The following is a 144,179-nucleotide window of genomic DNA, read 5'->3' on the forward strand; positions in this document are numbered from 1 at the left end:
CATAGTCTGTTTGGATCCGGAACAGAGGTCAAAAGGTCCAAATTGAAAGCCCCTAGCTCCTTGGGCAGGAAACAGGGCTTGAACTGTAGGAAGGTGTCATGCGGGGTGTCAGGTGGGGTCTCTGGTCCCGCTTGCCACATAAGAATGCAGGATATGGTGAGGCCAAAAAGGAACACCCACGGAGTCATAGATAGAGGAGTCATACCACTATGTTCTTGTTGGCGGCTGGGTTGGAGACACAGGAAGCAGGAGCCACATGATCTGCAAACTGCTGTCCGCTTTTCAGCCAACCAACCTCACTTGCTAGCTGCAACCCGCCATGCTAACTGCAATCCGCTCTTGCTAGCTCAGCCACCATCTTCTTGCTAGCCCCCCTTTTCCTGCTAGCGTAGCCACGGCTGTTATATTAGTGGCCAATGGCTCACTGGTTACAGCTGACGGCCAAGTAGCCATAACTGATGGCCATCCAATCACAGTTGATGGCCATTTACTACCCGAGTGAGCATGTTTCCACGTAAGGGCGAGAGCCTGGAAACTGCACTCCTGACTCTGTCCCTGCAAAGGAGAGAAGCCAAGGAGAGTTGTCACCATGGTTTATCAGACAAACACCTTCTGGGCTCTTAGTTCTGGGGGATTTAAGATGGGGTACGATTGCCCATCTCAGCTAACTCCACATTAGCCTTACACGCAGCCTGGCTGTCTTGCAAACCTCCAAAGTTCTCCCCTCCCCATTTGCCTGGGTTAAACTTGCTCTTGCTTTTTGAAGCCAGGAGGTGAGGATTGTGGGTTGTGAGCAAGAACCTGGGGGTGGAAGGTGGAGGGTGAGAGGGACAGGTGGGCACCAGGGTGAAGAAGGGGGCCGTTGCTCTACACCTGGAACAGGCAGCTGTGGCTGTGATATCATGATGAGGGAACCGCGGGCTGAGTTGTTGCTACGGGGTGGATTGTTGGTCTCCTCCGACCCAGCTGCCCCTTCCCTCTGCAGTGTCCCACACCCAGGCTTTGCTGTCCCTCCATTACAGAAGGCCAGATCACAGCGTGGTGAGGTGGGCCAAGGGAGTCCATCAAATGAAATCATTTCCTACAGCAACCTTGGGCCCGAGAAAACCACTCTATAATAATGATGCCATAAATGGAAAAGCAAATATTATTAAATTTTAGCATTGAGATTTATGGTGCTGATTTCAGGGGCATGGAGAAGCTGTAGCTCCTTGTTTTTAGGTTTTTCAAGCATAAACGATGAAATGGAGTAGCTGGAGCCTGGAGTGGTGGCGGAGAGAAGCCGGGGGCCCTCCCAAGCTCTGAGGAGACTCCAGCCCTAATGCTAGGTGGGTGGTAGCGTCCAAGCAGCTTGGGCCTCAGGGTCAAATAAAGACACGTGCAGGCACTTGGTGTCTAAGCTTCAGCTTCCTCATGTGCAAAGAGGATTGATTCACCATCAATGACTACTTCCTGAGAACCTACTATGTGCAGCCACTGTGTGATACGCACCTCACAGGGCTGCGGAAGGAACTATTAGAAATGTGCAAAGGGCTGGTTGTAGTTATCTAAGTAGCTCTGGTGAAAGAGGTGCCGCATTCCTCCCTGGACCTAGATTTCTTCGATGTTCATCAGACTTTTAAGAACTTTTAAAAAAGAAACTTTTAAAAAAGAAACTTTTTCATGGAGAATCATTTTAAATTTACAGAAAAGTTGCCAAGATCGTGCAGAGTATCCCCGGAATGCTTTATCCAGCTCCTCCACTGACGTCTCACATTGCCATGAGTACATTTGTCAAAACCAAGAAACTGACGCTGGTACCTTACTACTAACCACGCTCCAGTCTTCATTTGGGGTTCATCAGTTTTCTACAAATGTCCTTTCTGTTCCGGGGTCCAATTCAGGCCATCCTATTGCATTTAGTTGTTGTGTCTCCCCAGTCCCGTCTGGGCTATGGCAGTTCCTTGGAATACAGTTTTATTGAGTACTTACTCTATCCTGAGGTGTGCTTGGAGCTTTTCTACATTTGCTGTCTTATAGCCTCTTAATGTTTCATTCCCTCAGTTTCTCATGCTGCTCGTGTCTCTGGTGTGACTTGGGCTCATACAGCACTTTTTGCCCAGACAGCTCAGCATAGTGACTGGTGATAAGCATTGGACTCGCAGGTTTTAACTCTTCCAACTGCTAGCTGCATACTTTTTGGCCAATGAATCATATTGGCTTGGATTCCAGAGACAGAAAACTCAAAAGGCTTAAGGAACATGTGGTAGCTTACATGTTAGCTCAGTTGGTTAGAGCACGGTGCTGGTAGCACCAAGGTTGCTGGTTCGATCCCCGCATAGGCCACTGTGAGCTGTGCTCTCCTTTAAGAAAAGAAGTCCTGAGGTTGGAGGGGCCGAGGTTGGTTCCTTCCGTGGCTTGGTGAGCTCGTCAGGGATTCAGGTTCTTTCTGTCTCACCATTCTGCCACCTTTCGCTTGTCTCAGCTCCCCTCAGCCTCACAAGATGACCCACTGCCCACTTAGATTTCCTTCCTCTGCACCTGGCAATCTGGTGGCCCATCCTGCTCTTGAGGTCACCTTGGGACAGCTCCACACTGGCTCTTTCCCTGTGGCCTGCATCTGGCCCAGCCATGCCGACACACTGTGGCTGTGTAGCTAGACCCCGACGTAGACAACTCCCTCTTCCTGCCTCACTGCCTCAGGCCAATAGCCTTAGCCTCTTACCCACTAGATTTTTCAGGCATGTCACGCAGAAGTCCGGGGTGTGCAAACCACCCAAATCCAGGGGAAGGTCTCCCACTGGCCTCCCTGATGCCCATCTCACTGGGCTTGAGGAGAGAAGGAAGTACTCTCACCCCTATTCTTGACAACTCTCCAAATAAAAGTCCCTCAACATCCAACCCTCCTGGGGCTGCTCCAACATTTACTAGGTCGGGAGTGGGGGTCAGCCAAGGATAGCAGAGCAGGTGTTCAGTTACCTCCTACGCCCAAGCGCTTACCTTGAAATGTGGGATGTTTTGGGACCTGCAATTGACATTGAGCTAGAAAGAGCCCCATTTTAGCCTCTGTCATACTCCTGATTTTGTTGTAGCCAGAGTCCCATTTTCTAACTCCTGGGGGGGTCTTCTCCCCCCACTCTACACTGTCTCTAAGACTTTGGGGTCATGTCAGGCGTTCCAGAGGGACAGGCTCGTCTTCTGGAATCAGCTCCTTTTCTGCCCAAGCCAGTCAGCCTTTCTCAGGGAACACGCACGCACACACACACATACAGATGCTCGCACGCAGGGAAAGCAATTAAAGGAACCAGTGCGGTGACACAGAAGCAGTCTGTCAACTGCGCCAAGTTGACAAATTTTGCATTGTAAAAACAGAAACAGGAGCTTAACCCCCTCCCTCCTCCTGCTAAGAGTGTAACTGAAACAGCCTGTCTCTCCTCCCGCCCAGTGCCCAGCCGAGACAAGGTCTGGCAGTTGAATCTGGGGCCCTGCTGGGCCAGGCCCGGTCAGGAGGTGGGACAGGGCCCTGTGGGGACCCTGAAGGGGAAGGAGGCTGACACTGACTGAGCACCTGCTGGCACATCATGCAGGTGATCTCTTCTGCCTCAGTACCACCCACATGGTGGGGGTGAGAACTCCCATTTCTCGGGTGAGGGCCAGCTCAGCGGCCCACCCCCAGACAACGGTCCTATGAGGGTTCAGGCCCAGGTTTGTTTGACCCCAAAGCCTAGGCTTTCTAGTCATGGATCTCTGCACTTCACATTTTGACAGTCTGTTCACATCTCTTCCTTGTAGGCCCTCACTCAGCCACCATGTTTGGTGCCCGGCAGAGCTTGTGTTGAACAAATCCTCTACAAATCAACCTCTGATCAGTGCCAGGAACTATTCTAGATGCTGAGGGCCCCATGGGGAACAAAAGCAAACTCCAGCCGTGGGGGTTTCCATGTTGGTGGGGAAGACAGGAAGTCATAAATAAGAATCTAAAGAGGACCAACTCTGTGTGCCAGGCTCCACTCTGTACATGTTTTAACCCATGTAACCCTCAGGACAGCACTAGGGGCAGGTGCTGCAATTCTAAGCGTGTTTCGGATGAGGGAGGGAAGTACCCCTTGGCCACCCTGCTCGTAGAAATCAGCCGGCATTGGAACACGGGTCATCTGGTCCTGGAACCCCTGCCCTGGGTGCCTACATCACGTCGCCTCTCCCTGCCATGGCGAGAGCAGGTGGGCACCCAGCGGGATGGAACTGCTCTTATGGACTGGCATGGGGTGGGGGGTCAGGGAAGACCTCTCCACAGAGTGATATTGGACAAGTCTCTCTCTTCTCGGGTGAAGTGATGCAGGGGTTTGCCCTTGTCCAAGCCTGGAATGGTGGGACAGGAACAATGGTCCATGCCCCCAGATGCCCAGTGTCCACACTCCCTTTTCTACCTCGGGACACTGAACACAAAGCACCAAGGATTTTCTTTAACAACTAGATCCTTTAAAAAAAGTTCATCTTTTTCAATGCAAGTTGTTCTTGTTAATGTCTCTTTTTCTCTATTTCCATGCTAGGTAAATGCCACACTCCAATTACTTTTGGCCTGTTCTAGCAGGAAAATTTTGGTGTTGAGTTGCTAGAAGCCCGAAAGCCCTGAGCTGGATCCCTGTGCTGCTGCGGGGCTGGCTGTGCATCCATGGGAAAGTTGTTGACCTCTCTGAGCCTCAATTCCTCCTCTGTAGTGAGGTGAGGATTGAGAAATCTGGTGCCTTCGCTGACTTCATGATGTATGAGAGTAAGCAATGTTGAATTTTAAGAATGTGCAACTCATAAAAACCTGCCTTTTCTTAAAGTCACAGAGCCCTAACCCCTTCCTATATTCACAAGCCTCCCTCAGTTCATCCTGTGCCATCCAGTAACCATAACAGCTCACATCCCATAATAAGCAACCTAGGCTGTGAGCAATAAAGGCAGGAGGAGCAAGGGCCCTGCGTTTGTCTTCAGGCATCTCGTCCTGTGAGCAGGATCCCTCCTGGGGTCCATTGTGATGCTTTTATAGGCAGTGTCAGCTGGCCAGCAGAGCGGACTGGGGGTCAAGGTACAGGATGAACTGGGAGAGGATAGTGAACATAGGAAGGTTTCAGGTTTTGAGTCACACCAATCTGACCCTTACTTTACCCCGTCCCCAACTCTAAAATGGGGCTATAATTGTGGAGATGGCTAACGTGCACCTGGGAATGGTGTTGGGGAGAAAACTGGCTTGAGACAGACTTTTGGGAGCCATGGTGCAGAGGAGGAAGTTCAAGTTTGGGGAGCACAAGAAATTCCCTTGTAAGCATGAACAGTGAGGAGGGGAGGGAATCTGGGGAATATTAATAAACAAGAGAGGAAGTGGAGAAATAGGACTTGTGGAGGGATGAGGGAAGGGGCAGCCCAGTAATGAGAAGAAGCAGAGGAGTGATAGCTCATGTCATAAGTCCTTACATGCCTGTCTTCTGCATTAGATTTAATTTCTTGAAAGAAAGCATTATTTTAGCTGTCTCTGTATCCCCCAGATCTGACACAGTGTTGAAAACCTACTGCTCAAAAATGTTAGTTTTCAATTATGTCCTCTCTCACCACATTCTTTGGACTATCTCTTATCTGCTTGGCTGCTCTGAAGTTTTGCTCCCATTCTTGGCCCTGCCTGCCTCAGTGTGCCTCAAATGGCCCGTTTATAATGCCCTGCTCCAGAATATGAGGCGTGACTCTCTTCAGGGCAGCATGGCAGACATCACTAATCCTACTATGTCCTCTCCCATAGCAGACATCACTAATCAATCACTGCACTCTGTCTTCTGAGTCTGGTCCTGGATTTCAAATCCTTCTCAACTCCATATTTCATGAACAGCCAGTACCAGTCGATACACACTGGGCTTTGAGGTGCACCTACTTGCCATCCTTGCTCCAGTGGTGTTGTTCCAGAGAAGCCAGAGCCTATTAGTCTCACCCTGGCTCCTGAGCCCCCACTAAGCTGGGCCTTTCCTAGCCCATCACTGCTCTGGCCATTTGCAAGGTCTGCACTTTGCCTGTGATTTTCTGGCCTACTTTTTTTTCACACCATGGTGGCTCTTAAAAATATTTTCCTGGCAGCAAACGGTTGTCTTCCTGCTGGGAGGAAAAGGGAAGAAGAATTAGCAGCTTCCCATCTGAGAACTTCCACTGGAATTGATTTATCCCAGCAGAAAAAGCCCAGCATTTTCCTTCCAAATTAATATGCAAATGAGTGTAAGCAACACCTCCCACGGGCAGGTTCAGAACACAGTGGTATTATCCGGGAACATTTATTAGCACTATTAATAGAGTTCACTGCCTTCCTCCTCCCCCCTGCTTTTATTGCCATTCTAATTATGGACCATTTTGTTTCATTTAATTTTTTTCTGGTTCTGGTGCAGGCCTATTGTCCCTGGATAGTAAAGAGGCTCTGGCACGCGAATGGACAGTGAAAGTTGGGGGCTGCCTTCTTCATGGGTGCCTCTCTCCAGGACATTGCTCTCCTCACCTGTCACCCCATATTTCTGGAGGATGTTTTCCCCATACCTCTGACACCACAGTAACACGGAGAGGAATGCTACTGAGCTGGGCCAGCTGCAGTGTGGAGTGCTGTCACACTGAGAAGCCTCTGAAAGGGTTTCAGGGTTCTTTGAGGGAAAGGGGCATCGATGGAGACTATATCCCTTGGGAATTCCAGACCGTTGGGGGTCCTGGATATGGACGAGGTACAGTTCCATATACCCTGTGTGTATGAACCCATTTTGTTCCCACCACAACCCAAAGAGTCAAGGGACAATCAGCATCCCTTTACCGAGGAGGAAACTGAGACACAGAGAGATTGAGTGACTTGCCCTGTGTCAATGGAGTCTGGCTCCAGATTCATGTTTCTAATCAAGGTCCTCTCCCAGATGTCCTCGAGGGGCTTCACCATCTCCTTTTCCTTGGCAAAGCAGTTAAGCTCAGCCTGGGCTCCTCCCACAGGTACACCCTGCCCCGCTCAGGAACAGAAGACCCTCGGGGTCACCAGGATTCACCTCCGTAGGGAACACCAGGGGTCGTAAATAACAAATCAATTATTTTGCGGTTGTTGCTGTAGGGAATCTTGCTCAAAGTTAGAGAGCTCCAACCCCTTCTTGTATCACTTCCCCATTCACAACCCTTCCTCAGTTCATCCTGTCCCACCCCCTGCAACCCTAACAGCCCGGATTCCATAACATCAGCCTGAGCTACGGACAGGGCAGCACCTCATCCCTTCCCGACGCCCAGGATCGCAGATTTTTAGCTTTATTTGGAGTCAAGTGCTGTACTCTATTTACTAAGTTCTCTCTCACACACAGAAAAACCTCTGAAAGGTGTTTTTGTTTGTTTGTTTGTTGTTGTTGTTGTTCCCAGAGGAGGAGGAAACAGAGAACTGAGTCATCAAGCATTTAAAGAACTTGCCCGAGGTCACGCAGAGTATGTGGCTGTCTGGTTCCAGAGCCTGTGGTCTTTAGCAAACAAGACTGGTGTTTCCCCAATGTGACCAGGTTTCAGAAGCTGGTGAAATGGTTCAGAAGGTCCAGACATTGACGTTGCTCATGGCCTGTGACTCGGTTGCAGTGGAAGAGCCCCTAGGGAGAGGCTTGTGTACTCCCACCAGGCAGAGAACAGCCCCACCTGGAGACCACTCAACCCATTTTTTAAATCGCAGATGACGTATTGGAAGAAAATGGTTTCTCTGTCATCCAGTCAGCAAGGTATCCCTCAGTGCTTGTGGCTTCAGTGGTGCTGAGCTTGGAGACTTCATGTGGTCTTAGCGGGAGGTTGGGTTTCTCTGCCGGGGGAGTCAGCCTGTCTTTATGTTTCTCGAAGGACAGGGCAGACTCAGGCCCTGGGGAAACATATGCATTTGTCCACATTTCTTGCGGATGCTGAGCTTTTCTCTCGAGACCCAGTAGGATCTTGGATGTGAAAATGTCTTGTACGTGTCCTGGCTCTGTCCACGTGGGAGCCATGCTGGCACCCTGGCCTGCCTGCTCTGTGTGTGTTGGTGGCTTTGAGGGCCGACGGTGAGAACGGGTCTGTCCAGGGGGAGCCATTGCTCTAGGAGCCAGGTGGGCTCCTTCAGGAATTTTATTTCAGCATTTTGCCAAGTTCCTCTCCTCTTTGGGGTCCAGTTGTTTCATCCTGAAAGATAGGAAGGTGGTGGTAAATGATGGTGCCACATTCTCGGGGTTCTCTCTGGAATGGATGTAAGACTCAGGGTGAATATCCTGACACCAAAGTCTCTGGATCCCCCCAGTTTCCCCCCAAGTTTCCCTTCTGGTCCATCCTGCCCACCCTTCCCTCTCTGCTCAGAGTGGGCTTTGTGCGGGGTGGTTGTGGAAAGCATTGGTTGGCGTGGCCTTGGGGGAAGGAAAGGATGGATAAAAGACACGGACAGGGTAACATTTGTTTAGCCTCCAGAATCGAAGATCTCTCTTCCCTTTAACGAGGTGGCTGATGAGCCCATCTCGGGGGAGGTGTCACTGAGACCCGGGCGGGCACTGAAACCCTCTGGGCATTGCCATGTCTGTGGCAGACATCCTCCATGAGGCCCCAAGGCTGCCAGGTTCGATTCCGTCACTTTCAATGGGGCTGTCATGAGAAACCATGGGTCAGTGGGTGTTGGAGGAAGTCCTGGAATGGCTGGGGCAGGGGAGGGGGCTGTCAGTCACATGTGGTTGGCTTTTTGTACAGAGTCTGGGGAAGGCCACGCTGTGTGATGGTGAAGTGCAGGTGGGAATTTTAGGGAGAGGTGAGAGGATGGCAGGGTGAGCTGCTAGCACTACCTCTGAGGGGCCTTGACCTTCCCTGAGAAACCCAGGCTGGCTGAGTCCCAGCTGGAGCTGGAGTGCCCAAAGTTTCAGGGATATACCAGCAGGCTGGTGTGCCCAGTTTAAGTGGATGCTGTTGTGAAACCTCTTTGGAATGATTCAGACTGAAGCTGACTGGAGATGCCACTGGTCAGTTTTCTGGCTCATCGGTCAGCCTCATGCACAGCAGTTTGCTGAGCACCTACTGTGAGCTGCCTTTGTGCTAGGCGCTCGGCACGCAGCCTTCTCATGAACTCTTTATTTCAACCCCGTGAGTTAGGTGCTGTTCTCCTAATCTTACAGATAAAGAAACAGAGACCCACAGGTGCAGTGCCTATCGAAGCTCACGCAGCTGGTCAGCGGCGAGAAAGGACTCACTCCCCCACCCCATCTGCTCCCCACCCACCCTGTATCCACCTATCTGACTTTTTCTACCAGCTCTTGCTGCTGTCCAGATGGCTTGGGTTGAGGCAAGTCAGGTGAGACTGGGTGGGGAAAGCACAGAGGTAGGGTTGCGTCTGGCGTGCTTGGGGTTGGCCGCAGGGACAGTGGGTAGCTATGGGGCGTGTGTAGGGAAGGGAACTGGCCTGCACCAAGGCTTTGGAGTGTTCAGTGCACATTCACAGGTTACTTTAGCTACCTCCACTTCACGGGGGCCAGTGTGATGTGGTCAAGTTCACAGGCTTGACCTTGAACAGGTTTCGAATCCTGTGAGTTGGAAGCTGATGATCTCAGGTGAGCTACTTAACTTGCCCGAGTGCCGTAGTTTCCTCATTTGTGAAATAGGAAACCTGCTTTATAAGGTGGTTGTGAGCATTAAAGGAGAACCTGAGATCCTTAGCACCTTAGCACGTGCTGGACATTGGATGGTTGGTCTCCCTTTGCCATGAATCAGCCTCAGAGAACTTACCTGAGTGACTCTTGTTGGTACACTTGTAAGTGGCAGAGCAAGAATTATAATCCAGATCTTTTTGACTCTGAATTCATGGCTCTTTCCACGAGACCCCACGGACATACACAGAGGGGTGTGGGAGATAGACCTAGAATGTGATGCAGAGGTCAGATAGATCTCGGAGGGGGCTGAACATCACGTTAGGGGTGCGTCTTTCCTCTGTAGCCCTCAGAGAGCCCTGGAGGTGTCCAAATGGGAACTGGCTGGTCGTCAGGTCTCTGGTTTCAGCCAATGCTGAATTTCAGCTGGCACTTGTTATTAAAATACTGAAACACGTTCATACTGGCAGTAAATAAGTAGCTGATGGTATTCTGAGCAATCACATTTCCCTCACTCACAGCCTGGCCAGCCTGGATTATCCCCTAGGACCCCCCTCACCTTTCCCCCAGACCCCTTCAAGATCAGCAAGGAGAGGGAGAAAGTCCTGTTCCAATGGGCATGCTGATGGGTCAGGCCAGTAGGAATCCCTTGTCGAAGAGTTTAAATGTCCCCCTGGACCCAGCTCTCTCTGTTTTATTCAGTGTCTCTTTTAGGAAGCCACAATATTCCAAATCATGATGAGAAGGAAGGAGAGATAATGGAGGCATTGCTGGAAAGGCAAGGGAGGGTCGGCCGTCTCCCAGGGGCACAGCGCTGGACCACAGCTGCAGCCGCAGGGCCAGGCTGTCTGTGGGAACGGGAGGGTGGAGGAGGCCACTTGAAGGCCAGCAACCCAGCTGTCAAGTTCCTCCCTTGTTTGTTCGGTTTCCTCCAAGGACCGATGTCCCAGGGCTGCTCCAGGCAGCAGGAAATTCCATTTCCTCTTCTCTTCACATCATTTCCCTCCCTGGCTTATGGAGGTCTTAAATGCTTTTTGGTGGCTCTTTTTTTGTTTTTTTTTTGTTCCAAGCCTCAAGAACAGATGCCAGACTCCTGCTCTCAGCCCCGCCACGAGTCGGCTGTGGGATCTTGGGAGCTGCACGTTTCCTCTCTAAGCTTCAGTTCCCTCCCGTGTAAAGGGGTGGGTTGGACTAGCCCTGGTCGCTTTCATACTGTGTGCCATTGTGGGGGCGGGGCGGGGCGAGGAGGGTGGGAAGACGGAGTTCTTGCAGCTCCTTCATATGGTTCCGTGAGTTAAAACACGGTGGGTAGCCAGTGCACAACACCTCCAGCTCAACTTTCCTGTCGATGCAACCCTGTCATCACAGATGCTCGTAAACTGGAGGGCCCACCTCATTTATTGGGATGGAGGAAGGGAGCACCCATGGAAGGCTGGGGAGAGGCCAGATCCAAGTCCATCTCAAAGATGGGACTTCTCGGGTTCTCTTATAGCGTGTGTCTCTCCACCAAGAAGACAATAGAAATAACAAACAACAGTCCCATAGCACTTGTTCTGTGCCAAGCACTGTTCTAGTGTTTTTCACAGATTCATTCTGCTCACAGCAACCCTCAGAGGGAAGTGCAGCGATCAGCCCCTGTGTACAGACGAGGAAGCTGTGGCTCACAGGAAGGTCAAGTGTGTTTATCGCCCAGGGTCCTGCAGGGAGAAGTGGCAGGGTTAGCAGCATCTGCACCTACGGCCAATGCTGGTCATCACCATAGCAGCCCGCCCCCATCTCCAGCGAGAGTCATGACTTGTATCATTTAAGGATTGCAAATAATGGAAACTGACCGTGGGTACAGTCTTAGTTGGGTGGGGTTTTCATAATGGAGACAACAGAAACTTGTTTTCTCACAGTTCTGGAAGCTAGAAGTCTGAGATCAAGGTGTCAGAAAGTTTGGTTTTTGCCGAGGCCTCTCTCCTTGGCTTGTAGACGGCCAGCTTCTCCCTGTGTCCTCACATGGTCTTCCCTCTGTGTGTGTCTGTGTCCAAATTTCCTCTTCTCTTGAGGACACCAGTCATATTGGACCAGGGTCCACCCTTGTGACCTCACTTTAACTAAATACTTCTCCAAATACAGTCACATTCTGAGGGATGGGGGCTAGGATTTCAACATAGGAATTTTGCGGGGGGCACAGTTAAGACCCTAATAGCTGCTTCAAGCAGAGGGAACCTGTTGGAAAGACATTCAGGGATGTATCAATAAGCAATCAGTGGCTAGACCCACAGCATCAGTGGGACCCCCAGCCCCAGGTGTACCCAGGGAATAGACTGGAAAGCTTGCAGCGCCCACCCTGTAGCGGTCTCGGTCCCTGGCTGGCCCCTCCTCCCTGAGAGACCACCTGACTGGCTGAAACTGAGTCACATGTCTGGGCTTCCTAAAGACTGGGGGGCTTGGAGGGTGAGGATGCGTCGTTCAGCCTTCCACAGGGGCTGACACCCACCAACACTCTCCGCCATGGGGTTGTGCCCGGGGAGGGGCAGGAGGGTGCTATTATGAAGGCGAGATGAGTTCTGGACCACCCTCATTACTCCCCCGTTCCCACCCCCCAATAACACGTCTCCTGTATATGCTGATGTGTCTTCTAAAGCTGGGCTGTGTGTTCCTAGAGAGCACTTGCTTGTGTCCCAAATATGTGACACATGGCAGGGACCTCAGACTTATTTGCTGAGCGCTTACTACATGCCAGGCATTGTGTTATGTGTCTGAAACAGCTAACCTCATTGAATCTTCATAGTGGCTTTGGAGCAGGAATGATACATGTGAGAAACCAGAGGGTAGGCAGACTAGGGGATACTTCCAAGATCCTTTGGCTGGTGAATAAATTCACTCATTCATTCAGTCAGCAAATATTTAGTGAATACCTACTCTGTGCTAGGCTTGGGGCTCGGAGAACCAACCGTTCCAAGTCAGACATGATCCTGCCTTCATGGCGGTACTGACCAGCATTGGGAAGGAATTCTAACTCCTCTCTGATTTCCAAGCCCCAGGCTTTTATTTCCTGTTTCAGAGTGACTTCTAAGAGAGCACAGCCATGTTCAGTCATACTATTCAATTTTCACTTCCACTGAGAAGAGTGATACGGCGTGGTGGTTAAGAGCACAGGCTCTGAGCCTTAGCTCTGTGGGTTCAAATCCCAGCTGTGTTATTTACTAGCCGTGTGACCTTGGGCAAGTTACTTACTCTCTCTGAGCTTCACTTTCACCAGCTGTAACATAGGATGATGATAACCAACGCCTGCCTATCTCAGGGTTTTTGAGAGAGTTAAGGGAGATAATTTATGTAGACCACGAGAGAGGCTTGTATCGCAGAGCATAGAACAAGGGCCAAGCACCTGCTCAGAAAATGTCTGTTGAATGAAAGGATCTATAAATTACCCACGTGGATTGACTAAGCTCAATATTCTTAAATTAAGCACTTAAATAAAGGGGTTGGCCTCTCCTTATCTGGTTCCAGGGGCTGCCAGCCTCCTGTTTGCTCACTTTTCTTGCAGGGTGGGAAGGACAGCGGAAGAGCTGGGTTGAGTCTCAGGCTTGCATCTGAACAGGATGGATTTTGCATACTAACCTTCTGCAGTCCCCGCCTTGGATCAGAAGCTCAGATCCTTCCGTCACCATCTCCCCCCACCCTCAACCCCGGCTCCATTCAATGGAGCACGATTTGCTCTCTGCTGTCTCCCATGACATGGTTTTATCAGGGAGTAGGGGTTGATTCCTATACAATGCCTTACTTCTAAGACCACCTCAGAGGGAAGAGGGTGTAATTACTCCTGGCTCTGTGCTATATTTTACTTTGGGAGACAAAGTTTAATAACACGTAGGAATTAGAACAATTTTTTTTCCAGGTCAGGTTCTGCGGATCAGCGCAAAGTTTTCTCTGATTCATCATGTCCTCTAAATCAGAAGGACCCAATGTGCGTTTTACTTTCTCTTTCTTCTAAGAAGAGAGAGATCATCCTAAACAAAGTCGGTGACCCAAGCTCTCCTGCTTCCCTCCTCCCATCAGGTAAATAACACAGATAAATCCCGAGGCTCCATGTAGCTCAGGCTCAATGCAGCGTCTCACCCAGAGACACCCTCAGCCAATTGTTAAGTGAATTGAACAAGGAGGCCCCCAGACTGAGGTGGCTCTAATGCCAGGGTGACCCATGGAAGCCAATCAAACCTAAGCCTGTAAATGCCTCAAGGTTACAAAATCAAAACCCAAGGACAATCAATCACAAACATTGGCTACAGCCAATCAAAAATTTCCCTGCTTTGCTTCTGCCTTTTGCAAGTGTCTCCCTTAGCTCCTGTCTCTTCCTGTTAGGCGCTGCCTGATTCGAATTAATTTTTGCTCAAATAAACTCTTAAAATTTTAATATGCCTCAGTTTATCTTCTAACACAATCCAGAGGAAATGAACAATACTTCATTTCTCTCTTGGTCTCTCAATGGAATGCTGAAGAAGAGAATCCACTTTATTTATTTGTCCTTTTGAAAGAGGATCTAAGACACCGTTGAATGTAAGTCATAAGATGAATTGCTATTTTTTTATAGCACCAAGAAAGAAATAACTTTTCCAATTTAACTAAGTTCTACAATCAATTGTAAACTGCATCCTTATTTCGGAGTTGTTAAAATGTGGGAAAAAAATGCATGTCTTAGATTGAGGGCAAAATAGTAGTACATATTATAGCAACAAAGAAAAAAACAAAAACAGGCATGAAAGATCTTATGACCAAGAATCTCTTGCTTGACCTTTCATATCTCTAGTCCCGCATGCCAGAGATAAACCATCAATTCTTGTGGTTTCATCTCTATCACTAAATAATCTCTTCATCTTTTATTGCTTATCAGCTTTGCTTAAGATATATAATATTTTAAAATTTGAATGAACCATATATTACAGACAGAGCTTCAGCTCCCCACCCCCTCACATCTTCCTCTTGCCTTCCTAGAGGCAATCATTGTCTTGAATTAGGTGGGTATTACTCTCATATATTATTTTTATGTTTCTATTATACACGTTTGTATCCATAACAAAATACCGATCGTTGATGAGGAATATTCTTAAAACACGAAGACATCTGAAGATCCTCTGAATACTCTCAATATCTTTATAGAGATGGCAGCTGCTTTCCCTCACCCCTTATATCTTTGCCTCCTCCTTAATTCCCCCCTCCCCTTTCTTCCTGACACTCAACTTGCCCGAATTCTGTATTTCCTCTCTTGGCTTATTACATAGAGCAGGATCAGCAGGCTGCTTCTGTAAAGGGCTAGAAATGAACCGCTGTGGGCTTGCATACCACACGTCCCCTGTCACACCACTTCGCTCTGCCATTGTGGCTGAGCAGCCTGGACAGGAAGCAAGTTAGTGCACGTGACTATGTTCCAATATACCTTTATGTATGGACCTTGAAATTTGAATTTCATATAATTGTCATGGGTCAGGCGATCGCATTCTTCTGTGATTTTATTTCCACCATTTAAACATTTAAAAACCATTCTTAGCTCGTGGACTGTACAAAAAACAGGCAGAGGGCTGTATTTGGTCCATGGGCTGTAGTTTGGCAACTTCGGATAGAGATTAATTTAGCTTCTCAGATGTTGCTAGCATTCTTTCTGCTTTACCCATTATCCTAAATTGTTCCCAGTGACGAAGAGATGCAGGCTGAGATTGCAGGAAAGGATCCTCCCCTCTCAGCATGGGGGGGGGTCATAGGAGTACTCATCCATTTGTAACATTGTGTCTGCTCACACACACACACACACACTCACACCACACACATGCACACACACGCACACGCACACACATGCACACACGCACACACACTCACACACACTCACACGCACACACACGCGCACACACACGCGCACACACACACACACACACACACCAGTCAGGTACCTGAAGTAACTTTGCTAATAGACCCAAAATTACTCAATATCCTACAGGGTAGCAATTCTTGAACTTTTTGGTCCCAGGATGCCTTTACACTCTTAAAAATTATTGAGGACCTCACGAGCTTTTGTTTATGTGGGTTATATCGAGCAATATTTGCCATATTAGAAATTAAAACCGAGAACATTTTAAACATATGCGTCTACAAGTACACATTCCATTAACTGTTAGAGCAATGATAGCAGCATCACAAGTCATGTAGTTTCTGGAAAGCTCTACTCTATGCTTGTGAGAAAGTAAGTGAACATTAGGCAAATGATGCCTTAAAATTATTATGAAAATAGTTTTGACGTAACAGACTCCCTGAAAGCATCCTGGGCACCACTGCTATTGGGCAATAAAATGTAATGGCTGGGGTTATTTTTTTTCCTCCCGGGTAGAAATTAATTATATCTCTACCAGGTAAAATTCGTTTTCATTGCCACGGACAAGAATCATTTGCATTACTCTGAGTTTCCTACAACTGTCCCCTCTATATGACTCTAAAACAGCCTAGTTGATTAAAATCTGTCAAAAGTGCTCACCCTGGTTGGAGCAGATAATCCCCCGAGATCTACTGGTTAATACCCAGAAATCCATTGAAAGGACGCCAGGTACTTGACTTTGCTCATTTCCAAGTCTTTGTAAATTTCCCTGACACAGGGGAGCCTTCCTCTGGTCTCCCTGGTGACAGGACGGGCTGGTTCTCTCTGTTCTTTTTCTGGTCTGTTGTTACGGCAGAAGCTCCATGTACGGCTTCCCTTGGGTCCGTCCCTTTGGCTTGAAAGAGCTCATTGAGGAAGTAAAAAAGTACAGTAAAAATGCCATCAGAATCCTAATTATCCTCATGGCAATGCAGAAAAGAAAAGGCATAAGATAAACATACTGTGATTTGCTCTTGCTACTGCACGATTCCCGGAAAGGCCCCGCTGAAGCCTGAAATTCCAGGAATTGTGGTGTTTTCAGCATGGCAGACGCAGCAGTCAGGAAGCTGGGGGCCTGAGACGGCATTAGCCAAACCACAAAATCGAGGCCACACCAAGTGTACGTCATTTCTGCTTGAGTCTCATCCTGATAAGGAAATTACTCCTTGTGCTCCAGTCAGAAGGCAAAAGGAAATATCTTGGTCATGAGGCCAGGGTCATGGTTGTGAAGAGAAGTCTAAATCCTGTGGGGACAGGCAGGGGAGCATCTTGATGACTCCAGCTGGAATCGTCTAGAAGGTTGGTCTAAAGGGGACGAGGGGGCAGGGAAATCAGCAAGGAGCTGTGGGGTGCGGGGGCTACCTAGATGGGTTGGCTAGCAAGTCCTTGCATGTGCTAGGATTGCCTTTGGCTACAAATGCTACAAAACCCTCCATAGTGGTTTAAACAAATGAAGGATTCTTGGTGAAATAGAACAAGAGCTCCACCTTCCTTCTCGCATAGACCTACACGCTCACACTGTCACCTCATAGGTGCATAGTGGCTGCTGTATCCCCTGCAGTCTTCCAGTAGGGAAAAAAGGGGGGAAGAGCAACACACACACACACACAAGCACACATGCGCACACACGTGCACACATACACACCACACATGCACACACACGCATACACACACATGTCCATGCACATACACACACTCTTATGCATACACGTGCATACATACACACACACACACACACACACACATATGCACATATGCACGCATGACTTCTAGAAAGGAAAAGATTCCCAGGGAATCTGCTACCTCTCACAGGCCAGAACTGTGTCTATAGCTCTTCAGGCCGGTGGCAAATAAGTTGTTTTAGCTTTTCAGCCTCTGTAATAGAGGAAGACAAGGAGAAACTGGCTATACATAGCCTTTGGGTAGAAAATTCACAGTGTCTACTCCAAACCCCTTGTGAACAGACTTGGTACAAAACTCCAGGTAAGGAACCAGGTGGGGAAGGGGAGGTCCTTAGCGTGGTCCACAGGTTCCTGCCTCTCCGTCCTTGTCAGGGCCCCTGCCTCTTCTGCCCGACCCCATGTCCCTTCATAGGTGAAGACATACCTTCTAGTTGTTTTACTTCCAGTTTTCTGAATGCACCCCATTGTTTCATACCTCCCCGATTTCTCTCATGTTTTTCCCTGTGTCCAGGAGGCCCGACCACAACCCACTCTCTCCGTTTACATGGTGCCCATGCTTTGTGCTAGCCCTGCGGAACACACAACAAACAAGCTCATTAGAGGCACTGTCCTCGTGGAACGTGGCGTTTAGCCCTCCTTTGACTTGGGTCGTTCCAAGGACAGAGCCCATTTCTGATTGGCTGTGAGCAGCCTATGGCAGTAAATGTTAAAATGTCCATTCTATTTTATTTTTTTAAAGATTTTATTGGGGAAGGGGAACAGGACTTTATTGGGGAACAGTGTGTACTTTCAGGACTTTTTCCAAGTCAAGTTATTGTCCTTTCAATGTTAGTTGTGGAGGGCACAGATCAGCTCCAGGTCCAGTTACCATTGTTAGTTACAGGGGTGCAGCCCACCATCCCTTGCAGGAGTCAAACCGGCAACCTCGAGGTTGAGAGTCTGCACTCCAACCAACTGAGCCATCCGGGAGCTCAGCGGCAGCTCAGCTCAAGGTGCCGTGTTCAATCTTAGTTGCAGGGGCGGAGCCCACCATCCCTTGCAGGAGTCTAGGAGTCAAACCGGGAGTTGAGGAGTCAAACTGGCAACCTTGTGGTTGAGAGCCCACTGGCCCACGTGGGAATCAAACCGGCAGCCTTCGGCGTTAGGAGCATGGAGCTCTAACCACCTGAGCCACCGGGTCATTGCCATGGCTGGCAATGAAAGGCTCAAGCTTAGTTCTGTCTCCTCGAGACATTGGGCCGTGTGACTTTCCATGACTTACAGCACTGCAAAATGGGGACAAAATACCTACTTCAAAGAATTGGTGGAAAGATAAAAAAACAACACACATTATAGATATCACTTATGGAGCATTTACCATGTGCTAGGATCTCTGCTCAGCCCTTTCCACACATTATTCCACAGAGAAAGACAGCAACGCAGAATGAAATGTATTATTATCCCCACTTTTCTGATGGAGACAGAGAGGCTGAATAACTTGCCCCAGGTTGTGCAAATGGTCAGGCCTGGTTCCAGCTCAGAGTTGGCTCCAAAGCCTGCTTTTAAATGGCTCTACAATGGTTCTACAATGGTTCAAAAACGGTTCTACAATGAAGCCCTGTAAATACAAAGGGCCGTGAAATGTTAACCCAGGTGCCCAGCATAGGTGAGTGAGTGAATCTATGACCAGACACATCGTTTCCATCTTTTATAATATCTCCTCCCACCTCATGTCTAGCGGAGTGCCAGACACATACCAGGCAGGCGGTGTTTATTCCTAAATAACAACCAAATGAATGAGTGGGCTTATAACTCTGCATCCTTCTATTACTGTATATACCCTGCTCTTTCGTCCCACGATACTTACTAGGTGTCTCCTGGCTGCAGGTACTGTTCTCGAAGTCAGGGACGAGCCCAGAGGAAGGGATAAAATAATTGCTCAGGAAATAGTCTGCTGAACTAAGATGAAGAGAACACAGAAGACTTTCTCCCAACAGACATCGCACACTGGAATCCTAGCCCAGCTCCTGAGATCGGCTGACGCTTTTGGAAAAACAAACCAGCCACCTGCCTCGTTGCTCCTGTCATTAGATGTGCCATTTCTTCCTCTGCTCTTGTCCCTGCTGGAGAAGGGCGTCTGCAGGCAGAAAGGAACTCCCCTATGCAGACAGTGTCTCCTCCCCTTTCTTGAAGCCTCTGCTCAGATTATCGTCTCCAGCGGGTGGTACTGCAGTCAGTGCCTGGGAGTTGATTGTGATGTTACTCTGGGAAGATTAAAGACCCGGGAGGGGACTGAGTTGGGAGAAGAGGGGAACACTGGGCTGCAGAGAGGCTGCTCTCTGACAAAGACCTGGGGAAACCATTTACAACATCACAATCCATTTGAAGGGGGGGTTGTCCATTTAATTTATGTCCCTTAAAATTCCTGTGAGATCTTAGACAAGTTGCTCCAACTCTCCAGGCCTCCGTTTGCTCATCTTTCAAATGGGATAACAACTCTTGCCCTAGCTTTCTGCCTGCCTTCCACTCTTGGAACAGAAGCTCTCCTGCTTGGCACCTTTGACTTTCCATGATGGTCCTCTTCATCCTGAAGGCCGTGGCTTAAAAGTCACCTCCTCAGAGCGGCCTGTCTAAAGTAGACTTGCCCTACTTAATTGCCCAGTTACTCTCCATCAGATGACACGGATTATCATATTTTTTACCTTTGAAATTATTTTCTTCATTTATCTACAAACATGTTCATTATTTATCCTCGCCCCCTACAATATAAGCTCCATAAACTGTTTTGTCACTGCTACGTCCCCAGGGCCTGGCCCAGGGCCCAGAACATAGTAAACACTCAATAAATATTTGTTGGGTGGATCCATAATAGGCAGTTGGTAAATTAGGTTATTTCTAGTGGTACCGATATCATCATTTAGAGAGGGACAGAGATCTGGCCTGGGAGATGGCAGACATCTGGTACCCGAGTGCTATCATCATCTGCCACAGAAGGACATTCAGCTAGTGCATCAACAAATATGTCTTCATTCTCTGGGCAGCGGAAGGGCCAGGGATGAAACAGCATGGGCCAAGGGAATAAGTCACGTCAGCAGGAGGCAGGGTCTGGTCTAGCTGATTGGCCCTCTCAAGCCACGTGGAGGACCGGGTGTCTGAGATCTAGACAAGGAGAGAGATTTGCCTCCAAATGGATTCATTTGTGGGAGTGGAAAATGAGCTTCACAGGTGCAGCAGGCCTGGTTTGAGCCTTAGCTCTACCACTTAGGAGCTGTGTGGCCCTCGCCAGTAACTTCACCTCCTCAGGCCTCATGTTTCCTTCTTTATGAAGCTGGGATATACTCATAGTGAGGTAAATGTAGCAGTCATACACATAAAGCTGTTTGTAAAATGTCAAATGTAATGCATACATGAGAGAGTTTCTCCTCTCCCACCTCCTTCTCCTTCTCATCCTTTCTCCATCTCATCTTCTTCCTCTTCCTCCTCCCCCTCTCATGTATTATTATCTTCTAAGCCCAGACTTCCGCGATATAAAGCGAATAGCAGGTTTATGAAGACGAAAGGAGGGAAGGCTCTCCCTCTTTTCATCGTGCTGCAGGATCGTGTCTCTCAATCACTTGGCATAGAGGCATGGACACCTGGATTTTTTTTGAGTCCCACACTAGATGGCCTGTCTAGAGATTTTGAAGGGATAGCCCTGGGACAACTTGGACTAATTGCTTCTACTCCCTGGACCTTGTTTTCGTCTATCGGGGATGGCCCTGTAGTGACTATGCTGGAAAGCAGTCTGGAGCTGTCATGAGGCTCTGAGGGAAATGGTGCTGTGATGGATTAGTGATATCTGCCACGAACCTGTCAGGGACAGCGAGGGCACAGGTGCCCTGTCCTGGCCCTTCCTGGTCCAAAGTGCTGTTTCATATATCTCCTTGCAGTGATTCTCTAACTGAATTGTCACAGTGGGTCAACCCAGACATATATGCAGCCTAATATTTTGTCCATGTCAGAGGTGCAGAGAGAAGTATCATATGAGAGTACACCTGTTTTCCAGGACTTCAACCCTAAAGTTTAATAATTTGCTTCATAACAGGCTTTGATAATCCATTAGGAATCAATCACATGTGAATTTAACTACGCTTTATGGGAAATGATTTAAAATTTCCACCTCAGCAGCTTCCTGGGGGAAATGAATTCTGTAAGTTTATTACCTGCTACATCATCTGGTGCTTCTTTTTAAAGCTCTGTTTAAAATATCCAAGTTACAGAAAAGATGGATGGGGGCGGGCCCCTGCCTCTAATCAGAAGTGACGAATGTGCCCACTGTCGCCTCTCAGCCTCTCCTGAATTCTGTGGATTTCATCTGTGCCCCCAGGGGATGAAGGGAATGGTTGTTCTGGTTGTCAGCCCATGGAGTGAAATAGCACCAATCCTTCAAAGCTTGGCTTAAATGCAACCTCCTCCAGGAAGCCCATTCTAACCTCCAAGGGTAAGAATTAATCTCTTCTTATTCTGAGCTTCCAAAGCACTTGGACCGTGTAACACTGTCTCTGCATAGAGAAAAAGTCATTATATAGTTTTAAGCACTTCCAAATTCTTTTGGACCCCAACATTTTATAACAATGATAATAATAATAATAGTAATAATAATGAACAATAATAGCTAATCCAGACTCTGCTATATGTCAGATATGATGCTTAGCATTTTATATACCTGGATTATCTCATCTTCATAGCAAACAGTTGAGGGAGGCAATAGTATTTCCATTTAATAGGTGAAGAAACTGAGGCACTGAGAGGTGAAGTCATTTTCTCACATTTAAATGTGAGAAAACAGAAGCTCAGAGAAGGTATGTAAATAAACCTGGGTCATAAAGTCAACAAAAGGAAGAGCTGAGCCTTAGCGCCAAGCTGCCGTTATACCCAATTACCTCCATCTCTGTCCTCCTGTCTCTCCATCTCTCAGGAATATTTCGTATTGTACCATGTGTTACAATTAATTGCTATTTGCCCGTTTTTCTCAGTATGTTAGGAATTACTTGAGGTCAAGGCGGTGCTTAATTATTCTTGTACCTTCACAGATTGCCCTTCTGGAGCAGAGACAAGTACGGGTTCACCAATCCCTTTCCTTTCCTACGGGCATGAGCTAGACTACGTTCATTGGCAGTATCCCGGTAGTCAAGTGAGCTGACGTGACTGAGGTGTGGCCAAGGAAAGAGGACAGAAGTGACTTGTCCACTTCCTGGCCTTGCTCCTAATTAAATAGCCGCCCTGTGGTTCACCATGCCCTCTCTCTTCCCAGCTGGATACAGAGGACCCCGTGGAAGACTCTGAAGGGGATGAGGGAGCCACAGATGGCAGGAGCCGGAGTCACTTATTGGTTACATGGAGCAGAGGTCAGTTCCCTTCTTATTCCTCTACAACCCACATGGCTTCTGATGAGAGTGAAAAATAAACCCTTATTGTGTTAGTTCTCATTAAGGTTTTGCGGTTGTTTGTTACAGCGGTTGGCCTACCCTGATTAATGAACCATCCTCACCAGCTCTCAGCATAATTAGCTAGCAGTCTGTATAAACAGAGCTTAAAATAGATATATGTGTGTTGAATCAAACTGTCTTGGTCTGCCCCTGTGCTGATGAGAACATTTTTCTAATTTTGATTCATTGCGTCATTCACTCATTCATTTAGCACTTAACCATATATACCAGCTATCCATTACTGTGTAACGATATTACTATAAACTTAAACAACTATCATGTTCATTATCTCACCATTTCTGTGGGTTAGGAGCCTGGACATAGCTGAGGTGGGTCCTTCGAGAGACTGTAATTAGGGTAATTAATGGCAAGGGCTGGGTTCTCATCTGGATGCTGGATTGAGGAAGGAGCCACTTCCCAAATCACCCATCTCTTGGTAGATGTTAGTGTTGGGAGTTACGGGACTGGGAACTTCAGTTTCTTGATGGCCGTGAGTGCAGGATGCCCTCAGCTCCTCGCGTCTGCCTGTGGTTCCTTGACATAATGTGTGCCCTAATTTGGCTGTTTGCCTTCTCAACACCAGGAGAGGGCGAGAGATTCCACCAAGATGATCACTATATTGCAACGCGTCACCATCACATAACCACTTCTGTTACGTCATATGTATTCCGTCATCTTTGCTATCCCCCATTGGTTAGAGACAAGTCACAAGTTATACTCACACTCAAGGGTTTTGAGTTATTTATTTTTTTTCTTATTTATTCCCTACTTTGTAATCCCCAGCTGGAGTGCGAATGACTATGCCAGAGTAAGTCCTGTGTGTGAGTGAAAATGGGTGGAGGAGAGCCGCTTGTTTTGGCAGATTGATAGTAATTTCCTAAAATCTAGGGGCTCTAATCAATGCTCCAGCACTTAGAGGGATTTCTAACCTCCTATGTTACAAATGCTGCTTCCTCCTTATTGGCTCCAACAGATGAACTCACGGTCCAGTAAGGCCTAACGAATAGCTGGGGGCTACCCAACAGCTGCGGTGTCCTGCCAGGAGGTTGGAGCAGTTAGTAATTGTCATTGAAGCTGAACATAATGAATTAGATGACTCGTGACTATTTGCACATAATTTATCAAAATTGTACCACAAAACTGGGACATGATGAAGGATTGCTGTCAAAAAGGAAAATAGGTGCAAATAGGTCCTCAGGCCCCTAAGGAAGAAGGATTGGGAGGAAAAATGGAACTCACCTCCACCGAGCTCGCTCTGTGTGCCAGGCACTGTTCCCGGCCTTCAGATTCACTAAGTCATTTAAATCTCATACGCGCTCTGTTAACTAATGTAATATATTCATTTTTCAAATGAAGAAAGTTCAGAGAGGTTAAGTAACTTGCTCAAGGGCACACAGCTAATAAGTGGCAAAGGCAGGAATAAAACTTGGCTCCGTTTGACTCTAGGGCAATGTGCTTGCCTTAGGTGGTGCCAGCATGAGCTTTCCTCACTTACCTTTATTACCCACACAAATTTATACAGCTTGTCTACTTATGGATGTCACAGCAGAGGCCTACTGCTGGGAGGCTTGGCTGGTTCTGCCCCAGAGTGAGGTTGGAGGAGAAGAAGAGGGGAAGAGAAGGAGATAGGACTTGTTATAACTCATGGAAGGAAGAGCAGAGAAGTGGCAGACAGCTTGGAGATCTTCCAGATAAGGCTTTGAAAGCTATTGCTAAATCCTGTCCTGTTTAGAGAATGCTTGAAGTGGGTGTCCAAATTGTCTCTCACATCGTTTTACTTTCTCCACTCCCACTGTCACTTTCATAGATCTCCATCGTCTCTCTCCTATGGACAGTTGTAATACCTAATGGGTGGCTGGCTCCAGTTTTATTCCTGTCTGATCTATTCTAAGTAGGGTTGTTAATGAGATCTCTTTAAAACAAGTGAACTATTTAAATTTTCCTGCTTGAATGCTTGAAGGGCTTCCCTTTGCTTTTAGTATTACATCCAAACTTCTAGACACGGTTTATAAAACTCCACAAGGTTAAGCCTTTATCTACCTCCCCATTTCTCATCACTCCCTCCTTGCTCTTCCTAAATGAATGGAACTTTCTTTCCCTAAAATGCTTCATGCTCTCTCTGGCCTCAAGCATTCGCTTGGTACACTCTTGCTTGTTCCATCCGTGTATTCAAGATGATAGTGACACAAGCAGACATGTATTTTTATCTGCCCAGCATTTTTCCCTCTTCTTGATGTTGCACCTTGATTCTCCTTTGAGGAACCCCCACTCTGAGGCCAGGAGGTTTGGTAGGAGTGAGCCCACACCCCAATTCCAAGGGTGATCACATGACCCAGGCCTGGCCAATTGGTGATCTGCATGTCCCTGGCTACAGTGAACCCACTCAGAAATTGACAATGACTCAAGCCTGGCCAATGAGTGTAGCACTGGGATTTTTTCCGGAACTATTCGGAAAGAACGTTTCTCCTCCTGGAGTGGTTAAGCTAAAAGCACACAAAGCTAGAGCTTCTGTGTCCTTCTTTATTGCTCCCTGGAGAAACCCTGCTTGAGAATGAAACTCACACAGAGGAAAATAGAACCTAGAGACAAAGAGAGACCATTTCTTGCAATACCATTTCAGCACCTAGATCTAGTTATGTCTGAAGCATGAAACCCTACATTTTTCAGTTATATGAATCAATGCATTTTCTATTTTGCTTAGGCCATTTTGAGTTACATCTCTGTCACTTGCATTCAAAAGGGACCTGCCTAATACATTCATCTTTCTAGTTGCAGCCTAAAGCTCTTTCTACATGCCTTCTTTTACTTTTGAGTAGGCTTAATTCTCACTATTATTTGGTCAGTCATATTTATTGCATATCTACTATGTTGTAGGTGCTGAAGATTTAACAGGGAACTGAAAAAATAGGTAAAAATTCCTGCCCTCAGGGAACATACATTCTAGCAGAGTAAAGAGGTAACCAACAAGATAAATAAATAAAATATATAGTTTGCTAATGGTGATAAAGGTTAAAGAAAAAAATAAAGCAAATATCGGGAGAAGAAATTCCAGCTATGAGTGGGCAAGTAGGTGAATGTAAATTTTGTATCGAGTGGACAGGAAAGACCTCACTGTGATGTAGACATCTGAGCCACACCCTGAAGGATGGGAGGGTATGATCCATACGACTCTGTGAGTCCCAGCCACAGAAAACAGCTCATTTAAAGACCTGAGATGGGAACATGCTGGTGGGTTACAAACTCCTGTGGAATTCTATTTTACCTTCTTAATTATACATGTTAGATCATTAAATGTTATATTACAGCTCTCTCTGTCTCTCTGTCTCTCTGTCTCTCTGTCTCTCTGTCTCTGTCTCTCTCTCTCTCTCTCTCTCTCTCTCTCTCTATATATATATATATATATATATATATATATATATATACACATATATATGTATATATCTCTATCTATCTATCTATCTATCTATCTATCTATCTATCTATCTATCTATCTATCTAATTTTCTCTGTGCTTCAGTTTGGGTATTTTATATTGACTGCTCTTTGAGTTCACTGATTCTATTTTCTGCTGAGTCCTGTTGTTAAGTCCATTCACTGAATTCTTCATTTCAAATATTGTATTTTCAAGTTCCAGAATTTCCAATTAGTTCTTTTTATACACCTATCCTTTATATTCTAAAATTCCCTATCTGTTTACTCATTCTGTATATATTTTCTTCTAAAATTCTTTAACATGTTTATAATAATTATTTTAGAGTCTTTGTTTGCTCATTTTCATGTCTGGGTCATCTGTGGGTCTATCTATATTGGCTATCTTTTCTCTTGACTATGGGTCACATTTTTTCTTCTTTGTATGTCTCATCATTTTTAATTGTGTGTTGGACATTTTGATTAAAAGAACAGTAGGGACTGAACTAGATTATATATATATATATATATATATATATATATATATATATATATATATATACATTTTTTTCTTTTCTTTTCTCTTTTTTTGTTTTTTGTAGAGAGCCTCACAATTTTTCTTCCAGGAAACTAGAGTCAGAGGCTGATCATTCAGGTCCCACCATGATGAAGCTGAGCTTGACTGAGGTGAAAATTAATTAATTTAATTTAGTTGACCCGTGGCTTCATATGAGATAACATAGATCTCTCTTCGTCCTCCACCCCAATATCTAATTTTTTATGCTGCCACTGCTGAGAGAATGGTTCTTTGATCTTATCAGAATTTGGGCTAGGAGGGTCTTGGCTTACAGTTTTATTTCATTTCAGTTCATCTCTAGATTCCACCTAAGCACTGGACAAAACTGCAAGATCCATCTTGCTTTTCAGCTGCACAGCTGATCACTCAACACAACTCCTGTTGAAAAGAACTATTTGGCTAAGAGATTTATTGCTGCATTTGGACTCTTCTAGATTGTAATCTGTCATGGCAGCCAATATTGTCACTAAAAGTTCTCTGGTGTATCCTTATTTCTGCATGCAAAGTTCCTCTGCATGTGGCAGGTCTACTACTCTGCCCACACAAACCCAGATCAGGTCATCTCAGGTATGAGAATGGTGGATGCTCTTTCCTTACTGAAGAATGTATTGCTCCGCCCTGGAATTTGGTTCATTTAAACTGCTTTTAATCTACTACTCATTGGTGACTTTAAATAAAAGTATGATATTGAGTTTATCTGGTGTTTATTCTGCTAATGTTGGGAACGATGGTCCTTTGCAATCTTCTGCCTCCTAACTAGCAATGGATCTCCTATGTTACCTTTCATAATAGCTATAACATTTGTAATTACTGGTAAAATTCCTGACTCCTCTGCCAGTCTGTAAGCATCATGAAGGCATGATTTGTCTGCTTTGTTTACCCAGGGCCTGGCACATTGTGGGTGCTCAGGTGTGTCACTGAGGCTGTGTGCTAAGTGCTGGGGCAGCAGGTTGGGTAAGAACAGCCCAGGCTTCCAGCTGCACATGGTTGAGATGTGAGTCTGCATCAGATCACGTCCATTTCTTCAACTGGGAAAGGATCATCAATGCCCAGGTTTTCTGGGCTATATCTCAAGGCTCATCATCATTTAGGGAAATCATCACATTTATCATGACATGGAGGGGCCAAGCTTCTTTGCATCCAGCCAGGCCTCTTCCCATGATCCATCAGCGAAGTGCTGCTTGCTTCTCTGGGTGGAGGAACAGCTGGATTGTGGAGGGTGGGAGCCACGTCTATGGCAAGACTGATGAGCTGGCTGTCCCTGGGCTTGTGAGTCTGAACTTGGAGAGAACTACAAGTATGGAAGAGATTCTGCTGAGTGGAGACCAGTGAAATTCAAGTTCAACAGCCCCTGCTGAGAGGAAGAAATAAAAATGTGGAAAGCACACACTTCCAGGCATACCTGAGAAGTAGTTTCTACTCAATTTTTATCAGCAATGAGAATAGTAATGGCGACAATTTGACACTTTCTGTGCTAGGTACTGTGCTAAACACTTTCCATATATTGTTTAGCTGACATCACCCTCTGAAGCAGGTATCCTTATAATACCTGTTTAGCAGGTGACCTGCTTGGGTCCAGACAGGTTACGTTGCCAAAAGTCTCACAGAGGTGGGTGATGGAACCAGGACAGGGAACCCAGGTATCTCATCCCAAAGCCTGTGGTTTTCCAGCCACCTCTGTCATTGATTGTCCACCTCTTCTGTGCCAGCCACTCCAAGAGCCTTTTACAATCATTATTTCTAATTTTTTGAATTGGACAATATGCCATTGATAGACAAGGATGCTGAGGTTCAGAAAATGTAAGGAATTTGCTTAGTGTTCCTTTGCTTACACGAGGTCTGACAATTAAGTTCGTGAACTTGTTGCAACGATGTTGCTAACCTTTTTTGATATCAGAGGGATTATTCATTATGAATTTGTACCAACTGGACAAATAGTTCACCAAGTTTACTATTTGGAAGTGCTGAAAAGGCTGCGTGAAACAGTTAGACGACCTGAACTTTTCGCCAACAATTCATGGCTCTTGTATCACGACAATGCACCAGCTCACACGGCACTGTCTGTGAGGCAGTTTTTAGCCAGTAAACAAATAACTGTATTGGAACACCCTCCCTACTCACCTGATCTGGCCCCCAGTGACTTCTTTCTTTACCTGAGGATAAAGGAAATATTGAAAGGAAGCCATTTTGATGACATTCAGGACATCAAAGGTAATACGATGACAGCTCTGATGGCCATTCCAGAAAAAGAGTTCCAAAATTGCTTTGAAGGGTGGACTAGGTGCTGGCGTCAGTGCATAGCTTCCCAAGGGGAGTACATCGAAGGTGACCGTAGTGATATACAGCAGTGAGGTGTGTAGCACTTTTTGTAGGACGAGTTTGTGAACTTAATTGTCAGACCTGGTATGCATGAGTTGAGATCTGATCTCAGGTCGGTAGTACCCGAACCATGAGCTTTTTCCTCTGCACCAGACACTCTTCATCTGCCCATGTCCATCTCCACTCCGGCCCTGCCCTGCTCCGTGCCCAAGGAACCTCTGGACTGCACCTGCAGAGCTCTTGACCTTTGACTTCTGGTTGGGTTCAGTCAGTTTGGAGGCTGGGAGGAGAAGTTGGGGTCTGAATGCATCTAACTCTCAGCTTGCTGTGGTTTTGGTGGCATGTAATGGAGGCCGTTTTGCAGGCTCTAGCTCTCAAATGGACGCTGAGAGTAGGTTTCCCCCCTTGTCCTTCAGACCTGGGGGTGGTCCCAGCTTTCTGCTCTTGTCAGCCCCTGGGTGTGCCCTGTGGTTCTCTGGATCCTGCCCACCTCTGTGTGCCCACCTGAATCCCTTTATTGACAATATCTTCAAATACCAGCTGAGTGAGCTTCTGTTTCCTGCCAAGACCCTGACTGATATAATTTTTCATTAGAGATCCAAGATTCAGGAATAAGATTTCAAAAGCTAGCTTGGCTCAGAGCCCATTTTGAGAAAATGTTCACTTCCTTCCAGAAAAACAGTTCCCATCCTGGCCACATCTCATTTTGCTCTCTGCCGGCCTCTGTGGTTTGACTCCCGGCTCGTGACACCGGGCCATGTGCTTGGTCCCTGGGTCAGCGAATGCCTGGCATTTCCAGGTACCTGTGCCTGGAGCCACTCTGTGGCTGCATTTCCATGGCACTGATCATCGTGGCAGCTGAAAGAAGACACAAGCTAGTGAGGCTCATTCTGCCTGTTGATGGTGAGGACAGGCACAGATGTCTCTTCCTTGTAGCTGTGGCAGCTGTTCCTGCTTGAAGGACGAGGCATAAGAGGCATCTTTGGGTGGAGCCTTCAGGAGAGCAGCATTCCAGCCTGTCTGGGCTACGATGGGGGAGGATTTGGCCCAGGGTTCCATCCTGGGGAGGGAGGCTTCATTCCTCTTATTGTGACCTGCACGGCTCTTCTTGCCTGTCTCCTGCCTCACCAGGTGGGTTTGGTATGTTTTGGGTCTCCAGCAGGTCTGGGAAGCACAGGTCAGAGATGGAGAGTGGGGCGGGCAGGAAACTGCAGTGGACCCAGACCAATGATGGGAGCTGCTTGGCAGACGGTGGGTTTTCTCTCTCAGTTGACTGACAAAGGGAAGGGGAAGGAAGTGACACTCGTGGCACAAATGTCACTGACAGGCACCACTGGGCATGTGTTGTCTCACGTGTGTTGTCCTCACAGCCTCTGAGGTGGGAGGCAGTGTCCCTACTGTACAACTGACGTACGGAGGTTCAGAGAGGTTAAGTGACCTCCACGTGTGAGAGGACAGACTCATTGCCTCGAGCCTCATTGTATGAAATGGAATCTTTCTTTGGTTCAGAAGAAGTCCTTTAAATGTCCTGAGCTTCAGTTTCTTGGTTTATAAAATGGGAATAATGGCACTTGCTTCAGGGAGCTATTGTGAGAATCAAAGAGACAATGGATGTGGAAAGACTGGAAACTTAAAGGGTGAATCAGTGGGACAAGCTGTGGCTGCAGGAGGATGCCACACAGGAAGAGTTAGGGACCGTGTGTCTATGCAGGGAAGCCAGGCAGATGGGGGTCGGACAAATTTACGAATGTGTTGCAGCGAAGTTGCTAACCTTTTTTGATACCAGAGGGATTATTCATTATGAATTTGTACCAACTGGACAAATAGTTCACCAAGTTTACTATTTGGAAGTGCTGAAAAGGCTGCGTGAAACAGTTAGATGACCTGAACTTTTCGCCAACAATTCATGGCTCTTGCATCACGACAATGCACCAGCTCACATGGCACTGTCTGTGAGGGAGTTTTTAACCAGGAAACAAATAACTGTATCGGAACACCCTCCCTACTCACCTGCTCTGGCCCCCAGTGACTTCTTTCTTTACCTGAAGATAAAGGAAATATTGAAAGGAAGACATTTTGATGACATTCAGGACATCAAGGGTAATACAATGACAGCTCTGATGGCCATTCCAGAAAAAGAGTTTCAGAATTGCTTTGATGGGTGGACTAGATGCTGGCGTCAGTGCATAGCTTCCCAAGGGGAGTACTTTGAAGGTGACCGTAGAGATATTCAGCAGTGAGGTGTGTAGTGCTTTTTCTAGGATGAGTTCGTGAACTTAATTGTCCAACCTTGTATTTTTGAAGTTGTTGGCTGTTTGCATAGAATTTACATTTTTTTTTTTTCTGGTGGTTTTGCGGGGTGGCTGGTAGAGGTTGTGGGGGAGTTAATCGGCCCTCAAGCCTCCCCGTGGTGCTCTTTTGGTTATAATAGTTATATTACTGGTAACACAGTGTGGGCTTCCGTATCTTGTGGGACCCAGAGGTTATCTTAATTCTCGAATTGCAGTCTTCGGTATGATAGTTAACAGACACATATGCCCATTTAAATGGAAATCATTCAAACATGTAAAATTAATAATTCAACTCCTTAGTCACACTAGGCTATGGTTCAAGTGTCGACAGCCACGGGTGGCTGTTGGCTGCCATGTTGGACAGCACTGATTCAGGACATTTCCTTCATCACAGAGCGTTCCGCTGAACAGTACGTTCCAGAGGATCTGGCAATGCCAAAGGTGACCAAGTTCTCAGAATCCATCTTGTCTGATTCTTAGTTTCACCGAGAATGGAGCTGAGGCCAGAGAAGTACAATTGGCTGGGACCCAGTGTGCTGCAATTGCTCAGTCAGTGACATAAATAATTAGTGGATGCTCTGGCTGCTGGGGCCAGAAGGGAAGAGAGGTCCTGCCTGTTGACTTTTTGTAGAGTCAGATGGGTACAGATTGGGATGGGAGAGGTAGACATCTGCTTGGGTGACGGTGGGGGGCCAGGTGGTTTGCTCAGCCTACTAGTTGTGGGTGGCTCCCCTCATTAGGGCAGCTGCCACCTGCATTCTCAGAGCTTTTGAGAAGCCCTGGTGTAATTCCACGACTCTGAGATTCCTGGCTTTTAAGATCCGCAAGTTAGATGGCCTGGCCAACCAAACCTGGGCTTGACTCTTACTCCAGCAGAATGACATGGACACTCAGGAGTCACACAGACGTGGGGTCCGGTCTGTGGTCCACAGCCAATGGTTGCTGTGGGGACAGAGCCAGGAGAGCAGTTTCCAGGCTCTCGGCCTCCCGTGGAAAGGTGCTGGCTCAGTTATTACGTGGCCATCAGCTGTAATCAGATGGCCGTCTGCTGTGGCTGGGTGGCCACCAGCTGTTACCAGTGAGCCATTGGCCACTAATATAACTGCCGTGGCTACGCTGGCAAGGGCGTTGGTTGGTTGGCAGGGAAGCAGATGGCGGATTGCTGCTAGCAAGTGTGGTTGGCAAGTGGATTGTGGATTGTGGTCGTGTTGATCCTACTTCCTGTCTCTCTCCCGGCCGCCAGAGAGAATGGGGTGCAGGAAGACCCCTCGTTGGGGTACTGGCGGATGTTTGCGTTTGTGTCTCAACCAACTGCCATGGAGAATATAGTGGTATGAACCACGTCTCTATGGTTCCGTTGTCGTTGCTTTTTGGCCTCACCATATCCTGCGTTCTTGTGCGGGGAGCGGGAGCTGAGTCCCTGCATTACAGTTGTGAAACCACCTGCGAGCCATTTGAACTTTGGTTTTCTCAACTGTAAAATGTGAGTACTACTAACAGTTGTCTCCTCTTTGGGTTGTTGAAAGAGGAGATCGGTCATGCCTATAGAGTATTTAGCATGGGGCCTAACTCCAATGAGTGTCCAATAAACATAGGTTATTTTCAGGGATGATTTAATGGGCAAGACTACACATCCACCTTCTTGCCTTTTTCACGTCTGTGGCTCCAGCTGGCACCTGTGAGGAGCCATTTCTTCTGCCCTCCTGGGGTAGTTAACACACAGCTTTGGGGAAGAGGCAGGTTTAGTTCATTTGGAGGATGGACCCGAGCAGGAGCTGTCTTTTCGGGTTTAGGGCTTTGCAAGCCTCCAGAGCGCGCCCACTCACACCTGTGCCTCTGGCCCATAACTAGCACATGAGGGGGTTCTGGGCTTACGCCCAGAAGCTCTTATACTCACAGCCCAGCACAGGAATCTGCTGTAGTCAGAAGACCCAGACGTTTCCCAGCCCAAGGCTTCAGAGAGAAGCAGGAGACGAGGAAACCCATTTCAGTCTGTGAGGATAGAGGCCACAGTATTCCTGGAAGGCTCTTGTCAAACAAGGTCAGAGTAGACATGTGTATGCATTAGGATGTGCACACATACATATCACTCAGGCCAGGAGAAATGCAAGTTGCAGACAAATCCATCCATGAGGGGGTTGGGTTGGAGGACCAAGCATGTAGGCTGGGGGGTGTACAATGGAAGGAAACAAATTCCAGGATGAGTAGCCCCCAAGAGGCAATGGTCTGCCCACAGGCTGAGATTTCGAAGCCTGTCTTTCCTCCTAGGGGGCTGGGAAATGATATCCTTAATCAGGGATTTTTTATTCCATATTCTTCACTCAACCTTCCTCCTGGGGTGGGCACCCAGGGACACTAAGGACATGATTTGAGCACCTCAGTCTCATGGGGTATCCCAGCGACCCTCTTCTTTCTAGAAGACAAGGGCAGCCAAAGATATAAAAATAATTTACTTCTGAATTATTTCACTCAATCACTTCCTCATTTGCTCATTTCTTTAACACACACTCATTGGACATGGAGTGAATTCTACAGCCACACATAGTTTTCTCTGGGTCGGTAACTAACCTGGGGGTCCTATCAGCATGTACATCACTGGGCTGTGGTAAGGATTCAGTTAAGTAATGTACATCCAGCCTTTGGCACGAGTCTGAAAACAGAGTGTGTGTGCCTGATAAATGGTCGTCATTATCAGGAGTCAGTAGGAGGAACCGTGCTGGGCATTGGCGCTGCAGGGAGGTAAGGCCAACTTTCTGCTCTTGGAAAGTTCTCGGTCTAATGGGGAAGACAAGGTGTTCGTAGGAGCAAGTTCTTGCTACTTTGAGTATAGAAGAGGGGGCTTTGTATGGGAGAGGCAGAACAGTGTTGGGAGATGAGGGGTATTTCAGTGGGGTTTTGATGCGTGGATAGAATTCATCATGTGAAGGGTAGGAAAGTCTTTCCTGAAGATGGAACGGCATGTCTAAAAACAGAGGCCATTAAGAAGTCTCTCTTGCCCCGTCTCTATCTCTTAGATGAGGCTCCAGGTAGCTCTGCCAAGCAATACACTCATGTGTCATGGCCCAGGTACCAGTTCTCGATGCTCCATCAGCCCAGACAGAACCCTGCAGGCCCCCTTTGACACCTGGATGCTGTGACTCTGAGTCAGACCCACACCCAGTGTCGCTTTGAACTTCCTACTTTGTCATGACGTTGATCATATGCTGTTGCCTGGGTTCCCGCCAGGCCTGCCCTCCCTGGTGGACTCATACGGGTGCCTCCACCATTCCACGGCCTGTCAAAAATAGAACCCTCAGACCTGTTCTGGAACTTGATTTGGGGAAGAATGCTTGACACTAGAGATGGGGAATTTGGGGATCTGAGGTGGAGGTGGCGGGTAGATGGCTTTACCATAGTCCTTGAATGAGTAAGGCGTAGAGGCAAGACTGGAACTCAGATGGGACTTGTTCTAAAGTCACAGTACTCCTAGTACTTACTCCTGGTGCTGCCCACTCCACACCCCTCACCCCTGCTGCCAGGACCCTCACCTTCATTCATTCTTTGTGCACCTGCCAGGTGCCAGGGACTCCTTTGGGTGCTTGGGGTGCAGCATGACCCAAACAAAGTTCTTGTACAACTTGCATTCTAATAGGGAAGGCAGAGAGTAGGCAAGTCCCTGCTCTCAGGCAGTTTTATTTGAATGGAGGTGACAGATAAAAGCCAGTGGGCCAAGACAATGATAAGCACCATGTTAGTAATCAACCTGGCCACGATGGCAAACGCGGGACCCACTCTGCTCATCAGGGAAGGATGGTGCCAGCACATGACCTTGACCGGAGGCTTGAAGATGAGGAGGGGAAGCAAGCACCTTGGGACCAAGCGATGCATCTGGTGCCTTTGGCTGGAGCAGTCTTGGGGGTTATGTCTTAGAAAACTGGTTCTGCACATAGGATGCAAGAGACCCTCTGTCCCCCACCCAATAACTTGTGTTGTTCTTTGTGCCTTGTCTTGGTCTGCAGTCCCCTCCCCTGGTCTAGTTCGTGGTCCCTGTACCTGGGAAGCTTCTTTTGACCCCTGTCTCCACACCAGGCAGAGTTATGCCCTTCTCCGCTCACAGAGGACCCTTCCCAAACGCAGCTATCGTGTGAGGACCACACGGTATGAGATCTTTGCCTGTTGGCCTCCCAGCCAGTCTGCGAGCATCGTGAGGGCAGAAACGGTACTGGGTCCATCCCTGATACCCGGCATTTAGTTGGACACATAGTAAGTCGGTGCCTGACAAATATCTGTTGTGAAAGAACAAGTAATTTAGCTCCCTGAGGGCAAGAGCCACTTCTTCTAACTCTGAACCCCTCCCTTGTCTCCCCACCTCCACCCCCAAAGTGCCTGGTGTGAACTGAGAACCCGATAAATGCTTACGGAATAAATGATTATTTTAATTACTCGATGAGTCACCACAGGATTCCTTTAAATAGCACTTATCTGGTGCATTTAATGTTCTTTTATAAATAACTATTCACCAGGAAGCTTGGAGAAAGGAGACATACAGGGTAAGGAGGGGCTGGCAGGAAAAGTTTATGCTATAAGGTTAGCAGGACAGTGCAGAGGAAAGAGTGACAAACCTGGAGCCCGCTCTCCTCGGCACCAGACCTTAACAAGCTGCGTGCCACCAGCTCTCACAACTGTCCACAAATGGAGAGAATCTCTTTCCTTTAACTGAACCTCAGGGTGGTTGCAGGATCCGATGTCTTCAAGCATCTTCTAGGACTGGGGACGTAACAAGCTGTCTTCAAGGGGCTTATAACCAAATAAGTCAATAGTGGTAGACTTCCCCTTTGGTTCTTGGGGAACCACCATGGTGAAGTTCTTGGGGAACCCCACTCCTGGTGTTCATGCCTTGTGTAGTCTGTGCCCGCATGACATGGTTGGGACACTGGGACATTAGCAAGCACAGTGCAAGTAAAGGATTGATAACACACTCACGCATTGGCGTTCCTCTTGGAACCTTCTGTCTGGGAAGCCGTCGTGCTGTAGAAGAAGCTTGGGTTAGGCTGTTGGATGATGAGAGGTCTTTGGAGCCCTGGCTGGCCCAGCCTCCGCATTGCTCCCAGATAAACTCCCAGGTGAATGCGGAGAGACCTCGGCTATGCCGCGTGGACCACGACAGAGTTGTAGAAGTAATACATCCCAGTTGTTTTAATCCCTGAATAACACTGATAACCGAAACAGAATATGCATGGCAATGCATTATACAAATGTAAACTGCTGTGCTATCGCTTGCTCTAAAATTCATTTCTAGAGGAAGCTACAGACTCGGGAAAGCTGAATCAATGTACGCCAGTGGGAAAATTTAACACTAACAATTTTCATTTATTTTCGAAAGCTGATAATGTGCCACAAAACTTACTACTACTACTACTAATTTATTGAGATATTTCTGTGCACCGGGCATTGTGCTCAGTAATGTACACGGATCATTCCTGTAATCCTAAAAACAACTCCATGAGGCAGCACTGTTCTGATACCCATTTTTTACACCTGAAGAAACTGAAGCACAGAGAGGTTAAGTAACTTGCCAGGTATTATGCAGCTAGTAGGTGGTGACGCTGAGAGTCAATCCCTGGCAGACTCACTCTAGACCCTTGCGCCTCTGGAGTGTGGTCCAGGGACCAGCAGTGTCAATGTCACCTGGGAGCTCGTTAGGAAGGCAGAAAGTAACCCTCACCCCAGGGCCACCACACTGGAATCTGCATTTTAACAAGGTGCATAAAAGGTATGAGTATGTTCGCACATGAAAGTTTGAGAAGAACTGATCTAAACCACACTGGAGCTTGTGTTAGGCTTGGTTAATGAGCCCCCAGGTGATTCTTACACTCGTTAAATTTTGACAGCCACTGACTGGTCTCAGGGAGTAGCCTTGCTTCCAAAGGGCCCAGACCACTGTCTCAACACTGTGGAGTGAGGAAAGTTAGGCTTTTGGGTAAGGACGCATGTGACATAGTGAAAAACATGCACCTTTCAGTGTTTGGCATAAGTGAATTTGAAGCCAGCTCTGCAACCTCTTGGCTGTGGTAATGAGGAAGTCACTTCTTACCACCTCAACCTCCTCATCTGTAAAATGGGTGTGGTGATACCCAATGAATCCTCACCTTCACTCTCCCTTGTTTGGTCCATTTGAGGAATCATTTGTTCTTGGATGTTGGCTGGAAAGTGTGTCACAAACGTCTTTAAAGTTTAAAGCACATTCAGGGTATTTATGTGTCAGGTAGTAGAGGACCTGGCCACTTGGCCACCACCCCTCCTTCACGTGTGAAATGGGAGTACTGGCTGCCATCATTTCGAATGAATGGACTGACTGGACATTTGATGATTCCCAGATGGATTCCGGTGATTTACGTGCTTGCGTGTGTGTGTGTGTGTGTGTGTGTGTGTGTGTGTGTGTGTGTGAGAGAGAGAGAGAGAGAGAGAGAGAGAGAGAGAGAGAGAGAGAGAGAGAGAGAGAGAGAGATGGGGCTTCTGGACACCATGCATTTTCTTCTCAATTTTCAGGGATGAAGTTTATCCCCTCCCCAGCTCCTCAGGACAGCTGGATTCACCCAGAGGTGATTTCCAAGCCAACCAGGAATTCTTAGTTGCAGGAAATAGTTTTGACCATTTTGGCTTTGATTTTCTGAGGGTTGGGGATGCACAGTTTTAGGAAACAGAAGTTAAAGGCACTTTAAAAATGGAAAAGTCCCAAGTTCTAAGCATGGGTGGTAAATTAATAGGGGAGATGCTTTTGGATCCAAGGTCGGGTATGCTTTGGACCCCTCAAATTCCACCAGCAGGTGCCTACTGACACCGTGCACATAGAGGGCTCTGTGCCCTGGCAATTAATGTGTTTGGCGTCTGTACCCGCACCTAGGAAGGAATTTGCCTAGCAATGCAGACCAGCACTCAGTGAAGTGGATTTTCAGTTTGAACACCATGCCTGCGTTCTTCACGGTCCTTTAGGTCTCGTTTTTTTCCCTCCTCTCAATAGCAGCGTCCCTTTCAGTATGGCTATTAAGATCTCCCTCCCTGTGAAATAGCCTGGGCTCCGTGAGGCATGAGCTTAATGGAAAGAGATGCTGCGACCAGCATTTAATCCTGGGCATCCAAGGATGCAAGCAACGATTGGTTTTGTGCACTAATCTGCTTAATGAGCACATCTCCTGGAAAACCTGGGGACCCCTGGGAGGCTCCTGAAGGAGATTAGGAGGGCGGCGGGGACGCTTGGCTGTGTCAGATTTGAGTGTGTCCACGGCCTGTTCAGGTTCTCCGCGTACGGTACATTGTGTAATTCTCACCCCAGTTCCTGGAAATGGATGTGATTATTCTTGTATTGCAGCTGAGGGAACAACCTCAGAGAGATTTCATCAGTTGCTCAAAGTCTTGTAACGAATAAGTGATAAACTTAGGACTTGGAAGTCCACCTGACTCCTTGCAAATGTGATCTTTGGGACCTCAGCGTCACCCGAAATAGAATCTGAGCATGGGAGGGGCCCATGGAGTTCCCTCAGGTCATGTGTCTGCTGAATATCCGAGTCAACTTGATACCATTCTTACCAGTGACCATGCAGCGTCTACCTGTGTAATTCCATTGTGATGGGGAGCTCACTACCTCACACAGCTTACACTGGTAAGGTTCTTTCAGTTGGGCTGAATCTCTCTCCCTGGGCCTTCCTCCTAGGGTCCCAGTTCTGCTCCTGGGGCTTCCTCCCATCTCAGCCTTTCAGAGACTGAGGCTTCACTGCCTCTGCTCCCTGGCCCTCTTCTGCAACCCAGCCGTAGTCTTTCTACTTCCCCGCCATGCCATTGTAGACGAAGGAGCCTGCCGGCCGTTGCTCTTACCCACAAGGGCTGATTCATCCAAAGGAGTGGGTTGCACACCAGGGCTGGAAGAAACATTTCTAAGAAGCAGGAGCCAGAGCCAGCCTGGCAGGGAAACACTGTTTAATAGCAAAATTCGCATTCATTCTGTCTGCCTAATGGTGCTCAGCTAGTCAGTGGCAGAGGAGAGCTTGGAATCAGGTGGGTTTGACGCTGAGGCTTATTCACCTTTCCTTCTACATGCTTCTCTCCACAGACTTCTCTCCACAGTGGTCTGCAATGACCACCTCCGTGTCTGGGTCCCCTGTCCCCTGCCAGGGCACCTTGTAGGAAGGTCCCAGCATCTCTATTTTTTTCCATTTTAGTTTTTAAAATTTACTTTGACATTCAATATTATTTTATATTAATTTCAGGTGTACAGCATATGGTTAGACATTTATATAATTTAAGAAATGATCCCTCTGACTAGTCTACTACCCGCCTGGCACTATACATAGTTATTACCATATTACTGACTATATTCCCTGTGCTTTACTTTACATCCCCATGACTATTTGCTAACTACCAATTTGTATTTCTTAATCCCATCACCTTTTTCACCCTGCCCTCCAACTCCCTGTCCATCTATCACCCTGATAAATCTAGTACCCATCTGACACCATACAGAGTTATTACAATATTATTGGCTATATTCCTTATGCTATATCTTACATTCCCAAGACTAGCTACATTCCTAAGACAACAATTTTTTACTTCTTAATCCCTTCCTCTTTTTCACTCATCCCCCCAACACCTCCCATCTGGCAACCATCAAAGTATTCGCTATATCTATCAGTTTGTTTCTATTTTCCATGTTTGTTTACTTTGTTCTTTAAGTTCCACATATAAGCAAAATCACATTACATCTGTCTTTCTCCGTCTGACACACACCACTCAGCACAACACCCTCCAGGTCCATCCGTGCTGCAGCAGATGGCAAGAACTCATTCCCTTCCATAGCTGAGCATTCCATTGTATATATGTACCACCTCCTCTTTATCCATTTTTCCATCGACAGACACCCAGGCTGCCTCCACGTCTTGGCCATTGTAAACAGTGCTGCAGTGAACATATGGATGCACCTGTCCCCTCAAAGTAGTGTTTTGGGTTTCTTCAGATAAATACCCAGAAGTGTGATTACTGGGTCCTTGTTTGTCTCTTGTTATAGCCTTTGTTTTAAAGTCTATTTTGTCTGGTATAAGTACTGTTACTTCAGCTTTTTTTGTTGTCTCCATTTTTATGAAATACCTTTTCCTCATTCCTTTACTTTCAGTCTCTGTGTGTCCTTTGATCTGAAGTGACTCTCTTGTAGGCAGCATATGTAAGGGTTTTGTTTTCTTATCCATTCAGCCTCCCTATCTTTTGATTGAGGCATTTAATCCATTTACATTTAAAGTAATTGTTGATAGATATGTAGTTATTGCCATTTTATTGTTCATATTTTTTATCTTTTTTCATCTTTTTCTCTTAAAAAAGTCCCTCTAAGATTCCTTGTAATACTGGTTTGGTGGTGATGAACTCCTTTATGGGGGAAGCGCTTTATCTGTCCCTTGATAGCTTTGTTGGGTAGAGTAATCTTCATTGTAGATCCTTGTTTTTCATCGCTTTGAATATTTCCTGCCAATCCCTTCTGGCCTGCAAAGTTTTGTTGAGAAATCAGCTGCCAGTCTTATGGGCCCTCCCTTGTAGGTAACCAACTGCTTTTCTCTTGCTGCTTTTAGGATTCTCTCTCTGTCTTTAACCTTTGGCATTTTAATTATGATGTGTCTTGGTGTGGGCCTCTTTGGTTCATCCTGTTTGGGACTCTCTGTGCTTCCTGGGCTTGTATGTCTATTTCCTTTGCCGGGTTAGGGAAGTTTTCTGTCATTATTTCTTTTTTTTTTTTTTTTAACTTTATTTTATTAAATTTATTGGGGGTGACAATTGTTAGTAAAATTACATAGATTTCAGGTGTACAATTCTGTATTACATCATCTATAAATCCCATTGTGTGTTCATCACCCAGAGTCAGTTCTCCTTCCATCACCATATATTCGATCCCCCTTACCCTCATCTCCCACCCCCCACCCCCCACCCCCCTTACCCTCTGGCAACCACTATGTAATTATTTCTTCAAATAGGTTTTCAATTCCTTGCTCCCTTCTCCTTCTGGTACCCCTGTGATGCGAATGTTCTTGGTATGCTTGATGTCCCAGAGGCCCCTTAGACTATCCTCATTTTTTTGGATTGTCTTTTCTTTTCGCTGTTCTGATTGGGTGTTTTCAGCTACCTTATCTTCTAAACTGCTGTTTTGATCCTCTGTTTCATTGAATCTAATTATTGACTCCTTCCAATGTATTCTTCATATCAGTTATTGTATTCTTTACTTCTGACTGGTTCTTTTTTTTTTATGTTTTCTGTCTCCATTTTTATGTTTCCTATCTCTTTGGTAAAGTTCTCCCTGAGATCACTGAGCATCCTTATAACCAGTGTTGGAACTCTGCGTCTGGTAGATTGTCTGTCTCCATTTTTTTCCAATTATTTTTCTGGAGTTTTGTTCTGATCTTTTATTTGGGACATGTTTCTTTGTCTCCCTACTTTGGCTGCCTCCCTGTGTTTGTTTCTATGTATTAACTAGAGCTGCTATGCCTCTCTGTCTTAGCAGAGTGGCCTTATGTTGTAGGGTCCAGTGGGGCTCAGTGGTGCAGTCTCCCTGGTCACCAGAGCTGGGTGCTCCAGTTGTGTCCCTTGTGTGGGTTGTGTGTGTCCTCCTGTTGTAGTTGAGCCTTGGTTGCTGTTTGCACATCAATGGGACGGATTGACCCACAGGCTGATTGGTAGTGATGACTGGCCATGACTATAGTGGAGGGGCTGTGGTGCAGGGGCTGACCCTGTAGAGCAGGATTCACTGTAGCAGGGCTCTGGTGTCTGCTCAGTCTGCCCTTTGGGTGTGTTGTCTATTGTAAATAATGCTGGAAGTGGGTGGGTGATGCTCTGGCTGGGTCCAAAGCTGGCCACCAGGTGTGCCAGCCCCAGGGCCTCCTGGGAGGGTCCCATTGCAGGCCAAGTTTATCTGCAGCCTGTGCCCTACATGGGACAACTTCGTATGAGCCATAAAGCAATCCACAGATGGCCACCACCTGCACTGGGCTTGGAGGTGCCTTGAGAGGCAATCTGTGAACTGAGGCCAGATGTTTCTAGTGCCAGGCTTAGCGCTGCTCAGCCAGAGTTATGGGATGCACCAAAACCAGAGGCTGCTTTTCTGGGTTTTGTGAACCTTTGATAGATTTTTGAAAGTCAGCAGCATGAGCTAAGACTGGTTGTGCAGAAAAGCCACTGGAAGTGCCTTGGTGTACCTGAAAGTTGGGTGGGGCAGGGTCTCAGGGAATCACTAGCGCGGGGCAGATGAAAGGTGATAGTTGGAATACTATTCAGCAGTAAGAAAAGATGAAATAGGACCATTTCTGACAACATGGATGGATCTTTAGATTATAATACTAAGTGAAATAAGTCAGACTGAAAAAGCAGAGAACCGTATAATTTCACTGATATGTGGTATATAAACCAAAAACAACAAAAGAACTAGACAAACAAATGAGAAACAAAAACTCATAGACACAGACAATAGTTTAGTGGTTACCAGAGTGTAAGGGGGGAGGAGGGTGGTAGACAAGGGTAAAGGGGGATCAAATATATGGTGATGGAAGAAGAACTGACTCTGGGGGGTGAACACACAACGGGATTTATAGATGATGTAATACAGAATTGTACACCTGAAATCTATGTAACTTTACTAACAATTGTCACCTCAATAAACTTTAATTAAAAAAAAAAAAGGAAAGGTGATAGCTAGTTTGATGGAGACTCAGATGTGGCATCTGCCTGCATCTGCATGCAGGGAGGGGGAGGGCTCAACAAAGAAACAATGATTCCCACCAGCTCCTCTATCTGGGAGAAAGCTAACCCTTCAGCCCTCACCCTGAAACTGGACAATTCAGTTCCTCCCCATATGTCCCTGGTGCATTTTGAGCTGCTGCTCCAGTGCTGGAGCTCAGAGCCTGTGATTCCATGGGTGAGTAAGACCGTGAATGATTCCTTTAAGAGATGCGCCTGGGAGTGCAGCTGCCCTCCGTCTCAGCCACAATCTCTGCTGGTTTTCACAGCTAGAAGTTATGGGGATTTCTCTCCCTGGCACTGAAACGCTGGGCTGGGGTCTCTGGCGTGGGGCTGAGATCCCTCACTCATCCAGGGAGGACCTCTGCAGCCAAGATACCCCTACTGATTTTTAATGGTCACATGCCGGTGTGGGACCAGCCTGTTTTGCATCCCTGTCCCTCCTACCAGTCTCAAGGTGGCTTCTTCTGTATGTCCATAGTTGTAGGGCTTCAGTTCAGCAAGATTTCAGGTGATTCTCAATGATGGTTGTTCTGTAGTTTAGTTGTAATTGAAGTGGTCCTGAGAGGAAGTGAGCATAGTGTTACTTACTTCACCATCTTGACTGGAAATCTCAGCAAGTCTCAGGTCCCAGGCTTTCTTGGTCATCCAGAAATAGAAACACTTCTGCTAGGTCAGTGCCCACCATTAAGGAGCTTCCGGGCAGAGCCCTCCTGCCGAGCACCTACTGTGTGTCTCCTGGTGTCCCAAGCAGGCTACCCAACACAAAGGGCCTTTCTCATTGGCCCCTGAGAATCTGCCTGTGGGATGTTATGTTGGGAGGAGGCAGGCTTGGGGTGAGAGACACTGGGAAGGGAAATAACTTACTCTGTGAACTTGGACAAGACTCTTCCCCTCTCTGGGCCTTTGTTTCCTCCCCTGTGGAATGGAATGGGAGCGTTGGACTAGATCAGTGGCTGTCTAGTGGCTGCCAGCTTCCTGAGCTCCAGCCACCAAGATGCCATCCATCTGGGCAGAAATGTGGGCACTGGTAGTTTCTAGAAGCTCCCTGGGGATCCCAATGTGCAGCCAGGCTTATGAACAGTTGGCTAAATAATAGGAATTTCCTTCTTGGGTTTGTAAAGAGATGGAGAGTTTACCCAATTTCACTTATGTTGTTTTACTTGATTGTTACAAGGAGAGGTGTGTGGGATATGGATTCTGGGCTCCCCTTGGCAGATGGGGACATCGGTGCTTAGAGGTTTTAAGTGATCACCCAAGGCCATGTGGAGGGACTGTAGCAGAGCTGGGATTCACAATTAGGAATGCTGATTCCATATTCTGGCTTTTCTTCATGTCACTAGGCAGCCCTCTCCATTTGTCTCTTATCGCTGCTACAGTTGTGTAGCCGCCCCCTGCCACATGGGCCAGCATTCTCCAGTGCAAACCTTCTAGAGCTCAATAGTAATAATAATAATTTATAGTTTACTAGGCACCACAATGTGCTGGGTCCTCCACGGGCATTGTTCTTGTCGTTCTCCCAGCAATCCTGCCATATGGGTGTGTTACTCCTGGGTTCACAGCTGCAGAATTTGAGGAACAGAGGGGTTTAGAAATTTGTCCAGGTCACACAGCTGGCTCATGGCAGAGCTGGGATCCGATCCCTGGTTTGTTTGATTGGCAAAATTCAGACGCCTTCCTCTGCACCACACTGCCTGACCTCAGAAACATGGCAGGATTTAAGCTCTTCTACCTCCCTCATAGCCTGTCGCCTCGGAAACGACTGTCAGTCACTCCTGGCTATTGATGGCTTTCTGCCTTCCCTGGCAAGGCTCCACTGAGCCCGGTGGCTGAGATTCAATTACACAATCGAAAAAACAAACAAATTAAAAGAGGAGCAGGGTTCTGTAAACAGCTTCTTTAATGACTCTGAGGACCAAGCCTGCTTCTCCCCTTTGGCGCGAGCATCTCCCAGAATCTTGGATATCTGGGTTTTCTAACAGACATCCGCAGTACGTTAGGTCAGTGAGGATGAGCAGGTATGGCTCACGGCCAAGGCCAGCGTGGACAGTTCTTAGAGTAACACACACACATTGCTCTAGAAGGGCCCTTAGGGTGCATGTTGAAACCCAGAGATTGGAAAAACTGGGTAGCATGTCAGGATCCCTCTCCTGGGGAGCCCCACCCGGAGATGCTGGTTCTGTAAGCCTGGGGGACGGGTCCAGGCTTAACAGATGCCTGTTAAATAGGCCTCCCCACGGTGATCCTCATTCAACTTATCCCTGACCATGTGTACGGGAACCCCAAGTTCTTTCTGACTTAGATGAGGCTGAAGTGGGGAGTGACTTCCCCAAATTCACAAGGCAGGTTTGCAGCACAGCCGGGCTCCTCGTCCTATGCTTTCTCCAGGACCTCATCCTAGCTTACGTTGTAAATTTAGTCTCTAGTGCCAGAGATATGGGATTATAGTAGCCAGGTATGTTCGTTTCCTAGGACTGCTATAACAAACTTGGCGGCTTAAACAATAGAAGTTTATCCTCTCAGTTCTAGAAGTTCAAACTCAAGGTGTCAGCAGGACCACACTCCCTCTGTCTCTTCCAGCTTCTGGTGGTTGCTGGCAATTCTTGGTGTTCCTTGGCTTGTGGCAGCATCACCACGATCTCCGTCTCTGTGTCACATGGCCTTCTTCCCTGTGTATCTGCGTCTCTGTGTGTCTCTTCTTATAAGGACACCAGTTTTATTGGATTCAGGGCCCACCCTGCTTCAGGATGACCTCATCCTAACTAATTACATCTGCAAAACACTTGATTTCCAAATAAGGTCACATTCTGAGGTTCTGGGTAGACATGAATTTTGGGGCACACCATTCAACCCACAACAGGCAATACACACTTTCACCCTAACTCTCCAAATAGCAGGACTCTTCCCAAACTTCAGGTCCCAGGGAAAAAGCCACCTCCCCAGAGTAGCCCTCCCTGATCACTCCATCTACACCAACGGCCTCTTGTTCAATGATTCTTTATCAAGCCTCCCACATGCTTCCCTCACAGCAATAGCGCTATGATCTGTCTGCACCCCAGGCCCTAAACTGCTTGAGAACTGGAATTATATCAGTTCTGTTGTTCAGGTGCCAAAGGAGCCCTGGGCACGTGGTCAATGGCTGCTTCTTGAAGGAACGAAGGAGGAAGTGCTCCCCCGTCCTGGTCCCAGCCCGGCCTCTGCCTGCTGTGTGACCTCGCAATGTCTCTGAGCAGCTGGGCCTCAGTTGCCTGATATTAAGAGGAGGCCCAGTGGGAATCTCTCCAGGGGCCCATCATTTCCAGAGGAGTTTGTTACAGTTTCCATCATCATGACAGGTCCCCAGTGTTGGAAAGCCCCCTCCTAGGACCTCCCCTCTTCCCCAGCCTTCCTCGGGGGCCTCTGTGGCTTCATTTGCCATTCAACTAATTTGGAGGATTTTGTTTCTCTCAGCATTTATAAATGCTCTCCTTTTCTCTTCTACCCACCCCCTCACCCCCAGCCAATTTTTTTCCCATCCTCCCATCTCTGCTGTTATGAAGTAAGGTCAGGTGCTCACGGTACCCAGCGAGTCTAATTACCCAGGAAAGTAATTAACATTTCTAATAGAAGCTGCCACTGCTCATTTTCATCGGGGCCACACAAAAGCAATAAGGTAAAAGAGTTTCGTAATTAAAGACTCGTTACTGTGGGCTCCCCATTTCGTTCTGCAGCTAATAAGTCTCTTGCTGGGGAATGGGTGTGCTGAGCGTCACAGAGACGGACAGGGGCCCTGCGTGAAGCCCTCTTATTGTTTTTCTTTTGCCTCCTGCTCAGGTTCCCCCCGTCATCGGGGCTCCATCTTCTGGCTGCCACTCCCCTCTCTGAGAGAAAGGCTCATTTCAGAAGTGCAGACTGAGCAACCCATAAAAACTCTTGGCTGTGACCTTGAGGATGGCTCAGTATAGCTTGGGAATGTGAAGCTACATTATTAGGTCAGAGACATGGGACGAGTTCAGGAAGGGGGGGCAAGAGCTGTTGGAGGAACCATGCGGGGTCTGGGATGAGGTGGACAGAATGGGGTGGGGGGTGTGGTGTTTCATTTCTTCTGGATTTGTTGTATAATCTGGGTAAATCACTTGCATTTTCTGAGACAGTTTGTAGATCCTTAAAAAGGACACACACTTAACTGGATCGTGAGGCTGGTGTTCAAAGATCAACTAGAATGATTCTTGTGGCTTAATTTTATTGAGCACTTACTATGTGTCAGCCTCTTTGGGGCGTTTCATGGGTATTAGCTCCTTTAATTCTCACAGCAACCCTATGAGTTTAAGTGTGTGTATCACCCCTACTTTCCATATGAAGAAATGGAGGCATAGAAACGTCAGGTAACTTGTTCAAGTTCATATAGTTAGTAACTGGGACAGCTGGATTCCATGCCAGTTCCTAGAACTCCTTAATCTCTCTGCTATATCCCCACAAGATTTTCTTGTTTGTTATCAGCGAGGGGTGCTGCCAAGGGTTGCAGATCTCTTACCCATGCCGCCAAAGGTGTTGGGCACGGACCAAGGTGTGAATTCTGGCCACTCAGGCCCCTCGCTGAGAACCCAGGTATAGGAGATGTAGATTCTAGGGCAAGGGTTTGAGGTGCCATCTCCAAAGCCATCGGGTGACAGCAGTGGGATGTGGAGCAAAGAGAATAGGCTCTGAGGCCAGGGACACCTGAGTTCAAATCCTTCTTCTGTCATTTATTAGCTGAGGTACTTTGGGTAAACTAATTTACTTCTCTGAGCCTCCATTTTTCTCACCTACAAAATGGGAAATTATAAAGTGGTTATGATGTTATATAAGGTCATATTGGTGACATGCTGGGCACACAGAAGGTAGCCATTAAATTGTAACCATTTTTTCTCCCTCTTTATCTCTCCTCCTCTTTCTCATTTAATATTCGTTCATTCAGAAAATCGTTTTCCCTGCCTACTATGGGGGGAGATCTATTTTAGGCCTGGAGAAAGGAGGGGTGAGCAAGTCAAGGTCTTTGCCTTCTTGGAGCTTACAGATATTGGGGGCAAAAGTTAATAAATAACAAAATGATATGACATCAGGTAGCAAAAGTTTTTCCCCAGGTGAACTGCGGAGAAGAGGGTGCTTGGCCAGGTGACTTCTAAGCTGCCATTTAGTTGTCATTCTAGGTTGAGGTTTTTGAGCATCAGCAATGGAAAGCCTTAGTGGAGGTTGTCTTTTCTGTAAACATTGTGCTTTAGGTTATAAGGGTCCGGAAAAAGGAAGGCAAGGGAGGAAAGAAGGGAAAGGTGGAGGCAAGGACCCCACTGAAGACAAAAAGCAAATGAACAAACAAAAAGAAAACAGGGGCCAGAGAAGGAATGAGACCAGGAAGAGCAGTGAGGCCAGCAGCCTGAAGACCAGGAAGTGAGGGTGAGTGGCGTAAGGGCTGGTGAAGGAAAGGGAAATAAAATTCAGGTCTCTGGAAGCAGCGGGCAGCCCACAGTGGGCATGAACGTGGCCTCTGGAGTCAGCTCTGTAATGTAGGCAGGTTTGCTTAACTTCTCTAAGCTTTAGCTTTCTCATCTGTAAAACTGGCCCCTGTTTTCTTGGGTTAGTTATCTACGGCTGCGTGACAAATTACACCCAAATTTAGAGTTGAAACAACAAACGTTTCCTATTTCGCAGTTTCTATGAGTCAGGGATCTGGGCACGGCTTTGAAGGGTCCTTTGTCTCCGAATTTCTCATGAGGTTGTAATTAAGGTGTCAGCAGAGGTTGCAGCCATCTCAAGACTGGACCGAGGGAGGATCCACTTATTCACTCACTCAACTGGTGTCGGGAAGATTCAGTTTTTCATGGGTTGTTGGATGGAAAGCCTCAGTTTCCTACTGGCTGTTGGTTGGAGGCCTCCCTCACTTCCTTCCCATGTGGGATTCTCCATAGGGCAGCTCAAAACATGGCAGCTGCTTCCATCAGAGTGAGCTAGTGCGATCAGGAGCAGGTAAGTAAGACGGAAGTCTTAGTCTTTTTGTAACCTAATCTCATAAGTGACATCCCCTTATCTTTGCAGTACTGTGTGCATTAGAAGTGAGTCACAGGGTCTGGCTTACACTCCAGAGGAGGGGTTTACGTAAAGGCATGAAGCAGACACCACTGGGAGCCATCTTAGAGCTGCCTGCCATACATAACTGCCAAGACTGATGTGGGGATTAAATGAGAAGATTCAGAACAAACTTCTGGTGCACAGTATATGTCCCAGGCCGTTCTTCTTACTGCCATTATTAATATGGTTTGATAAATGTTGATTGCTACTGGTCTTCTGCAGATGATAATGGAGAAGGGAAATGCATGTAGGTGGACAGAAGAGGGATGGTGTATCAGTCACCTCCTGCCACAATAACGCTGCATAACACACAGTCCTGAAGCCACAGTAGCATTCCACAGTAAACACTTACTTTTGCTCATGGGTCTATGGATTGACTTGGAGGTTCCGCAGATCTGGTCTTGGCTTGGTGAGGCTCACGTCCATGTCTGTGGTCCACCACAGGCCGATGAGGTGGTTTTGCTGATGTTGGTGGGCTCTCACTGTCTGGGTCCTCAACAGGGACAGCTGAGCTGCCTCTTCTCTGTTCCATGTGACCTCTCATTCTACAGCAGGCGAGCCCAGCCTTGTCTTCAAGGAGCCTTTTCAAACAGGGTCCCAAGAGGGCAAGTGGAAGTCCACGAGGCTTCTTGCAGCTTAGGCTCAAGACTGCAACCCCATCCCTTCTGCCACTTCTGTTGGTTAAAGGAAGTCAGAAGCCCAGCCCAGATTTAGAGGGTAGGGAAATAGACTCCACCTCTTAGTGGGAGGAGCTGCAAAGTCGCATGGCCAGGGGCACAGCTATGGAGAGAGAGAAAATGGAGGCTCTATGTGCAGTCAATCAACCATAGATGGGAAACTAAAGAGATCTGGAATTTAAATGTTATGCTTTCTAAAACATTCGGGTAATTCTGAGGCACTGGGTGCTATTACTGAGTTATGGATTTTTTATTAAGTTGTGCTGGCATTGTATGATACGAACAGTCATATTCTAAAACCATTTGTTCATTCATTCATTCATTCATTCACTCATCAAACATCTGGAGCATGGGTTGCCAAACTTTTTCTATACAGGATAAGATAATAAATATTGAGGCTTTTGGGGCATTTGGTCTCTGTTGCAACTACTCAACGTGTCGTTGTAGTGGAGGCAGCCACAGATAATACGTAAATAAGCAGGCGTGGCCGTGTCTCGGTAAGAAAGTCCCATAAACTTCCTTTATGGACACTGAGCTTTGAAGTGCAGGTCATGTTCATGTGCCTCACAATATTATTAATTCTTTTCCCCTCGATTGTTTAAAGTGGTAAAGCACATTCTTAGCTTGTGGGTGGTAAACCTCAGGGAGCAAGCCCGATTTGGCATGTGGGCTGTACCCTTGGTCTCGAGCCACTCCTGAGTGCCCGCCATACTGTAAACCATCAGGCCGTTGATGTCAATGCGTCATCTCCCTTCATCCTCACCGCAAGCCTGTATCTGATACAGGAGACAGAGTAGGAACCGCAGGGATCGGTTCTCTTGCTGCTGGAGATGCATCAGGAGAATGTGGACCTGTGGAAACGTCCCCAGGGTCATTGGCAGGACCCAATACATAATTTTCAGGACCCCATGGAAAAGGAAAAGTGCAGGCTTCTTGTTCAAAAGTTAAGAATTTGCTAACATCAGCTGCAGATCACGAAACCAAGCCCAGGCCCGGTGTGACGACGCCGGCATGGCCAGACCTGACCATCAGCTTTGAGCTTGTTTTCTTTTCTTTTTTTTTTTTAATATTAAATTTATTGAGGTGACAATTGTTAGTAAAATTACATAGATTTCAGGTGTACAATTCTGTATTACATAATCTATAAATCCCATTGTGTGTTCATCACCCAGAGTCAGTTCTCCTTCCATCACCATATATTTGATCCCCCTTACCCTCATCTCCCACCCCCCACCCCCCACCCCCCTTACCCTCTGGCAACCACCAAACCATTGTCTGTGTCTATGAGTTTCTGTTTCTCATTTGTTTGTCTTGTTCTTTTGTTGCTTTTGGTTTATATACCACATATCAGTGAAATCACATGGTTCTCTGCTTTTTCTGTCTGACTTATTTCGCTTAGCATTACTCTCTCAAGATCCATCCATGTTGTCACAAATGTTCCTATATCATCTTTTCTTACCGCCGAATAGTATTCCATTGTGTATATATACCACAACTTCTTCATCCATTCATCTATCAAAGGATATTTTGGTTGTTTCCATGTCTTGGCCACTGTAAACAAAGCTGCAATGAACATTGGAGCACATGTGTCTTTATCTCTAAATGTTTTCAGATTTTTGGGGTAGATACCCAGGAGAGGGATTGCTGTTGGTTAAAAACCCCCACAAAACTGGCTAGTAAGTTCTTCCTCACAGGGTTAAGTGAATTAATAAATGCCAACTTTTCTAGCATGTCTCCTGATACGTAGTAGATGAGTAAGAACGGTTTCACGACACTTTCTGGTGTTCTCCTTGACCTTGTTTCTTTCGTGGCTGGTGGCTTTAAGGTCACCAGCATCAATGTGGCAGCAGGAAGTGTGGGCAAAGCAGCAGGCCAATGAGGGTTTGCACTTCCGTTTTTAGTGCTAAAACATTTGTTTGTGTAGTTGGTACAAAATGAGACAGTGGGGGTGTGGGCTCAATTCAGAATCCTTGGATAGAATCATTGGTCTTCCATTTGTATTTCTGTCTTTTTTGGTTGGTTTTATGATTGATATCTCATAAATCTCTCTGTATGTTTTCTTTTCCTCCTTCTGTTGCAATTTGGCCAGATGATTAGAAAGGCAGTGTAGACATTTGTCCCTTTTATTAAAGCCGCCCCCCCACCCTGAAGCCAGAACAGGTGTTATAGAAATTCTTGGGTGACTCCTTTCCAAACAAAACTGAACACAGTATTCAAGAAATTCCTTCCTGCCAGTGGCTTCCATCAAACGTCCTGTGGGAGCAGCGACTTTATGTTGGGGTCGGAGCAGCTTCCTGGGCTCTGAGTAACCGTGGACAGAAATCCCTTTATTTAGCAATATGTTTGGTTGTAATTGACAGGTTTCTTTCAAATATTTGCTAGGTAACTTACTGCTCATTCTACAAGGCTAAGGGCGAGAACTTTTGACTTGCAGAGAAGGGAGTTTCCAGGGGAATCTCGGCAGGTCGATCTTGGGAGAATGGACATTCCACACTTCATTTTTACAGGACCTGCATGGGCTCACCAGTCCAGTCACATGGGGTGGCAGGTCTCCATCTAGTCCATGAAAAGGCAGAGATGGTCACTTCCAAAGTCCTTACGACTCCAGGCCTGAAACTCAAAGAATAATCGGTGTCATTTCTTCAGCATTCACTCTGTGCCAAGAGCTTTATATGCATGGTCTAATTTACATAATCACCTAATTTAGCTCTCCCATGTGACCGGTGGGCACAATGTTATCATTACTTCTGACAGATGAGGAAATAGAGATTTGGCTCAGAGATGGTGAAGTGGGACAGGAATACGGGTTGGCCAGTTTTTCTTGTTTTTTTCAATTGAGGTGACATTCACATGACATAAAATTAGCCATTTTGTAGAGAATATTTCAGTGACATTTAATGTATTCACAAGTTGTGCAACTACCATCTCTATTTAGTTCCCAAACATTTTAACATCTCAAAAGGAAAGTCTGTACCCACCAAGCAGTGACTGCTTGTTCTTCCCCCTCCCCCCAGCCTCTGGCAACCACAACTCTGTGTTCTGTCTCTGTGGATTCAGGCTGCTTGGTGTTCAACTATGACATGACACTAATGGCTAAGATTTATTGAGTGCTTACTGTATGCTGGACAGTGTTCCAGGAATTTTGTGTATGCTAATTCATTTTATCCTTTCCCCACTGTGTGAAAGGTACTCACGCTATCACCAGATTTCCAGATAAGAAAATGGAGGCACAGAGAGGTCCCAAAAGTCACCCAAAGTCACACAGCAAACAGGAGCCAGACTCTAGACTGGAACCCTAGCAGTTTTCCTTCAGACTCCCCCTGTTACCCACGAGGATGGACTCACTGCCTTGTTGCTGTCCATTCTCTTCATGAAGGTGTGTAGCATTCCCAGCCATCCCACAGCCCGTGTGTCATACAGTTAAGGGTTGTTTCCTTCGGAGGAGTACGTGGGAGGCGGCCTCATTCCCTGACTTTACCCTGAATCCTAACTCCAGCTGTAAAGCATATGCTAAGAGCGCCAATGGAGGGGTGTACAAAGGCTCATGGAAGCCCAGAGAAGGAGAGCTTAGTTCCGCCAAGGGAGCCAGGGAAAGCATCTGGCGTGCTCATGTCTGTGTCCTTTTATACAAAAATAAAATTTGAAATGACCTTTACATATCAGGGAAGAACAGCGATCTTATAAAGTCAGGATGAATTTTAGTGGTGGGCGAGAGCCATGTGCGTAGTCTTGGTCTGCCACCAACTAGCTGTGTGACCTTGGGCTGGTTGCTTCACCTTTCTGAGCCTGCGTCTCCTCATCTTCAAAATCAGGGCATTTTGGCCTGCAAACATATAAAGTTCCTGGCATATTCTAAGACTCTACTAAATGTTCTTAATAAATGTTCTGATATCCTAATCAAGACCTGTTCTCAGCATCAGAGCTGATAAACTTCTTCATGCTAAGGTATGAACAACAACAATAACAACAATAATAGTAATACTTATTTATGAGATTTTATAATGTGCCAGGCACTGTTTTCGCTTCCCCTGTATTTTATTTAATGACTGGGAATATGCTGTCCTTAAAAAAACCCAAAAACCGAAAAAAAACCACAACAACAACAAACAAACCCCAAACCCCACAAAGTCTTTAAAATAAACAAAAACCAAAACAACTGAGTCCCATTTTACAAACCCATGTTCTGTGGGGAAACCTAGTCCTGTGATTTGATCTGTGAAAAATAAAACGAAAACAAGAAGGCGCCATAGTCAAGTAGGTGAGGCACACCCTGCGTGCTCTGTCCCCGTGGCCCCCCAACTTTGCTGCACCTGGGATCACCCAGGGGTCTTTAACATATACTCACGCGTGTCTGCAGCTCCAGATATTCTGATTCACGTGGCCTGAGTGGCACCTGGGCCTGCAGATGCTGTAAGTGCCCCAGGTAACGCCAGTGTGCAGCAAACTGGGAACTGCTGTTCTGTCCCCCTCTCGAAACGTCACTGTGCTCAGTGGTACATTCAAAACTTTGAAGAGTTCATCAAATTTTAAATGGTTGTATTTGAACTCAACTAGACATAATTTGGAAATCTCTCTCTCTCTCTCTCTCTCTCTCTCTCTCTCTCTCTCTCTCTCTCTCTCTCCATCCCTTTCCTCCTTTCTCTGTCGAAAGTTATGAAATAGTTCAAAGATGCCCCATTGCCCCATTAGCGTTTGGGCCTCATCTCCTGCCTCTTCCTCTGCTCTGAGAACCCACAGGCCCTCTCCCACCTTTGAGCCGTCACAGCTGCTTTTCTTCTGCCTGAAGTTCTTTCCCTGGTCCTCCCCTGCAGGTTGGGCTCTTATGTCTCCTTTTTATCCAAATCTTTCCTGGCTTCCCAATTTAAGCCCTCTGCCCCCCTTTTACTGATACCTCTACTCTGTATGGACCTTCTTTGCTTATTTCTCTCTCTCTAATCTTATCATCTAACACTTTCATGTGTTTTCCTCATTTATGTATTGTCTGCCTGTCTCCACTAAGGTCAGCTCCAGATAAGGGCTTTTGTCTTGCTCACAGCCGTGCCCTCAGCACCCAGAACAGTGCCTGGTACACAGCAGGTACTCAATAAATATACGTGTGGAATGAATGAACAAACAAATAAATGAAGAAAAAGTATTGAGAAGAAAATTACAAAACAGCTGTATATCCCCCACCCCATTTGATAAGTGTTAGCATTTTGCCTATTTTCCTCGGTTCTGTAATTTTTCTAAAGAAATCAAATGCTCTCGATACTGTCGGAGGCCCCCTTGTTTATCTCCCCTGTCCCTGTCCCCTTCCTGCCTCCCAAGAGGTGACCCTAGCCTGACTTTGGTAGGTAGTCCTCCATTCCAGGGTTTGATACCTTTATACATGCATCTGAGATTGTTCTGGGGTTTTAACATTTTACGTAAATTGAATACTTTACCTAACCTTCTGCAATCTGCTTTTTACATCAACATATTTTATTCATGATGATACATGCAAATTTAGTTCACTCATTTAAGATCGGTATAGGATTCCATTGTATGAATATACCATAATTTATTTATTATTTCCCCTCTATATGGATAGGCATGTTGTGTGCCATGTTTTGCCATTATAAACAAGGCCGCAGTGAACACCCCTGGGCATGTCGTCTGTGCACACGTGTGAGAGGATTTTTGTTTTAGATCTGGGATGTGGGATGGCTTGGTCTTAGGGTATGTACATCTTCAAATTTACTAGGTGTCACTGAATTCTCCCCAACATGGCTGTGCCAATTTATGCTCCCCCTGCAATGATTTGTGCCTGGGGGGTGAGGGGGATGTGTGTGAGTTGACGTCTTATAATCGTTTCTTGTCGTATACCTTTATTGACCATTCAGGTGAACACGTCTGTGAGTTGTCTTTTGATGACCTTCATCTATCATTGTTCTGCATTGTTTTTTGTTGTTGTTTTTATTGACTTATCGAAATTCTTTCTATGTTCTGGACACTCATCTTTTGTCCGTCATGTGCTTTGCAAACGTCTCCCTGCAAATCGCCTTTAAAGTTTGTTGATACTGGCTTTGTTATACAGACTCGAGACATGTTAATGTCGGAGCATTTACCATTACACAAAATGAAGGGACTGAGTGGCAGAATTTCAGGCATCAGCTTGGCATGTTACGGAGGGAGGAGGGTGCAGTTTCTGAGCCTGGCGGCTTCACTGCAGCCTCCATCACACCACTAGAGTGTCCTATAAAGTCTCCTCAACTCCCAAATCCTGATGTTTGTAAGTGCGGACAGGGCTGCTTCCCACAGTAGGTCCCAGGCTGCATGCCTTTCAGACAGAGAAGCAGCCTAGCACTTAGCTGACTTGCAGAAATGAGTCATTTTTCCTTTCTGATCTGTCTGTGTGAGAATGGGAAATAGCAAGAGGGAGGGACAAAAGCAAAACTGACCCAGGGTTGTAGTGGGTTGTAGAAACAAAGAACACAGAACATTCTTGCCACTTCCGAAGGTTCAGACAGGCCAGCCAGGGGAAGGGTGCCATGGGAGACCTCTGGCTCCCCCACACCCGCCGATGGCAGGGAACCTTTCTCATGGCAGGCGGACCCTGATCAGAAGCCTCATTTAGAACCTAAAACCCTGATGATGTGGGGGTACCATGTCTTATCATTTAGTTCTTGCTATGTAACAGGTTATCCCTATACTTAGTGATGTAAAACACAGCCATTTATTAGCTCACAATTCTGTGGGTGGCATTTGAGGCTGGGACTCAGTGGATGCTTAATTTCTGCTAGTCCTGGCTGGGTACACTCATGTTCCTGTAGACAGCTGTTGGTCAGCTGGGTGGCTGTGTTTCTAGGGGTTGGCCAGCTATCGGCTGGACCGCTGCCTTTCCTCCCCCAGGAGGCTGGCCTGGATTTGCTCACATGCTTCTCAAAGTTGCCAGAGACACACAAGCAGAAGTTGTGAAGCCAGTGGTTTTCTATGATCCCACTGTATCTCCTGGAGGTTGGAGTCCGAGCCTTCTGGCTCCAGACCAGAGCTTGCTCCTTCTGCCACGAAGTGACTTATCCCCAGAGGTGTGGTGTGTGTGCGCTGGCCCTGGGCTTTCACGATGGGGCTTTTCCCTCTTCTGGTGCTGACGTGGGTTGGCAAGAGAAGCTGGGAGGATGGCAAGGAGGTCGCAGCCCTGTAACCTGTGTCCTGGTTGTTGTGGTGCCTGGGACATGGTTCGATGCTCAGACAGTGTTTGTTGAATGGAACTGAGCTCTGTCGAGCCCAGAGTAAGCCCTCCCAGGCCCCCCTGGGCCAAATTATGGAACTGAGAAGTTACCCGCTGACTTCTCTGGCTGGAGTGTAGAATAGAATAAATGACAGATCATTCAGTAAAGGTAGCAAACCAGAATGAAAAAAAAAATGGATTTGGGTGTTATAGGAAGGGTTACAACAAAACCAACACAGCTTCTATTCCTCGAGCACTAATTATATGCCAGGGGCCACTCCACTCAAAGTAGAGTGTGGTTTCTAGTCCTTACCACCAACTAACAAGACACAAACCTTTGGGGGCCTCATTACAAGAGTGAAGCAGGACGCTCACGTGCAGGCACTCTGGTTAAACAAAAACAAGTGAAATCCCACGTGGCCGAGTGAATGTCGGGCGTCGCCTCTGTCCATTTCCTCTGCTATAAAATGGGCATAAGAACCATCCCTCCAGTAGAGGGATTTTTTTTTTTTTTTTTGCAAGGTTGAAATGAGTTAGTGCTTTTCAAGTCCTGAGAACAGCAACTGGCACAAAGCAAAACTCAGTAGATATGGGCTCTTTTTGTCCCCGTTTGACGGATGAGGAAACTGAGCACGAGGGAGGTTTCATAACACGAATAAGGTCCCCAAACTGACAAAGACAGGGATGAATTGTGAATGCAGGTTTGATCTCAAAGCGTCTGCTCTTTCCCGCTTTATTCTTGGATGTGGGTTGAGCTTCGATGATGTGCCCATGTCCGAGAAGGCAAGGAACGTGGCTGATGTAGTTCCAGCTCCTCAAGCGGGAAACGGTCGGGAGAGACACTCAGCCTGTGAACAAGCAATAAGCAAGATCATTGCAGGTGCCGGTGCCAGGGATGGAGAAGTAGGAAGAGCAATGCGTGCAGACATGGGACTCAGGTGTATGAGCCGGGGAGAACTTTGAGGATGGTTGAATGAAGACCTCGGTGTGGGGGAGGAGGCAGGGACTTACAGTTCTGGGGGACAGTGTTCCCAGCAAGATGGACAAGTACCACAGCCCTGGCGAGTTTGGGAAGAGAAACGCGGCCAGTGTGGCTGACGAGCGCTGAGGGAGCAACATGAGGGAGGAGAGTTTCGCGACGGCCTAACCGTTTCTCGTGCCTCCGAGCTCTGGCTCCTGCTTGCAAGGAGGGAGGGTGTCACCTCCAATGTCTGCTTTGAGGATGGTACTAGTTTGCCAGGGCTGCTGTTACAAAGTACCACAAACTAGGTGGTTGCAAACAATGAAAAGTTTCTCTCTCACTGTTTGGAGGCTGGAAGTCAGAAATCAAAGGGTCAGCATAGCTGTGTTCTCTCGCTGCAGGTTCTCAGGGGAGACTCTGTTCCATGCCTTTCTCTTAGCTTCTGGTGTTGCTGGCAGTTCTTGGTGGGTAGACACCCCCCTCAGCCCCCAATCTCTGCCTCTGTTGTCACATGGCCATCTTCTCCCTGTGTGTCCCTGCCTGTCTCTCTTCACCGAATATGGTCACAATCACAGGTACTGGGGGTTAGGACTGCAACATGTCTTCTTTTGGGGCACAGTTCCACCTGCAACAGGGACCAAAGAGCGGTAACTTCCATGAAAGCACTGTTTCAACTGCAGAGCACGACACACAGGCCAGTGGCGTTTTTCTCCTGGGAAGGAAGTTAAGGAAGGGAGGTGGTAAGGGATGAGCCCATCTTGGGTGTTGAAATACCTGACTTCTCACCCTGATTCTGCCGCAAGGTGGTCACATGGCCTCCAACAAATCTACAGCCTCTCTGACCCTACCCTCTTCATTTTCCAAATGAGGCCATCAGGCTGCATGATGTGCCTCTGGGTTCTCATGGTTTCAAAAGCATTTCACTCTATTGACCATCATTTACAATTATTCAACTGGCTGAGTAGGAAGCAGTGCAGTCAATGCCATTTTTATTCCATCTCAAGTTCAGCTCATGAATACCGGTGAGAACACACAGAAGCACCCTAATACATTGGTAATAATAATTGTGATTATTGATTATGTGACAGACATTTTGCTATGTGCTCTGCACCTATTAATTCAAAATTTCCCTACATCTCCTTGAGGGATGCAGTCATCCCACAGTTTACGTCCAGGGGGCGCTGTTTCTGTGCGCTTTGTTGCATGATTCTCTCTGGAGCTGTGTAGATGGCAGTGCTGTACGCATTATGAGCCGCTCCTTCTAAAGACGGGAGAGGACGTTTAGCAAGATTCCGTAATCCCTGAGCACCTACTCATCCTTAAAGGTAGAAAAGGGACTCAGACCCAGGCTTCTGACTCCAAAGCCTGAGCTTTTGCCAGAACACCAGGCTGCCACCGCAGACCAGCGAGACCATTTCGTGGGAGAGGATGTGGAACTGGGGCTGGGGAGGTCTGGGTTCGCGTCCCAGCTCTGTGACTGTGAACAGGTCATGGAACCCCTCTGTGCCTCAGTTTCCTCATCAGCAAAATGGGGCCATACTCATTCCTACTCCATAGGCTCAAATCAAATAAAACACTGTATTACATGCGGTGTCCCTAGAACTGTGTATGATGCGTGCCAAGCATGCAATAAACACGAGGCACAAATGGAAAACGGTTTTCTCCATGGAGGAAACCCGCTCAGCACACCTTTCCCAGGAACCTGCTCCCTGGTGGCAGACCGACGTGGCTGGCGAACCTCAGCCCAGCCTTTAGAAGAAGGTTGTCTTTTCCAACAGAATAGGATACAGCCGCAGGGAAAGTTGTTTTAATTCCTTAGTTTGACTTACTATTGATAATGCTGCAGATAAATTAGAATCATTAAAATAAGAGGCTGTAGTCGGCAGACTCTTTAGAATTCCAGAGCTGTCTGCTTTGCATTTACTGGGACCAGAGTCAATACATGTGTATCCAGAGGAGGAGGGCCCTGGGAGAGTGGGAGGCAGGCAGGCCTGTCGGGAAAGTCTGGGCAGTGAGAGAGGAAGCACAGCATGGAACCGCGTCTTAGTTGGCTCGGGCTGCCATAACAAAATACCACAGGCTGTGTGGCCTAAACAACAGGAATGTATTTCTCACAGTTCTTGGAGGCTGGGAAGTCCAAGATGAAGGCGCTGGCTGATTCTGTTCCTGGTGTAGGCTCTCTTCCTGGCTTGTGGACAGCTGCTCATGGATTTTTCTCTGAGCATGTGAGGGGTGGGGGAGAGTGCTCTCTCTGGCGTCCCTTCTAATAAGGACACCAATCCCATTGGATCAGTGCCCCATCCTAATGCCTCATTTAACCTGTATTACCTCCAGAAGGCCCCATCTCCAAATATAATCACATCGGGGGTTAGGGTTTCAATATATGAATTGCAGAGGAGGCATAATTCAGTCCATGGCACACTGCTTCTCACTCCTCTAAGACATCTGCAATAACCATTGGACTGTGAAAAGGACAGCTACCAACATCTTGGTTTTTACATCCTTAGAAAACACGATGAGATGACTTCTCGGCCTTTTGGCTAAGATCAGGTATAGAAAACACGATGAGGTTGAGTCCTATGATTAACATCCTTCTTTATTTAAAGGTGAGGAAACTGAGGCACATGAAAGGAAAGTCATGAGCCTGAAGTCCCCAGAAGGGAGGACCCAGATGGAGGACGTTGTTTATATGACCCCTTGTGGTGCTCATTGTACCTTGCAGTTTATTTCACAGAGTGGCAAGGTGGGAAAGGCACCAGCTTTCGAATCAACCTTGAGTTAAATACTACCTATGCCACTTATAAGTGGTGAGACATTCGGCAAGTTATTTTCTCTCTGGGAGCAGTTGTATTTCTTGTTAGGGGGTAATAGTACTGCCCTCACACAGCCTTGTTGGGGTCAAATGAGATAAAGTGTGACGAGTACTTAGTATGGGACCCACAGCATGGTAGCCACTCAATCAAAGGCAGTCATTTCTGCTTTGGTGCTATGCACAACCCTCGAGGTCTACAAGAGGTCAGGAGGCCTTTGAGTGTGTCCAGCGAACTTCTGGTGGTTCCCTCGCCTTTTCAAGTATTCAAGCCCTCCACCAGACTCCTGCCTTCTTCCCCTGCTCTTAAAAGGTAGTCACAGGAAAAAGGGTGTGATAAAAATCATTCGGGTAGTCCCCAGGAGAGGGTGTGATAAAAATGACAAAGAAGGGTTTTTAGGTAGTCTTTGATCATTTAAAAGGGAAGTTGTGCTTTTTAATCTTTGCATAGAATAGGTTCTGGCATGGTCAACTGGACACTGGTAGACCAGTTGTCCAAACATTATTGATCAGTAGTTTTGATGTGTTAGGCACTGGGCTGGGGATTGGTGGGTCAATGTGGGAATGCCGAAGATTTAGATATTGCCCTAGTGTCTGCCCCTTCCTCAAAGTTTTCCTTCTCATCAAATGCATCACTGCTTACCCAGTTGTTCATGTTAAAACACTGTTAGCCTTGATTCTTTTCCTTTCACGCCTCACTTCTATCCATCAGCAGGTCCTGTCAATTTGAAACTATGTCCCAAATCCACAAACTCCTCTCTCCTTAGCTTTCTGTGACTCAGTTTCCATATCTGTAAAATGGGGTTGTTGATAACAACAACAACAGCAACAACAACAATAATAATGGATCCTGTGACATTAAATGAGTTAGTATATGTAAAGTGCTTAGAATAATGCCCGATGCTTTGTAAGAAAGTTCTTTGTGGTGTTAACTTTTAGCACGATGAGGCCAACTCCTAAGGCCCCATATGATCAGGCTCCTGGCTGCCTCTCTGCTCTCACCTCGCTCTATTCCCTCCTTCCCTTATGTGTCCCAGCCATGTTTTCCTTCTTGTTTGACCTTGAACATGTCAAGCACACTCCTGCCTCAGGGCCTTTGTACTTGCTGTTCTTTCCTCTGCTATGCTCTTCCTGTAAATAGTCATGAGGCTCCTTCCCTTAGGTCTCTGTGCAATTGTCACCCCCTGAGGAGCTCGCCCCTGATCACACTCCATCAATGTATTCTCTTGCCCTGCTTTCCTTTTCTTAGTAGTTTTTATCACTACCTGATCCAAGTTTTTATTTTTTTGTTTATTGTTCTGTTCCTATTCTGGTTGTCTATTTATACATCACAAACCACTTCAAGACTTAGTGTCATAAAACAGCACCAGTCATTTTATTATCTCTCATAGTTTCTGTGGGTCAGGAATTTAGGAAAGGCTCAGCTGGGTGATTCTAGCTTCGGGTCTCATGTGGTTGAAGTCAGATGGTGGCTGGGGCAGCAGGGCACTGGAGCAGCTGGGTCCTGGTCTGGCATCTCTGTCTTTTCCTGCAGACTTAGGACATCTCCATGTGGGCCAGTTGGGGCTTTCTCACAGCATGGCTGCCTCGGGATGGTCAGACTTCTTGCATGGCGACTCTAGCACAAGTGTTCCAGTGAACCAGGAAGAAGCTGAATGGGCTTTTTTTTTAAATTAAAATTTGTAAGGGTGACCATGGTTAGTAAAATTACAGAGGTTTCAAGTGTACAATTCTGTAATACATCATCCAGATATCAACGACCCAGCCTGGACCTCACATTGTATCACATTCTCTTTGCTCTGTTGACCAACCAATCATTAAGGCTGAACCAGGTTCAAGGTGAGGGATATAGACCTCACATCTTGATGGGAAAAGGATCAAAGCATTTGAAGACATGTCTTAAAACCAACATCTCCCGACTAGATATGAGCTCCATGAAGGCGGGAACTCTGCTTTGTTCACTCATATCCTGGCACTTAAAACAGTGCCTGGAACATAGGGAATGCCCAATACCTAGTTATTGAATGAATAAAACAGTTAAGAATGTGCTAAAGTTCAAACTCCAAAAGCACTTTTATCCCCATAGTTATTCACGGTTCTAACAATCCATTGAACCAATTGCTAAGCACAGAGAAGAAATGATGCTAATTAAACATGAGGAAACAAACTTAATTTGGAAGGCAAATGCAGTAGTACCTGCACAGACGTATTCACCAAGGACTTGTTCTTGGAGGTTCATGTCTTATTCGTCTCTGTCTCTTTTAGAGCTGAGCACAGAGCCTGGCACAAGGCAGGCGATTCATGGTGACTTTTTCAATAAATGACCAAGTACACTCTGGTCTGGAGGTAATCGCGTATCGTCTTTATTAAAAAGCTAATAAAAGCCCCACTCTGGGGCAACTTGTTTCAGGGAAACAGGTGCAATGAAGAGAAATGCATCAACAACCATTTATTAAACCCTGGCTGTGTGTGTAGGGCTGTGACAAGCACTCTGCATGCAGAATAATTTTGTTTATTCTCTATCATAACCCACGGACTCCGGTACCGCTGTTATGTCTCCATTTTGCAGATGTTGACAAGGAGGCTCAGAGAGGTTAATCACACCCCTCTTCCCATTAAGTTTGCAGGTGGTAAGTGGGAGGGAGGCTGTAACGTTCATTTGGCTCTAGAAGCTGAGGTTTTCTGCCAGGTTCCATGCTGCCTTCTTGGGGTTTATGGGGTCTACTCAGGGCCTGGCACAGCCGAAGGCTCTTCTTCATCTCAGCTACACCTGGACTTCTAATAGAGATGGACAGTGAAGGAGTATTTTGGCTAGTTGAGTTAATATTTAGCAAAGACCAGGGGTCATATGGATCATTGCCTGTCTCTTTAAGAGGCTATTAAGTTGGACATAGTCTTCATAAGTGTTCCCAATATCAGCTGCTTCAAATAAATAATTTTGAGTGCATGGCCAAAAACCCCAGTGAGCCTCAGTGCATTGGAACTTAAAGAATGGGTTTTCTGATAACAGATCCTGGACGAGTGGGGCTGGGGTTCTGTACGTCGCTGGCAGTGTGATGACCTGGAGTTCATGGTCCCATCCATGCGGCCACGCTGCAGTGTTTAGGCTGAGCTCTCATCCTAAGGGGCTGTCCTAAGGGACAGAGTCACTTTAAAAAAAAATTTTTATTGGGGTATATTGGGGAACAGTGTGTTTCTCCAGGGCCATCAGCTCCAAGTCGTTGTCCTTCAATCTAGTTGTGGAGGGCGCAGCTCAGCTCAAAGTCCAGTTGCCATTTTAAATCTTTAGTTGCAGGGCATGCAGCCCACCTTCCCATGTGGGCATTGAACCGGCAACCTTGTTGTTCAGAGCTGATACTCTAACCAACTGAGCCATCCAGCTGACCCTCCGGAAGTTGAGCGGCAGCTCATTGTCTTCAATCTAGTTGTGGAGGACGCAGCTCACTGGCCAATGTGGGAATCGAACCGGCAACCCTGTTGTTCAGAGCTCGTGCTCCAACCAACTGAGCCATCTGGCTGCCCCTCAGAGTCACTTTTAACAGCATTACTTCTAAGGAGGCAGCGGGTGGCAGAGGAAGCTGATGGATGCGGGTTCAAAGCCTGGGTGGCCTCTTTCTAGCTGTGCAACCCTGGACCAGTGGCTTCATTTCTCTCAGCCTCTATCTCCTCATGTGTCAAATGGGGACCACAGTTCTATTTCCTGGGCTGGAGATAATCGAACAATATTGATCAAGCACCTATTATGCGCCGGGCGCGATTCTAGGTAGTAAGGATCTGGTGACGAATGAGACCGTGTCACTGATATCATGACGCTTACATACTAGGGGAGCTTGACAAGAGGCTGGAAAATGAATTTAAAAAATCATTTCAAGTGTCAACAAGTCCTATGAGGAAAAGGAATCCTAGCAAGAAGATACAGGGACAGGAATGCTGCTGTTTCACATAAGGGGGTGGGAAGCCCTTTCTGGGGAGGGGATATTTGAGTAGAGACCTGAGTCAAGTGAGTTGGGCAACTAATTTCAGGCCAAGGGACCAGCCAGTGCAGCAGCCCCAGGCAGCAGTGTGCCTGCCTGGTGGAGAAACAGGCCAGGTGGCCAGAGCAGCCAGAGGGGACAAAGGGGAGCATGGGAGGAAATGAGATCAGAGGGAGCAGTGCTGGGTCATGAGGGGCTCCTGAGCCCAGTATGGGATCTTGGAATTAGATCTATGAAATGGTTCACGTAAAATGCCTGACATAGTGGGTGCTCACAGGCCATGTGGACAAACGAACCTCCTCACCTACCGTCTGCCAGACCATCTGCTGGGCAAGGGGACAGAGACGGGTAGCCCTGCTCCCCTTTCTTCAAACACCTAGTTCCTTGCTCTTCCTCCTTTCTGTCTTCTAGATCTTATTCTTAAGAACCAAAGACTGTCTGGGAGGTTTCCAGATGTTGAGCATTTTGCTGAGTTCTGGCATCACAGTTTAACGTGCATCTGAAGAATGTCCTGGCTGATAAAAAGGATTTATTTCCCCTAACCAGATGCATGGAAAAACAACAGAAAGGAAAATTTCCTTTTTTATTGAACTTTCAAATGCATTTTCTTTGCGGCTGAGAACAAATTTACCAAGCTTGCCTTTGAAATGTCACGTGGGGAGGGGAAGGGTTCTCAAGCACAGAGTGTAGGAAAAGTCTCGCTCTCATCTTGCAGTTTCAGAAGCACTTTCCAAACATCAGGGTGTGTGACCTCTTGCAGCCCTCCTGGTGAAAGTATATAAGGATAGCTGCTAACGTGGATACGGACTGACTCCATCACTGGGTACCCATCTAGGTCCTGGGGGAATAGAGATCCAAGGTTCTCTGCAAATGACTTCATCCAATCCTCACTATGCTGTGAGGTAGGGATCAGATATTGTCCACATTTTGAAAAAAGAAAGCCCAACCTCAGAACAGAAAAGTGACTTATCCAAGGTCACACAGTTCAGAAGTGGATGACCAGGATGCTCAAAATTACCTATGGACTCAGCTTGTCCAAACTTTAGAGACACTTTCCTCCTTCCTACAGGCTCCTAAACTTTGGCACATTGCCAAGCTTAAGCAAGCACCGAGGTACCGAACAGCTTGTCCCAAGTGGCCGGCCACAAAGAGAAATCTTGCTAAACTGTTTCGGTCATGCCATCTGCTCAGCCTCACAGTTTGCCAGCCTCCTCCAAATTCCTCGCTAGCCCTGTAACCCCTCCCGATGAAAGCAAAGGCTTTTTCTGTTTGATTTTGAGATACTTGAAGTTCCTGAAGTTGAAGCGTTCTCCCTACTGCAGTGGTTTTTTTGAATAAAATCTCTCCCATCCTAAGCCCAGATTGGTTTTGCACTTGACACAGGGATTTGAATGCAGAATTCTCTGAACTCTTTAATTTATTCAGGGGTTGGAAACATTTATGTCTATACGGGAAGCTATAACATGCAGATTTGTGTTCTTCTACAAATCAAACTAGGGAGCGATATTGCTGATAATCTAGTTGGATTAAAATCTGACTGTATTATGTGTATTTTGATCTTTAAACCTAAAAATAATACATGAAGAATCTTAACACCATCAGAGTCAGTCTTTTTCTATTAAAAACATGTTTCTATTTGTTCATTCGCTTGTCTTCTGCTCACACAGACCAGAAGATATATGATATTTTAAGAAAGATTATGGGAAAACAAGCTTAAGTACGAGAGGATTAATATATTTTTTGTGTGTGAAATACGGTAGAACTACCTTATTTGAATTCCGCAAGGGTTGAGCAAAGAAACTGGTTTCCTGAGCTGATTCAGCCCCATTTCCGGTTGGCGGAATTGTACAGCGGTCCGGGACAGGAACCAGGGCCAGATGGGTCTGGGTGAGAGTCCAAGCTTTGCCATGTGCTGGCTGTGGCCTTGGGCAGTTTCTTCTGTTTCTCTGTTTATACAACGCGGATTAAAATAACATCTTCCCATCTTTCCTTTTGTGGTGAGGCAGCAGTATAATCCTGCCCGTGGCCAGATGCACAATATTTGCTCAATAAACATTTTAAAGAGAAGGGATCCACCTGGGGGAGAAGCATTGTTTCTCATTAGAGAGATTTTGCAGAGCTGGGAAGACATTCAGTAAGCCATAACAACCCAGGGTTTGAATCCACCTACTTGCATAAAAGGTTGTCTTTTGTTTCAACTCATCCTGGCTGACTCTCCCTGCCTTAGCTCTGAACACGCATTCTTCGAGCTTGGTGCTTCAGCAGCTCCTCAAAGGCAGTTCCTGCAGCTGCGGTGTCTTGGGTCTTCTTGGTTGCAGGTCACATTTACCCACCACTAGTCATTTGTCCAGTGGTGCCACCGGGTGCAGACACAGAGGCCAGTTGGGGCTGAGTGCTCCCTCGAAGTTGGCTTAAGTAGTACGCAGGCAGCACAAGCAGTGTGATCAAGTACCTCTGCTCTTGAGCAAAGGGACCTGGAGACCATGAGAACAGGAGTTATTGAGATGAAGTGTTCATGGAGTCTGACCCAACATTAGCTTGGGCAAACCACGCAGGTCAGGCAGGGGTTGCATGAATGAATGAATGAATGAATGACATAATCAAGTCTGTGTAACACAACCCTTGATTTTGGCACTTGATACATTGTGATGCATCCATTTATTTACTTGGTGTGGCAGCCTCACTGTATTTGTTTCCTAAGGGGTACCGTAACAAATACCGCAGAATGGGTGGCTTAAAACAACAGAAATTTATTCTCTCATACTTCTGGAGGCTGGAGTATTAAATCAAGGTGTTGGCAGGGCCATGTTCCCTCCAAAGTCTCTAGAAGAGGAATCTACCTTGCTTCTTCCAGTTTCTGATACTCTCGGCATTCCTTGGCTTGTGGTAGCATCTGTTCCATCTTGGCCTCCATTGTCACATGGATATCTTTTCCCTGTGTGTCTCTCTTCTTATATTGACACTGGTCATATTGGAATAAGGATCCACTTTACTTCAATATGTTTTCATCTCAATTAATTATATCTGCTAAACCTCTATTTTCAAATAAGATCACATTTACAAAAACCAGGGGGTTAGGACTCCAATTTATTTTGCGGGGGGAGGGGGCACACAGTTTAACATATGCAAGAGTCACTGTTGATAGCTGAATCAACCCCCGTCCACAATCCCTTCTCTTAGCTACTTGACACTTAGGGGCAGCCATAGGACACAGTTCTGGCCACTGAGACTTCAGGGAAGTCTGTGGGATTCTACATCCGGGAAAGCTTTAGTTCTCCTGGTAAGTAAGAACACGCTTGACTGGCTAGCCTCTTTTTCTCACTTCCTCCTCCCACTTCCTGTTTGGAATATGCACACATCGTTAGCAGTACAGCCATCATCTGGTGGCTAGGAGGGACTCATAAATGGAGGAAAGCCAACCCACTAGTGACGGTGAAGAGGAAAGAGAGCAGGAGCCTGGGTCCTTGGGGCATGGCTGAACCTCCACTCCAGCCCTGCCCTGGATTCAGGAGCCAAATAAACTACCTGTTGGCGCCATTGTTATGAGGTTCTATTATTCTGCAGCTTATTCATACCTAATTAATACACATGATTATCTTTCCCTGACGATGAGGATGATAATATAACAAAAACTATTATCTACTGACATATACTCTTTGCAGACATTGTACTAAACACTTACATGATTATATAATTAAAAAATATATTAACCCTGTAAGGTGCACCACCATTACCCCCATGTTACACATGAGGAAACTGAGTCTTAGAGAGGTTATACCTCAGGCTTATGGTCACACAGTAAGAAGTAGTGGGTTCAGGATTCAAACACAGGTTTATACTGACTCCCAAGCCTATGTTTGTTCCACTGGACCATGTGGCCTCTTCCCAGGAAACTTTGGGAAAAGAGTAAGAAGAAGAAGAATAGCAGTGATGACGGTGATTAGCATTTACTGAGCATGTATTATTCATTTATTTAGTCATTTATTGAGTGGCAAGTCCCAGGCATTTTGCTAGTGCTTTACCTGCACAATCTCATGGTGAACTTTTTAAAGGCAAGGCCTCAGTACTCCTCCACAGCCCTCAGCACAAATGGCTCTAAATGGCTGAATTGTGTTCCCCAATGTCCATTCTCCCTTCTTTCTGTTAGAAATAGCACATTCCTAAGTTTTATCTGGACACATGGCCACCCAGCGGTGGAAAACATTTCCCAGACTCCCTTGCTATAGTTGTAGTCAACTGATTAAATTTTCACCAGTTACTAGTCATTTCTTTAAAAAAGAAACATCTTACATTTTACTTCCTGTGGAGAAAAGCATGGGTAAGGCAGTGATCCAACTTTGATCATGGAGGTGAAAGCAACATACTAGGGACTAGTGTAGCAAGAAGATGGAAGAAACCTGGGTCCCTGAATGACTCTGTGGAGCAGAGTTGCCCAGCTAGCTTAGACCACTCTTCTTTGATTGTCGGATAAGAAAGAAGTAAGCTGTTATTTTATTTCATCAGCTAAATTTGGGGGCTTCTTTATTACAACAACTTAGTCTGTACATTAATATACTGGATCTCAACCTGGATCATATTTGGAGGAAGAATCTCCAGTTCAATTCTCAGGACAAGAAAGAAAATGGAGGGGGTGGGGGAAGCTTGATCTGGGGAGAAGGAGCTTTAATTTACTCATAACAAATTAATAATTTTGTTAATTAATTAATTTTTTTTAAGATTTTTTTTTTTTTTATTGGGGAAGGGGAACAGGACTTTATTGGGGAACAGTGTGTACTTCCAGGACTTTTTTTCCAAGTCAAGTTGTTGTCCTTTCAATCTTAGTTGTGGAGGATGCTGTTCAGCTTCAAGTTGTTGTCCTTTCAGTCTTAGTTGTGGAGGGCGTAGCTCAGCTCCAGGTCCAGTTGCCATTTCTAGTTGCAGGGGGCACAGCCCACTATCCCTTGCGGGAGTCGAACTGGCAACCTTGTGGTTGAGAGGCTGTCCTCCAACCAACTGAGCCATCCAGGAGGCAGCTCAGCTCAAGGTGTCATGTTCAATCTTAGTTTCAGGGGGCGGGGCCCACCATCCCTTGCGGGACTCAAGGAATCGAACAGGCAACCTTGTGGTTGGGAGCCCACTGGCCCATGTGGGAATCGAACCGTAGCCTTCAGAGTTAGGAGCATGGAGCTCTAACCACCTGAGCCACTGGGCCAGCCCTAATTTTGTTAATTTATTAATTCCACAAATATTTATTAAGCATGCACTGGAACTTTCACTCAACCCAGTCAGTTATGTGTTCTTCCCTGCTCTGTTTTCTTCACCTTACTTATCACTACCTAAAATTACATTATCTATCTTGTGTGGAATAGTATTTAGCAAAAGGTAAATTTATGGCGTTGGACAAGGGAGAGTTATTAAGTTTTGCAAGAAGAAATATAAAGTGGGAAGTTAGTAAATTCATGGGAACTGGTATAAATCATCATGACCTTGTGGAGAAATAGGAAAAAAAAAAAAAGAGGGCAGTTGGAGCTCAATAGAGGTTTGCTTTCTGATGAACACAAGGATGAAATGGGTCAAGAACACAGCTGGGTTTTGGTAGAATTGGGTAGAGGGCAAAATGCGACTGGAGGCTCATCTCCCACACTAAGTTGCTTAGGTATTGGGGCCAATTCAAATAATAATGAGAAAATCCTATACAAATGAAGCAAAGAAGAATGAAGACAGGACTACTCAAGGTTTGGGGAGGGATGGAGAGGCGCTGTCAGTGGAATAAGCATAAGATCACAAAGGGATGACACTGAACGATGTATAGAAGAGATTGACATGGAGCTGTGTCTGGATAACTTGTTACCTCGCCAACTGTTTCACTTGCAGCCAATTACAACAAGTCAAGTGACTAAAGCCTGTGTCATCTTCCCTGTTTACTCTGTTGATGAGACACCCAAGGGAGAGCAAGGTGTGTGAGCCACTATTTATTACCTGTTCGTTGTCTCCCCTACTAGAAGGCAAGTCCGTGAGGGCAAGGATCTGGTCTGCCTTATTCCCTGCTCTCTTCCCAGCACCTAGATCAAAGTCTGGCACATAATAGGAGCTCAATAAATAACTTTTGAGTAAATGAATACAGTAACAGACAAATAAATAAAACAACAGCCGGTTCCAATAATTCTAAGAACGAAAGAGACAATTAGTTTGAGATGGAGACAACAGAGGGAGCCTTCCTGTATGAATAACGTTTATGATAAGATTCAGGAAGGGAAAGAATCGGCCATGCTAAGAGCAAGGAGAAAAGCCCTTCAGGAGAGGAACCAGCATGTGGGAAAGAGTTGGACACGTCCCAAGAACTGAAGGAAGGTGGATCTGACTTCAGGGCAAGCACACCACCAGAGCTGGGAGAGGTCGGCAGCAGCTGGATGCTGAGGGGCTGGCAGGCATCATTTGGAGTTAGAATTTTATTCTAAGAGTTATCCTTGCTCTTTATGTAGGGAAACATAATTCAATTGTGATTTGAGGAAAGAGTCCTGACTTCTGTTTAGAATGGATTGGAGGCAGGCAAAAGTGTAGGTGAGAGAACTAGTTAAAAAGTAATTGCAGTGGTTTACGTGAGAAATGATTTTGGAATGGACTAAGGTGGGAGCTATGGAATTGGAAAAGAGGAAGGTAGATTTATTTGCAACTTGCTGGTGGATTGCACATAGGAAGTGAGGGAGAGAGGAATCAATGATGCTGTATCAGCTAACTATTGCTGTGTAACAAAGCATCACCAGATTTAGTGGGCTTGAAACCACAGCCATTTATTATTACGCCTCATGCCTCTGTGGATTCGTTATGGATTGGCTGGTCCAAAATGAGTTTCTAATTGATCTCAGCTGGACTTTTCCATGCTTTTGTGCATCAGCAGGCACGGGAGTAATATAGCAGGCATGCTGTGCTATAAGCTAGGCTTGTCTGGGTTAGCTAAACTGAGGCAGCTCTGATCCAGTGGGCTCTTCCCATTTCCTCCTGGGTGAGCGGGCATGGTCCTCTCATGGTGATGGCAGAGCCACAGAGATGGCGCGCTCCATTACACAGAGGCATTTCAGGACTGCACCACATTCACAAACATTCCATTGTCCAAAGAATGTCCCCCACGGCCATGGAAGTATGTTCTAGCATAGTGGGGAAGTACTGTTGCCCAGTTACATGGCAAAAGGTGTGGCTACCGTGCGGGGTGAAGAATCGGACTGTTAATGCAATCTAGCACAGAAGCTGGTCATGCTTCTCACTAGTTCTCATAATTCCCCCTTTGGTCCACTCCAAACAAGTCTCCTCTCTTCCCACCCGAGGTAAGCAACCCAATTTTCTTATTCTTTCAGCTTCTAAGGAGAAATGAGAGAGCTGCAGACCTGTTGATGTGGTTTGGCCTTCCTGCAGAGGATGGGAGGGTAAAGATCCCCCCTTGAGTTTGGCTCTGAATCTGTGGGGCTGGGAATGGATGTGGAGTCTGGCACAATGTTGTGTGGGTTGAAGCTGAACGTGGGACACACAAGTGCAGGTTTACAAAAGCAATTGAGAAAGGCCTTGGCTAAAAAGCAGAGAATATCTGCAGCTTAAATACTGGAGCGATTATATCATTTGTGGGGCTTTGGAAGCTAATTTGTTTGCTGCCTTTTCAATTTGCCATTCAGTTTCCATGGTTTCACAGTTGGTCAGAGATGGAATATTTAAACCCAACAGACAAAGCTTGAAGCTGAAGAGCTAAAATGGCCATGGGATTGTTTTACAGAACAGATCGGTGGAAAGATGGCTGTCCGTGGACTCGAGAGAGATGGTTTCTGGTCCCGGCTTTGCCACCTTCATGCTAAATTCCTTCTCTGTGCCTCAGTTTCCCCATCTGTGATGTGGTGTGAGCTTTGAGGGGGCTCCTGCCAGCTCCATATCAATAACAACAACAATGAGTAGAAGAAGTAACAGGAGTAACGATAGCGAGTGATTACTTTGTGCTAAGCATGTGTGAGACAGTTCACCATCTTGTTTCATTCTCACAGTCGGCACAGGAGAAGGAGGTATTTCTATGCCCATTTTAAAGGTGAGGAAACAGAGGCTGGCCCAACTTCACACAGCTAATAAGGGTCACAGCTGGGATAGGAGCCTCTTCTGTCTCATTTCAGACCCTGGGCTCTCAACACCTCTGCGCCATCTCTCTAAGATTCTTTCTCTCCAGTGGCATCCAGTGGTACTTTCTGTTGGAAGTGTTCTGTGTGTGCGCTGTCTGGTATGGTAGCCACTGTTTATATGGGGCTATTGGGCACTTGAATGGTGCCTAGTGTGACTGAGTTTTTAATTTTCTTGAATTTTAGTGTTTAAGCTTTAATTTTATAAAGCCACCTGTGGCTGGCAGCTTCTGGTTGGGCAGAGCAGGGACGTGGCCACTTCCAAGTGCAGTACAGCACGGTGTTTAAGAGCAGGGATTAGGGACCCATTTTCTGGGCAACGTATCCATTCTGCCACTTATTAGTGGCATGACCTGGAGTAAGTCACTTGCTCTCTTTGTGCCCCAGTTTTCACATCTTTAAAATGGGAATAATAATGGGTTGGGGGTGAGAACTAAGTAAGTTAGTACACTTAGAGCAGTGCCTGGCACATAGTAAAAGTCATATCAGTGGTTATCATTTTGTTACAGCCATAAATGAGAAGATGAAAAAAGCCTGATCTCTATACCGATGCTATTTAATTTGCTTCCCACAAAACAGTGCAAGGGAGTGTAGTGGGCGATGCCTGTACCTCGTCCCACCCTCCCAGGTCCCTTTAAAGGCTCTGTGTGCCCATCCCCCAGCCCATGCATGCTTTGCTGTAGCAGCTCGCACCTACCCCTGCCACCTTCGAGGACACTGGGGCACTGGAGGCTTCTAGCCGCCATGGAGAGTCGATGTGCCTGGGAGTCTATGCCATCCGCTCTCCCAACATCTTGTAGCCAGAGATTGATGGTTGTGGCTATAAAATGTCCAGCTCCTCTGCCTCCAGACAAGCACCGTCCAAGTCTGAGTGTTGTTTACACCCCTAAGCTCCCCAAGGGATCAGCTGAGGCTGGGACTCCTGAAATGGCACCCTCGTGGCTCCTTCCCCTCAGTGGGCTGCTTCCCTCCAACCCCATCTGGTTTCTCCTTAATGAAATGCACGACCCCCAGATCTCGCCCCAGAGCCTCCTTCTGGAAAACTGACCCAAAATGGTGCTCTTTATTTTTTTCTGTCCAATCCCGACTTTAACCCTGCAGGGTATCCCTCTACTTATTTTATAGATGAGGAACTTGAATCACAGGAGAGAAGGTATGTTTCCGATGTTGCGTGGTAGTAAGTGAAGGTCTACAGTGGAGATCAGAGTGTGTCTTCCTCCAAAGTCCATGCACCGCTATCCTGATGACCGCCCAGTGCCCCACGGCTGTGGGAACACTACTTCTAGTACAGAGGGAACCCTGTGTGCGTGGCCAGTGCACACCAGTTTACAGCTGGCCCTCATTCTGACTGTACCAGTTGTGAGCTATTTTCAATATGATCTCAGCTTCTACTCCATGCCGTTACCCGGCATGAGGTGCAGATGTGTATCTGGGGGGGAAATGCAGACAGTTATGGAAAACCTGGACCAGTGGTGGGTAGGGTGCCTGCGCTTTCTTCCTCTCCAGCGACACAGAGCACCCCTCTTCCCCGTCACAGTTTCCCGTAGGCCATGTTTGTGTACCTGTCTCTGCATGAGGGCTGCCTGCTGCACCAGGCTCATCTGCACCGTCGCTGAAAAGTGGTGGAGGCTGATTAGGAGGCAGGCACCGTGCAAGATAAAAACAACACTCCACGAGGTCAGGGAACTTGCTCAAGGTCAAGCAGCCTATAAATGCAGAGCTAGGATGTGCACGGATATCTTCTGAGTGTCAATTCTGGATGCTCCCCCCTCCTCCCTTCAAAAAAGCTATGGGGAAGATGAAATCTGCAAACTCCTGTCCAACTTGCCTCGGATGCTAACCCAGATCTTCCCCGGGTCCCCTGGTCCCTCTAAGATGTAAGTGACTCAGACCCCTCCCCATCCCAGGGAAGTCCAGAGCCTGTCCCATGGGATTCAGTGGCGTCCCAGAGGCTTGCTGTCCCCATGTACTCAGGGTTCTGTGCTTTTCTGTTAAGCACAGTAGGTTCGAACCCTGCATCTTCTCTTCTCTTTGTGGCCTCTCCCCTCCCCAGGTGAACCCATTTACAGCAGCATCGGTGGGCTATGGAGACCTGATTGGAGAGTTCATGGGAAAGACATTACGGCCTCATTGATTGGCTGTCCCACCACTGTGGAATGTCACTGCGCCCTCAATTAGTTTCAATCATCCCCATTCTTTTGGTTTCTATTCTTCCAACCTCATTTTCTACTCTGTCCCCATTCCCTTTCCTCGGAGCAATTTCTCCCTTCCTCTGAAGACTCAGTGCCAGGCACACTCAGGCTGGGGTTCACTTGGCAGAGGGACTGGGGCTCCCGGCTGTACACACCATGCAGGCTTTCTCCCAAATGCAGATGATGCTCTTTGCATGCGGACATCTTGTCCCATAGCAATGTCAGCCACACCCACCAATAAGCCACATGTACAAAGGAACATTCAACTTGTTTCTCCACTTTTATGAATCACCTTCTAAGAAGAGCATTTTTAAGTGTTGACAGTAATATCTAAATATATTTCCCCCTCCCTTCAAGAGCCTGTGCTCCATCCACGGGATCGAGATGCTAAAGTGATGCTAGTTCAGCTAAGGTCACATAGTTCAGCTTCTGCGTGGGGCCAGTGCTGCCTTCGCTCCCACATTGTATCTCTGACACCATTTTGTCCCGTCATCCCGTCACCATCCTCTTCCTGCCTCTGAGGCTTTGCCACCTACTCCTGGGCTGTATAGCTCCCAATACCCGCACACTCTGCACTGTAAAGGTTCTAAGGACCTGTATCTGACCTGGTGACTGTCCACTGCCCACTGGTCACTGTACCCACTGCATGACCAGCTCTCCGGGTCTGAACTCAGGGCCAAGAGCTCCGGCTCATTCCTCAGCTCACCTATTCGATCTTTGGCCGTGGAGGAAACTAACATAATGGCTTTCTCACAGGCCTGTTTTAGTTCCAGCCAAAAGCAGTCTTGTGAGTGCGTTAGCTAACCTGGGCAGTCTCATTGTGGGTAAATGTATGGTTTTCATAAGGCCTTTGGAATGACTGGAAAATAGCTCATAAGTCTTACACCACTTTCCAGCCCAGCGCTGTCTAGCAGAACTTGCTCTGATGGTGAAAATGTTCTATACCTGCACTGTTCAATAATACAGTAGCCACTAGCTGCAGGAGGCCAGCGAGAGCTTAAAGTGTAGTTAGTGCAGCTGAGGAAGAAAATTTCTCATTTTATTTAACCTTAATTAATTTAAGTTTAAAAATAAGTAGCTGTGTGAAGCTAGTGGTTCCCATATTGGTCAGTGTAGCGCTGGCGGTTTGCTCGAGGGACTCAGGTGCACAGGTAGGAAATCATCGAGGTAGTTGGCTGAACCAAAACTGAAGCCCAAAAAATCACAGGTGAAGTAATTAGACAACAAATAGATCAAAGTGGGTCCATTGATTAGAAGACCATACTGGAGACTACTTGTTGAATATTTACTCTGTGCTGGAGGATGACATGTACGGTCCCATTTAATCCTCCCACCAGCCCTGCAATAGCTGCTGTTAGCTCCATTTAACAGATGAGAAAATGCCACCTTGGAGGGCTTAGGTAACTTGTCCAAGTTGCATAGTATAGCTAGATTAGAACTCAGGGCTCTCTGACCTTGAAGTCCATGCAAGTATTTTTCATTGTTCAGACTTCCTTACCTAGGGTTTTCAATCACTCATTCATCTGTACATAGGACTTCGACAACTCACTTGGTCACTGCCCTCCTCTCTTCTGGATGACAATAACATGGATGGCTTTCCTGAGCATTTAAAGCTTTGCTCTTGTCAAGTCCCAATAATAGAATCGTCATTGCCACAGAGATGTACACACACACACACATGCACACACACATTCACACATCACACAGACTCACACACGCATGTGTGCAGAGACAGACACATATACTTGCCAACACACAGACACCGCTTGACTTTTCCCCTTCGGCCGCCTAGCAGAGAAGTTACACCCAGCCTTCTTCCCTCACGAGAAGACTCCTGTAATAAGGGAAAAGGTTCAATACTTAAAGATAAAGAGCAGTGGTCAGTGATTGGAAAAAGGAATAGATCTCCTGAATATTGCCCTTTACCCAGTTTCCTTCCTGTTACTGGATGTTTCTAAATGTGAAATTGACTAAGGCCAGGAAACAACCAATCCTAAACTTCTGCTGACTTAGCAACGGCTTAATGCCCACCTGAGGAGTGTATGTCAGTGATTGGAAGGGTGGAGGTAGAAGAATACCAGTGATTGATGGGTGGCAGCTCCCAAGTCTGCAGGATCCATAAATGGACCCTGCAGAAAAGCTTTTATGAAGAAGTCTAAGGTTTGGGTATTCTCTGAGCAACAGAGGCTGTGTCTGTGCTCTGCTCCCTCAGCTGACCCAGGAGGAGTGGAATGACTGCGTAGCAGTGGGTGATAAAAACAGAACTGGGGGTTCCAGGGTAGATGGCCAGGTTGCCATGATTCTCGAGCTCATGACTGGACCTCTGTTGGGACTATATCTCATTCCATCATATTTCGCTTTCCCTTCTCTTTGAGGGAGGATTTCCAGCATCATAAGTCTTGCTTTCTGCAACTCCAATGGTGAGAAAGTTAACCTAAGCTGTCTCTGAGGACATAAATCAAAAGACAGATTTGGTGCTTTATTAATTAAAAAAATGTTAGTTGCTGTTAATACATACTTTCCCAAACTCAATGACTTATGCACTAGAGGTGTATTTCACCGTTACATGAAGTGTAAACAAAGGTAGAGTGAATATGAGAACGGGCTGTACTCCACACAGTCATTCAGGGCTCCAGGCTGTAGGTGGCTCCACCATCTTCCACAGGTGGCTTTCGTGGCTGCTCTGGACATTGAGGTCCAGCCAGCAGATAGAAATAGAGAGAATGCAGATTTATCTGGAAGGTTTTTATGGGCCAAGCTTGAATGTAGCATACGTCACTTCTGCCCACATCACACTGGCAGTGCCCAGCTGTATGGCCTCAACTAACCCCGGAGGAGGCTGAATGTCTATGGTTAAACATAGCCTAGCTGTGGTCCCAGGGGAAATGAACAGCTTTGGTGGTCAGCCAGTTATTCTTTGCTGTAGACCTTCATCCCTCAGGTGTCAGATAAGATAAAAAAAGAGACCTATACTTTTGTAAATAATTCACTCCATGGACAATGGGTTGGGGTAAGTTGTTGTTGTTGTTTTGTAGAGCATTGCTTTAGAAGCCACTTAAGATGCCCATGAAGAAAACTACAAAAGAGAAGGTCTATAAACATGAGTTGTGAAAGATCTGATTGTTTCTTGGACTCTGTGTATGACCATCACCCAGGTCTACTCAGCAAATAAGCTGAAATCAGCCAAAAGCTGGTGTCATCAGTCAAGTAATAACTAATGTGACCCCGCATGGTTTGCAACTGATATTTCCCCAGTTTCAGCCACTGGCACTACTCTTCTCCCACCGAGTCCCAGCCATACTGGCCTTTTGGTTCCCTGACTACTCTGCTCATTCCTACCTCAGTACCTTTGAATAAGATCTTTCCATTTCCTAAAATGCACCAGACATCCTGATGTCCCCATTTGCTGTAAGCACGAGGCAGGCAACAACAGTTTCTTCAAGTTGTCTTTTCCTTGGACTCCATGCCTGATAGGGTGGACTTGGATTCTAGTGGTGGGAAATGCTGCCTGTGGGTTATGCTAAGATTTTGTCTTTTATGTGGTTGATAAAATGCTGTTTACGCCTATAGCCCACATAATGCACACGCCTTGTAATAATTTGAATGTAGAAATTAAAGAGCAAAAGTTGGCCAGCTTTGTGCTTTTATTAACCACAATTTCTAGGCATTATTACTTTTTCTTTGTTTCCTTTCAGTGAGAATTCTGCTTAGTACATTTATTTTCTTTGGATAATAATGTGTGTGTGTGTGTGTGTGTGTGTGTGTGTGTGTGTGTGTATGTGTGTATACCACTTAAAAAATTGTGCCTGGGCCAGGTTGGCACTCATAGAAGTTTAAGATTAATAATGCTTTCTTAGGCTAAATCCCCCCATTATTAATCTCAGACCACATTTTGTGTTGCTGCTATTTTTCTATAAAGTTACCCCATAGTGTTTCTGGCCAGAGGTCTTTAGTGGAGGTGGAGCAAATTAAAAGTTTAACAAAATCAAAGAAATATTTATTGAACACCCACATTTCCTTGGTTAAGCCCTGTGAGAAAGCATTATTTCCCCTCCCCCCCACTGGTTTCATTTCCATCCTGCTTCCTGTATGGTCATCTCTGAAACCCTAGTTCATGCAAAATAGTGGAATATCCAGTTTCCTTGGAGCAATAAGTTGAGTTGTGAATTTTGCTTTTTTCTCTATTTCCACTCAGATCATTAAAACTGAAGATGCCGGCTGACCCAAGATTAACCTCAAAGGAACCCCTGCAGAGTATGGGGATGGCTGGTTAGTCCCGCCCTCTGTCCCAGGACAAGTCAGACAGTTGTGAAGGTGAGAGGGGACATGGTTTCAGAGAGGGCCTCCTACCCCTCTCATTTTAAGAGGGAAGGGCTTGGGAGCCACAAGTCTCCCCATGAAGTGTGGAGAAGCCTGCTCTGGTGCTTCCTGTTCGAAGCCTAAGTGACGGCTGGGGGTTCACACAGAGACCCTGCATGAGCTAGGCATAACGCAGCAGTGTGGGGGACCACTGAGAGAGAGAGTTCAGTACCCGGGGAAGGCCCAAGTTCTTCCTGCATGGACGGCAGAGTTACCGTGGCGGAGTGCCTCATTGTTCCCAATATTCCATCCGTCCTGTCTGCATGCCCTTTGCCCAGTGGCATTGCCCAGTCCCTCTGGTGAGAGGTGGAGTAGAATTCTCTACTCCCTCTGGCCAGCCCTGTAGCTTATGTTGGCCGGTGGGATGTGGGTGGAAGGAACAGAGATCTAGTTCTGAGCCTGGAGCTGGAGGTGTACTGTTTGCTTCTCCTCACTCTTTTTTTTTTGCACTTATGCCATCGCTATGAGAAGAACAGTGTCCCGGGTAATCTGCTGTTCCGGAAACACGAGACGCACGGGAAGAAAACCCTGCCAGCCACCCCACAGACCTGAAGACTGAAACAGAGCCTTCCATCTGGCCGACAGACTTGTGAGTGTGACAATAAAGGCTTAGTGCTGAGAGCCACTGAGGGTGGGATAGTTTGTGATGCAGCACTGCTGTGGCAAGAGGTGACTAATCCCACCTGTAAGGGCCTGAAACGAGGCATGGAGTTAGGTGGGGCCAGGGCGGGGTCACCACCCCAGGACAATTCCTGGTGGAGTGAGGAACCCGTGTCTCCGGGAAAGGAAGGGACCTATGGCTGGGGGTCACACAGACCCTGAGGAGGGCCCAGGGACCATGGAATATCACATAATAGATGCAACAGCTGGATCTGGGCAGCATGGAGACCCCTCATGGTTGGAAGAAGAGTGTGTATCAGGCAAGAGGCTTTGAACTGAGCAGTTATCCTTTCAACAAATATTTACTGAGCACCTACTACGAACCAGGGAATATTCTAGGTTGAACATTTACGTGAGATAAGGCTAAGTCTTAAAAGAGAAGTGACTGAAAAAAAACGACTGCATGGGGCTTTATGGATGGAACTGGGCTAAATTTAACTTTCTCACTGTCCAGTAGCAACAGAGGCTGGTTAGAATGAAGTACGAGCAGTACATAAAGCTGAAGTGAGCGTACGTGCTCACACGCATAGCTTGTGACCACCCCGTTCTCACGGTGACACCGGCACACACGCCCCTGCCTTTCCCTGACTGCTCTTTCTGCCTCCTGCCCTTCGCGGGGGCTGCCGTTCCCCCAAAGGCACAGAAAACCTGCCACCCGCGGGAGGACTGGCACATGGCCCTGAGGGCCCGTAGGACGTTCTTTCAGCTCCAGATGCTCCGTCCTCACTCCCCCATTCTCACGTGGAAGCCCTTGTCCTGAGACTCATGTCACTCTTCAGCTCAACCACCCTCCATCTTTTCTCGTCTTCCTGGTCCCTCTTCCGAGTTCTTGAAGACCCTGACTCGTGGACTTCCTCACCACAGCAAGTCCGACTGTTACATTGAAGGACTGTGATGCCTCTGAGAACGATACTGTTGGTACTTTCCTCTCCTGCTTCACTGGGCTTTTCAGATGCAGCGATCGTCATCTCCAGACACGTCAGCTACCCATTCCCATCACCAAACCATGTGCGCTGCTTTCCTCTCCTCATCGCCCTCCTCCCTCACCCCTTCCTTTTCTCCCTCCCTCCCTCCTTCCCTCTCTTCTTTCCTCCCTTCCTCCCGTCTCTCTTCTTCCCTTCTCTCCTTCCCTCCCTCCTGCCTCCCCTCCCTCCTCTCCCTCCCTCCCAATATCTATTGTGTATCAGCTCTATCCCAGACCCTACACTGGGCTTTGGGGATACAATAGTGATAAAAACAGACACAGTCTGCATCCCCCAGGAACCCATCTCGGACCACAGTTTCCATTCTTTCAGTTCTCTCACTCTTTGCTCCTCTGACACCCACTCGCTGACCTCAAGTTCTGAGTCATGCCCCAGCCCCAGGAGTACAAAACCCATTCCCACATTTGGTTTGCACATAAATCCCGTGAAGTGTATGTTACTACTGCTACCATTACACATAATAGCCGGCCCGTGTCTGCTGCTTCAGACACGCCAGCACTCTGCAAGGGCTTTATCTGTACTCACTCATTAAATCCTCTCAAACCCGTCTCCAGGAGATGTTATGGGGATCCTCCTTTCACTGAGGGAGAAACAGGTATTGACAGCAGGAGGCGATTCTGGAGCGAGGGCTGAGGGGAGGCAGGTGTCTGCTGCGCAGCAGCGTGGGGAGTGGGTCCTGGGTCGACAGGACAAGGAGAGGCCAGAAAAGGAAGGGGAGGGAGCTCAGGGTGATTGCGCCACGAGCCAATCGTCCTGGGAGAAAAGAGGGTCAGCACACGGGGGTGAGGGGGGCTGTGGGAGAAATGTGTGTCCCCCCCATCGCTGTGCTAAGCAGGAATGCCACAGTTGAATAATTCTGATGAAGAAGGCCGTTTTATCATTCACAGGAAGCTTGGAAACACTTAAAAACCACCTTGTATTAAGGGCCTCTGAGGCTTATCCTATTAGAATTAGAAAAATGCACGGGGTCTCCAGCCTGTGAAATCCCAGAGGCTCCCTACTTCTGCTGCTCAGCTCCTGCCTCTCCTCCTCTTTGTAGTGGGGACCGTCCATCAGACAGTACTTGGCATTTATCTATCCAGAGTGTTCTCTTCTGGTGTCTTTTCTCCCCTCCCCCACTTCTTTTCAAGGAGCTGAAAGCCATTAATAGAGCTGATGGTGGTAATTCAGAAGGTGGTAGTGTAGTTTTGATTTCTACAGGTATTTGAATTGTAAAATTATGGCTTGCATCCGAGTTTAGGATGATCAGAAATAATGCCAAAAAATCTGTGAATCAGAGAATAGATCACTTTAAATCTCTTTGTTATGTTAGTTGAGAGAAATGAAGGGCTCGGGACAGGTTCCTCTGAGTTCTGTGAACCGGGGTTGTGCCTTTCTCTCCAGCATCCACCACAAATGTGATTGTAGTGTGGTGCCTGGTGTAACTATTCAAAGTCCGCTCCTCCTTCTAGATTCTAAGTGTGATGAAGGCACACTCCCTCTCATTTGCTGCAGCTTCCCAGTAGCCGGCATGTAGAGCTTGGTCCATCAATGTTTGTTAAATATGAATAGATGGATGAATGCACAGCCAAATGAATCCACAGCTGGCAGAGCTGGTGCAGTCCCTGTTTGTGTTAATTGTCTCTCTATTCTGAGTTTCTGTGCTTGGTGTGGGCCATGATAAGTAGAGCATTCTGGGAAGGACGGTATGTATTTGTGCTTGGGGGGGGGGCTCCGAAGTCAGCAGGCTGGGGTCTTGGCAGCACAGGCTCCACAAGTGGGAGGAGGGAGCCGGGACCAGGCAGCGTGGGAGCTGCAGACATTGGCCTGACCATCTGGAAAGACAGCTGGGATGTCCAGGCATAGGGTTCGAGGGGCTGCATCCATCTCAGACCCAATGTTGGTAGTGGGGCTTGTTGACGGAGGCGAACAAGTGGGCAGCAAAGAATAGAGGGATAACAGGCTGGGGTGACCTTATGAAAAACATATGGGCTTTGGGAGAAGTTAGTGGCAAGTGGTCCTTTGGGGTTCACACTGACTCAGCAAGCAGCCTGAGGCACAGAGGGGCAGGTCTGGGACCAGCGAGGAGAAATGGTGTGAGGATCCTATAAAGGGCTAGGGGCAGCTAGTCCCGGATTTCCAGAGGCATTGGGATATAAGGCAAGCCACCCAGCGAACTGGAGTGTGTGTCTAGGTGGAGTTAGGATATATCACGAGGATGAGGAGAGGGGATGCTGTGACCTGGGGACCTGACATCCTCACCTGCTCATGACTCCAGTGGTCAGGAGTCTGCGTCTGACGAATGTACCCGAAATCTAAGTGACAGAATTGTACAGAGAGAGGGAATTAGAACTCTGTGACCTCCTTCTTTTAAGACTGGCTAAGGCTCGAGTCTGAAGGTGAGGGCCATCGTTTTATTCAACTAGAGAGAGGTAGTTCCGATTCACGAGACTGTGGTGAGCTTCAGAGGTGCTGTGTTATGGAGAATGGGTCCCGAGGCCTGGTCCCAGAATGACGGTTGTGAATTAGAGTAGAGCTGGGCATGGGCTGAGAAGACCCTACATCATGCTGGAGGGAAGTTCAAAATCTTATTCAGGATGACAGTATTGACTAGTAAGTCTAAGGAGTTAATGCAAGGTGGAAATAGGAGAATGAAGAATGAGGACCAACCCGAGAGGGGTAAAGACCCACCAGACTATGAAAAAGGGAAGAGCAAGTGGCACAGACAAAAGGTGAGCTGACAACAGGAACATTTGCCCCCACCTCCCATGAGAGGTGGGGCTTCCTTTATCCTGTTTCCCGCCCCTGCCCCAAATCACTTGTTATAACTCATATGAAATATTTCCTGGGAACAAAATGACTTAAGCTCTCCTGGTATCCATGTGCCCATTTTATCTGTTCAGAGATGAAGGATGGATCAAGGCCAAAAAACCTTTTAGCAGAATGAGTTAGGATTGTTCAAAATTTCCTTTGGCACTAAAATCTACTTCATACTCGAGACGGTAGCAGCAGTAAGGATAAGAACAAATAACAACAGCAGCAATTGCTCCTTATTGAGCATGTACTGTCGGTATTTTTCATTCATCATGTAAGTTGGCTATTACCACTCTTATCTTAACGAATAAGGAAACCAACTCAGAGAGGTTAAGTAATTTGCCAAAAATAGCACAGGATTTAGTAGCGAACAGCTGAGCTGGGATTCCTATCTGGGTTTTCTCTGACCATTCTCTTGACTTTCTCCTTTACCTATCACACCATTCTGCCTCTCTTGCTTGTCACAGGAATCCAAGGAGACACAGTGCAGAAGGTGTTTAACACTTAGTAGGATGTTGTCAATTGTTAGTTCCTGTCCTTCACTCTTTCCAAGGTCATTGCTGTTCAGTCCCACTTTTCCCATTCTGGTATAGACCTTCACTCTCCCTGTTGAAACATCATATTCTGGATCCAGTGTTTCAAAGGAAATCATTTATTTCCCATTGCTATCTTCCCGGAGGGTCCCGAGTTCCCTCTTGCTCTGACTCACTTTCTTGTGACCGCCAAACTGGCAACGATAGCTCCATCCCCTTTCTGTGTGCTGGAGGCTCCTGGTTCTGGCTCCTCCATCATTTCTGCTCTGCTGGGTGTCAAGGGGAAAATGGTTTCCTTCCCCAGACTTCTGGGACAGCAGACGCACATCTCACTTCGGAGCATTAGGCAGCTTCCGGGGCGTCTTAGGCAATGTGCTCTGTGCCCGCCAGCGGCAGGGTCCGTGGTTGACCTACATCCATCATCCTGACATGCACAGTGACCAGGGCATAAGGTACAGTCTGCAAGAGCCCAGGAAAGGGGAGAGGGAGAGTAACTAATAACAATTACTTAGATGGTAATAATAACATTTCCCGATTGCTTGTTAGTGCTGAGAACTAAAGAACTAAGTCTTTTATTGTATTTACTTGGGTTGTTTCATCCAATCCTCAAAGTAACACTATTCAATAGGCACTTTTATTTCTCTGTGGTCACTGTCAGCACTGAGAATAGTGCCTGACAAATAGAAGGGGACTCAGCTCCTATTTGTTAAATCTTGAATGAGTTGACTCTTTCACGGAAGTCAGAGAGGTTGAGTAGCTTGCTTAAGGCCACACAGCAAGTGGATTTTCACCCAGGGATCTGACGCTAGACGGTCCTCTCACTCATTAGAAAATACTGTCTCCTGTTAACGAGAGGCTAAATGAGAGGCAGGGAGTCTTAGTATGTTGAGCCCTAAACTTCCAGTCAAGACCTGAATTGGAGTCCCAGCTTTGGCACTTACCGGTTTTTAGCAAATCCATGAACCCTCAGTAGCAGACACTGTTCCTTCCCTTTTGCCTCCATTACAGGGGCAGTGTTATGGGTTGAATTGTGTTCCCTTCCCCCACACCACCAATTTCAAGTGTTGAAGTCCTAATCCCCAGTACCCCAGAATGCAACTTTATTTGGGGTAGAGTCTCACAGAGGTAATCAAGTTAAAAAGAGGTCAGTAGGGTGAACTCTACTCTGATATGACTGGGGCCCTTAGGGAAGGGGAAATCTGGATAAGGGGAGGCACGTAGAGGGAAGACAGTGTAAAATGACATGTGAGAAGACAGCCATCCATGTGCCATGGAGAGAGGCCTGGAACATCCTCCCTCACAGCCCTCAGGAGGAAGCAAACCTGCCGACCTCTTGATTGTGGACTTCCAGCCTCCAGACTGAGAGACAATACATTTCTGTTGTTTAAGCCCCCCGGTCTGTATTACTTTGTTACAACAGTCGCGGCACTAATAATATAGACAGGAAAAGGGACTTTTTAAGATTCCCTTGCAGCTAGGACTGGCCATGGGACACACGCTAGCCAGTGAAATGTGAGAGAAAAGGCTGCTGGGAGGGTTTCTGGGAAAGCCTTGCTTTCCTGGGGATAGGTGTCACTAGCACACCCATTTCCCCTTCCTGCCTTGATTATGGATTGTACGTCTGGGCCATTTTGTGACCACAAGAGGAAGCACAAGAGAACCACAGAATTACTTCCAGCCTTCTTGTTTTGTGAAAAGACAAACCTCTCTTTCCTTGAACCATACAGGTCAGGCCTTTTGTTACGTGCAGCTGAACAAATTCCTGATATACTCTTGGAATGTGCGTCTTCTTCTACAGAGTGCATAGCACCATATTTCATGGGACTGTTGCACAGATGAAATGAGAATCTAAATAAAATGGTGTGTGAATGGTAAAACGCTGTGTAACTGTGAGTTATTGTCACAATAAACAAAAACCTCCCCAAAGCTTTTGTTTCGATTTAGAGCTTACTCCCAACCTCTGACTCACAAAGCCCTGCGTGGGTTTCCCCCGCCAAGGAGCCAGATGGGCTGAAAGACGGTTTGTTTCCAGTCATTTAGCTCAACCATTATTTAAAGCTGGAAGGAAGCCTGGAGATCACTTAATTCAAGCCCCTTATTTTATAGATGAGGAAACTGGGGCCCAGAGAGGCTGAGTGACTTGTCCAAGGTCACAGAGCGGGCCTATGGCAGAGCCAGGCCTTGAGTCTAGGTGTCTCTGGGTCCCAGCGCAGGGCTCCTCCCTTCTGTACACCAGGTGAACGCTGAGACTCACCGAGAGTTTACAGCCAAGAGGTGATTAGTTAAAATCCTTTCGTGACTTAGGGCCCAGGTGAAGTCACCCCACTGCGTCTCTTGTCTGAGCAGATGTGAGCTCTTTCTTTCCAGATCTCTGCCTTGACCTCTCCTGAGGACACACAGTCTAGCCAGGACCACTTGTTTTCTGTCTTGCTTCCCTGAGCCCATTAATAGCAGCAGTCACCATTGTTGACTATTTATCATGTGCTAGGCACAGTGAAAGGACTTGTCAAACATCGTCTTAAGTAACAATCACAATAACACAATGATGTCAGTTCCCCATCCCCATTTACAGATGCGCTTATTGAGAAGTGGTGGCAGTAAGGCACTTCCTCTGGGCCACCCAATTAAAAAGAGGGGAGATGGCAGCTTTCTCCTGGCCACGTGATAAAAGGCCTTCAATTCTGTTTAATCCAGTTCCGTACTTGCAGGTCTGGGTGCTCTGCTGGGCACTGAGGGTGGAATAGTGCTATGGTCTGAATGATTGTAGCCCCCCAACATTCATATGTTGAAATTTAATGCCCAGTGTCATGGTGTGAGGAAGTGAGGCCTTTGGGAGGTGAGGAGGTCACGAGAAGCCCTCATGAATGAGACCAAAGCGCTTATAAAAGAGGCCCCACAGAGCTAGCTCACGGATTCCATAATGTGAAGATACAGGAGAGGTCTGCAACCTGAAAGAGGGTCCTCACTTGACCTTGCTGGTGCCCTGACCTTGGACGTCCAGCCTCCAGAACTGTGAGAGATAAATTTCTGTTGTTTCTAAGCCATGCAGTGGATGGTATTTTGTTATAGCAGCATGAATGGACTAAGAGAAATGAACAAGACAGCACCTCTGTGTTCAGGGCATTTGTAATCCAGACGAGAAGCGTCAGCCAAGAGGCTATCGGGTGCAATGGTTGTGGGCAGACCCCCTGGAGCCAGTCAGGCTGGGCTTGAACCCAGCAGTCTTATTCCAAACTTATACTCTTCATCCATGTGGCATTGTTCTGTAGGATTCACATTTGTCACTCTCACAGGCATAAGGGGACATGACATAGAAGTTAACTAATGGCTCCAGTTATTCACCCTTCCCTGGGTCTATGCCTTTGCTAGGTAACTGCAGGTTTTCCCACGTAGACAACAGGTGCTTCTCTATCTGATTTTGGGCTCAGTCATGTGACTTGCTTTGGTCAATAGAAAATGACAGAAGTGATGGTGTGGCAGGTCTGAGCCCAGGCCCCCAAAGTACTTGTGTGTCTCTGCTTGTTGTCTCATGCTTCTGCCACTGCTAGGAGGGCATACCTGGGCTAACCTGCTTGTCCTTGAGGTGAGGAGGTTGAGAGACCCAGGGACCAGAGCCATCCTACTAGGCTGCCCCACCCAAGGACAGTTAAGAGTAAGTATACTGCCTCCCCCAAGCCCCAGTGAACAGGCAGGGATGAGTGACCCCAGCTGAGATCAGCTAACATAGCTTAGATCAGCCAAACCCCAGCTGACCCCCAGTCTAGTGACAAATAAATGTTGAGGTTTTGTGATGGTTTGTTACTCAGCAAAAGCTAACTGATATTAACGGCGATTGTTGAAAGAGTGGTTTTGGAGTTAAACATCCATTCAAATCCCAGTACCGGTTACTAACTGTGTGATCCTGGGCAAGTTACTCAAACTCCTTGAACTTCAATTACTGCAACATAATGGCGATAATACTACCTATTTGCCTAGGGATGTTGTATTAATAAGATAAGTGGAAGCATCTAGAATGGTGCCTAGCAGAGGATGAGTGCTTAATAAATATGAGTTTCTTCATCCTCCCAATTGCCCTTTCACTCAGGTAAGTATTTCGTGAGTGCCTGTTCACATGCTCTGGGATGGGCTATGTACACAGTGAATGAAGTTAATGGCCACTGTTAAGGAACTTGGGTGTCCCACGGGTGAATTGTATGTAGAAAGTCTTAGCAAGAGGGGCTAAGAAAGGATCCGGCCAGGCAGATGCAGGAGGCAAAGCAGAGAGTCCTGTTTGGTCCATAGCCAGACTCAGGTTTCTCTGGAAATTGAGCTATGGGGCTGCATTCTTAGATGATTTGGAAGAAAAGACAGTCGTTGGGACTGGATTATGTATCAACTCTGTGTCAGCCTCTATTGCCACCATAATGCTGTGTAACAAATACCCCCAAACTCTGTGGCCTAAAACAATAAGCATTAATTATTGCCCATGAATCTATTGGTCAGGTGGGTGGTGCTTCTGGTCTTGGATGGGCTCATATAGTTTCTGTAGTCAGCTGTGGGTTTGGAAGAAAGTCTGTGGATCTTGGACAGGCTCTCTCTCATGTTCAGTGGGCCTTAGGGCTGTGTCTTATGTTACAGAAGTGTAGCTTGGGCTTGGTGCCAGGCTATCCTGGGCATATCCTCATGTGGCAGTGGTATGAGAGGGAGGGAGGAAGGGAGATAGAGGAGGAGGAGGAGGGAAAGAGAAAGAGAAAGAGAGAGAGAGAGAGAGAGAGAGAGAGAGAGAGAGAGAGAGAGAGAGAATAGAATAGAAAAACAAAATCTCTTTAGGCCTAGGCTTAGGCCTAGTTCTCTGTCACATTCTATTGGCCCAAACAATTCACAAGTCCAGCCCAGACTCAAGGAGCTGAGGAAATAAACACCATGTTGAGATCTCTGTACATGTGGGGGCAGGAGGACTGCAAGAATCCCATCATGAAGCACACGGACACAGGAGGGCCATTAACTGGGCCATTGACACAGTCAATCTACCACAGCTCACAGCTTCGAGCTGGAATAGCCCAGTTACTAGGTGTGGACATTGGGGTCAGAACAGGAACAACAGTAAGGTCACCAACAGCTGGCCCAGGCTCGGGAATTTCTCCTGATCAGGTCTGGGGCTGGGGTTGAGCTGGTAGAAGACAAGTGCTGGGATGAGACATCTGAGAAGGTGGTTCACAGTTGAAGGTATTGGAGCAATGCCATATTCATATCCAAGTAGAGCAGGTACCACAGTGAAATACAATGTCCGTGATGATGTGTAGACAGTTGGAAGACAGCTCTTGTGTGATGAGAACTGTCTGTCAGCCAAACTGTGTGAGCTGTGGGATAACATCAGAATGCCCCCTCTCCCCAACCTGCCACTTTACTTGCAACAGAATCTGTGCAAGAGGTAGGTTTTCTTTTAAGACTATGAAAGAAATACATGCAGATTAAAGAAAATTGGTATAATTCAGAAAAATGGAAAATTAAAGTGAAACAAATCACCCAGCTTTATCATTCAAAGATAATCACTGTTAACATCCTAATACATTTCTCTAGCTACCTGTTTTCTCCTGTATATATATGTGTTTTAATATATTACACACAGTATAAAAAAGCATTTTTAAAACCATAGTCTGTAAGGGAACATACTTTTTATGTTATGTTTGTTTTTGTCACTTTATTGAACATAATCTTGACTCTAATAATTAAAAATGTCTATCTATCTATCTATCTATCTATCTATCTATCTATCTATCTATCTATCTGTCTACCTACCTTGAAAGGCTTTGCTCTCTGTTTTATTTTTTAAAGATTTTTATTAAAATATAGCTAACATACAATATTATATTAGTTTCAGGTGTACACAATAGTTATTCAACATTTACACACATAAAGAAGTGATCACCATAAGTCCAGCAACTTCTGACCCTGTCCCACGCTATCACAATATATTGACTATATTCCCCAGGCTGTACATTACATCCCCATGACTTATTAGTTTTATACCTGGAAAATTAAACTTCTTATTCCCCTTCACCTTTTTCTCCCTTTTTAAATTTTTCAATTACAATTGACATTCAATATTATTTTATATTAATTTCAGGTGTACAGCATTGTGGTTAAACATTTATATAAGAAGTGACCCCCCCCCCCCATTAGTCTGGTACCCATCTGGCACTATACATAGTTATCACCATGTTATTGACTATATTCCCTATGCTTTACTTTACATTCCCATGACTATTTTGTAACTACAAATTTGTATTTCTTAATGCCTTCATTTTTTTTCACCCATTTCCAACCCCCCTCCCATCTATCACCCCAATAAATCTAGTATCCATCTGACACCATACATAGTTATTACCATATCATTTACTATATTCCTTATACTATATCCTGCATTCCCATGACTACTTTGTAACAATCAATTTGTACTTCTTAATCCCTTCCCATTTTTCACCCATTCCCAACCCCCCTCCCATCTGGTAACCATCAAAATATTCTATGTATCCATGAGCTTGTTTCTGTTTTGTTTGTCCTTTAGATTCTACTTAGAAGTGAAATCATATAACATTTGTCTTTCGCTGTCTGATTTACTACACTCAGCACAATACCCTCTAGCTCCATCAGTGTTGTCACAGATGGCAAGATTTCATTCTTTTTTATGGCTGAGTAATATTCCATTGTATATATGTACCACCTCTTCTTTATGCATTCAGGGACACCCCGGCTGCCTTATATCTTGGCTACTGTATGATAAAGCTGCGATGAACATATGGATGAGCACGTCCCCACAAAGTAGCATTTTGGGTTTCTTTGGATAAATACTCAGAAGTGGGATTACCAGCCCTGTCCAAATCTGGCTACTGCACCTGCCAGCCCCGGGGCCTCTGCTGCAGGCCAAGTTCAGCCACAGTCTGTGCCCTGCCTGGAGTTACCCGGTATGAGCCACAAAGCAATCTGCAGATGGCTGCCACCTGCACTAGGCTTGGAGGTGCCTCAAGAAGTAATCTGCAAACTAAGGCCGGCTGTCGCTCGTGTCACACTTAGGGCTGCTCAGCCAGAGGTGTGGGACGTGCAGAAGCCAGATGATGCTTGTTTGGGTTTTGTGAATATTTGAGAGATTTTTATGAAAGTCCATAGCATGAGTTAAGACAGGTTATATGGAAAAGCCACTGGACGTGTTTTGGGTATGCCCAAAAGTTGGTTGGGGCAGGGTCTCAGGGAATCACTAGGGCGGGGCAGATGAAAGGTGATAGCCATTTTGATGGAGACTGAGATATAGCAGCCACCAGTGTCTGAACGCAGGGAGATGGAGGGCTCAACAAAGAAACTATGTCTTCTGCCAGTTCCTCCGTACAGGAGAAAACTGCCCCTGCAGCCCTCAACCTGAAGCCAGACAACTCAGTTCCTCCCACTATGTTCCTGGCACCTTTTGAGCTGCTTCACCAGCACTGGAGCTCAGAGCAAGTGAGTCCGTCAGCAAGCAAGTCCGTGTGTGATCCCTTTAAGAGGTGTGCCTGGGAGTGCAACTGCCCTCCTTCTCACTCAGCCACAATCTCTGCTGGTTTTCACAGCCAGAAATTATGGAGGCTTCTCTCCCCAGCACGGAAACCCTGGCTGGAAAGCAGCTGAGACTCCTCACTCCTCATGGGGGGACCTCTGCAGCTGAGATATCCCTCCTGATTTTTAATGGTCACCTGTGGGTGTGGGACTCATCTTGTTCCACATCCTTACCCCTCCTCCCACTCTTGAGGTGGAATCTTCTGTATGTCTGTAGTTGTAGGGCTTCGGTTCAGTTAGACTTCAGGCGATTCTCAGTAATGGTTGTTCTGCGGTTTAGTTGTAATTGATGTGGTCCTGAGAGGAGGTGAGCACAGCGTTTGCATACTCTGCCATCCTGACTGGAAATCTGTCTTTGCTTTCTGTTTTCAAGTTAAAAATAACTAAATGACTTAATCTCAAATTCTAGAATAGGAGATATACAAAATTTAGTCTTAACATAAACAAACGCTAAATTGTGGATTCCATTATCATCTCTGGTTCCCCACACTGAGGTAGTGGTATGCACTCTTGACTGGGATGGTTGGGAGACCGATTTAGTTCAGGTGTGGCTGGCATGCTGTGTCTTTGGGCACGTGCTGACCCTATTCTAGGAGTTCCACGTTGCTCACTATTGGAGCGTCTGGCTCACATTCTCAGACCTTCTAACAGATACAAGATCATTCTCAGTTGTTGCTTAGGCACTTGCTCCAAGTTTTTAAGAGTTAATTTTTTTTTTTTTTTTTGGTCATAGGAACACTTCACATAAGATCTGCCCTCTTAATAAAATTTTAAGTACACCATACAGTTTTGTTAGCCATAGGTACCGTGCTGAACAGTAGACTGCTAGGACTTATCATTTGTGTACCTGAAACTATGTACTCTTTGATTCTTCTCTGTTTCTTCCTCCAATCAGCCCCTGGTAACTCCCATTCCACTCTCTACTTCTGAGTTTGACTATGTTAGACACCTCATATAAATGGGATCATGTAGTATTTGTCCTTTACTGTCTGGCTTATTTCACTCAGCATATTGCCCTCCAGGTTCATATACTTATCTCCAAACTCATCAAGTTGTATACATGAAACAGATACAGCTTTAGAAAACAGAGTCAAACTTTGCTTTCTGATTTCCATGGATGACGTTGCCTTCTTCACTGTGTATTTGACGTGCTTCTCTGGGCCTTCAGCAAAACTTCTGTGTTGCTACAGTTCTGTTCCTCTCTGACTCTTAATCTCTGTCTCTTTCCAAGCCTTGGGTGACTGCAGCCTGTATTCTCTGTGTGGAATGTGGGTGGGATAAAGGGTGGACAAGCTGTCCCCACAGAGCAAGCATTTAAAACCCACTTAATGCAAGAGCCAGTTTGGTTTTCAACAGCATGTTGACTCCCTTCCTTTCAAATGGTTCCAGTGCTTTCTGCATAAACCAGTAAACACCTCCAAGGGCAGCACATGGTATCCCTTTTCAGCCTCTGTCACAGGATGGCAATAGCATAGATTTTATTTTTGCATAGGTATTATCATATTGCTCATAAATCTTAAAATTCTATTTCAACATTAATTTAGCAGTGTTTCCCTGAGCTCTTATATAGTCGAAGAAAATGGATGCCCTTTGTAATGGTTACATAATATTCCACCACATGAGAAAATTTTAAATATTTGTTCTCTTATAATAAAACATTTAGGTTCTCCTTAATATTACTAGTACACGTAGTAGTGAACATTTACACATAAAGCTTTTTTTTTTTCCTTCCAAATTTAGCATCACTTCCTTAGGATAGATTTCTAGAAGCAGGATGATTTAGAATAACAAAGCTACGATCATTTAAAATAGACTTCTTTTTTTTTTTTTTTTATTAATTAGTTTCAGGTGCACAAGACAAAGCAAAACTTAGACATTTATCATTTTTATCCCTCACACTGTGTGAACCCCCCTCCCCCCATCCACTATCCCTCTGTACGTTCCCAAAACCTCTCACCTTCCCCTTATCCCCACCCCCCCGCCCCTCTAGCAACCCTCTGTTTTTTCCTCCATGTTTCCAAAACTGTTTCTGATTAGTTCATTCACTTATTCTTTTCTTTAGATTCCGCATATAAGTGAGATCATATGGTATTTGTCTTTCTCTTTCTGACTTATTTCACTTAACATAATGTTCTCTAGGTCCATCCATGTTGTTGCAAATGGTAAGATTTCTTTCTTCTTTATGGCTGCGTAATACTCCATTGTATAAATGTACCACAGTTTCTTAATCCAGTCATCTACTGATGGGCATTTCGGTTGTTTCCAGGTCTTGGCTATTGTATATAGTGCTGCAATAAACATAGGAGTGCATAAAGATTTTTGAATTGGAGTTTTGGATTTCTCCGGATAGATACCTAGGAGTGGGATTGCTGGATCATAAGGTAGTTCCATTTTCAGATTTTTGAGATATCTCCAAACTGTTTTCCATAGTGGCTGCACCAATCTGCATTCCCACCAACAGTGCACCAGCGTTCCCTTTTCTCCGCAACCACGCCAGCACTTGTTGTTTGTTGATTTATTGATGATAGCCATCCTGACTGGGGTGAGGTGGTATCTCATTGTGGTTTTTATTTGCATTTCTCTAATGGTTAGTGAGGTTGAACATTTCTTCATATGTCTGTTTGCCATCTGTGTGTCCTTTTTAGAAAAATGTCTCTTCATGTCCTCTGCCCACTTTTTAATTGGGTTGTTTGTTTTTTTGGAGTTGAGTTGAGTGAGTTTTTTATAAATTTGTGATATTAACCCCTTATCAGATATATCATTGGCAAATATCTTTTCCCAATCAGTAGGATCCCTTTTTGTTTTATTGATGGTTTCCTTTGCTGTGAAAAAGCTTTTTAGTTTGATGTAATCCCACATGTTTATTTTTCCTCTTACTTCCCTCGCACGAGGGGATATATCAGTAAAAATCTTACTCCGGGTAATGTCTGTGAAGTTTCTTCCTATATTTTCTTCTAGGAATTTTATGGTTTCAGATCTTACATTTAAATCTTTAAGCCATTTTGAATTTATTTTTGTATGTGGTGTAAGGAGGTGATCCAGCTTCATCTTTTTGCATGTGTCTGTCCAAGTTTCCCAGCACCATTTATTGAATAGACTGTCTTTACCCCACCGTACATTCTTGCTTCCATTGTCATAGATTAAGTGGCCATATAGGCATGGATTTATTTCTGGACTCTCTATTCTGTTCCATTGATCTATGGGTCTGTTTTTATGCCAGTACCATGCTGTTTTGATTACTGTAGCCTTGTAGTATAATTTGAAGTCAGGTATTGTTATACCTCCCACTTTGTTCTTATTTCTCAAGATTGTTGAAGATATCCGGGGTCTTTTGTTATCCCATATAAATTTTAGGATTATATGTTCTATTTCTGTGAAAAATGTCGTTGGTAGTTTGATAGGAATTGCGTTGAATATATATATTGCCTTAGGCAGTATGGACATTTTAACTATATTAATTCTTCCTATCCATGAACATGGTATGTGTTTCCATCTATTTGTATCTTCTTTCATTTCTTTCTTCAGTGTTTTATAATTTTCTGAGTACAGATCTTTTACTTCTTTGGTTAAATTTATTCCCAGGTATTTTATAGTCTTTGGAGCAATTGTAAACGGAATTGCTTTTTTAATTTCTCCTTCTGATGTTTTATTATTGGTATATACAAATGCAACTGATTTCTGAATATTAATTTTGTATCCTGCTACTTTACTAAATTCATCTATCAGCTCTAATAGTTTCTTGGTGGAGTCTTTAGGGTTCTCTAAATATAGTATCATATCATCTGCATATAATGACAGTTTTACTTCCTCCTTACCGATTTGGATGCCTTTTATTTCTTTTTCTTGTCTGATTGCTGTGGCTAGAACTTCCAGCACTATGTTGAATAGAAGTGGAGAAAGTGGGCAGCCTTGCCTTGTTCCTGATTTTAAGGGGAATGGTTTTAGTTTTTCCCCATTGAGTATGATGTTAGCTGTGGGTCTATCATATATGGCCTTTATTATGTTGAGATATGATCCCTCTATTCCCACTTTCTTAAGGGTTTTTATCATGAATGGCTGCTGAATTTTATCAAATGCTTTTTCTGCGTCAATTGATAAGATCATATGATTTTTATTTTTCATTTTGTTAATGTGGTGTATCACATTAATTGATTTGCGGATGTTGAACCACCCTTGCATGCCAGGGATGAATCCCACTTGGTCATGGTGTATAATCTTTTTAATATATTGCTGAATTCTGTTTGCTAGTATTTTGTTGAGGATTTTTGCATCTATGTTCATTAGCGATATCGGCCTGTAGTTTTCTTTTTTTGTGGTGTCTTTGTCTGATTTTGGGATCAGGGTGATAGTGGCTTCGTAAAAAGTGTTTGGGAGTCTTCCCTCCCTCTGGATTTTTTGGAAGAGTTTGAGGAGAATAGGTGACAATTCTTTTTGGAACGCTCTGTAAAATTCACCTGTAAAGCCATCTGGTCCAGGGCTTTTGTTTGTTGGGAGATTGTTGATTACTGATTCAATTTCCTTGGTGGTAATCAGTCTATTCAGGTTTTCTGTCTCCTCTTGAGTTAGCCTTGGGAGGTTGTATGCATCTAGGAAATTGTCCATTTCTTCCAGGTTGTCAAATTTGTTGGCATACAGTTGCTCATAGAAATTTCTTAGGATTTTTTGTATCTCTGCGGTGTCTGTTGTCACTTCTCCTCTTTCATTACTGATTTTATTAATTTGGGTCCTCTCTCTCTTTTTTTTAATGAGTCTGGCTAAAGGTTTGTCAATTTTGTTTATCTTCTCTAAGAACCAACTCTTGGATTCATTGATCTTTTGTATTGTTTTTCTGGTTTCTATTTCATTTATTTCCGCTCTGATCTTTATTATCTCCTTCCTTGTACTCCCTTTGGGCTTATTTTGTTGTTCTTTTTCCAGATCCCTTAAGTGTGAAGATAAACTGTTGATTAGTGATGTTTCTTGTTTCTTTAGGTAGGCCTGCAGTGCTATGAACTTCCCTCTTAGGACTGCTTTCGCGGCATCCCATAGATTTTGGGTCGTTGTATTTTCATTTTCGTTTGTCTCGAGATATCTTTTGATTTCTTCCTTGATCTCCTGTTTGACCCATTCATTGTTTAGTAACATATTATTCAGCCTCCATGAATTTGTGTGTCTTCCAGTCTTTTTCCTGTAGTTCATTTCTAATTTCATAGCACTGTGGTCAGAGAAGACAATTGGTATGATTTCAATTTTCTTAAATTTATCCAGACTTGCTTTGTGGCCTAACATATGGTCTATCTTGGAGAATGTTCCATGTGCGCTTGAGAAGAACGTGTATTCTGCAGCATTGGGGTGAAATGCTCTGAAAATATCAATTAAATCCAAGTGGTCCAATGTGTCATTTAAGGCTGTTGTTTCCGTATTGATTTTCTGTCTGGAAGACCTGTCCCTTGTTGTCAGAGGTGTGTTGAAGTCCCCTACTATGATAGTGTTACTGTTGATCTCCATCTTTATGTCAGTCAATATCTGTTTTATATATTTAGGTGCTCCTATGTTGGGTGCATAGATGTTTACTAGAGTTATATCCTCTTGTCGAATTGATCCCTTTATTATTATATAGTGTCCATCTTTGTCTTTTAATATTTTCTTCATTTTAAAGTCTATTTTGTCAGAGATAAGTATTGCAACTCCAGCTTTTTTCTCATTTCCATTTGCATGGAATATCTTACTCCAACCCTTCACTTTTAGCCTGTGTGTGTCTTTTGATCTGAGGTGAGTCTCTTGTATACAGCATATACAAGGGTCTTGCTTTCTTATCCATTCAGCCACCCTATGTCTCTTGATTGGAGCATTTAAACCATTTACATTTAAAGTGATTATTGATAAGTACATAGTTATTGCCATTTTTAAATTTGTGGATAAATTGTTTTCGTCTTTCTTCTATTTACAGAAGTCCTTTTAGTATTTCTTGCAATGCTGGCTTGGTGGTAATGAATTCCTTTAGCTTATTCTTTTCTGGGAAGCTCTTTATCTCCCCATCAATTTTAAGTGATAGCCTTGCTGGATAAAGCAACCTAGGTTGTAGGCCTTTGTTTTCCATCACTTTGAGTATCTCCTGCCACTCCCTCCTGGCCTTCAATGTTTCTGCAGAAAAGTCATTTGATAGTCTTATGGGAGTTCCCTTGTATGTAACCCTCTGTCTTTCTCTTGCTGCTTTTAGGATTCTCTCTTTGTCTTTAATCTTTGCCATTTTAGCTATAATGTGTCTTGGAGTGGACCTGTTTGGGTTTATCCTGGTTGGAACTCTCTGCACTTCCTGGACTTGTATGTTGGTTTCCTTCATCAGGTTAGGGAAATTTTCAGACATTATTACTTCAAATATGTTCTCAATCCCTTGTTTCTTCTCTTCACCTTCTGGTATTCCTATGATGCGCATGTTGTTGCGCTTGATGTTATCCCATAGGTCTCTTAAACCATCTTCATTGTTTTTTATTCTTTTTTCTTTCTGTTGTTCTGTTTGGGTGATCTCTGCTAACTTGTCTTCTAAGTCGCTGATTCGATCCTCTGCTTCATCTAACCTGCTGTTAATTCCTTCAAGTGAGTTCTTTATTTCGGTAACTGTGTTCTTTAGTTCTAACTGGTTGTTCGTTATGATTTCTACATCCTTCTTGATGTCCTCTCTAAGTTCCTTAAACATTCTTATCATCAGTATTCTGAACTCTGTCTCTGACAGTTTGGTTACCTCTGCTTCATTTAGTTCCATTTCTGAAGGTTTCTTCTGTTCTTTTATTTGGGATATGTTTCTTTGTTTCCTCATTCTGGTTGACTCTCTGTGTTTGCTTCGATGTATTAGATAGGTGCCCTGGAGTTCTTAGTTCTTGCTGGATTAGTATATAATAAATGTCCTTTATATTTGACTTGCACTACTTCGTTCTTCTCCCCTGCGTGTGCTCTAAAAGTGACTCTTGTGTTGTGTATATTGTCCTGTTAAAGAAGATCCTTAATTGCTTTTCGCTTGTGAGTAGGTGGAGTTAACTCCTAGGCTGACTAGTTGTAAGACTTGGCTTTGCCCACGCAGGGTATTCTGCTGCGTGAGGATTGACCGCTTAGATGTGGTTTGCCCTTTGGCCTCTATGTGCCTGTAAAGAATCCCCTCTGAGTGTGTCACTTGTAGGTCAAACCCGGTAGTACTCTGGCTTGGTCTGGAGTTGGCCGCTGGGTATGTTGAATCTTGTGCCTCTTAAGCTGGGCACTGGTAGGGCAATTACAGAACAAAGCAAATCACCAAGCACAACAATAACAACAAGGAAAAAGTCAAATACATTCACATGTAAAAAAACAATCGACAACCCCCACTCGACATAGGCAAAGATGTCAAAAATATAAAGACAAATCAACACCGAACAAAAACAAACAAACAAACAAAAAACAAACAAACAAAAAACAAACAAACAAACAAAAAACACAGCGCCAGTTGTGGCTTAAGCCCACCAAGTAATCTCCAAGTTGTTCTCTGCTGTAGCACAGAATCCCCACTCGACACAGGCAAAGATGTCAAAAATATAAAGACAAATCAACACAGAACAAAAACAAACAAACAAACAAAAAACAAACAAACAAAAAACAAACAAACAAACAAAAAACACAGCGCCAGTTGTGGCTTAAGCCCACCAAGTGATCTCCAAGTTGTTCTCTGCTGTAGCACAGAATCCCCACTCGACACAGGCAAAGATGTCAAAAATATAAAGACAAATCAACACCGAACAAAAACAAACAAACAAACAAAAAACAAACAAACAACAAACAAACAAACAAACAAAAAACACAGCGCCAGTTGTGGCTTAAGCCCACCAAGTGATCTCCAAGTTGTTCTCTGCTGTAGCACAGAATCCCCACTCGACACAGGCAAAGATGTCAAAAATATAAAGACAAATCAAAACAGAAAGAAAAGAAAGAAAAAGAAAAAAAAAAAAAAAAAAAAAAAAAAAAACAGCGCCAGTTGTGACTTAAGCCCACCAAGTAATCCCCTGCGTATTGTGCAGGTAGAGCCGGTCACCTGATGCCCAGAGTGACTCTGAGGCTGCAGCTTTAGATGCGTGGGGCTGAGGGGTCTGGACAGTAGGTTTTACAAAGTCAGTGCAGTTTCTGCCCTTGCCGGCACATATGCACACCGAGAATAGCACCACCAGCCCTGTGTCCAGCTCTCCTGAGTCTTAGGGCACCTCTTCCCTGTGTGTGTGTGTGGCCGGCAGGGAATTCCTCAGCTGCTGAAAGCTGAGTGCTGTATATACCACTTACTGCTGATCCCTGGGAGTGCCTCCGCCGATGTAATTGCCACGCCCTAGGCAGGCCAGAAAGGGTGGGGGCTGGGGATGGAAAGAGGGGTCTTCTCTTTCCCAGCCCAGCTGTGTCACACCCCACCCACAGGCCAGAAACGGTGGTATCTGGGGGTGGATGAGTCTTCTGTCTCCTAGTCCAGGGCAGACCACACTCTTCTCAGCCTCTTCCCTGGACCAAAGCCAGCGGCCAGTCTTCCCTTAGCCCAAACCCCAAGGCTCCTCTGTAATCTGACACTGCTCTTCAGATCAGGAGCCAGTTTAAGTCTCTGGAAGGGTGGGGGTAGGATTGGAAGAGCGGGGGGAGGGGCCCAGGTATGGAGTTTAATAGTCTCAAATGCTAGAAATCCTCCCTCTGCGGGAGGGAGAGGTCTGCTGTGGGACGCAAAGTAGAGTCCGGCACTTGGCTTTTGTGTTCTCTCTTTTGTCCTGGGAACCCCTGCGTCTCTGCAGCTGGGGATGTGTTTACCCCGCTCTAGGCTGGCTAGAAAGGGTGGGGGCTGGGGATGGAAGGAGGGGTCTTCTCTTTCCCAGCCCCGCTGTCTTAACACTCTTCCCGCAGGCCAGAAAAGGTGGTGGCTGGGGGCGGAAGATTCCCAGCTCCTAGCCTCCTCCCTGGGCCCGCCTGTCTTCCCGGAGCCGGGGCTCCAAGGCGCCTCTGTAATCTGCCGCTGCTCCTTAGTGCAGGGGCTAGATCAAGTCTCTAGAAAGGCGGGGGCAGGGTCAGAAGAGCGGGGGAAGGTGCCCAGGCACGGAGTCTGTGTTCCTTGTCCGGCCCAAGGACCAACTGAGGTTATTAGCTGAAGTTAATGCTGGATATGCTGCCCCTGCAGCGGGAGAGGTCCGCTGTGGGATGCAGGGCAAAACGCCCACCTCGTGGCTTCCGGGCTCTCCTCCGTCCTGGGATATCCTGCGTATCTGTAGCCGTGGGTGTGGGCTGGAATTTCACAGGCACAGGTGCGGAGCAGATTTCCACAACCCGAGGGTGGGGGCCGAATTTCTACCGCCACAGGTGTGGACCGCGATCCCAACCCGCGTCCCCACCGCCACCGCAGGTGCGGCGCGTCTCCGCTCCGCTCCCTTCCTTCTTCCCCTGCTCGCCCAATTTTTCCCCACCTGCAAGAAATCCCTGCGCGAGTCTCTTCGCTGTTCTGCGTGATGAGCAGAGAGTCCTTTGATGGGTTATAAGCTTCCCGTTTCTGATAAGATCCGACGGAGAACTCAAAAAGTGCGCCCCGCTGCCGCCATTGCTATGACGTCACTCCTAAAATAGACTTCTGAAACAGTGTTCTAAATTACTCTCCTAAAGGATGCACCAATTAAACCTCCCGCTAGTGATGGATCAGAGTGCTCATTCACCGCCAAGAAGCAGCATTTTCAGGAGTTACTTTGAACAGTGGAAGAGAGTCAGCCCGGCAGGCTTCAAAGGTGTTTCAGATGAAAGGTGTGATTTGAAAGGGAACAGCAAGGAGAAAGGGAAATTACTGCCAGACCTAACCTGGTAGCGAGGAGGTGTAGCTGAGGAAACACAATAAGCAGAGGGATGGATCGCGTGGACTTCACAGGGTCTCAGGATTTTACTCTGCCAGGTCCAGCATGTTTCATGGAAACTCCTTCTCAGTCATCAAAACCCAGCTTGAGTACCCCCTCCTCCAGGAAGCCTTCCTGGACTTCCTGTGTACCCCATTATACTCTGAATGTTCCTGTGCACCCCATTATACTCTGAATGTACTTACCCCACAGGACCACAGCTCTGCTTGTTCTATTCCCACTAGGAGCTTGTTCTATTCCCAGGAGCTTCAGGCAGGGACCACATCTTACCTATTTCTGTGTCCTGTCCTATCCCTTGTGCCTTGCTCATAATAGGGATGACTATAGGTTTGTTGACAGGATAATTAGATTGAATGGGCCCTCTGTCGACTGGACTTGCTCCATCCAAGTGGCTGTGCGTGTCATGGCCCACATGTAGATTTCCCAAGCCCAGGGCAGTGCCTTTGCAATGCCTAGTGGCCCATACCCTCTCACATCTTAACTGGCTTCTGGGCTCTGTGTCCTGCCTCTCTCCACACTCACCTGCAGGCTCAGAACCACCCAGGCCTGGGACGGCCTCCTGATTGATTGGTTAAGTTGCTCACTTGACGAATATTTGCTGAGCACCAGCTACGTGCCAGGCATTGTTCCCGGCACTGGAAGAGTGGTCGTGAGCAAGACAGGCAAAGACCCTGCTTCTGCAGAGCTCACCTGCTCAGTGGGGTGGGGGCATGTGTATGCCTGGTAGTTTCAGTGCAGTGTAGGGGGTGTGACAAGGTGGGATGATGTGCCCTGCTGTGCTGAGTTATCAGCTGAGTTCCGAGTGACAGGAGGCGCCAACCAGAAAGGCTGAGAGCAGAGAGTTCTCTGCAGAGGGCACAGCCAATGCTGCGGGCCCCAAAGTGGTAAAACCTGGCATGTTGGGGAACTAGGAGCAAGGGCGATGTGGCCAAATCATGGGACATGAGAAGAAACTGAGTGAGAGATGATGTTAGAGGAAGGAATTTGCATTAATTCCAAGGGTGTTAGGAAGGCAGGCAAGAGTCTGAAGCAGGAGAGGGTGTGAAGAGATTTGCATTTGAAAACCTACTCTGCCTGCTGCATGGAGAATGGACAGCTTCTGGGAGACTGGTGAGGAGGGTCTTGCCGATTTTCCAGGTGTGAGGTGCTGGAGGCCTGGCCCAGGTGGCAGTGGACATACAAAGAAGTAGCTGGATTTAGGTCACGTTTTGGCGGTGGAATTCTGGAGGCTGTGGGAAGACTCTAGAATGGCTCTGAGTTTTTGGCCTGCAGTCTAGGTGAATGGTGGGTCCCTGGAAAACACTGGGGGAGGAACAAGTATTTTCTTTCTTTCCCGGGGGGAAGGTGGGAAAGAGCCAAGAATCAAGGATTCTTCCTTGTTTGCTAGACCCTCCAGATCTGAGCCTCAGACTTGCTCTCTCCAGCCTGGTCCAAAGACCCAGGGCCCATGATTGAATCCCAGCCTCTGGAGACTCGGGGTACATCCTCCAGACACACGCAGTGCGGGTGTACACATGTCCTGCCTGACCCCATCCCCATTTGTACCCTATTCTGTCTGCCAGGCTAGGCGTCTTCCCTTTCTCCATAGCTTGCTCTGTTCTGCCCCTCCCACCCTGCCCCCAGCTCCCACTGTCTGTCCCAGTGCAGAGAGCAAATGGGCAGCATCACTACAGCTGACCGGGTCTCAAGGTTGAAATAATAATGGCCAACAGATGTAAGACTTATTACATGCCAGATATATATCTTGACTCAATCAGCCACCACAACCGTCCTGTTCAGTTGCTACTATTATTGTCCCCATGGTACAGATGAGGAAATTGAGGCCGAGAATGTTTATGTAACTCGCCTGTGGTCACACAGCTGCCAAGGAGTGGAGCTGAGATATGAACCCATCGTACCTGCCTCTGGAGCCTGTGTGCCTGACTCCTAAGCTCTGTAAAATCACAAGTGGTAGGTGTCAGTGTGTCCCCGTGGGGTCAGAACTGTGCTCATTAGAAGCCATTGAATTTTCAGTGTCTTCTCAAGAGAATCAGATGACTAATTAACCATCCCTACTTAGGTGCTTATTTCATTGGACACTTTTATTTATTTATTTTTTAAACAAGTGTGATTCTATGAACATGCTTGTGTCGAGTGCCAATCAATCCCATGCCAGGCACGGGAGACAGTAACAGACAAGACAGCGTGTTTTCTGCATTCGTGGTATTTACATTCTTTTTCCTATGATCCCACCTTCCATGGCATATGCAAGTGCCCCCATTCTTAAAACATTTCCCCGCCTCAACCCAACAAGCCCCTCTTCATGACACTGACTCCTTGTGAAATGCTATCCTTTTGGTGGTACATGATCTGGTCTACTCTCAGCCCCCTTTCTAGGGATCTCTCTCTAGGCTGGTCTCTTCTACCCATAGTCTCTACCCTGCCTCATCCTGGGCACCTCTCACCCACTGCCCTGTATGAACAGCTACCAGCTGTACGTAATGATGGATATCTTCTGGAATCGTGAGCAGAGAAGCAGAGGAGGGTAGCTGGGACCTCTTTCTGAAATTGGGGATCAGTGGAGGCCAGGGAGTCTGTGACTACTATAACTACTGTAATTGGATGGAGAAATCGGGCTAAGGGACAATGAGGATTGTAAAATCAAATGAAACTGAGATTAGTATGTAAAATGCCTGCTACAGGGTCCTGCAACATTGTTATAGGTGGGTTGAATATTGGCTTTGAGCTCCCTGGCAGCCAAAATAAAGAGGGAAAGCATGATTACTTTGTAAGATTTTCATAGTCCAAATAATTTGTCAGTTGAAGCCTAGATTTTCCTAGTACAGCGAAGAGAACGTCTTCATGTGTACTCATCAAGAAGATCCTGTCTGATGTAGTGGGAAATCTTAACAAAAATTACTGTATTAAAATGTTGAGAAAAAGGAACCCTCATACACTGTTGGTGGGAATGCAGACTGGTGCAGTAGCTATGGAAGGCAGTGTGGAAGTTCCTTAAAAAATTACGAATAGAATTACTGTATGACCCAGCAATCCCTCTCCTGGGTATCTACCTCAAAATTCTGAAAACATTTATCCATAAAGACACATTCGCTCCATTGTTCATTGCAGCTTTGTTTACGGTGGCCAAGACATAGAAACAACCAAAATGTCCTCCGATAGATGAATGGATAAAGAAGTTGTGGTATATATACTCAACAGAATACTATTCGGTGGTAAGAAAAGATGAAATAGGAATATTTGTGACAACATGGATGGATCTTGAGATTATAATGCTAAGCAAAATAAGTCAGACAGAAAAAGCAGAGAACCATATGATTTCACTGATATGTGGTATATAAACCAAAAAACAACAAAAGAACAAGACAAACAAATGAGCACCAGAAACTCATAGACACAGACAATAGTTTAGTGGTTACCAGAGGGTAACTGGTGGGGGGTGGGAGATGAGGGTAAAGGGGATCAAACAATATGGTGACAGAAGGAGAACTGACTCTGGGTGAACGCACAATGGGATTTATAGATGATGTAACACAGAATTGTACACCTGAAATCTATGTAACTTTACTAACAATTGTCACCCCAATAAACTTCAATTAAAAAAAATGTTCTTGCTTTGTGAAGTCATTTCGTGTTCATGGGAAGTAGCCTAGGGAATGGCTATCTCTTCAAGTTACCACTGTATGTGTGTCAGGCACCACTTTTTCTATTGCCCCTGGGTCTCCTATGGCACCTAGATTGGTCTTCTGTGCACAGCAGTTTCTCTATCAATGTTATTGCCTGATTTATGCTTAATTAGGTGTCTACAGATCCCAGTGTCCTGCGTGTCATGCTCCATTGTGTTTAAGAAATGTCCTCTGACTTTAAAAATTGCTGATGGGCAACCGAGAGGGAAAATAATTAGAAAAGTCGAAACAATGCACTCTGAATTTATGGGCATTCCTATAGAAATCTCTTTTACGGAGTAAGAATTACTATACACCCTAAGGGTAAACAATAGCACTCGCTGTAAAAGCAGAGAAGCCACAAGTCAGCAATAACCTTTGGCAGTTTGCACACTTTGTTTTCTGGAAGACAAAGGGAACCACCCTCCAGTTGGTTTTCTGGGTCAGTGACTGGCCCCCTTGCCTTGCTTCTTTTCTCACGCCCCATGGTGCCATTTGCAGGCTGGGAGGTGGCTCTTCCTGGGGGTGCCCAACAGGTACAGGCGGCTCCTTTCCAGGAGTGACAACATCCCCATTGGTTACTTCTGACTTCTTGCTGAGAGCATCATGGCTGCAACGCGGAAGATGTCCTTTTCAGAATGACAGCACTGGAAATGCCCAAACGAGCCAGTCCAGGTTGGCAGCGGGGGAGACACTTCATTCCCACTCTATGTGGAAGGGCCTCCATTGGAGGAATTCCCCAGGCCTGCGCCCACTCCCACCTTCATCACTCTTTCTCCAGGAGAGCAGAGACTTAATCGATTGGTTAGTTTGGAGAAGGAACGGGGCATCCCCGACTTGGCTCCTTTCTGTTTTTCTCTTTGTTCTACCCTCCTGCAGAAAGCACACCCTCTCCACTCGTACGTGCTGTGGGTTTGTACAGCTTGCGGGTACTCAGCACTGTCTGCGAGCAGGTAGGCAAGTCCACCCGATTGTGACATGTGGCATCAGGAAGCCAGCTGCTGCCACTCACTTGGGCCTTGGTCTCGAACAGCCGTCGAGCGGTGAAGGTGATGTGTCAGATCCCTGCTGCCTGACTCCTGGGCTTATTGCCCCCTTGGTCTTATACCAGAGAGTAGGGAAGGGGTGTCCTGTATCTTGATCCCTAAAACCCCCACACTGACCATGAGCAGGAAGCTGCTCACTTATGACGCAGGACAGCAGGCAAAGGCTCACACACCAGAATAGTTCACAGGAGGACTGAGGGGGGCTAGTGGGTCTCCTCAAAGTGTCAACCACTGTATGGGGGCGGCCACCCACAAACTAAAGTTGAAGAAAGCAGGTGGTAGGTATAGGTGGAAGCCCACGTCTCCGGAGAGGGTTTAGAAGCAAGCAGGGCTGGAAAACCAGGTGGGAGAGCCCAGAATAGACGTGTGTGATGTTGCCTGGTTAGCGTCCATTTCCCATTCTGGCAACAGCATTCAGTCTGCATTGGGAATCTATTAATATTTGTCTCTTAGGTCACGTGGGGTTCCTCCTGCCTCTCTCCCAGTGCGGGGATCAGGCTGATGAATTGCGATTTACGGACATTTATGGAACTATTGGGAAGTCTGCTTTGGGACTGGTAGGCTGGATGGATGCAAATCTGAGGTCACCAGTGGGCTTCTTGCCACTGAGGGGGAGTATGGCTCGTACGCGTCCCTATGACACCAACATGGAGGAAAGTAGAGGCAAGAGGTAGATACGCTCCTGTGTCAGCTATGCCAGAAGCTAGCCACCTGGACTGTCTCATTGAGAGATCCATTCCCCATTTGCTTTCACCTGTTTACATCAGGTTTTCCCCCACTAAAACTAAAATAATAATTAATATAGAAACCAAACAAAGGTTATTTATGATTTGTTTGGAGGGAGATGGAAGCCATGCACTTATGCTTTCTCTCACCTGCACAAACAGCCACTGAGCAGTTGCAACGAGCCTGGCTCTTGCTGGGTCCTGACGACACAGAGGTGAATAAAGTACCACTCTTGTCTTCAGAAGCTCACAGATTCGCGGGAGAGACAGACAGATGGTCAAGTACCCGTAATGTAATGTAACACGTGAGAGAAGAGCGGCATGGGGGAGCGCCATGGTACCCAGGGGAGGCGACCATTCCTGAGAGGGAGCAGTAGATTGGGACTTAAGGATGAGCAGGATTTAGGAAAGCCGACAAGCATAAAAGGGTGTCTATGAAAATATAGAGAAAGCAGAGGTCAGGGTGAGGTAGGAGGCAACATGTCGTCATAATGATGACGAAGAGAAGTATATTGAATTAACCTTTATGGCTTATCACACACAGGACGCCATGTCAAGGACTTTACATACACAATCTCATTTCATCCTCATGGTGAGCCCATGCGGCAGGTACCTATTTTACAGGTAAGAAAGTTAAAGGACTTGCTGGAAGCTCTGTAGCAAGCAGGCCAGGGCTGCTGGGATATAAAGCAAAATGTATGGAGTGATGGAAACTCTTGTGCATTTGTGTCAGGCCCAGACTGTGAATTGTTTTGAATATAATTCAAAGGGCTGAATCAGAGGGCAGAAAGGGCACATTCACTGAGTGCCACCTATGCCAGGCCTATGCCCGATCTCACAAACCTTTACAAGTCCCCTATTTGACAAACATTATTAGCCACGCATTCGTACTAACTAAACTCAGACATATTTTTATTCGCCCTAAATCATGCTAGTACGTGGCAAAAAGAAAATAACAAGCCTTATCCCTTAAGATGTTCTCTACTGTACTCTTCCCTACTCTTTCTTTATGACAATTATTTTTAATCCTTCTTTTGATTTTCTGATCATTTGATGAAAGCTATCAGTCCTGATACACATGGAAATACAAACAAAATTTTGCTTGTGATTTATTTCCTTGTATGGGAATTTAATTTCCTTCATAGGGACATAAGATAAAAACAAGTTTTACAAAGAATTAATTCTCTCTCATTTATTTTTCCTGCAAAACATTTATGGCCACTTCCTTAGAAAAAGCAATAAATCCCAATTTTGCAAATGAAGGAAATATGTAAATTTAAGTTCTGTTGAAGCGTGAATTTCAGCGAGAAGCCTGAATTAGTCTTATTAGACTAAATAAGAAAAAGAAATTGCGAAATTGCGAAGCTGTCTTTGTATGACAACCTCATTTTTGCTATCTAATCATTTTCAACATTGTTTTGCTGGTAATAAGTCCCCCAAACTATGACTCACAAATGTGAGTAACCCACATCATTTTTCCCAGTGCTCACTTTACCAGACAAGGTCAAATGTGTCTCAAGGAGCCCCAGAATTCCCTAAGACTCTTTGAGTTTAATTGATTTTGTATAATCCCCTTGGTCCTAGAGTTAATGAGGTCAGCTCTGGCAAGTCCTCTGTGTTTGTGATGCCGTCTGTGTCAGCAAGGTGAGGATTATGACACCAGTTCAATTGTAAGTCTGTCTATACATTAGGAAATGTCAAAAGAAGTCTGCCCTACTTCCGGGTGTCAATAGATTTCTGCTTGCAGAGAAACTGACAAGGTTTGGTCACTGTGAACAACAGTCTAGAAAAGCAATTTTTCTGGACTGGGAAACTGGATAATTTTTCACCTCTTAGCTCCTCTTAGCTCAGAACAGTGAAAATGGCTTAAAATCTTGGTGCTTTTCGGCAGCATCCATAATGGTAAACACTGGGCTTAAGTTCTAAGTGTTGTTCTAAGTGTTGCCTTATCCAACTTGCCAAAAAGGTCCACCAAGAATTTCTTTCAGTCAGGGTATTCTGAGAAAGGGTGTTCTTTAGTCTGCAGAAAATACAACTTTCAGAGGTTCAGCTAGGGGCTTTAAGACTTGTCCTCTAAAAGCTAGTACACCTTTCTGGAGAAGGCCTTCAGGGTCTCTCCCACATCTTGATAAAATTTATTGAAAAGGTGGTTCAAGGTGAGGACAGCAGGAAGTTCTCTGAGGCTGACCAGCTGGGCCTGACATTCAAGCACACTGATAAAGTAACGAGGGACAATGTCATCTGTTGTTGCTTTCTTCACTATACAGTTCTCTGTTGCTGGGTGACAAACTACCCATATTTAGTGGCTTCAGCAACAGCCATTTATTTGGCTCATGATTTTGTACGTTGACGGTTTGGGAAGGGCTCAGCTGGTGGTTCTTCTGGTCTGGACTGGGCTCAGTGGATCTCTTCTGGGTTCCCTCATGCACCTGCATTAATGCTGGTGGATTGGCAAGGCCAGCTGGTTTGTGATGGCCAGTCTGGTCTGTCTCTGTGGTTGGGATATCTGTGCCTTCTCTCCATGTGGACTCTTTTTGCAGCAGGCTAGTCTGGACTTATTCAAGTGGTGGCTGGGATCCAAGAAAAGCCAGAGAACAAGCCTGTGGGAACAAGCCTAGATGCTTCTCAAGTTTTTTTGTGTGTATATCACTTATGCTTCTGTCCTATCGTCAAATCAAGTCACATGGTCAGCCCAGATTCAAGCGCAGACCAAAACTCCAACTATTGGTGAGAGGGGATATCTGGTGAAGATACGGATACAGGGAGGAGAATTTATGGCCATTTTCCCAATCTGCCACATCCCAAAACAAACTGTTTTAGGGTGTAAGGGGGCCAGTAAATGGTACCCTTTCTCTCACTTCTGAGTTTAGGACCAATTGAGAAAAGTACACGGGACTCAAATGGGGCAGATCCAGTATCCACTTATTACCAATAAAACTGCAATAAAGGCAGGCTTGCATTTGTAGTCAGAACAGACTTTCTCCAACTCCCTCTCCCCTGGAATTAAAGTAGCCACCTGGAATTGAGCTGTCCACTGCAGGAGCTTAAAAAATGTGTATGTGTGTTGGGTAGGTGGATGCCAGAGAGAAAGAAACAGAAGGAAGAGAATGGATGAAGACACTTTATCCTCTGCTCTGTAGGGAAAAGTGAACTAATGGATACTCAACACTTTTCCTGCCGTCAAGGAGACAAAGAGAAATATAGAAGGAGAGGGCAGCAGGGATTGTTTTATGGCCCTAGGTGGGAATGCTATGAAAGGCAGAAAAATGGTTCCCCATAACTCAGATATGTTTCCAAGCAACGGAAGTGTTCTTTTTGTGCCTTTAGTACCATTTTTCCCCCTTTAAGTGAAATTTTGCTTGGCAACAAAACTATTCATAATTTTGAAGATGTGGATGGCCAACGAAATTTCCCAGATGGACTTGCAAAACAGGACTTCTTCTTTGATGGAGTAAGTGAAATGGATAAAAACCAAGAATTGGCTGCATCGAAAGGCATCAGTAGTTACATCCTGTTGCAAGTTGAGGGGAAATAGCTGCCAATTCCATGACCGGCTTCCAAACACGAGAAGAAACTTAATGTTTTGGGAGTGGTGCCATTTGATAGAGGAGCTATTCCATTCTCTTCCAGTGCTCCAAGACCCAGGCAGCTTAACCGTGGTGTTGCCGTGAACTTGTTTGTGTGGCCTCCCCCGCTTCCCCCGGCCCCTTTGGCAATTCCATGAGCAAGTGTCGGTGGGTGAATTTTCATAGTCACAATAGCCCTCAAAACTCAGGTTTGTGAACTTGCATTATTTCTTCACAAAAGAGTGCCGTGGCTCTCTCGTCCCCAATTCCAGTGAAAAACTTAATTTTGCAAAATCAAGTAGTCTCAGCTGAGTCTAGTCGAAAACTCAGTGTATTTGGGATAAATACACAGTGAATTCTGGATGCTTGCCCTCTCTGTTTCCCTTTGCTTTTCCTCAAGGAATGGGCTTCAGAAGAACAGGATCATCCTCTGACCTCTGATGAAAAGTTGGCTGTTGCCATCATGTGTTGACATTTGCTTCTGTGGTCCCATCTAGCCTTCCATTGACAGACCATACTCTTTGTGACCTCCTTGTCTTGACCCCAAAGCTCTTTTGGGTCAGCTACTTTCTCTCAGCTTTTCTGCTCTCCCCTTGATGGCTTAGAAAATCTTAGTGTCTTTCCTCCCAACACATTGGAGTGGACAAGGCCCCACTCCACAAGGCCACTCGGGCCCAGCCAGCAAGACTCCTCGCCCTGCCATTGGTAACTCATCACTTTCGTGTCTTGGTGGGAACAGCCTGTCTGCCTGCTTGCAGACCTCCCAGGGATCCTGGAAGGGAAGGCACAGGTCTTCTCTGCTCTAAGATCTCCCCAAATCATTTGGAGAGTCTTTGAACCCACTTTCAACTATTTTAAAAAGGGCAAGAAGTTTCCTTTCTTCCTCTGGGATTTACCATAAATAACTCTCTCTTCTCTCTCCCAATTTTTTTGTAAAGTATCCTCCTCTCAGCCCAGGTAATGTGTCCTACCTCCTCTCAGTTTTCCTTCTCTTTTATTTAATGCCTATGCCTTGTTTTGTTCAGGGCCCAGCTCTTGATTTTTTAGCTCAGGCTTTTAAGATTGCTGTCACTGTTGTAACATTCTGAAACCAAATGGGTTTTTGTTTTAGGTTGTATCATTCTTCCCCATCGAGGGCAGGGCATACAGAAAGCTTTCACTGCTGGTTGACATGTTGAAAAGGGAAGTGGGTTGGAGGGAAGAATGAGAAGTATAGGGGAGAAGCATTTTGGTTACTGTCACAGAATTTTATTCTCCCATAGAACTGTCTACATCTTCCCGATAAGGCTTCTGTGTTGGGGCAAATCCAAATTTTATTAATAGTGCGGATTTTTCAAGTGAAGTACCATTTTCACAAAAGATCCCCCTAGAGGCAGTAGGAAGTCAACACAGTAGGTCTTGGGAAAGGGAAGGAGACGGGTAGGGCCTTGGCTGGGAGGCAGGTCACCAAAGAGGATGGACAAATAGCTGCTGTGGACACAGGTGTGGAGTTGATGCCTCCACCACTAGGCCAAAGAGAGCGGGGCAGGGGGGGCTCAGCTGGACAGCAGCCTTGAGTACGCGTGCGAGCCCTGCCAGTAGTTCCACGTCACCTACAGTATTGATGTCTTATCCATCAAGACATTTTCACATCAATTATGGAAAAGAAAACCCTTCCCCTCCAAAGAATAAGGAGAGAGGTGGTGAGACACCCCAGCTTCGTGTTGCTGTGCTCTGAAGTCAGTGAAAACAACTTGCATCTTGGTTTACCCTTTCCCACGTGGCCTTGGGCAAGTTACTTCATCTCTCGGGGCCTCAGATTTCTGATCTGAAAAATTTGAAGACAGTGTAATATCTAACACTTGTGTTTGTTAAGAGAATTAAGTAAACGATGGTCTGTACAGTCCTTGGCAGAATGCCTGGTACTTAATACATGCTCGATAAAGGTTAGCTATTATTCTTGGGTCATTTTTAATTTTTATTGTTGTTGTTGTCGTGATTCAAGGGAGCATGTCGATTTTTGCTTTGGGCCCATTTCTGTTCTTTTGCCGGGGACTCACACTGTCCGACGTTAGACTAAGATGGACAAGGGTCAGGTGCCACTTCAGTTAGGTTGGCGCTACGTGTTTCTTGGCAAGATCATGGTCAATCCAAAGGACAACCACGTTGGAGCTCCACCATGTCTGGTGCTGAAAGTATGAGCAAAGAGCATGTGAGCTGTGTTGACATTTTGAAGGGCAAAGTCGGGTTGATGTAGACCAGCCATGGTGGAATCATAACGGCCGTTGGGTTTTCTTCTTTTGTACTGAGATCCTATTCTAGGTAACATAAAACGCTGACCATGATGATAGCACTTGTTAGGAGCAGAGCAGTACCTTAATGATCTAATTTGACATAAAAATGCTTTTCAAGATAGGTTATCGACAATGTACTATGAAAAAAATGTGCCTTGTTTTCAGGTAACTTGGAACCATCCACGTAATCCCAGGGTGCATAGGTTACATATTAAGAATTTCTGTTGCTGGGCTCTTTAAGTGCCCACAGCTTGAGCCCTCCATTCTCTAGGCCTGGCAGCCCAGGCTGGACATATAGCAGGCTGTGCAACAGATGTGTAATCGGTGTGTGGGAGGCACTCATGCAACTGAATTGAAAAGTCTCCGAAATTATCCCGTTGTAATGGTGAACAAGAAGCAACGGAATCCATGCTTCAGAGGTTTCCCTCTCGGATCTGACAACATGGGTAACAGTCGCAGACATGCCAAACTGAAGGTTGTTGCAGAAGAATCAGTCTGTGCAGAGCTCTGCCCGAGGAGAGAGGTGAGGAAATGAAGCCAGACACGGGCAACCGGGGAGGTCGCCAGTTGGAGCATCAAGGTAGACGAACGAAGCTAAAGTCAGGGGTTTGGAGGAAGAGGGAGAGAATGTCAAGGGTAAGTAAGGTAACGCTGAGGGAAACCAAGCCAATGGGCCAGATCTGAGAACCCTGAGCAGGGTTTGGGAAATTCATCCTTTGCCTCTGAATGAGGGCATCCCGAGAAGCCAGGGTGATGGAAGGAAAATGGCACTCTCTTTTTTTCCTTCTTGATAAACATAATTGTAGACCATCTAGTGATAATGAAAGGCCTTCATGGGTGAGGGGCTGGCTCCTCCAACTAGAGAAACATTCCCTGTTGACCCAGAGCAGTGATTTAGCACTTATATGGCAAAAAACTTGTTGCAAAGGCTCCCGAACAGGGCCAGGGCCTGTTCCCAAGACCACTGCTGACCTTGGATGAGCAGAGACAAAGGGTCCATCTGTGTGATGTGCTGCAGTGTGTAATTAGGGCCTGCTGAGAGCTGGCAGGCAAGGTCAGAAGACCATGTGCAGCTAAGAAAACCCACCCTGGTATGCAGTTTTTACTAGGCTTGAATATAGCACAGTATGGGTCCAGGATGTGATTGGGGAGGGAAGAGATCATTGTCAGACCCAAATTCATAGGCAGAAGCTGTCAGCCCAGGGTGCCCTCCTAACCCTGTCTGGGAGTGTCTCCCAGGAAGCAGGGCATGAGTCGGTCCCTTCAGCCACCCCGCTCTGCCACCCTCATTGCCCTCTGCTCATGCTCTGGAGTCCGAAACAAGTCCGGCTCCACGCTCAGCAGGGCTGCCCGCCACTTTGATTTCATTCTGTGATTCACTGTCTAGCGGAGAGAATTTTTCTGAGGAGCCTGTTGAGATGGAAAACTTAACCCTCCAAAATCCTCTTAGTAAAAAACAAGAAAAGGACTTCCTCTGGGCTTGCCGGACACATGCAAATTGCTCCCAGCAGCCACCGTTGCTGTGAGACCCGGACCCACAGAACCCAGCTCCAGGGCAGAGGGTATACGGGATTCCAGCAGAGACATTCTCCAGATTCAGTCTCAGAGATGCTGCAGGGGTGTTGGGGCCAAGCTCTCATCTCTGTGACTGCTGGGGAGTCAGATGGGGCTGATTAGAAAGATCTGGCTCTGCTCCTTGCCAGTTGTGTGACATCAGACAACTTACCTACCCTCTCTGACCCGGATACCTCATCTGTAAAACAGAGATTGCAATACCCACATGTGGTGTGATGGGGGTTCCAAATAAGAAACTCTATGTAAAACACTTAAAGGACGCCTCGTCAGGGCAGCACGCAATACATCCTTTTGTCATTTTCACATATTTTTAAATTGTCACCCACTTGCCTGTCTTCTGTCATTTGCTCCATAGCTGTGGCTTTGTGGGCTAGGATCCCCTCAAATTCGTGACCACCCCAATGGGGCAGTGGGTGCCCTTGATGTTTTGCTGGGTGTTAGCTCAGATTTCTGTGAGGTTTCCTACTGGGGTGAGCTGGGCAGGGTCAGGTGTGAGTGGTGAGGCTCTGGGAGCTGCTTTTGCCTGGACTAGAGGGGACAGCAGGTTATTGGGGGGGCTTGACTTTCCCCATCTCCCCGACACCGCAGTCTTTTTAGTCTGTACTTCAAGGATGGGAGTTGCTGGGAGTGGTGACGGAAGTGTTTTTCCTTGGCCTCTTCAGCTTCTTGGGAGAGCAGGTCCCAGAAGGTGAAATAATTCCCAAAGCCACACCAAGGGGAGTAGTCCAGGGGGAAAAAGGGCTTCACCCTCTCCTGAGTCTCCTCTCCAGAGCTCCATTCACCAGCTCTGGGGCCAGTCCTGTCCCCCTTCCTGGTCTCAGATCAGCGCCATGCTCCGAGGGTACCTCCAGGGGAGACCCCTTACATTGGCTGCACCTTGGGTCACTGTGGGAGCCCCACCCCAAACCAATCAAGTTGGAGTCTCTGGAAGTGGGCGAGGGGAACCCGTGTTTTAAAATCTTTCCAGATAATTCCAATGTGCAGCCATAGTCAGAAGGCTCAGGGGTGGGGAGTGTGCAGAATCTCTGAATCCGTCCTCTGCCCCTGCCTGCAGCTCATTTCCGGCGTGGGCCTGAAGGGGTTGGATGCTGTGCTAAGCCTGTCTGGGACATCCTCTGGGCCCATCTCTGAATGTGCAGGTTTCCGGAGACGCCCCAGGGGTCTTGTCATGGCTTAGCTCTAGGGCTATAGACTCAGGGACTAAAGCTGGCCTTGCCTGTTCCAAATCTGTGGGATATTTGCACACTTGATTATTGTTAAAGGTTTACATGTAAAGTAGCAACTACCCTCCATGTCCCCCTGCTTGCATTCACATCCCATTCGTTTTCTCTGCTTTATTTTTCTGCTGGGCATTTATTATCATCTGACATTCTCTTCTCTCTCTCTCTGAAATCAACACTTAAAGTTTTCTTTATTGGCTTTTTATTAGACTGTAAGCTGTAGGAGGACAAGAATTTAATTTTTGTTTACGCTGTATCTTGAGCATTTAGAACAATGAGTAGTACAAAGTGGGTCTTCCATAAATATCCGCCTCCCCCAATTATTTTTGAGTAAACCAATGACATTTTCTTCACAGTCTGGCCTGGTTGATGGAAAGGAAAGATACAGGAAACTGATAGCCAAATGTAGATTGAAGCATTAACACAAATAAAAGGCTAGATGAGTGTCCTATAACTGCCCGACCTGTGCCCCAAAGATTGAATTTGGAGGGGACCTAGTACCCCTAGCCCCTTCCTCACTGCATCCAGGGACAAGCATGTGGGTCTTTTTACTTCTAATGACGATGAGTATAGGAAGACAGACCCTTTGAGGAAGGAGCTCTCATTATCCCCTACCTCTGTGTGGACCTAGCAGAATCATTTGCCCAAGGTCACATGACTAGTTATCAGCAAAAGTAGGATTCAAATTGCATGGCTTAGAATGAGATGCAACTCGAAACCCTGTACTTCACAAAGCACCATAACACTTAGTCACCCTGTGGCTGTACCAGAAGGTTCTGTCTCCACACATTATGTGGCTCCCCCGACATTTCTCTTCTTGTCTTTCTCAGATTTCATGGCTCAATGTACAAGATGTTGGGAATCTCAACCAATGGAAGACCTAATACCCTTACAAAGCAGAGCGTGATTTGTAGGGCTAGACCTCCTGTAAAACCTACGGCACTGGGGAGCAGAGGAAATGTGAGTTTTCCCAGGCACTTCATGTGTGAGAAAGAAGAGTTAAGTGTCAGGATCTCTCTCTCTCTCTCCCTCTCCTTCTCTGTCTACACACACACACACACACACACACACACACACACACACACACACGTTTTAACACATCATTAGATAAAATACTCTTCCTTCTTCCCTGGGAAGGGATAAGTGATTCAAGCAAGAGGCCAAGATGTTCTCTACATGGAAGGAAACATCTGGAATGGGAAAGAAGCATTCCACCCCTCTTCCCAGCCACAACTGCATGCATTATTTCTAAAACCAACAACACCTTTGAAAGTCACATGCGAACGTAAGAAGTGAAAGGTTTGATCTAAGCCTTCACAGCTAGCAGGGGGTTTTAATCATGGATGTCTAGCCCAAAGTCTGTGTTCTCTCTTACTGCTAAGCCATCTTTCAGGTGGCCTATTTGATGCAGTGGGATCCCAGTCAGGGGCTGGGTGAGGAGAGATGAAGCTGGTCTCCAGGGCTGGGCATCAGCCCAGACTGGTCAAATCTCAGCCTTCTTGGCCTTCTGAGTCAGGCTCTACATAAAAGCATAGACGCTGCCTTAATGGGGGTTGGTGGGCATGGCTAGTAAAATTGTGGAAGGGCTACAAAAATGATCCCCAGTGTGGGATGCTGTTTTTGGACCCGTTTGAGAATAATCAGTCAAACTCCCATTTCTTCTTCAGCAGGGGAAATGGATTTGGTTCAATAAATAAAACTCAGGGTTGGACAGGGGATGACAAGTGGCTCATCCCCCTTTGGTGACAATGGTGACAATCATGCCTCCCATGTATTCAGACATCATTTCAAGCACTTGGATTCTCTTGACTAACTTCTAATAACACTGTGAGGTCCGGCTGTTGTTATTCTCATTTTATAGATGAAAAAAGAGAGGTCACCCAGGGGTACGTGGCTGAGGCCGGAGTCCCATCCAGTCCTGTGGTCCCCGAGCCAGTGTCCTTCATCACTGCTCTGAGCTTCCTGAGTACAAGGCAGACAGCTCCTGTACTTGGGAACGTGGGACCCCTGGGTTTTCCTTGGTACCCAAGGCACGTGCTTCCCTAATGAAGCAGCCCTCAAGTCTCCTTGCCCATCTGCTGGAGTGAAGTAAAGTCCTGAGATGGACGAGGAGTGAGAACTGAGCCCCTCCTCGGCTTTACCCTCATCGGAAGAGGTGAGCACCCTCCCTCTGGCTGGGCCCCTGTCCTGGCAGCTGCCAGGCTTGAGAGGAACGGCCCAGGTTTGACCTCCACGTAGAAACTTGTCTCTTCCACAGTGAAGAGTTCTCCCAGGAAAAGCTGGAGTTCGAGCAATTTGGATATTTCCCTGAGAAGCAGAAAGAGAATCCACTTCTGGCCGTTCCGTTTCTCCAGGCATTATGGGGACCCAGCACCTCCACCTCAAGGAGCTGTTTAATCTGAGATCAGCTCCTGTCACATCCAGAGCCTGCTGACAGCACGAAGGTTCAAACTCATTCAATGCCAGGGCATGTTATTTTTTTCCATCCTTCACCAGGTTCCTCATATGAATTACTTCTTGGGAACAAAGAGACCTGGCCTTTCAAATGCCAATGTGTGCTTATCAGATTGTTTGACGGGAAGGAAGTATGCTAACTCGATGGCATAAGCCTTTTTGGAGAAAAATGAATCGCACCACTACTGGAAATTAAAAACTTTTATATAAATAGCCACAAAAAAAAAAAAAAAAAAAAAAAAAAAGCCATGCCATTAATCATTAAATCCAGAAACTTCCACAGCGCTTTTGTGGATTCTTCCACTTAAACTGGACCCAGTCCTGTGAAGTGCATTTGCTGATAACTGTGAAGGACAGCTGTGGGTTTGCCTGCCTAATTAACATTATCTCTTCTTCTGGTGACAGCATCCAGATTTTATTGTGGGAAATATTCCCTTACCCGTTGGAGGTAGCCTTGGTGGGACTGTCAATCAAAGTGCCCCACCCCCAGCCAAGGGGTGGGCACCAGACTCAAGTTCAGCCAATCAAATGTTCTTTCTCTGTAATTTGAATCTTAACATACCCAAAAGAACATGGTGGCATCTATTTATTCCAACAATTGCCCAAAGAGACCACCCACTTGTTCCTGACTCCCAGAGATCCAGAGTTGACCCAGCTCCTATTCTTTCCAAGTCCCATTTCCACAGCTTTCCATCTGATTCTGTGAGCTAGCCTATTACTTTGCCAATAATTCATTTCCATGGAAGTTAGACTTGCTGTGTGTTTTTCACAACCAGATCCCCAATACCGTCTATGACCCTCACCATGGACATTTTGCTAGTGGCACCCTCTGTCCGCAGACCCTATGTATCGTGCAGTGGGGTCAAAGTCTCTGGACAGCCTTTGTCTGTCTTTAAGTGGAACTGGTCTTGCCTCACGTCCTGATCAGAAGACAGCTGGCCTAAGATAGAGATGGCTACTTTAGGATAGAGTGGACCAGGTAGAGCTCGTCGTCCGGCCCCTGGGGAAAGGGCCTGGTGGGACCAGCCAAGTGGGAGCAGTTGTAATCAGCTAAGCCAGTCTGATTGGGTCTTTCTGAATTTGGAAGGGGTAATATAGAAAAGAGTGACCATTTGGTAACAAGAGGACACAGCGATGAGCACACAGGGAGAAGAAGGAGAGCTCTGACACCGGCCTTCTCTCCACTTCTTTGGTATTCCAGGACAACCCCTAATGTGACGACATGCCTTCTGCTTGATTCTTGCTTTTCCTTTCGATGGCACCTTAAATGCCACCTCTTCAGATGCATCTTCCCTGACGGCCCAATTTCAAGTAGACTCTCCTTACCACCTTATATGACATTTGTGCTTTGCAAACACTATTCATGTTTTCTTGCGTATGTGTTAGTTAACTGTCAGTCTGGGCCCACACCATCTCTAGAATGTAAGCTCCACGAATGCAGGCTTCTTGTCTGTCTGTTTGTCTCTTAGAATCTAGAACAGTGCTCGCCTCATAACAGGTCCTAAATAAGTAGTTTACAGAGGATAACATCTCCCCCTTGACTTAAGGAGTCTGTTGTGGGTTGACTTGTGTCTCCCCCAAACACCAGTTTAAATACTAATCCCTAGTGCCTGTGACTGTGACCTTATTTGGAAGTAGGGTCTCTGCAGATGTAAATCAACTTAAGATGAGGTCATCCTGGATGGGGTGGGCTCTAATACAACTACTGGTGTCCTCATAAGAAGAGGGAATTTTGTCAACATGCAGAGGGAGAGCATCCTGTGAAGACGGGGGCAGAGATTGGAGTGATATGCCTACAAGGTAAGGAACACCAGATTGCCAGCCCTCACCAGAGGCTGGGAGAGCAGCCTGGAAAGGATTCTCCCGTAGAGGCTGCGGAAGGGATCAACCTTGCTGGCTTCTTGAGTTCAGACTTCTAGACTCCAGAACTGGAAGAGAATAAGTTTCTCTACTTAAAATTCATATTAAACTACTCAGTTGTGATATTTCATCATGGTAGTCCTAGCAAACTAGTACAGTGTCTTAAATAAATTCCTTTCTTAGCATCATAAAGAATTTGCAAGCTAGTTCTCCTTTCTCTACCTTGGGATCAATTCCTTATCACTCAAAGCTTGGTAAAATAACACTTTAATCATTCATTCATTCATTCATTCATTCATTCATTCATTCATTCATTCACTTATCCATTCATTCACACATCTGTTGAGTGTCTACTACAGGCCAAGCAGTGGGATATAAAAAGAAGTAAGACTTGGTAAAATTACCACTGGCCAATTAGCCACATTCTCCTCTGTGCTCACATAGCATTTTGCAGAGTCCCTTAGTGTAGCCCTTATCACATTACATTTTAGTTAGATTTTTCAGCTTCTTCATCTCAAGGGCCCTATGCTCTTTAATGCTTAGTGCACTGTGCCTGGTACAAAGAAAATTGTCAATAACCCCAGAGAATGAATGAGTGGGTAGGTTAAAGATTGTGTTTATAGTATCAACAGGGAAATATTAACATAGTGCCAAAAGTATTGTTGGAAATGCTTTACCTGTCTTTCTTGTGTTTCTATCTGAGGGTGAGAGAGATGGCACAGTGTGAAGGAACAAGGAGGGAATGGAAATCAGGGTTATAGTTCTGGCTTGGCTGCTGGAAAGGATTTGTTCAGTGTGGTCTTAACATGGAGAGCCAGAGTAAGTGGGCAAAGTGGGCAAAACTGGGGACAAGGAGGGAGGGAGGAAAGAGGGGAAGAGAAGAGAAGAGAAGAGAAAAAAGAGAAAAGAGAGAGAGAGAGAGAGAGAGAGAGAGAGAGAGAGAGAGAGAGAGAGAGAAATGGATTCCAGCTCAACTTCCCAGCAGTCAGAGATAAACAAAGATAAACAGATCGTTGCCTTGGGATGTGGTAAGTTCTGTACTGCTGGAGGCTGGATGAATGACGCTTGGCAGGAATCCTGTAGACTTAGAAACTCATGGATAGGGTGGTCATTAGATTAGAGGGTCTTTTAATTTCCTCTCTACCTCATGCAGGGTATAGGATTCTATGAATGTGACTTGGGCCAAGCCACTCCCTCTCTGGACCCCCCATTTCCGGGTCATCTAAGGGAGTCGCCTTTAAAAGTCACCCAGAGTGGGAGTTCTGTGGGTCGAACTGAACTGAACGTGTCTGCGTTCTAGAGAGCTGGGCAATTGTGATAGGAAACACGAGGCTTTCTGGAGAAGTAAGACCCTGTCTGTGTGATGCATGGGAAGCAAACGTAGGCGTCTCAGCAAAATGTGAGCTACAAGTACCTGCTAGCTCTAAACAGACAGTTGCACAGGGTCTTTTGCCCTGGAGGTAAGGATTTCTAAGAGATAGGATGGTTCACTGGCATAGGTGGCATTTGGATGCCTGACTATAAGCCCAACACTTGGGCTATTCCTCACACTGGAGCTCAGTGACCAGGCCTTGTTATCCTAGGTTCTTTGTAACGATCTGTTAGCAGTAAACATGGGTTTGCCTCATGTTGCTTTCTTACTCGTCTAGCTCATTTAAAAATTTTTGCTTTTTCTAATAATTAATTTTCAATGGAAATTGAGCTTGCAATAACACATGAGCAAGGTTGCAAGAAAAGCATTGGGTACAAAATGATGGGTAAAGGAGTACTAGAGAGAATCACCCAAAAACAGATATGCAGATATGCCTAAGGAGACCCAATCATGAGGGGGATGGGAGAATCAGGATATAAAAAGTGGGAAAAGAGGTTCTTTTTAATTGATACAGAGATTTATTAAGATTTTTTGATATATTGATTTTTAATGAGATTAAAGGTAAGTGAACTAAGCTATGGACTGATGAACTTCTGATCACCTCCTAATTTTTATCGTCACCCGCATGGCTCTTTACTCTTTTTACAAAGTATTCTTATAGCTGTCAGTTATTTAGATCTTCATAAGAATCTTGCACAGTAATATATTATTATCTCCGTTTTGCAAATTAGGAAAGTGAGGCTTAGTGAACGGTTAAGCTCCTGGGTGCATCGTCACCCTGGATCTTTCAGCCCCAAGCCCGGAGTCTCCCCTCCCAATATTCTACCCCATGCCATTCCATCACTGCCACCCACTCTTTTGGTGTTTTTGGACCCAATTTCAATGTGTATGGGGGGTGAGAAAGGGGTTTCCACACACACCAGCAAGTAATTTTCCAGACACCAGTTAGGTGTCCCACAGTTTAATTCAATTCTGATGCTATCTACCCAGAGATAAGGTCAAGGCCCTACTGTTTAGGGCCCAGTCCTGCAAGACTGCCCGCCCCAACTCACTTCAGATACCAGTTGCGTGTGCAGGCTGCTACTTGTGCTTCTGACCAACCAGTGACAGATAGGAGGTTCCCATGACCCCCTCTAACTCTTAATGCCATTCACAAGTCCAGGTTTTACCTGTACTTCTGGCCGACAGGTTATAAATCAGAGGTTCCCTTGATTTCCTCCGGTTTGATTCATTTGCTGTAGCGGCTCACAAAATTCAGAGAAACATTTTACTTACAGATTACCAGTAAAAGGACATAATTTCAGAACAGCCAGATGGAAGAGATGCATAGGGCAAGGTATGAGGAAAGGGCGTGAAGCTTCCAGGCTCTCTGAACACACCACTCTCCCTAAATCTCCATGTGTTCACCAACCTGGAAGCTCTCCGAACCTTCTCCTTTTGAGTTTTTATGGTGGCTTCAATACACAGGCATCAGTGATTAACTCATTGACCACTGGGGACTGAACTCCATCTCCACCCCCTCTCCCAGAGATCACGGAGTGGAATTGAAAGTTCCAACCCTTTAATCACAGGTTGGTTCTCCTGGCAACCAGCCCCCATCCATAGGGACTTTCCAAAAGTCGATTCATTCCCATAACAAAAGATACCTTTATCACTGGTAACACTTAGGCAATTTCCAAGGGTTTTGGGAGCTGTGAGCTAGCAACCATGTAAGACCAAATAAATGTATATGAGAAATTTGTGTTGGTCATCTGAATGACCAAACACATTTTTCTTGTAAATCACAATATTGCATCTGCTTATTCTCATTTGTCTTCAGACACTTGGAGCCAAAGAAAGATACTGGCTGATCAGACTTGATGCCCTTTTTTGTTTTGTGACTAGGGGTTCAAGCTCCGGCTTTAACCACTCGTTCTGGGAGCCATTCATTTACCTTTCTGGCTCTTGGTTTTAGTGGAGAGAATAATTTTCATTTTATAAATGTCATCATGTCCGTTTATTCATTCATTTGATTCATTAATTCCTGAGCAGCTAGTCTTTGTCATGTGCTAGTGTTGGGTATGGGGAGCTCAAGACAGTGTTGGAGACGAAAGACATAATGGAAATGAAAGTGTTTTACAGACTCTTAAGTTGCTAACTAAATGTAAACTGTATTATTATTACCCCTTCTGGAATATTTGCATCTTAAATGACGATGGCTGGAAGACAGCCAAGTATAACAAATGGATTAATTCCTACTGGTGGAACTTTAGGACTTGTGTGTGTGTGTGTGTGTGTGTGTGTGTGTGTGTGTGTGTACTTAGGTAGGGAGTAGTTGATAATAAACTAGTAAATGGGGGAAAAATTAAAGGGAAGCAGAGTTTTTTACTTGGGGAAAGTTTCCATTAAATCCCCCCATGGAAGGATGGCATGGCTCGCTTGCTCTAGGAGTGGGAGCAGAGAAAAAGCTCAGCTTTCTTTGTGGAGACCCAAAGATTATCTGCTACTAGTGTTTGCTACTCAATCATTAGGGGAAGCAGGGTTTGCAGTTTCTGATGAACTTTCCTTTTTTATAAATATTATCTTTGCTGACGCTACCTGAACTTCAAAGCTGATAGTGAATATATTTAAACTTCCCACAAAGGGAAAGAGGTCGCCCCTTTATTGAAAACATCCATTCTCCCTAAAAGCCAAGGGACCATAGATCTCATTTCCAAAGACTGGAGGCCTTGATGAAAACCTGGGTTGGAGTTTAGATGCTCCATTCTGGGAAAGACCTTGGAAGTCCTGGTGAAAAGTTCCTCTTTCTTGGCCGTCACACCTTCCACAGGAGGGTGAAAAAACTGGCTCCATGCTTAACCCTTTGAACTTGAACATCTCCATCTATAGAATAAAGACAAACTAATATATGTGCATATATTACTTTTAAATTTTATAATACTGTATATAATTTTCATATATAAGTATGTAATCATATATAGAATATGTTATTTTATATATAATATTAAATATATAGTATATCATATATAATATGAAAATTATAATTTAATAACATATTTTATATAAAATATATAATATAAATATATAATTTAGTAATATATAAATGATATATATAATTTTTAAATTTTAATTTAATATATACATATTTCCCCCCCAAAGGAACCTGATGTCTGAGTCTAGGTCTTCAAATGCCAATACATTCACACGTGCTACATATCATCTGCTGCTGGCTATGTATTAGGTTCTGGGGTCTCATATTTACTGTGTTGAGCCCCGTTCTGAGCCATCTTACTTCTGCACACAGTAGCCGAGGGTGCCTGGGACAGATGCCCCATCTAGTAACAAGTGTATCTATCAATCTGGATCCTGCATGGGTCTCACTGCCGTTCTCACAACATCCCAGTCTCTTTACTAGTTTGTACCTCAGATGATGCTCCATCCTCATCATCCTCATTGTGAAATGCCCCTCCATGTCACCTCCTCTTTGAGCTTCCCTTAATAATAGCTGTCATGGTACCAGGCGCTGTGCTTAGTGCTTAGAAAAACTCCAAATTGTGCACATTTTGCAGAGGGGGAAACTGAGGCTTTGAAGGTTAAGTGTCTTGTCCAAGGTCACACATCCGGCAAGTGGCTGGGCTGGAGTTTAAAGAGCCATCTGGTCCCCGAGACTCTTATGACTTTTCCTGAGATTCTGGGAGCTACTCCAGTATTTTTATACACACAGCAATGAATAAAGGACAGTGAAAGAGAAAACTTCAATAGGGCAGGCGTTATTTTGAGGGTGACACACACTGGGTTTCTTAAGCACCTGTAACCCAGTGCTTGAGTGTGAATCCTTAGAGGCAGAAAGAACTCTCCTGTCCGTCAGAACAATTCATTCATCCAGCAAATATGTGTAAAGTGCCTCCCGATGCCAGCACTAGTTTAGGCACCAGGAATGTAGCTGTGAAAAAACAGGCACCTCTGCTCTCTGGGAGCTTCATGGCTCTTTGAGGGTAAACAGAATCAATACATCAGTTAGGTTTGTCAGGTGGAGATAACTACTGTGGAGAAAAAATGAAGTCAGTAAGAGTCCCTTGAGAGATGGGGAAGATAAAATTTCAGCTCATGTAGAATGATGGGAGAAGGGCATAGCGATAAGGTAACATGTGAGCAGAGCCCTGAAGGGAGTGAGGGTGTGAACCACGTGGATATTCTGGAGAAAAGGATTTCCTGTGAAGGGGCAGCAAGTGCAAATGTCCTGAGGAGGAGTCGTCGCTTAGGCTACTTGAGGGACAGCAAGAAGGCCCGTGAGCTTGGGTGGAGCCCCGCTGGGCATCGTAATAACGTTCTTTTACTTTGAGTGAGGGAGGGAGCCCTTGGAGGGTTGTAAGAAGACATGTGACATGGTCTGCTTATGTTTTAAAAGGGTCACTCTGGAGGCTACTTGTAGACAGGCGGAAAGATGGAGGCAAAGCGAACAGCGAGGAGGCTGCTGTGCTCATCCAGGAAGAAAGATGGTGGCTGGACAAGCAGAGGAGGTGACAGCCATGCTCAGATTCTGGATGTATTCTGAAGATCGATACCGTCCTGGAGAGAGGACTCTAATGGCATGGAGCCCTGTCTGACCATGTATATATTTTTTTATCACTGTTTGGGATGAAACGAAGGAAGACACACTCATCAAACGTGGGAAAGATCAGAAGGTGGGAGCAGAGAAAATGTGTTGAATGAGAAAGCCAGGATCCCAGGAGATGCCGGCAATGTAGACTTCTGAACCAAACTCAATGAGAAGGCATTAAAACAAGACTAAAAGTACAGTTTTACTCTTGGATTCACAGCGCAGCTAAACACAGATTTGAGGAGTCAAGAATGCATAAGTCACAATGAGAGCATCACAGGGGGAGTGGTGTCAGAATGGATAAAAGCCCACATGAAGAAAAATAGTATAATCTTGAGAAAATATAGGTCCTGATCTGCTATTCTGCTTAGATCAGGAAACATCTGAAAAGCATTCAGGTTTGAGTGCCATAATTTAAGATAGCTTTGGCTACCAAAAATAGACTCTGGAGCTGGACTGTCTAGAGTCAAGTTCCAGGTCTGTCTCCTGCTAGCTGTGTGACTTTGGGCAAGTTATTTAACCTCTCTGCACATCAGCTGCCTCATCTATAATAATAATGTCAGGACTTGTGAGGCACACTGAGTTCATGGATAAAGACATTGTGTGCTATGTAGGAATTAGTTATAATTGTTATTTGGTTACCATTGAATGTTCTTTATATATTCTCTCATTTAGTCTTCATAATAATCTTACATGATAGGCAGTTTATCCTTATTATATAGACGGAGATGTTGAAGTTCAAAGTGTTAAGCATGTAGCTAATTCAGTTGCCCTTGAAATGACACCCCTAGAACTGACAGCCTGGCTCCCAAACTGGTACTTTCCACCACTATTGCACTGTGCTTTGCAGCTGATTCCAAGGAGAATGACTAGGGTGGTGCAGGGTGCAGAGTCATTTCACGAAGTTTGACTGGGGGACTTGTGGGGAAGGTGTTGGTGACTAATTACGGAGAATAGATGCCATATGTAAGAGGAATCAAACTTGTTGGAGGGTAAAAATCGTATTTATCCACCAGAGATAAATTTCACATCAATCAAACAGTCAAACTGCAGTTTCATGCAGTAATGAGTTCCTCATCACTGGAGGAGTTCAAGAAAAGGCAGGTAGAATTCAAGCACCAGATAGGTGGTTGGAGTTGATGTCTTGTAAAGCTACTTGTAGTGCTGTGATCATCTGTCCTCATCTCTGTACCCTGGTATCTTTGTTTCCAAAGTAATTTTAACGATATTTATATCTTCCCAATTCTAAAGGGTATTATGAAGGTTAAGAAAAAAAGTGATCATTAAACATGCCAAGCTCCGGAGAAGAAATGCACTATTTTAAGATAAACTATTATTGTAACACTATATGTAATTGCCAAGTGGATAATGGCACTAAGAATCTGCTAAATTCCTGTAATAGCAAACTGATAATTTTGTAGAACCAAATGTGTTTATTGCATGTGCCCAAGTATTGCAGTTGAAAATTGCTGTTATATCCTGTGCCGTAGCACACAGCAAATTCTTGTAAACTATTTGGAGATTTCGAAACCAAAATGCAACCAAAACAAAAGCAATCTTACTACACATCTGGAACCTCTCCCCTCAGAATTTCCTAACATATACATGCTGAAATTCCAAGTGATGAGTCTTTTGATTCAATTATGAGCTCTAGAAAAGGGACCACACTGTGGTCTCATGGGAATTGGTGATTCTTTTTTTTTTTGGTGTTCAGGTTTGGAGAGTGGACGGTGGCCTTTGTCCATTTCCAATTTGCTTCTCTGGCCAATGAACAGCATATTTTTGTCCAGTTGGGCCAATGAGATTTAATTGCCTGCTAATTTTGTACTGGATTGAATTAATTTCAAGACCAAATTAATTAAAACAGATGAAGCTCCCTTCATCTATTATTCATGAGCTTGTTAGAACAGGAGGAAGCACATTAGCTGCATTAAGGATATTACATTGTGCTAATGAACTTCTTTTTGGTGCCCATTAATGGGACTTTGCGGACCCCAACATGGTTTATCCAATCAGTGGCTGTGAAGGTGCTCTGGTTTGCTCTGCGAAATAGCACATATGTGTAGAAACGGCTGCTTTGAAAGCCTCATGGACTTCAGAGGTGCATGGTATGTGTGCAGGGGGTGGAGGCAGGGCACAGAATTATACACCAACGGAAGTGTCTCCGCTATGAACGGAACTTCCTGGTTGTCCAGTTTCGGTGTGCAGTAGGAAAATGACTAAACAGTGTGCAGAGATTGGCTAGGTAGTGGCAGAGGAGGGAAACAAGAAATGAATGGAGCTAGTACCATGTTTCCCCCAAAATAAGACCTTGCCAGACCTCTAATGCATCTTTTGGAGCAAAAATTAATATAAGACCGGGTTTTTAAATAATATAATATAATATAATATAATATAATATAATATAATATAATATAATATAATATAATATAATATAATATAATATAATATAACATAATACAGGTCTTATATTAATTTTTGCTCCAAAAGACGTGTTAGAACTGATTGTCTGGCTAGGTCTTATTTTCGGGGAAACATGGTGTCATGCAGGAGACCCTGCTCGCTGCGCCATTTGTCGTGCGGGGCGGCCTGCGGGGTTTCTGCTCCCGCTCCCCCCATAAGAACGCAGGATATGGTGAGGCCAAAAAGGAACACCCACGGAGCCATAGGTAGGGGAGTCATACCACTATATTCTCGCTGGCGGCACTATACTCTCACTGGAGGCTGGATCCACACTGTCCGCAAACCGCCATCCACACTCGCCAGCCCAGCCGCCATCATCTTGCTAGCCCCCATTCTCTCTCTCTTTTTCTGCTAGAGTAGCCACAGCAGTTATATTAGTGGCCAATGGCTCACTGGTTACAGCTGACGGCCAACTAGCCAAAGCTGATGGCCATTCAATCACAGTTGATGGCCATTTACTACCTGAGCCAGCACCTGTCTATGTGAGGCTGAGAGCCTGGAAACTACTTTCTAGGGCTCTGCCCCCACACATGGTAAGAGGGAGAAGGTTTGTTTTGTTTTATTAAGTTCATCAGTTTCATGTCTCCGCAAGCATGATTCTCGGCTGACATGCAGGAAATGCTGACAGGTTAGAACGTGATTGAGGCCCTGTGCTCACGACTGGTGTGGCCCATCCTGGCTGCCAGAATCTTGTCTCTGGGAGTTTCCACCTTATCGAGATACTGCTTTACCAATTCACACAGAGGTGGTCATTTTAAAACAAAATAAAGGGCTTATGTGGAATGACTGAATTCACACACGGTAGTGGGGAGGCTGTGGGGTGTCTCGCAGAGGGAATATCTGTAGCGTCTATGCCAAGGACTCTACATGCTGTCCCGTCGGGCTCTTCTTGTTACTCTTCACCAAGGATGCAGCAAAGACCCTTTCCCAGCGAATTAGTCTCTGCCCTGGGAGACAGTCACATAGCCCAGTTGCTACGTCTGTCATAACAGTCATGATCCCTTTTCGCTAACGGTGGCGGTACCAGTCAACCTCGGACTGGTTCTGAGAAAACATTTCTTCAGTGCTTGGCACCTGTCAGGCACTGGGCCAGGTGCAGAGTTGAGCATCACAAGATTCCTCTCCCTGAGAAGACCATAATCTCATCAAAGGATCTTTCTGAGAGTCGGTGGGAAGAGGAGACATAGGGAGAATGGCCCAGATCCCAAGCTGTTAGAAGAACTTAGCTGCTGTTTGCCCTTGGCCGTTAGGAAGATTTTAGGGATACCTGGAGGAAAGGTGTGCATCGTGCTCTCTGCATGTTTAGAAAACGATCCTTTGCTATGGCTATCTCTATACACACTTATAGTAACCATAATAGCTCACACTTGTAGAGCGCTTACTGTCTGCCAGCCACACTCTCACTTAATCTTCTCAAAGCCTTATGGGGTTTTTATTATTGGTATTATTATCATCATCCCTTTTTGACACACGTAGAAGCCAAGGCTCAGTGATAACACAGAGAGTACGTGATCGTAGACTCAATACCACATAGCTAGTCAATAACGGAACCAGTTTTCCAAGTTAACCTGTCAGACCTCAGAGTCAGGCTGTTAACCATCAGAGTCTGGATAAGCCAACGTCAGCTCAAGAATTTTACCGTCTGGCACAGAAATGGATATGCGAGTCAACACAGTGGGGCATGTGTTGTGACATAGGGCTCGAGAACAGGGTGGGCATACTTTCCTCCCAAGGGCCAGGCTTTGCCAGACATTAGGTTTCTGTGGCAACCACTCAACTCTGCTGTTACAGCCTGAAAGCAGCTAGACAATATAGAAATGAGTGGGTGTGGCTGTGTTCCAGTAAAGCTTTATTTATAGAAACATGGCCGGCTGGAGATGGCTTGCCGACCACAGTTTAGTACAAAGAAAAGAGGCCCAACCTGGACTAAGGGGAAAAGATGGGGCCAGAGACAGCTCCCCTGAGTTTTGGCTTAAAAGGCAAGTGATAGAGACCCAGGCAAAAAAGTAGCGAGAAAAGAGGGCACCAGGAGGAGGGCATAGCACGTGGCGGGCAGTGTGGCAGGGCACATGGAGTTGTGTGCCAAATGGGACGTGACTCTGCAGGAGGCAGCAGGGCCCAGTTCTCAGATCACCTGGCAAATCTTGGCCAGGAGCTGGTAGGGCTTTTCATGCACCAGGAATGACTGCTGTGGTTTGCATTCCTTAGAAAGTCCCTCCAGCGGCATGGACTGTGGTGGCGGTGGGGTGACAGAGAAGACAGGACTCAAGTGCAGGAATGGAAGGTGGGCCAGGGAGCCTGGGTGAGGAGGAGGAATTTGTGTGTGTGGGGGGAGGGAGTTGGGGGAAATGAGGGGGAAGTGATATCACATCAGAAAAGGGAAAAAAGAAAGGGCAGAAGGAAGAGAGTGAAAAATAATTCAAGTCAGAACCCATCTCCTCCCTCTCGGCTGCGCTCTCTGTGTGAACAGTAGGTGCTGTTTGGCAAAAGCATTTGGGGGAAGAGAAAGACCCAATTATAAAAAGGTCCTGATATACCTGTAACTTAACGGCGTTTGGTTTTAATTCTCCTTCTCTGGATGGGATAGCTAATACCCAGGCCCTCCTGTGGCCTGAGGAAGCAAGAGAGGAAAAGGCTCTCCATGGGGCCTGAGAGCTGGAGGGACCGCCAGGGCCTGTGTGCAGGCCTGCTTTGTTCTGAGTCTGGCAGCTGGAGCGGCCTCCCAGATCTGCCGCCAGAGTGCATCATGAACGCCAGTATTTTAATTCCCCTGCGTACGCGATAACATTGCCAGCAGCCATGTCTGTAACGTGAAGGACAACAGAGAGTATTATATATGTGTCTGAGTACGGCCAACAGGCTCCTAAAAAGTAACCCAGCATCCTGGTTCCACAGCCCCCACAGAGCTCTCAGTGGGAAAGGACCGTGGTGGCGGCGGGCTGAGTCTGGCCGGAAAGCGCACCCCTACGCATGCACACCCACCGTCATTTTTAATCACTCGCATTAGTTGACACCCTGCCGATCGCCTCCCGTTTGCCAGAATGCCCATGCAACTTGGGTCAGGAAAATATTTTGTTTCTTTTTCCTTCAAAGACCCTAGACTGGGAGGAAGTCTTACGTATGGAGAAGAAAAATCAGCAACTTCTCCGTGGTCTGGGCTTTTGTGTGATTTTGGACACAGGATGCCAGTCTGGGAGCTCTGGGACTGCCAAGGCCTGCAGCAGCAACGAAGGCCTGGGATTGGAAGACTGGCTTCTATCTAATTCACCACGCAGCGCAGGAGAAGACTCCGGCTAACTGTACCCCAGTTTACAAAGGAGCCTCTCCCTTACGAGACATTGGGGCTGCGCAGGTTTGGGGTTCTAGGTCACTCGACTTTGCTTCAGCTTGTTAGGAATGTGTCGGTGCCTGGCAGAAAAGAAAAGACTGAGCAGAGCAGCAATGTATACGTTACTCAAAGCACCAGAATTGTACTTCTAGAAGGCCCCAGAGCTCCAGCGATAAAATCGGGAAAGGAGAAGCTCTGTTTCTGATGAGCTCCACCACCTTCCTCTAGTGGACGAGGAGCACACACCTCTCTGGGCCAGGAGCATCCCCCAGAAGCTAAGAAGGGGAGATTTGTTGGAACTGGGGGTTGCAGGCTTAGTTACGATGGTCAGAAAAGGCCTCACTGAGAAGAGGGATTTTGAATAGGGACCTGAAGCAAGTGAGGGAGTGAGTCCTGTGGATATGTGGGGAACAGCATTCCCGGCAGAGGGAACAGCATATGCAAAAAATGATAACAACAACAATAATAATAATGCTTAGCTACCCTGCCTCAGGTCAGTGGTTTTCAAAATATTCCAGATCAGCACCAGATCAGTGTCACCTGAGAACTTCTTAGAAATGCAAATTCTCAAGCCGTAGCCCAGAACATCTCTGAAGGTGAAACCCAGAATCTCTCTCTCTCTCCCTCTCTTTCTCTGTATATATTTTCATACTGCAAAATTCAACCCCTTAGTGTGTATGTATATATATGTTTTTAATTGCAGTATAATTTACATACTGCAAAATTCAACCCTTTTAGTGTACATTCCTATGAGTTTTGAAAAAGTCATACCATCATATAACCATCACCACGATTAAGGTATAGAAGCGTTTCATCTCTCCCCTAAGATCCCCTTTTGTAGTCAGTCTCTACCTCTATTTCCCAGGCCTTGGCCACCACTGATTTGGCCTCCCAATGTATGTTTTCACAAGTTCTCCAGGGGATTATGATTTACCCTAAAGTTTAGGAATTCTCGTATTATTCTAAATCCTCAAGCAACTTGATGAGGATTTATGATATCAATGTTACACATAAGAACTTCTTGGGTTCTCGTGAGGGTTCCAAGTAGCCCTTTTTCTATTATGCAGAAGAGTGTCATCTCCTATTTAAAAGCTTCGCTGAGGGTCGGTGGGGTGCAATTCATCTTCTACCTCAAATATATATGTTAAGGCATTTTTCTTAATAAATAAAGTGTATGCCCTAAAAAGAATGCTGGTAAATAAATGCTTTCCCCCTTCACCACGGCTAAACATGACCCGTGACTCATGTAAATGCAAAAGCCTTTATCACCTAGCCAAAAGGTTCCTTTTCCACTTTCACACACACCCCTCTGGTTGTACATATATTACCTGTCTTTGATTAAATTCATGTTGAAATCTTTACAATGTGTTTATATTACATAAAATTATTCTTTAAAAATTTAAACAATGCACAAATTTGAAGAATCAGAGTTTGTCCCCCTATATCTATTCCTAATACTCCCTGGCTTCCCATTATCTTCTCCCAAAATAATCACTCTTTAGAGTTTGGCAAACTGATTTTTAAACATATTTACATATATACATACACATGCAGATAAGACTATATAGATTTTTGTGTTAAAGAAGAGCTAATAAGTGTATTTGCTACATAATTTCATATTTGATATTATTTGTGAACTTTTCCAGCAATTTCATAAATTAGATAATCTGAAAACTTTGAATTACAATTCATTTAGTATATTGGATTAAACATATCAGACATTTTAAAAGACATTGCTGAGTTTAAAAGAATATAAAGGCTATCTCTGGGGTCAGAAAGAAGCAATAAAGACCACAGTAGGAAGCAGTCTTCTTTTCCTGTTTTAGTTTCCATTGCTAAGGGGATTGGGTTTTAATAGCCATGTGGTGACAAAATAAGTGCCTGTGGCTTCCTGAGAGGGTAAATTGGAAATGAGACAGCCACTAAAGCCAGGATTCTCAAATGGCTACATTCTCAGGAACAGTGTGTATTAGAAAAATTTGCCCACCAGCCTAAGGCAATAATAAGAAAAATTGTCTGTCTGGCTTCTGCTCTCAGTGTGCAAAATCTGCCTTAAGAAGCTGTAATCATAGACTACTCTCGTGTAGGTGTAGGATTAATATTGGCACTAACTATGTGCTTTAGGAACTCCAAAATGAGAAATTATGTAAGTAGTTTTGGGGAGTGATAATTTGGTCACACATGAGCAAATCTTTAGGGAGGAAATGCCCTCCAGTCAGACAGCATAGGATTACCACCAATAAAATCCCACTGAAGATGATTTCAGATAAAAAGTTAGGAAACACACAAAGAAAGACTACACCGAGGCAGAGCAAGTCAGCACACAATAAACCAGACAATTAGGTCATTCCACACTTTGTATAATTGAGCTCTTGGATGACAATTATAAAATACATATATTAAAAATGATTAAAGCTATAAAAGAAAGAGTTAGAAGATAAAAAGAAATATTTTAAAGTCCTAATATATTTGAAGAAATATAACAGAACTTTGAAAAAATAAAAAAATATTACAGGTTAAAAAAAAATCAATGGTTGAATGAATCGGCAGATTAGACCCAATTAAAGAGAGGATTGGTGAACTGGAGCTAGTTCTGAGGAAATGGTTCAGAATGCAACACACAAAGAAAACAAAATATGTTAAGTAGAAAATAAGAATAAGGACAGAGTGCAAAGGTTTAATGTGCATCTAATAGGAAAGAATAGAGAGACTAAGAAGAAGCAACATTGATGAATTAATGGTTGGAATTTTACCAGAATTTATGAAAGACATGAATTCTCAGTTTAAATAAGTACAAATGCTGAGCATGAATTTTAAAAAAAAGATTATGCTTAGACATATGATTGCAGAATAATAAAGAGAAATAGAGGCTTTTAAAGAATATGTCTTTTGCTTTTCTACTTAGATGTCAATTTGGTAATGCAAATATTATTGTTGGGCCATATTTTCTTTGACTCCAGATTTTGTAGGTCATTCTGTTTTTTTCACATATTGAATATTCTCTGGAAAAGTCTAAAATCAGCCTGTTTTTTATACCTTTGACTTGCCCTCTCTCTTCCTTCCTCCCCACCCCCACCCCCTGCCCACACACTGGCTAGGTTTAGGAATTTACAGCCTGAGAATCCTTTAAAAACTTCCCCTTTCATCCTTTGATGATTGGGGGCTAGATCCATTAATGGTATACAGTTTTAAAATTTATTTTATAAATTATCATACAACAAAATTGACTTTTTTGAGGGTACATTTCTATGACTTAACACATGTATAGGTTTGTGTAACCACCACCACGATCAAAATACAGAAGAGATTTATTGGCCCCAAATTCTCCTTTCTGCTATCCCTTTATAGTTACACCCTTTCTCACCTCCGTAAAATTTGTCAACCATAGATCTGTTCTCTATAAGTATAGTTGTTTTTTTTTAAAGAATACCATATAAATGAAATCGTACAGTATGAAATCTTTTGAGGCTGACCTCTTATCATTCAGCATAATGTTTTTGAGATTCATCCAAATTGTTACACAGATCTGTAATTCTTTCCTTTTTATTCCTGAGTAGTGTTCTGTTTGTATGGTTGAATCACATTGTGTTTATTCATTCACCCATCGAATGACATTTGGATTGTTCCCAGCTTGGGACAATTATGAATAGATAAGCTTTAAACATTTGTGTACACTTTTTGTCTGAACATAAATTTTCATTTCACCAGGGTATATTACGGGGTGGGCTATATATTCCAAGGGTGGGATTACTGGGCCATATGGTAATATATCTTTAAGTTTATAAGAAACTTCCAAACATTTTTCCAGAATGGCTGTACTATTTTGTATTCTCATTGGTAATGTATGAGATGTCTAGTTTCTCTACATTGTCACCAATACTTGGTATTGTCAGTATTTTTTTTATTTTTAGCTGTGATTTTATTATTTTACCTTTAGCTGTTATAGCAGATGTGTAGTGATAGCTCATTGTGGTTTTGTATTTGTGGATAATGATGTTGAATTTTCTGTTTTAGTCTCTTGCTCATTTAAAAATTGCATATGTCTCTTTCCTTATTGTTGGGTTTTGAGAGTTCTTTATGTATTCTGCATGTAAATTATTTGTTGGATATGTGATTTGCAAATATTTTAATCCACTGTATTGCTTGTATTTCCAATCTTTTAGCAATGTCTCTTATAGAGTAAAAGTTTTAAATTAGGATAAAAGTCAATTTGTCTTTTTTTCCCTTTTATGGATCATGCTTTTGGTGTCACATCAGAGAACTCTGCCTAACCCAGCTCACAAAAATTTTTCTTCTATGTTTTTTCCTAAAAGTTTGACAGTTTTAGCCTTTAATTTAGATCTGTAGTCCATTCTGAGTTAATTTTTATATGTGGTGTGAGGTATGGATTGAAGTCCCTTTGTATATATGGATATTCAATTAGAGTACCATTAAACTGCTTTTGTACATTGGTTGAAAACTAATTTGCCATATTTGTGTGAGTCTATGTATCAATTCTGTTCTATTCCATTTATCTATGTGTCTATTCCTCCACCAATACCATGCTGTCATAATTACTGTAGCTTTACAGAAAGTCTTAAAATCAGGTAGTACAATTCCTCAACTTTCTTCTTCTTTTAACATTCTTTTTAACTATTCTAGTTCTGTTGCCTTTCCCTATGAATTTCCCTATAGATTTGCTTATCTATCTATAAAAAGTCCTGCTGAGATTTCGATTGGATTTGTGCTAAATTTGTAGATTAATTTAAAGAGAACTGACATTTTTACTATGTTGAATTCTTCTGAGACATGAACACAATATGTCTCTCCATTTATCTGGGCTTTCATTGATTTCTTCCATCAGCTTTTTCTAGTTTCCAGCATACAGATTCCATATGTGCTTTGCTGGATTTACAATTATATGCATTTTAGTTGTAGTAGATAGTGCCCCCAAAAGACTGTAATAATTTATCCATCTACTAGTGGTTGAGATTTTCAATTTTCTCATATTTTTACCCACAGTAGATATTATTAAAAATTTTTTTAAAATCCTTTTGCTTATGTATATTTATTTTAATTTATTTTGTAGGGTTGACAGGGTCATCTTCCTCCAACTATCTTTAGACTTAGTTGTTGAACTTAGAACGCATGTCCGGAACCCAGGGCAGTGCACGTAAAATGTGTGTACTACCTTGCAGAAACTCTTACCTCTCCCCAGCTCAAAAGGAAGGCTGTTGTGAGCTTAGCCTAACCTCTTTTCAGCTTTCTAAGGAATAAACCTAACCAGTTTCCAGATGATCATTTCGGCTCTGAGATTCCCCGAGACAGTTCAGAGTAAATGAGCTATGGACTGGCTGCTGGAGAGCCAAGTTTAATTTCCAGCTCTGCCATTGACCTGAGGTGTGAATTTGGGGAAACCACCTTGCTGTCTCCTCCTCAGTTCTTGTAATTTTATTGAGACTGAAGATCTAAAGATTGTTCTAGTTCTGTGGTTATGATTTATATAAATGATCAATAATACTTCTCAAGTGGCAAATAAAGAAATAGAGGAGTGGAGAAAAGAAAAAACGAAAAACAAGGAGAGGAAAGGGAAGGGACTGAGAGGAGAAAAAGAATCTATGTTCTTATGGCTGCCTTGCTAAAGGCTGAGTATTTGTGAAACTCATCAGTCACTCCAAGGGAGCTTTCTCAGGAGGGAGCAGATGACATCAGTCACCTCTAGTACAAGTCCAAGTATCTGACCTCCTGACTGTAGGTCAAAAACCCCATTTGCCATTTTTTCAGTATTGTGATTATACTTCCTTTGCACAATAGACCAATAAATATGTTAATCTTGTCAATTTTATATGTAAAGGTGGCTTTTGAAAATGCCAATTTATTGGAGGCAACAGGCAGTAAACAAATAACAGAAAAAACACACACACAATAATTTTGCAATAGAAGAAATGGAGGTTCAGAGAGATCAAGATACTCAATTTCACAATTATTTATGGAGACCCCATTTGGTGCCAGATGATGTGCTTGCTGGGCACTGAGAATTCAGAGATGAGCCAGGCGTCCATGTCATTACCATTAGTGACATTCATAGGAATTGCCCAGAGAGATGCTGGTAAGTGGTGGTGCCTAGATGCGTCTATTCCTGGTCTGTCAGGCTCTAACTTTAGAGACCACGAAAGCGTGCTGCGTTCCGTATCTGTGACACGTGTGGCTGAACACTCTGATTTTACCATTCTGCTTCTAGTGAATCCCAGTATTTCCTAACCCAGCAGAAAAGTCACTTTGCCCTTTACTTTGCTGATTAGGTATTTGGTTATAATAACGTTGCTGTTATAACATTGCATTTATTGAAAGTGTTTCACATACTAGAAAGAAGATATTGATTGTTTGATGAGCTCAAATTTAGCAATCTTTCCTTTTATGGATTGTGCTTTTGATGCCATGTTAAACATCTTTTAACCCAGCCCTAGATCCTGAAGCTGTTCTTCTCGGAGTTTTACATTTTATGCTTAAATCTATGATACATTTTGAGTTGATTTTTGTGTTAAGGCGTGAGGTTTAGGTTGAGGCTCATTTCAGTTTGTTGCCATTGAATTGCTTCCGTACCTTCATAAAAAATCAGCTGACCGTACTTGTGCGAGGGCCTATTCCTGGGTTCTCTAGTATATTTCATTGATCTATGTGTCTGTCTCTCTGCCAGGACCACACAACCTTGATTACTGCAGCTATATACTACATCTAGAAATTGGTAAAGTGAATCCTCCGACTTTATTTTTTATTTTCAAAATTGTCTGAGCTATTTTGGCTCCTTTGTCTTTCCAAGTCAACTGAAGAATGATAGTCTTTTCAGTAAATGGTGCTGGAGTAGCTGGATAGCCTGAGACAAAAAAGAAAAAGAAAAAATGAACCTTAGATCTACACACTCACATCATATACAACAGTTAACTCAACATGAATCAAAGACTTAAATATAAAATGTAATAATACAAAACTTTGACAAGAAAACACAGGAGAAAACCTTCAGAGCCCAGGCTTGGCAAAGAATTTTTATACTTGATACCAAAAGCATGATCCAGAAAAACAGAATGGATGTTGTCACTATTTTTTATTTTAGCTGCTCTGATAGGTGATAGGTGTATAGATTGGACCTCATCAAAATGCAGAACTTCTGCTCTGTGACAGACCTGTTAAGAGGATTAAAAGACAAGCTACAGAGTGGGAGAAAACAGTTGCAAACTGCATATCCAGTAAAGGGCTAATATCTAGAATATATGAAGAACTCTCAAAACTCAACAGTAAAACAATTTAATTAGAAAAAGGGCAAAAGACATGAACAGACGTTTCACCAAAGAGGATATATGAATGGCAAATGAGCACATAAAAACATATTCAGTGTCACTAGCCGTTAGGGAAATGCAAATCAAAACCACAATAAGGTATCCCTATACACCTATCAGAGCGGCTAAAATAAAAAATAGTGACAACATCAGGTGCTGGGGAAGATGCAGAAAAACTGGATCACACACGCATTGCTGATGAAAAATGGTGCACTCTGGAAAATGTCTTCGAAGTTTCTTATAAAACTAAACATGGAAGTTTCATTTTTTTGCATCTTGACCTTATAGCTAGCAATGTTGGTGAACTCTAGTTAGCTCCAGTAATATGTCTATAGGTAATCTTGGCTTCTCTATGTAGAAAATGATTGCTTTGAATTATTAGCCTTTGTTTACTCTTTTCCAATTCTTGTATCTGGTACTTATTTTTCTATTCTTATTGTGTTGGCTAAGACCTCTAGGACAATACGTCACTTGTTCCAGACTTTAATGACAATATTCTCATGTTTCATCATCAAATTTGAGGAGGCATCTATGGTACTGCTGGGTAATTTTTTAAATTTAAGGAAACTTATTATTTTGGAGTAGTTTTAGATTTAAAGAAAAGTTGCAAAGATAGTACAGAGAGTTCCCAAATACCCTTCACCTAGTTTTTGCCACTGTTAATATCTCACATTTTCACTGTGCATTTGTCACCACCAAGGGACCTCATCAGTATATTTCTAGCTAAACTAAACTCCACCCTTTATTTGAATTTACTAGTTCTTACCTAATGCCCTTTTCCTGTCCCAGGATCCCATCCAAGATACCACGTTAAATTGAATTGTCATGTTTCCTTAGACTTCTCTGGTCTGTGAAAATTTCTCAGATTTCCCTTTTTTTAAAAAAAACAAAAAATTAAATTTATTGAGGTGACATTGATTAGTAAAATTATGTAGTACATTTAGTACAATTATATAGTACATTGCAAAAGTACATTTCTATAATATATCACCACATATCTGACCCCCTTTTCCTTCTTCTGCTACCCTCCCCCCCCTTACCCTCTGCTAACCACCAAACTGTTGTCTGTGTCTATAAATTTTTGCTTGTTTATTTGTCTTGTTTGTTTGTTTTTGATGACTTTGATGGTTTTGAGGAGTACTGGTGAGGTATTTCTTAGAATGTCTCTCAATTTGGGATTGTCTGATGTTCTTCTCATGGTTGGACTGGGTAGAGTTACATTTTAAGACCTGAAGAAAAATAATCAGGGCGGAGTGTATTAGTCAGCTGTTCACTTTCAGTGAAGGCAGGAAGTCAGGGGAAACTTGGTTGAATTTCACCCCCTGGGTCATAACACAGGGCAGTCAGTCATCCAGTGACTCACCCAGGGACGAAAATAGCCATTGCTACCAAATGGACACCCACCATGTTATGTATGTGCTATATATCAATGTCTGTACCTGTGTTTATATCTATATCTGTACATTTCTATCTCTATCTCTATGTCTATACACACACACATGTGCATATGTGTGTGTGTGTATAAAAGAATACAACCTTAAATCCTATAAACTACTCACCCTGGTAGATTTAATTTTCTTCATCCTACAAAAGAGAAGCCAAAAAAAAGAAGTTCAGAAGAGAAAGGTTCAGAAAAAAAGTTTCAGAAAAAAGGAGGTTCAGAAAAGAAGAGGTCCAGAAGCCCTCAATGACTTGCCTGAAGCCATCCCACTAAGTGGTGCCAGAGCTGGGACTCCTAACACTGTACTGCCAGCTCCCGGCTTTGTCATCTGGTCAACTCAGACCCAGGACCAGAGTGGTAAGAATGGCTGTAATATTTATTAAGTCTCTGTACTTTCCCTAAGCATGTCATTTCTTTCTTGCTTCCGATTTTCCCTTTGGTGGGCGGCAGCAAGATGCCTAAAACCAAAAGGGGCCCCTGGGATTGCTTTGAGAGGCAAGCCAGAAGAAACACGCTGGGAGCTTGCACCCCGCTCTGTGACCAGATGAAAAGACTAGGAGAGTAACTTCCCTGAGGAAAGAGTGGGGGGCAGCAGCTTTCAGAGGAGAAGGAAAATAGCCAGACCCTCCCTAGAGACCATCAGGTACCAAGCCTGAGACAGAAAAGGGATCCTGGAGCCTCGGTATTTCTCAGCCATTTACCAAGATGCTTTGGAGAATACCTCTGCTCATGCGCATGAGATTGTAAAATAATAGCGATATTAGTAATAATAACCACAGTGAAAATAATTTTTCCCCCAGCGCCTCCCTGCTCATCTCATTCCCGCTTGCTTTCTTTGTTCCTCTTTACTGGGTTTGTTCCCAGTTCAGACACTCTCCTCACTGCCAGTCTCTGCTCATCGCAGGGTGAACGGAGTGCTGTGTCTGGCCGAAACATTTCACGATTATTCACTTATTGATTAGTTTCCATAAGATTCGCTCATAGTCCTCTAAAAGTTTGCTGCAATCTGATGTTCTGATTACTCCCTTATTAGGTTCTGCTTTGGATGGATTTACTAAGCCAAATTGAAATTCATGGTTGTTACGAACCATTTCCAAGACGTCACTCAAAAGCAAGCCGGGAGATGCTTCTTGCCGGCTTCTGTCCGTTAGACTTTGGATCAAGATTCACATTCCATGCCATGCCCATTAACGTGAGGTTGTTGCTTTATTTATGACCTTTACTCGGTATGTTGGAGTCTATTTCTGTTGTCACATTTTCACCAACTTATATCAAATTCTGATTCTCACCTTGCATAGCTGTGGAAGCTGCAGTGTCTGTGTTACTTTATTTAGCAGATGCCTGGACCAATTACAATTTCTTTGCCTTTGCCTCCCCCGTTGGACAAGGTGGAAGAGAGTGAGTAAAACCAGGACTTTCTCTGTGTTTATTTTTAAACAAAAGCCTCCTTAAAATTGAAAAGATATCATCTCCTTCCTCGGGAAGCTGGCAGCTGTCTGGCCCAGGGACACAATTACAGCTTCATCATTAAGACTGGAAGTCACCGATCAGTCTCTCCTTCTTGGTGCAGAGTGTGCTGATGGAAACTCAATTACTAGATCAGCATGGAGGACAGCGTCACCTCTTACGGAGTTCTGAGAAGTGGGAGTTCAGAGATGAGCTCATGTCAATGGGGAACCAACCTACATTGCTTTTCCCAGAAGTTCCTGGATTTCTGTCCTGTTTGTCACCTGCCCAGCACCCTGACCTCAAATGACAATTAGTTGTGTGGGTGTCAGGTGACGTGGCTCGCATCAGGGCCATGACAAGGCAGTTCTCTAGAGGGAGAGCCACAAAGACGTTGAAGCCTGAGTTCTAGTCCCAGGGCCACCACTTACGGGCTGTGTGGCCATGGGCAAGCGGCATCATGTCCTGGAAACACCATGTTCTCGTCTGCACACTATGCATTCGACTATTTAACTCATAGTGTTCTGCCAATAAGAGAAACGTACTCAGTACTCGCACTTGACATGCCCCATTGCTCCCTTAAGATAATTTTTTTTAGAAAACTAAAAGGTTTAGAAAACTAAACCTTTCGGCTATTCTGAGGCACAGGCTCTTGGGGAAAGGGCTTGGACCTCGAAATGAGACAGACCTGTGTTCAAAATCTGGTTCTACCACTTAATCAGCTTTATGACCTTGAACAAATTGCAAGTATTTTGACACTCAGAATCCTTACTTATAGAACAAGCAGAATGCTATGGAGTACATTGCATGTGTGCAAAAACTATCAGTGGATTCTCCTGCCTTTGACCTTGCCCCCGACCACCACTTGTGCAGGTCGTTTCATTTAACATGGCTGATGTTTGGTCATCCGAAAGGGTGGTCATGTGGCTTGGTAGTCTTAAGATGGCGAAGATCCTGGAGAAATTTTCCGTGTTCTAAGCCATATATATATGAATTCATATATGTGTGTAGTGTGTGTGTGTTACGTGTGTTGTGTGTGTGTGTGTGTGTGTGTGTGTGTGGTTTTTCCTTTCTTCCCAAATCTTTTTATCCTTTTTATCTCTCCACCTGTGACCCACCATTGGCTAAATCATAGGTCTCTTATTGACCTGTGGGTCAGCCGAACAATTTATACCTCTGAAGTCTGCCATCTGAATCAGTGACGGGGGCTGAGGTTGGGGCGTGCTTCTGTCCACTCCCCTCCAAAGACCCCAGGTCTGGAGATCTGGAAATCCCCTCTTCTTGCCTCCTCGTGACCACAGGGATAGAACTTTAACGTTCACAACTTTGGAGCAAGGATATGAGAGAAAAACTCAACTTCCTGTCATTTCATTTCTTCTTCTCCACCCCTCAACCCCCTTGACCTTTCACTGCTTCTGTCTCCCAGCTCTGATGCACCTGGCTCAGTCTTGTGGTCAGGATAGGCCTCACTGTCCCCTTTTGCAGCACAGAAATAATATGGCCTCTTACCCCGTCTGGGGATGTCAAGACGTGCTAAAAGAGGTGTCACACACAAGGGGCTTGCAGCACCTCTGTCCTAGGGTAGTGTGAAGTTAGTCCCTCTTCCCTGAATGCCTCTGGGCTTTCCAAGGACCTGACAGTTAAGCCAAAGACCGTTCTCTTGCGTGGCTCTTCTGAACTTAGCACTTTTTTTTACTATGGGGTCTTTCATAGAAGCAGAGTAAGTATTACTCTCCCAGTGCCACAGATGAAGAAAGTGAGGCTCAGTGGTGCCACTTGCTGAACTGACCCAGGCACCGACGAGGTTGGAGAGCTGATCTCGCTCTCTGTTGGGTACTCTGAGCTCGGGGCTTGGAGCGTACAAGCTTCTTACGAGCCTTCAAAAATAGTTAAGACCTGAAAAACGATGGCTAGTGCAAACATAGTAAAAGAATGCTGTATAATCAAAATGAATATGTATTTAGTTAAATATTTAAGGAATATAGTAGGTCAACTTGTGCTTTGCAATTTTCCTCTTATCCAGTTATATGTACTTTATATTAATGTGGAATGTGGGTGAATTTTACTGGTTTGTAAGCTGTGAGATTTGTGTAGGGCTTTCCAAAGCAAAGGAGCTTAAATCCTGGGAAGAGCCTG

The 144,179-nt window shown here is 45.5% G+C and overlaps 1 long non-coding RNA gene across 1 annotated transcript; it reads left to right on the forward strand.

Moving 5' to 3' along the window:
* The first annotated feature begins 29,626 nt into the window (after positions 1-29,626).
* LOC109445769 (uncharacterized) lies at positions 29,627-87,864 on the forward strand. Its single transcript, XR_012494096.2, has 3 exons — positions 29,627-30,043; positions 79,156-79,274; positions 79,791-87,864. It is a non-coding gene; the product is annotated as an uncharacterized LOC109445769 (long non-coding RNA).
* The last annotated feature ends 56,315 nt before the right edge of the window (positions 87,865-144,179 follow it).

Source organism: Rhinolophus sinicus, chromosome 1 (assembly GCF_057876585.1).
Source record: "Rhinolophus sinicus isolate RSI-liver-muscle chromosome 1, RSI-T2T, whole genome shotgun sequence".
In the NCBI taxonomy this organism is placed as follows: Eukaryota; Metazoa; Chordata; class Mammalia; order Chiroptera; family Rhinolophidae; genus Rhinolophus; species Rhinolophus sinicus.